Raw genomic sequence first — 113,735 nt, forward strand, 5'->3', positions numbered from 1 at the left:
GTCTAAATAATGCTAACTTGAACTAGAGACCTAAGCCTTGTCCGAACCAGTTGATTCTCTCAGCGCGTGTTGTGAGTCTGTGCTGGGCTGGATGAGTTCTTGTTACACTCAGCGACAGCAACCAGAATGAGCGGGAACCATGGTGCCCTCTGCCTTTATGGTGTGTGTATTCTAACTGGTGATTGGCTGCGGTGTTTGCACATGTTGATTGGTCCCTGCGTGTGTCCATCAGTGTGTGTCTGCACTATGATTGGTATATATTATGACATCCCCCCTTTTATTAAAAAAATGTTGATCGAGGCATGTGCTAATAAATAGTGTGGGTGTGTGGAGAATGTACCTAGCTACGTGTGAGGTGCAAAGACATATGTACAAATCTATATACAGGGAACAAGACTATTTACAGAGGAAGGCGCCTGGTGCAGATGACTACCATGAACTGGAACAACCAACAAATCTATTTACAAATCACTGGATAACGAATGCAACAACAAAGAATGTGGGAAGAAGAACATTTCAAAAAGTCCACATGTGTGCTGAGTTCATAAGTTCAGTCTCTGAGGTGGACGACGAACTCTGGTTGACCGCCTCAAGGGTGGGGCAATGGCTGGCAGCTCAGGAGCCGGGAGGGCTGCAGCACTGTCAGGGGCAGGCAGAGCGACCGGAAGCACCACACAGTCCATGGCCGGATCAGTAGAAGAGCTGGTTGGAGGATCCCGTGACGACCCTGGAACCAAGCGAAGAGCACGCCTGTTGCGGCGCCGAATGGATCCATCCGGTAAGCGGACCAGGAAGGAGTGGGGGGGCCACCTGCCTTAGAACAACAGCAGGCAGACCAGCCACCGTCCGGGAGATGGATGCGAACCTTGTCGCGTGGATGGATGTCAGGAAGGTCAGCAGCTCGTGAGTCGTATGATGTTTTCTGCTGCAGTCGAGACATGTGCATGCGGGGACATAACCGAGGTTGGGAGCAAGAATTGATGGCACCGTCGTTCTGAGGGCGCGGTTCATTAGCAGCTGAGCAGGCAACAGGCCGGTGGAGAGCCGGGCGGAGCGATATGTCAGCAGAGCAAGATGGAAATCTGAGCCGGCGTCGGCGGCCGTGCTGAGGAGCCGCTTTACGATGTGGACCCCCTTTTCCGCCATCCCATTGGATTGGGAGTATAGGGGACTGGATGTAACGTGCTGGAAAATGTAGTGTCGGGCGAAGCCGGCCCATTCCTGGCTCGCAAAACAGGGGCCATTGGCTAACATGACCGTCAGCAGAATGCCATGTCGGGCAAATGTCTCCTTACACGCCCTGATCACAGCCGAGGATGTGAGGTCGTGCAGCCTGATGACCTCCGGGTAGCTGGAGAAGTGCCCAATGCATGGAACAAGTCGATGCCCACTTTGGTCCAAGGCGGTGTGACGAGCGCATGGGGTATCAGGGTCTCCCGTGGTTGGGCGGGCTGAAAACGCTGGCAGGTCGAGCAGTTGAGCACCACATTGGTGATGTCATCATTGATGCCCGGCCAGTAGACGGCTTCTCTGGCCCTGCGGCAGCATTTCTCGATCCCTAAATGGCCTTCATGGAGTTGCTCCAACACTAGCTGGCGCATGCTTTGTGGAATGACAATGCGATCCAATTTCAGGAGCATCCCGTCAACAACCACCAGGTCATCACGGACGTTGTAAAATTGCGAGCTTTGGCCCTTGAGCCACCCGTCCGACATTAGGCGCATCACCCGCTGCAGAAGTGGATCAGCACCGTCTCGCGGCGAATTTGCATCAGTCATGCATCTGTAGCTGGCAAATGGGAGGCTGCAAAATGGAAGTGAGCACCTATTTGGCAAATGAAGCCGTCATGATCATATGGAGCTGTGATCGACCTTGAGAGGGCATCGGCAATGGCAAGGTCTTTGCCCGGGGTATAGATCAGTTGAAAGTCGTACCTGCGCAGCTTGAGTAGGATACGCTGGAGGCGAGGCGTCATGTCATTCAGGTCCTTTTTGATAATATTTACAAGGGAGCAGTGGTCTGTTTCAACCGTGAACTGCGGAAGTCCATAGACATAGTCGTGGAACTTCACGACTCCAGTGAGAAGGCCGAGACACTCTTTCTCGATTTGCGCATAGCGCTGCTCTGTGGGAGTCATCGCCCGCGACGCATACGCAACGGGGGCCCATGACGAGGCCTCGTCTCGTTGCAGGAGCATGGCGCCAATGCCTGACTGACTGGCATCAGTAGAGATTTTGGTCTCTTTGGTCGGGTCGAAAAAAGCCAACACTGGGGTTGTGAAAAGCTTGTCCTTCAACTCCTGCCTTCACGCTCGTGAGCAGGGAGCCATTGGAAATCTGTGGTTTTGCGAATCAGGTCTCTGAGAGCCGTGGTGTGTGAGGCAAGATTCGGGGTGAACTTCCCGAGGACGTTCACCATACCCAGGGACCGGAAAACTGCTTTCTTGTCCTCAGGTGTCTTAATGGACGTGATTGTTGCAATCTTGTCCTCGTCCGGATGCACCCCCTGGTGGGAGATGTGATCCCCCAGAAACTTGATACTTGACTGGCCGAAGGAGTATTTGGCCCTATTGAAGAGGAGGCCGTGTTCATGGATGCGCCTGAAAACACGCTGCAGGCGGGCAATGTGTTCCTGCGGGGTGGTCGACCAGATGATAATGTCGTCGACATATACCCGGACGCCGTCGATCCCCTCCATCATCTGCTCCATGATCCAGTGGAAAACTTTGGATGCAGAGATGATGCCGAATGGCATCCGGTTGTAGCAGAACCTGCCAAAGGGTGTGTTGAACGTACACAGCTTCCTGCTTGATTCATCTAGTTGGATCTGCAAGAAACCCTTCGAGGCATCCAGTTTTGAGAATAGTTTGGCGTGGGCCATCTCGGACGTGAGCACCTCCTGTTTCGGAATCGGGTAGTGCTCCCGCATGATATTCTGATTTAAATCTTTAGGATCAATACAGATCCGCAGCTCGCCGGACGGCTTCTTGACACAGACCATGGAGTTTACCCAGTCTGTGGGTTCCGTGACCCGAGATATGACTCCTTGGTCCTGGAGGTCCTGGAGCTGTTGCTTGAGGCGGTCCTTGAGGGGCGCTGGGACTCTGCGAGGTGCGTGAACGACAAGCGTGGCGTAGGGCTTGAGTAAGATTTTGTACGTGTGAGGGAGCGTGCCCATGCCTTCAAAAACATCTTGGTATTGTTGGATGATGGAATCGAGCTGCGCCCTGAAGTCTGTGTCAGAGGATGCAGGTATATTGCTTGAAGAGAGAGAGTGTACTCTCTGCACTAAGTGGAGCAGTTTGCATGCCTGCGCACCAAGCAAGGAGGGTTTTGTATCTCGAACGGGAGAATGACTGTGTGAGCACGATGTGTCACCTCAAGGCGGCAGGAGCCGCTGGCGGCGATGGCATTGCCATTGTAGTCCAGCAATTTACACGTGGATGGCAGGACAGCAGGCTGTACGCAGAGCTTGCGGAAATTAGACGACGCGATGAGATTGGCAGAAGCGCCAGTGTCCAGACAGACCCTGACAGGGGACCGGTTGACCATATGGGTGGCACACCACTCACCATCCTGGCTGACGCTGTGGACGTGGACAGGTTCAGTGCCATGGTTGGGGGACATCCTGTTGGTAGTAATGACGCCGATTAGGAACAGGACCTGTGGGTTATTGACGGCATAGTCGGAATCAAGGCGTCGAATAGGTTCATTGATGGCAGGCTGGATAGCCCCTGACGTCTTTGTGGGGCTGGGCGGACCTTCGAAAAGCAGCAGGCATGGAAGATCTGCACACTGCAGCGTAGTGGCCTCGTTTGCCACACTGCAGGCAGCGTCGGGACTTTGCGGGACATTGCCGCTTTAAGTGGGCAGAGCCGCAGTTGCCGCACGCCGGAGCGTCGAGACGTTCGTCGCGCCACCGCGCATGCGCGGGGCAATCCAGCGTACCGCGCACCTGCGCAAAGCGGTCTGTGATGTCAACACGCTCACTGCGTGAGGGCGCGGGACTCCGTGAAAAACACGCGAAATGGCCGCCATCATTCAGGTCCAGAGACTGAAGAGATTTTATCATCTGGACCCGTTCTGCCTCGAAGGGGGCTTGCCGCGCGGTTTCAGCAGCCTGGATGCATGAGTAGTGCGTGGAGGCATGCTCATGAAGCACACAAGTCTCAATGACCGTGGAGAGAGTGAGCTGCTTTACTTTCAGTAGCTGCTGGCGCAGGGACTCAGATTGAACACCAAAAACAATCTGGTCACGGAGCATGGAGTCAGAGGTGGACCCGTAGTTGCAGGACTGCGCAAGGACGTGGAGGTGGGTAATAATGGACTGGAAAGGCTCGGCCTTACCTTGAATTCGCTGCTGAAACATGTATCTCTCGAAGCTCTCGTTGACCTCGATCGCGCAGTGGCTGTCGAACTTCAGAATTATGGTCTTGAACTTCGATTTGTCCTCCCCCTCATCGAAAGTGAGCAAGTTGTAAATGTGGTCACCGGCTGTGAAGAGGAAGAGAGCAATCTTCCGTGCGTCCGAGGCAGCTTCCAGGTCCCTGGCTTCGAGGTCCAGCTGGAAGCGCTTTTTGAAAAGTTTCCAGTTGGAGCCCAGATTCCCTGCAATGCGGAGAGGCGGCGGCGGGCGAACGGAGTCCATTCTGTAGGATGGCGCGAGACTGGTGGAAGGCAGATCACTGAAGGGTAGGTCTCAGAAGTGCGAGCATTCCTCAACTCCTGGTTTCATGGGCAGCACGGTGGGCAGTGGGTTCGCCCTGCAGCCTCACAGCGCCGAGGTCCCAGGTTCGATCCCGGCTCTGAGTCACTGTCTGTGTGGAGTTTGCACATTCCCCTCGTGTTTGTGTGTGTTTCGCCCCCACAACCCAAAAGATGTGCAGGCTAGGTGGATTGGCCACGCTAAATTGCCCCTTAATTGGAAAAAATGAATTGGGAACTCTAAATTTATTATTTTTTTTAAACTCCTGGCATCATGATGTGTTGGCTTGTGTAGGCTTGAGAGATGAACAGACACTTCCAACACAGATGAAGGTTCAACTCAATTTTATTAACTACTTCTAACTAACTTATGATGACTGTGGGTCTAAATAATGCTAACTTGAACTAGAGACCTAAGCCTTGTCCGAACCAATTGATTCTCTCAGCACGTGTTGTGAGTCTGTGCTGGGCTGAATGAGTTCCTGTTACACTCAGAGGCAGCACCCAGAATTAGCGGGAACCATGGTGCCCTCTGCCTTTATGGTGTGTGTATTCTAACTGGTGATTGGCTGCGGTGTTTGCACATGTTGATTGGTCCCTGTGTGTGTCCATCAGTGTGTGTCTGCACCATGATATACTGGTGTATATTATGACACTGTCCTACTCTGCCTTAAAAATATTCAAAGACTCTGTTTCCACTGCCTTTTGAGGATGAATGTTCCAGAGACTCATCACCCCAACAGTTGTTTCACTGGGATCGCCCTAGCCCTTGATTAAATTTTATTTGTTCATGGGATGTGGATGCCGCTGGCTGGACAAGCATTTATTGCCCATCTCTAATTGCCCCTTGAGAAGGTGGTGGTGAGCTGCCTTCTTGAACCACTGCCTTCTTGAACCACTGCAGTTCCTGAGGTATAGGTACACCAACAGCGCTGTGAGGGAGGGGATTCCAAGAGTTTGACCCTGCAACAATGAGGGAACGGCCAATATATTTCCAAGTCAAGGATGGTGAATGAGGGGAACCTCCAAGTAGCGGGGTTCCCAGGTATCTGCTGCCCTTGTCCTTCTAGATGGCAGTTGTAGTAATCCACGGGAGGCAGGAGTTCCGTCACCACACCAATATTTATTTACAATAACGATATTACAGGAGCAGCTACAAACAGTGCTGCTAGCAGTTCAGTCAACTTAAGACTGGCTCACAAAGCCTACACAGGTGATTATATGGGCCCCCTCAATGAGCTATCATTGAGGGAGCTCATACTCCAATTGGCCAACCAATAAAGCCAATTGGAGTTCATTACACCTCCCCCCCCCCCCCCCCCCCCAAGGTCCGAGGCATTCCTGCCAGCTGGCATTCCTCTGAGCTTCTTCCTGCTCCTCATGTCTGGGTCTGTCACCTCTGTGTCATCCGCCGGGTCGTTCTCCGAAGTGGGCGGGGTGTACCTTATAGGTGCCCGTCTTTTCCTTGACGATCTCCTTGGAAGTTGTTCTTCCTCCTCCTTGGGGAGAGGTGTCGCGGCGGCTTCATCGAACGTGTCCATCTCCGACTCTGACGACTGGATGATGGGGTCTGGAGAAATTGCTCGGGGCTGGGGTGTGGGTATCCTTTCCGTCTGGGCTATCCCAGCTTGAGGCGGTCCTGCTTCGCCTGCCTCCAGGTGTGGTTCCGCTGCCCTTATTTGGTCTAGGTGTTTCTTCAGCACCTTACCTCCTATAGAAACCTCATAGGATATGGGCCCTGTTTGGGACTCTACCGTGCCTTTGACCCACGCTGGTCCATTCCCATAATTCTTGACCCAAACCGGTGCCCCCACCTGGAAATGTCTCTGCTGCCGACTATTATCATGCCCCCTACGTTGGGCCTCCTGTTGTTTCTCCACTTTCCCCGTTAAATTTGGGAAAAGGAGACTCAGCCTCGTTCGCAGCCGCCTTCCCATTAAGAGTTCAGCTGGCTGTATGCCCATTGTGGAATGCGGTGTGGTCCTGTAATCAAACAGCCAGCGGGAGAGCTTTGTGTCTATTGACGCTGCCGGCTGCTTCTTGAGTTGCGCTTTAAGTGTCTGGACCGCTCTCTCTGCCAGGCCGTTGGTCGCTGGATGGTAAGGGGCCGTTTTGATGTGACGGACTCCGTTTTCCTTCAAGAATTTTACAAATTCCCCCACTTGTGAATGCCGTTCCGTTGTCCGACACCAATACCTCCGGAAGTCCATGTGTTGCAAACGAGGCCCTGAGCTTTTCAATTGTCGATGCTGTGCTTGCCGTGTTTACCCGGTTGACGTCCAACCATTTGGAGTGGGCGTCCACTATCACCAAAAACATTGAGCCCATGAAAGGGCCAGCGTATTCAATATGCAGGCGGGTCCACGGTCTGCCTGGCCATTCCCACGGGTGCAATGGCACCGCTGGTGGCACTCTTTGCCCCTGTTGGCACTCCTGGCACCGACGTACCAAGGCTGCTATGTCTGTGTCCAAACCTGGCCACCAAACGTAGCTTCGAGCTAGCATCTTCATTTTAGACACACCTGGGTGTCCGTGATGTAACTCGGTTAAGATTGCCTGACGGCCCTGAGCTGGGACGATTACCCGGGCTCCCCATAATAGGATACCGTCTTCTATGGTTATTTGGTCCCTTCTGCTCCAGTATGGGTGCATCTCGGGCTCCACTGGTCTTTCCAGTTCCCCTGTTAGCAGTAAATGCTTCATCTTGGCGAAAACTGGGTCTTTTTGCGTCCACAACTGAATATATTGTGCGTCTACTGGTAGGGTGTCCAAAACATTTAGAGTCATTACTGTCTCTTCTACTTTTGGTATTTGCGTTGAAATGTCCGGGAGGGGAAGTCTGCTCAAAGCATCTGCATTTGCTACTCGCGTTCCCGGTCTGTGCTCCAGAACGTATCTATACGCCGCCAGTAGCAACGCCCAGCGTGGGATTCTAGCTTATGCAAATCGGGGGTATTGACTTGTCTTCTTTTAATAACCCTAATAACGGCTTATGGTCCGTCACTATGGTGAATTTCCGCCCGTACAGATACTGATGAAATTTTTTTACTGCGAATATCACCGCCAGTCCTTCCTTCTCGATTTGGGCGTACTTCCTCTCAGCCATCGCCAAGGTCCTCGAAGCATAGGCTATTGGCCGTTCTTCCCCATTCTTTCCTCTATGGGCTAAGACGGCTCCTACCCCATAGGGGGATGCATCACAAGTGACCACCAACTCCTTCCTTGGGTCATAATGCTCTAGGACATTTTTGGATGACAGCTGTTCCTTAATGTCCCTAAATGCTCGGTTTTGGCGGGTGGACCATTTCCATTTTTGCCCCTTTTTTAGTAGCTGGTGGAGGGGTTCTCGGATGGACGCCCTATTTTCAATAAATTTTCCATAATAGGTTACCAACCCTAGAAATGATCGTAACTCCTGGACCGTGGTGGGAGCTGGGGCTTCTTTTATTCCCCTTACTCGGTCTTCTAATGGGTGTAAGCCTGACTCGTCTACTTTATATCCCAGGTACGTCACTTGTGGGGCCAGAAAAACACATTTTTCCCTTTTTAGCCGTATGCCTGCCTTTGCAAAACGCCTGAGCACTTCCTCCAGGTTCCTTAAGTGTTCCCTGTTTGTCCTACCCGTGATTAAGACATCGTCCAAATAAATCGCCACCTGCGGTAGTCCCTGCAGAATATTTTCCATCGTACACTGGAATATAGCGCAGGCTGATGACACTCCGAAAGGTAGCCTAGTATAACGAAAAAGGCCCTTCAGGGTGTTGATCGTAGCGAACTTCTGGGAGCCCTTGTCCAGTTTTAACTGCAGGTAGGCGTGGCTCATGTCCAGTTTCGTGAACAAAAGCCCACCTGCCAATTTGGCATATAGGTCGTCTATTTTCGGGATTGGGTATTTGTCCAGCAGTGTGTATTTGTTTACTGTCTGTTTGAAATTTCCACAGAGACGTATCGAGCCGTCTGGCCTCAAAATTGGTACCACCGGCGCTGCCCATTCCGAGAACTGTACTGGTCTGATAATGCCGTCGCGCCGTAACCTTTCTATTTCGTCGTCTACTTTCTTCCTTAATGCAAAAGGTACCGGCCTGGCCTTACAAAATTTCGGAAGGGCTTCTGGGTCCACATGCAAAGTTGGTTTGGCGCCTATGATTTCCCCCAAACCTTCCTGGAAGACCTCCAGGTATTTTTGGAGTACTCCACTCAACTGCCCGCTTCCACTCTGGAAAATTTTCATCCAATCTAATTTTAGGTCTTTCAGTCAGTTCCGTCCAATTAAGCTCGGTCCGGAGCCCTCTACTATCGTCAACGGTAATCTGAGCAATTGTTTCTCATATTCCACGGGTACATGAGTCGTGCCTAGAACTTCCAGGGGTTCCCCTGTTTATGTTTTAAGTTTCGTCAATGTTTTTGTTAGGGTTAGTGGCTGGAGTCCATCTTTGATTTTTCTAAATGCTGCCATTCCCATTACTGATACGGCCACACCCGTGTCTATTTCCATTATTGTCGGCCGCCCGTTCACCCGTGGGGTAATCCTAATGGGTTCTGCTTTCTTCATTGCAATATTATATAATTGTTCCCCTTCGGAGGAGGATGGGGCGTCTAGGTGCTATTCCTAGGCCCCACCTGCTATTCCTCTTTTGCCACCTCCTTCTAGGGTTTCTGTCGTTGTTACCCCACTCTGTCTGGTGCCAGAAACGGTCCTTCTCTGTTGGGTGAGCCTCAGCCGGTACGTCCCTCTGTCTCCAGTTAGTCCTGGCAGGCTTGGGGGCAGTTCTGGGGTTTTCCTTTTTCCCTCTATTCCTCAGGCTTTTCCTGAGGGCGGCTATCTGGTAGCAGGACCCATTGTGGTAGTCCCTCTCACAGGTATCTACCTCCATTGGCGTGCCCTGTAGTTCCTGCGTCCCACTTGCTGCCTTTTCTAGGGACAGTGCGAGCTGTAACGCCTGCCTGCAGTCTAGCTCCGTTTCCACCAACAGGCGTTTCTGTATTGTGAGGTAGTTTATACCACACACTAACCGGTCCCGAAGCATTTCATTTAGCATTGGGCCGAATTCGCATTTTTCCGCCAGCCTTCTCAGGCGGGTCAAGAAATTCGTGACTGACTCCCTGTCTTCCCGCTTCGCTGTGTAGAATCTGTACCTACGCAAAATGAGGGGTGGTTTTGGGTCGTAGTGCTCTTTCACCAATTCCGTTACTTCTTGGAAAGTTTTCGTGTCCGGCGCATCGGGATAAGTCAGACTACGTATAATGGCGAAAGCTGAGGGTCCGCATGCCGACCGCAGGATAAGCCGTCTCCTTTCGTCCGTCAGTATATCATTTGCCCGGAAGAAATAACACATTCCCTCCACACACAGGGACCAGTCCTCAATAGCCGGGTCGAATGCCTCTCACCTTCCAAAAAACGGCATTTTTAAAATGGCAAGGCTTACCCTCCGAATGCGGCAGCTGGTCTCCGCAAAATTCTTATTTACCTCGTCGCCACTGTAGGCAGGAGTTCCGTCACCATACCAATATTTATTTACAATAACGATATTACAGGAGCAGCTACAAACAGTGCTGCTAGCAGTCCAGTCAACTTAAGACTGGCTCACAAAGCCTACACAGGTGATTATATGGGTCCATTGAGGGAGCTCATACTCCAATTGGCCAACCAATAAAGCCAATTGGAGTTCATTACAGTAGTGATCATGGGTTTGCAAGGTGCTTTCGAAAGGGGTGAGTTCCTGCAGTGCATCTTGCACACGGTTGCCACTGTGCATCAATGGTGGAGGGAGTGAATGTTTTTGGAAAGGGTGCCAATCAACTGCTTTGTCCTGAGTTTTCCTGGAGCTGCAGTCATCCAGGCAAGTGGGGAGTCTTGGCTTGTGCCTTGTAAAGTAAGTAAAGTCACCGTAGTCCCAGATCACCATAGGTTGCTTTCCCTTTGACTGAGGAAAGCTGATTGGTGCTGCTTTAACTTGAGGATCCCCATAACTCAGACGACCAGCATAGTTGAGAACGTCGGGCCTTCATGGATAACCTCAGCCAGGACGGGAATTGAACCCGAGTTTTTGGCCTCGCTCGGCATCACAAACCAGCTGACAAGTCAACTGAGCCAAACTGACCCCTTGTACATGGACCCAGGGTTTGGGAAGTCATGGGTGGAAGTTACTCGCCTGCAAGACTCCCAGTCTGTGACCTTCTCTCTGAATCTGCTCCAATGATGCCCATTAATGGCTGCCACCATTATTGCTATTGAATGCTATTGTTTGGAGCGAGGAAGTTTGGAGATGGTTCCAAAGTGCAGCAGCTACCCGTGTTTGCACATGATAAAATGAGGAGGGGGAGGGGGGAGCGGGGGGGAGATGGGAGTACTGAAGAGCCGTCCAGTTAAACATTAACAATCTCCCATCCAGTTACGTGGCACTGGAACTTCGGGACAATTTTTAATCCAGAACAAAATATCTCAAGGGTAACATCTCAAGGATATTGCTTTAAAATTACAAATGTGAAATTGAAGCATATGTCTGCAACTGGCCTGATGAAATAAACTCGACTTCTGAAATAAACTGTGTTTGTGTCAAGAGTTTGCAACAAAGTTTACTGCAACTCTCATTCTTCACCCCGCCCCCTCCCTGTCTGAGCACTCCCATTGGTCCAAAGTTTGTTCCGCTCAGCCAATGGGGGATGACATCCGGCATCACCCCCTCCGCCTTTGTGCCGTGGATGAGACGTCGGTAAAAAGCCGCACCCACTAATGTGCAATAAAGTCTGAAGCACTCAAGTACCCCAGGGTCAGATCAGAAAGAGATAATTCCCTCTGCCAGTCAGTCAGGACAGCAAACAGCACCCAGGAAGAGAGATCAGCACCCAAAGGTGAGTCACAGCAACACTCATGGGGGATGCAATAGCCGAGGGTCAGAGGGAGTGCTGCACTGTCAGAGGGTCAGTACTGAGGGAGAGCTGCACTGAGGGTCAGTACTGAGGGAAACGCTGCACTGTCAGAGGGTCAGTACTGAGGGAGAGCTGCACTGTCAGAGGGTCAGTACTGAGGGAGCGCTGCACTGTCAGGGTCAGTATTGAGGGAGTGCGGCACTGTCAGAGGGTCAGTACTGAGGGAGTGCCGCACTGCCCGAGGGTCAGCACTGAGGGAGCGCCGCACTGCCCGAGGGTCAGCACTGAGGGAGCGCCGCACTGCCCGAGGGTCAGCACTGAGGGAGCGCCGCACTGCCCGAGGGTCAGCACTGAGGGAGCGCCGCACTGCCCGAGGGTCAGCACTGAGGGAGCGCCGCACTGCCCGAGGGTCAGCACTGAGGGAGCGCCGCACTGCCCGAGGGTCAGTACTGAGGGAGTGTTGCACTGTCAGAGGGTCAGTACTGAGGGAGTGTTGCATTGTCAGAGGGTCAGTACTGAGGGAGCGCCGCACTGCCCGAGGGTCAGTACTGAGGGAGCGCCGCACTGCCCGAGGGTCAGTACTGAGGGAGTGCTGCACTGTCAGAGGGTCAGTACTGAGGGAGTGCTGCACTGTCAGAGGGTCAGTACTGAGGAAACGCTGCACTGTCAGAGGGTCAGTACTGAGGGAGTGCTGCACTGTCAGAGGGTCGGTACTGAGGGAGTGCTGCACTGTCAAAAGGTCAGTACTGAGGGAGTGCTGCACTGTCAGAGGGTCAGTACTGAGGGAGCACCGCACTGCCCGAGGGTCAGCACTGAGGGAGCGCTGCACTGCCCGAGGGTCAGCACTGAGGGAGCGCCGCACTGCCCGAGGGTCAGCACTGAGGGAACGCCGCACTGCCCGAGGGTCAGTACTGAGGGAGCGCCGCACTGCCCGAGGGTCAGTACTGAGGGAGCGCCGCACTGCCCGAGGGTCAGTACTGAGGGAGCGTCGCACTGCCCGAGGGTCAGTACTGAGGGAGCGCCGCACTGCCCGAGGGTCAGTACTGAGGGAGCGCCGCACTGCCCGAGGGTCAGTACTGAGGGAGCGCCGCACTGCCCGAGGGTCAGTACTGAGGGAGCGCCGCACTGCCCGAGGGTCAGTACTGAGGGAGTGTTGCACTGTCAGAGGGTCAGTACTGAGGGAGTGCTGCACTGTCAGAGGGTCAGTACTGAGGGAGTGTTGCACTGTCAGAGGGTCAGTACTGAGGGAGTGTTGCATTGTCAGAGGGTCAGTACTGAGGGAGTGTTGCACTGTCAGAGGGTCAGTACTGAGGGAGTGCTGCACTGTCAGAGGGTCAGTACTGAGGGAGTGTTGCACTGTCAGAGGGTCAGTACTGAGGGAGTGCTGCACTGTCAGAGGGTCAGTACTGAGGGAGTGTTGCATTGTCAGAGGGTCAGTACTGAGGGAGTGTTGCATTGTCAGAGAGTCAGTACTAAGGCAGAGCTTGGCCTGGGCCATATTTATCGCTCAACCGACATCCCTGGGAACAAGATAATTTGTCACGTTTTGTTTGTGAGAGGTTTTTGTACACTATTTCACTGCCGTGTGTTCTACATTCAAATAATAATTCATTTCATAAGTTCATCAGAGGCTGTGAAACATGTTGTAGCTGTGCTGTGAGTGAATTGGAGTTATAGTATCTTGTGTTGTGTGTGTTCTGATTGTCTCCAAGTGTAGACTGTATATTTAAATTTTACATCTTTTGAGTGGGTGTTTCATAGGTTGTGTAACCTGTGTCCACAGAATATTTGAATATTTCCCCATCTCTCTGCCAAGAGGAAAGTATTTTTATAAGTCTGTGCTGTGATAAAATCTTGAAAGCAGTGCTTTGTGTCCAGATCAGCCCAATGACGTGACCCACCTGACTGCATTCTTGACTTAAATGGGGCATGCCTCTGGCAACAGGAGGAGGCCATTCATCCCCTTGAGCCTGTTACACAGGGAGAGGAGGAGGTGATTCAGCACCTTGGGCCTGTGGGCCCCACCCATCTGCATGCCTGTCTTAAATTGGGCAGTGTCTCAGGCAACAGGAGGAGGCTATTGAGTCCCTCGGGCCTGTTGCACTGAAGCAGAAGTTCAATCAGCCCATCGGGCCTGTCACACAGAATAAGGAGGAGGGTATTCAGCCCTTTGGTTCTGCTGTATGTTGGCAGGAGGTGGCCCTTCGGCCCCTCACACAGGAGGAGGCCTTTCAGTGCCCACAAGCTAGTTACAAAGGAATAGGAAGAAGTCATTCAGCCCCTCACCCGTGACTGTTGTGTCAGGGTAGGATGAGACCGTTCAGTGCTTGGACCTGTTGCTCAGGAACAGGTTGCCAGTCATTTGCTCGAGTCAGTTCAACACACTCCAGTAGAACACTGACCCTCAGTTTTACGTTTGGCCCCGGTTGTGATTATTGTGTTTGTTTAAGGGGGCCTGCCAGTACAATCGGATCTCCCTCCAGCGCACGTTTAGGGGGCATGTGTGAAGGCCATCCTTGCATGGGGTGGGAGGGGAGGGTAGGAGAGAGGCTGCATTTTCATTTCCTGGTTGCGTTCAGAGTACAAGGGAGAGATAAAGAACCTAGTGGTGTAACAACAACAATCTCTTCCTCAACGTTAGCAAAACTAAGGAGCTGGTCATTGACTTCAGGAAGTGAAGTATCGTACAGACCCATGTCTGCATCAATGGTGCCAAGGTGGTGATGGTTGACAGCTTCAAATTCCTAGGTGTGCACATCACCAACAATCTGTCCTGGTCCACCCACATCGACACTACGACCAAGAAAGCACAACAGCGCCTGTACTTCCTCAGGAAATTTAAGGAAATTCGGCATGTCCACACTGACTCAATTTTTACAGGTGCTCCTGGCTGCATCACATTCTGATATGGCAACTGCTCGGCCCAAGACCATGAGAAACTGCAGAGAATCATGAACACAAACCAGCCCATCACGTGAAACCGCCTCCCATACACTGACTCTGTCTACACCTCCCGCTGCCTTGGGAAAGCAGGCAGCATAACCAAAGACCCCTCCCATTCGGGTTATTATCTCTTCCACCGGGCAGGAGGTGCAAAAGTCTGAGAACACGGACTACCTGGTTCCAAAACAGCTTCGTCCCTGCCGTTACCAGACTTCTGAATGACCCTCTTATGGACTGAGCTGCTCTCCCCGCATATCTTTTCTACTGAGTAGTACTACCCTCTGTATGCTTCACCCGTATGTGTCTATGTATATATGTTGTGTATTTATCGTACGTCCTATATGGAACGATCTATCTGGATTTACATAGAACAATACTTTTCACTATACGTCAGTACACGTGACAAATCAAATCAAAGGTAAATTGTTTCTGACTGTTCCGTAGGGATCAGTGCTGTGACCACTGTTGTTTGAAATGAACCACCAAATGATCTGGAAGAAATGTAGATGGTCTGATTAGCAAATTTGCAGATGACACTAATATGGGTGAAGTTGCAGATAGTAAAGGAGACTGTCAGAGAATACAGCTGAACATAGAGTGGAGAGTTGGGCAGACCATAAAAGGTTAGAATTTACAGTGCAGAAGGAAGCCATTTGGCCCATCGAGTCTGCACTGGCTCTTTGAAAGTGCACCCTACCCAAGCCCACACCCCCACCCTATCCCATAACCCAGTAACCCCACCCAACACTAAGTGCAATTTAGCATGGCCAATCCACCTAACCTGCACATCTTTGGACTGTGGGAGGAAACCGGAGCACCCGGAGGAAATCCACGCACACACAGGGAGAACGTGCATACTCCTCACAGACAGTGACCCAAGCTGGGACCCTGGAGCTGTGAAGCAATTGTGCTAACCACTATGCTACCGTGCTGGGTTATTGGATTACGGGGATAGGGTGGAAATTATGGCTTAAGTGGGTCGGTGCAGACTCGATGGGCCGAATGGCCTCCTTCTGCACCTGTGTTCAGGTTTACTAGGATGTTTCCTGGTCTGGAGTGCTACAGTACCAGAAAGATGTGGATGTTTTAAGGGATGCTGATTGTTTGAGTAATAAGTTGTAGGAATATGAATCAGTGCAGGTTTGGTGGGCTGAAGGGCCTGTTCCTGTGCTGTAATGGTCTTTGTCTCACTGCTAACCTCCTGTAAATCAAGGCATTATGCGAGGGGTGGCAGCCAATCGGTGTTTCTGTTTCGGCTGTGTCAGTATCTTTCCCCCCCCATTTATGGGATATGGGTATCGCTGGCCAGGCCCAGCATTTATTTCCCATCCCGACCTGCCCTTGAGAAGCTGGTGAGTTGCCTTCTTGATCCACTACAGTCCCTGAGGTGTAGGTACACCCGCTGTGCTACTAGGGAGGGAGTTCAAGGATTTTGATCCAGCGACAGTGAAGGAATGGCCAGTATATTTCCAAATCAAATGGTGAGTGACTTGGAAGGGAACCTCCAGGTGGTGGGGTTCCCAGGTATCTGCTGCCCTTGTCCTTCTGGATGGCAGTGGTTGTGAGTTTGGAAGGTGCTGTCGAAGGAACCTTGGTGAGTTACTGCAGTGCATCTTGTAGATGGTACACACGGCTGCCACTGCTTGTCAGTGGTGGGGGGACTGAATGTTTGTGGAAGGGGGAGGAATCAAGCGGGGCTGCTTTGTCCTGGATGGTGTTGAGCTTCTTGCGTGATGCTGGAGCTGCACTCACGCACGAAAATGGAGAATATCACATCACACTCCTGACTTGTACCTTTTAGGTGGTGGACAGGCTTTGGGGAATCAGGAGGCGAGTTACTTACCACAAGATTCCAAGAGTCTGAGCTGTTCCGTTGGCCACAGTATTTATATGGCTGAGTCCAGTTCAGTTTCTGGTCAATGGTAACCCCCAGAATGTTTATTGTGGGGGATTCAGCGATGGCAATGCCATTGAACAACATGGGGCGATGGTTACAGAGTAACATCAGTGTTCCACCAAGTCGTTCTTGTGAATCTGGTTGGCAATAACGACCAGGTCATTTTGTTTTTATTTTATCATGTCGATTTGAGGGCTAGATCTTGGCTGGGACACTGTCCGCTTCTCTTCAAAATTCTTCCACCGCAACAGGCAGCTCGCTTTAATGTCCCACCCGAAAGACAGCATGTCTGACCGTGCGGCACTTCCCTGAGCTCAAGAAGGAGGCCGAGAGTGCCCACTCGGACACTCGCAACTGGCAACCGCGTGAGGCGCAGCATGAGGACAGGGTGGGGGGGGGGGGGGGATCAGGCCTGGGTCCAGGCTGCAACGTTGAAGGGCGGATGGTAGCTGTGAAAGGGATCGCCGTCCTCGGACCAGTGGAGGTCGCCAAGCAACGGGGAGGGCTGTGAGACAGATAGGCTGGTCCAACGGTCAACCGGGGGGGTAGGTAAAGTTGTCTAACCCATGGTCAGCCTTTGAATGTGTTCAAGACTGAGATTGAGGCAGGAAAGACATCAAAGGATGTGAGGAAAGTACAGGAAACTGAGGTGAAAGATCACCCATCATCTGATTGAATGGAGAAGCATGTCCGAGTGGCCTACCCCGCTCCCATTTGCAATGTTCCTACACATTCACCCTATTTTGTTTCAACATTCCTTTTAAATTTAGACACCGTGAATGATATCCCGACCACTCAAACCCTGCTTCATCACCTCCCACTGGGACAATTCTTTTTCAGAGCTCTCAAACCTGTTGTTGAGCTCCCCACAGAGATTAACAGGCCTTTTGTTGGAGGGGACCTGGTTACCAGTGATCACCTATTTCACTCCCCGCAACCCTGCAAGTTAGAAGCTTCTTATGGAGGCATCGGACACCATGATGCGGAGAAAATGTTCAGGATGGCAGTCTTCATTCTCTTTTACGTCACATTCCTGTTTCCGACTGCACCCCTCTGCCCCAAAACTTGGTTATGTTCCAGCCCCGGTTTCCTCCCAATTTCTGCCTCAATGCAACAGCTTGTGCAACAGCTCAAAGTCCTTAGTCACTGTGAGATCAGCAACACGTCGCTGGTGAAAAGCCAAGGATTTATTAACAATAAGGGCGAGGGTTTCAATTAAAGTGGGACACTGCAAACCACAGTGCATCACTCCCTCAATACAGACCCTCGCTCGGACAGTGCAGCGCTCCCTCAGTACAGACCCTCGCTCGGACAGTGCATCACTCCCTCAGTACAGACCCTTGCTCGGACAGTGCATCACTCCCTCAGTACAGACCCTCGCTCGGAAGAGCTCCCTCAGTACAGACCCTTGCTCGGACAGTGCATCACTCCACTCCCTCAATACGGACCCTAGCTCGGACAGTGCAGAGCTCCCTCAGTACAGACACTCACTCGGACAGTGCAGCGATCCCTCAGTACAGACCCTCGCTCGGACAGCGCAGAGCTCCCTCAGTACTGACCCTCACTCGGACAGTGCAGAGCTCCCTCAATACAGACCCTCGCTCAGACAGTGCAGCGATCCCTCAGTACAGACCCTCGCTCGGACAGCGCAGAGCTCCCTCAGTACTGACCCTCGCTCGGGCAGTGCAGAGCTCCCTCGGTACCGGCCCTCGCTCGGACAATGCAGCGCTCCCTCGGTACCGGCCCTCGCTCGGACAGTGCAGCATTCCCTCGCTCGGACAGTGCAGAGCTCCCTCAGTACAGACCCTCGCTCGGACAGTGCAGAGCTCCCTCAGTACAGATCCTCGCTCGGACAGTGCAGAGCTCCCTCAGTACAGACCCTCGCTCGGACAGTGCAGAGCTCCCTCAATACAGACCCTCGCTCGGACAGTGCAGAGCTCCCTCAGTACAGACCCTCGCTCGGACAGTGCAACGCTCCCTGAGTACTGACCCTCGCTCGGGCAGTGCAGAGCTCCCTCGGTACCGGCCCTCGCTTGGGCAGTGCAGAGCTCCCTCGGTACCGGCCCTCGCTCGGACAGTGCAGCACTCCTTGCTCGGCATTGCAGCGCTCCCTCGCTCGGACAGCGCAGCGCTCCCTCAGTACTGACCCTCGCTCGGACAGTGCAGCGCTCCCTCAGTACCGGTGTCGCTCGGACAGTGCAGCGCTCCCTCGCTCGGACAGTGCAGCACTCCCTCAGTACCAGCCCTCGCTCGGACAGTGCAGAGCTCCCTCAGTACCAGCCCTCGCTCGGACAGTGCAGCACTCCCTCAGTACCAACCCTCGCTGGGACAGTGCAGCGCTCCCTCAGTACAGACCCTCGCTGGGACAGTGCAGCGCTCCCTCAGTACAGACCCTCGCTGGGACAGTGCAGCGCTCCCTCAGTATCGGCCGTCGCTCGGACAGTGCAGAGCTCCCTCGGTACCGGCCCTCGCTCGAACAGTACAGACCCTCGCTCGGACAGTGCAGAGCTCCCTCAGTACAGACCCTCGCTCGGACAGTGCAGAGCTCCCTCAGTACAGATCGTCTCTCTGACAGTGCAGAGCTCCCTCAGTACAGACCCTCGCTCGGACAGTGCAGAGCTCCCTCAGTACAGACCCTCGCTCGGACAGTGCAGAGCTCCCTCAGTACAGATCCTCGCTCGGACAGTGCAGAGCTCCCTCAGGACAGACCCTCGCTCGGACAGTGCAGAGCTCCCTCAGTACAGACCCTCGCTCGGACAGTGCAGAGCTCCCTCAGTACTGAACTTCGCTCGGACAGCGCAGAGCCCCCTCAGTACAGACCCTCGCTCGTAAAGTGCAGAGCTCCCTCAGTACTGACCCTCGCTCGGACAGTGCAGAGCTCCCTCGGTACCGGCCCTCGCTTGGGCAGTGCAGAGCTCCCTCGGTACCGGCCCTCGCTCGGACAGTGCAGCACTCCTTGCTCGGCATTGCAGCGCTCCCTCGCTCGGACAGCGCAGCGCTCCCTCAGTACTGACCCTCGCTCGGACAGTGCAGCGCTCCCTCAGTACCGGTGTCGCTCGGACAGTGCAGCGCTCCCTCGCTCGGACAGTGCAGCACTCCCTCAGTACCAGCCCTCGCTCGGACAGTGCAGCACTCCCTCAGTACCAGCCCTCGCTCGGACAGTGCAGCGCTCCCTCAGTACCAGCCCTCGCTCGGACAGTGCAGCGCTCCCTCAGTACCAACCCTCGCTTGGACAATGCAGCGCTCCCTCAGTACAGACCCTCGCTGGGACAGTGCAGCGCTCCCTCAGTACAGACCCTCGCTGGGACAGTGCAGCGCTCCCTCAGTACAGACCCTCGCTGGGGCAGTGCAGAGCTCCCTCGGTACCGGCCCTCGCTTGGGCAGTGCAGAGCTCCCTCGGTACCGGCCCTCGCTCGGACAGTGCAGCACTCCTTGCTCGGCATTGCAGCGCTCCCTCGCTCGGACAGCGCAGCGCTCCCTCAGTACTGACCCTCGCTCGGACAGTGCAGCGCTCCCTCAGTACCGGTGTCGCTTGGACAGTGCAGCGCTCCCTCGCTCGGACAGTGCAGCACTCCCTCAGTACCAGCCCTCGCTCGGACAGTGCAGCACTCCCTCAGTACCAACCCTCGCTTGGACAGTGCAGCACTCCCTCAGTACCAGCCCTCGCTGGGACAGTGCAGCGCTCCCTCAGTACAGACCCTCGCTGGGACAGTGCAGCGCTCCCTCAGTACAGACCCTCGCTGGGACAGTGCAGTGCTCCCTCAGTACAGACCCTCGCTGGGACAGTGCAGCGCTCCCTCAGTATCGGCCGTCGCTCGGACAGTGCAGAGCTCCCTCGGTACCGGCCCTCGCTCGAACAGTGCAGCGCTCCCTCAGTACTGACCCTCGCTCGGGCAGTGCAGAGCTCCCTCAGTACCGAACCTCGCTCGGACAGTGCAGCGCTCCCTCAGTACCAACCCTCGCTCGGACATTGCAGCGCTCCCTCGCTCGGACAGTGCAGCTCTCCCTCAGTACCGGCCCTCGCTCGGACAGTGCAGCTCTCCCTCAGTACCGGCCCTCGCTCGGACTGTGCAGTGCTTCCTCAGTACCCACCCCTAGACAGTGCAACTCCCCCTCAGTCCTGACCCCATGACAGTGCAGCAGTCCCTCAGTGTTGGGTCCAATGGAATGTTGAGCTGGATTGTGGGTCGGGTCTTTGGGATGTGTATTTGAACTCGATGACTAACTGTCTCAGAGCAATTGTGGACGATTGGGTGCTGTGCAGTGCATGGGACAACTGAATCAACACTTGTTTCTCTTCACTCACCCTCTCCCTGTCTCTTTCCCACTCTCCCTCCATCCCAGCCATCACGATGACACATCAGTTCGTAACACTCACTCCGGAACAGAAGGCGGAACTCTCCAGTATTGCCCAGAGGATCGTCGCTCCGGGAAAGGGCATCCTCGCAGCCGATGAGTCTGTCGGTGAGTTGGGGGCATGATAAAGGGATGTGGCTAGTGTCAGTGAGGCATTCTGTGGTTGATCAGCTCGACGTGTTACTTTTTTAAAAAAATGTAGAGTAGCCAATTATTTTATTCATTTTTATTTTTTGTCAAGTTTAGGAGCAATTTAGTGTGGCCAATCCACCTATCCTGCGTATCTTTTGGGTTTTGGGGACGAAACCCACGCAGACACAGGGAGAATGTGCAAACTCCACACGGACAGTGACCCAGGGCCGGGATTCAAACCAGGGTCCTCAGCACCGTAGGCAGCAATGCTAACCACTGTGCTACTGTGCTGCCATCTCGATGTGTAACTTAAGGACTTGGAGACACTTGATGTTGATGTTTGAATGTGAGCTCCAATTTGAGGGAACACTCCTTCAATCGTGATTTTAATCCACGCAAGAGAACCTGGGCAGCACTCCTTTCACAGTGATTCCAGTGTGAGTCTGGGTGTCAAGGAGGTTAAAGAGATAGGGAGGGTTATAGGAGCTGGAGGAGGTTACAGAGATGGAAGGTTACAGAGATAGGGAGGGTTGTAGGAGCTGGCAAAAGTTACAGAGATAGGGAGGAATATCGGGGCTGGAGGAGGTTAGAGATAGGGAGGGGGTGCAGGGGCTGAAGAAGGTTACTGAGATAGGGAGGATTGTCAGGCTGGAGGAGCTTACAGAGATGAGATGTAGGACCTGGAAAAGGTTGCAAGCATAGGGAGGATTAACGAGGCTGGAGGAGGTTCGAGATGGGGAGGGGTTTAGGGACTGTGGGAGGTAGGGAGGGTGTAGCAGTTGGAGTAAGTTACAGAGATGATAATCTTCATTATTGTCACAAGTAGGCTGGCATTAACACTGCAATGAAGTTACTGTGAAAAGCCCCTAGTCGCCACACTCCGGCACCTGCTCTGGTACACAGAGGGAGAATTCAGAATGTCCAATTCACCGAACAAGCACGTCTTTCCGGACTTGTGGGAGGAAACCGGAGTACCCAGAGGAAACCCACGCAGAACCTGGGTCCCTGGTGCTGTGAAGCAACAGTGCTAACCATTGTGCTTACATGCTGCAATGGGGAGGGGGTTGTAGGGGTTGAAGGAGGCTCCAGAGATAGGGAGGGATTGGAGGAGGTTACAGAGATCGGATGGGTTTTAGAGGCTGGAGGAGGTTACAGAGATAGGGAGGGGGTTGGAGGGGCTGAAGGAGGTTACAGCGATAGGGAGGGGGTTGTCGGGGCTGGAGGGGGTTACAGAGATAGGGAGGGTTGTCGGGGCTGGAGGAGGTTACAGCGATTGGGAGGGGGTTGTAGAGGCTGGAGGAGGTTGCAGTGATAGGGAGGGGGTTGTCGGGGCTGGAGGAGGTTACAGAGATAGGGAGGGGGTTGTGGGGGCTGGAGGAGGTCACAGCGATTGGGAGGGGGTTGTAGAGGCTGGAGGAGGTTGCAGCGATAGGGAGGGCGTTGTCGGGGCTGGAGGAGGTTACAGCGATAGGGAGGGGGTTGTCATGGCTGGAGGAGGTTACAGCGATAGGGAGGGGGTTGTTGAGGCTGGAGGAGGTTACAGCAATTGGGAGGGGGTTGTAGAGGCTGGAGGAGGTTGCAGCGATAGGGAGGGGGTTGGAGGGGCTGGAGGAGGTTACAGCGATAGGGAGGGGGTTGAAGGGGCTGGAGGAGGTTACAGCGATAGGGAGGGGGTTGTCGGGGCTGTAGGAGGTTACAGCGATAGGGAGGGGGTTGAAGGGGCTGGAGGAGGTTACAGCGATAGGGAGGGGGTTGTCGGGGCTGGAGGAGGTTCCAGAGATAGGGAGGGATTGGAGGAAGTTACAGAGATCGGATGGGTTTTATAGGCTGGAGGAGGTTACAGAGATAGGGAGGGGGTTGTGGAGGCTGGAGGAGGTTGGTTGTAGATGCTGGAGGAGGTTACAGAGATAGGGAGGGGGTTGTCGGGGCTGGAGGAGGTTACAGCGATAGGGAGGGGGTTGAAGGGGCTGGAGGGGGTTGTCGGGCTGTAGGAGGTTACAGCGATAGGGAGGGGGTTGAAGGGGCTGGAGGAGGTTACAGCGATAGGGAGGGGGTTGTCGGGGCTGGAGGAGGTTACAGAGATAGGGAGCTGGTTGTGGAGGCTGGAGGAGGTTACAGAGATAGGGAGGGGGTTGCCGGGGCTGGAGGAGGTTACAGAGATAGGGAGGGGGTTGTAGAGGCTGGAGGAGGTTACAGCGATAGGGAGGGGGTTGTCGTGGCTGGAGGAGGTTCCAGAGATAGGGAGGGATTGGAGGAGGTTACAGAGATCGGATGGGTTTTAGAGGCTGAATGAGGTTACAGAGATTGGGAGGGGGTTGTGGAGGCTGAAGGAGGTTGGCTGTAGATGCTGGAGGAGGTTACAGCGATAGGGAGTGGGTTGTGGAGGCTGGAGGAGTTGCAGAGATTGGGATGGGCTTGTAGAGGCTGGAGTAGGTTCCTCACATCGGGAGAGTTGTAGGGACTGGTTGAATATATAGGAGACCAGCTAGGAATGAGCCTGAATCGTCGAGTCTGGAGGGAAGGATGAGCGATGGTTTGAATTGAAGATGACCTGAAGTCAACAGGAATTAAATGTAATGCCATGGTTTTCAGCAGTCTGGTTTAGCCAGGAGAGGAATATAGTCTGAAATGGAGATGAGGCTTTCTGCCTATCTCATCCTGCCGCAGGTTCCGTGACCCCCATTGTTCCGATCTTTCCCCAGGCACAATGGGCAAACGCCTGAAAAACATCAACGTGGAAAACACTGATGAGAATCGGAGGTTTTTCCGGCAAGTTCTGTTCACCGTGGACAGTGAAGTTACCGATTGTATCGGAGGGATCATCTTCTTCCACGAGACACTGTACCAGAAAACGGATGATGGAGTCCTGTTTCCCCAACTAGTTAAAGACAAGGGTATTGTCGTCGGCATCAAGGTGAGGCGCCCTTCGCACTCTGACCTCCGGGTCAGACAGTCATGGCAATGCTTTTGGAGGGTCAGTACTGAGGGAGCGGTGCACTGTCAGAGGGTCAGTACTGAGGGAGTGCTGCACTGTCAGACGGTCAGTACTGAGGGAGTGCTGCACTGTCTGCTTTCTCCTCCATCACTCTTCCTCCATTTATCCTCTCTCTCTGGGATATTGCGTGTTTGAGGTTTGGCAGATTCCTCAGTGACCTGGTCCAGCTGGTTGGATGAATTCTCCCAGCCCCACCTCCTGGATGCGTGTCTCCAGCTGTGCTGTATTCTGGGACGGGTGGGGTTTGTGGCAGTTTGCTGGAGAGATGGAGGGGTGGTGTCTAGAAGGTCTAGAAGACCAGGGTGTGTGTGGGGGAGGGAGGGCGTGCGCGAGAATGAACGTAGTATGGTGAGTGTGTGCAGTGGGTGAGAGAGTGTGTGGTTTTCATAGTCAGTGGAGAGAGATACGGGATTGACCCTGTGATGCACCCTCTGGTTGAATATCTCTAGTAGGCTGCATGCTGAGACCTACTGAATAGAACCCACGGCGGGAGCCGTTGGTCACTTGTGATGGGCGGACTGGCTGATCTCTCTCTCTGCTGCTTACAGGTGGATAAGGGAGTGGTTTCATTGGCTGGGACTGATGGAGAGACAGTGACACAAGGTGAGTGTGGAGGTGGGAGGATTTATTCACACTCAAACCCTCCCCCAAATCTTAACCAAACCCAGGGTTGTTACCCTTACGCACTCTCTGAAACCCTCCGCCTCAAGCCACTATACACCTTGTGACCCCCTACACACCTTCTGACGTATCCCTCTGACCCCTAAACACACTGTGACTCCCTCTCACTGACACCTACACACCCTCTGACCCTCATCATTGATCCCTACTCGCCGTCTGACTGATCACTGATTCCTACACACCTTCTGATTGATCACTGATTCCGACACGCCCACTGATCCTTGTCACTGATTCCTACGACCCCTCTGTCCTGTCCTCCCGAGCGGTCCAACCACCCCCACTCCCCAGGGACCACCTCACTGATGGACCCTGTGCCACAGACCTGCTGCTGCCTCTGGAATGGGCAACTCCTGGTGCATAACGATTATGCTCTGTGCTCCTCTGGCAGGACTGGATGGCCTGGCTGAGCGCTGCGCCCAGTACAAGAAGGATGGTGCCGAGTTTGCCAAGTGGCGGAGCGTGCTGCGGATCACCGAGAAGGCACCCTCGACGCTGGCCATCGAGGAGAACGCCTGGGTGTTGGCCCGTTATGCCAGCATCTGCCAGCAGGTATGAGAGAGCTGGCAAAGCCACGTTGCAATGGAGTCCGGAGTACCCCTCGCCCTTTCCGGTCTCCTCCCTCTCTTTCCCCCTCACCCCGTCTCCTTCCTCTCTTTTCTCCCCGTCCTCCCTCTATCTCCTCTCTTGACCCCCTCTATCTCCTCCCTTGACCCCTTTCTTGGTCTCCTCTCTCCCCCGCCTCTCTTGGTCTCCTGCTTCTCCTCCCCCCCCCACCCTCTGCCGGTCTTCTCGGTCTCCTTTCTCACCCTCACTCCCATGGCAGATACTCGGCCAACCTGGACATCCTGCAGCTCCTCTGCTCTGGATGGATTGAGGCCGGGGCGTCTGCCCGCTATTTCTGATCCAACCCTCACCTTCTGAGATGGAAACAGAAATTGCTGCACCATCTCAGCAGGTCTGACAGCTCCTGTGGAGATGGAACGGAGTTAACATTTCGAGTCTGAAAAGGGGCATGCAGACGTGAAACGTTAACTCCCTTTTCTCTCGCCACAGATGCTGTCCGACCTGTCGAGATTGTCCAGTATTTTCTGTTCATGTTTCAGATTCCAGCATCCGCAGTAGTTTGCTTTTATCTCCACCTTTTGAGGTTGTTGCCTCCAGAATGCCTTTATCAAGTGGCACTGTCACCCGCACAGTGGCGGTCTCCTCCCCGAAGGTCATGGCTCCAGTGCTGATTGAAGAACCGATCCGTGGAAGGGTCTGGGGGGCAGGGTTATGGCGATGACCCCCACGTGCTGGATACCCCTCTCCAAGCTGAAAGAGGCAGACTGACCCTCGGCTGCTCCGTCACAACCTGTCTCTATTCCAGAGGCTTCATCTCCCTGTCCACACAAAGCCCTTTTTCAAACCACCATGTGGAGATGCCGGCATTGTACTGGGGTGAGCATAGTAAGAAGTCTTACAACACCAGGTTAAAGTCCAACAGGTTTGTTTCAAACACAAGCTTTCCAGAGGAAGGAGCAGTGCTCCGAAAGCTCGTGTTTGAAACAAACCTGTTGGACTTTAACCTGGTGTTGTAAGACTTCTTACTGTTTCAAACCACCAGCATCTTTATTTAAAAAAAAAGACATTTACAAAGACAACAACTCGATCTTCCGCCAGCTGTTGAGCCAACAGCCTTGAGTCTGACACGGAGGACCAAAGAGCGGTTACAGAAACTCATCACCCTGCTCCCCACTCCGGAAAGCAACTGGAGAGGGTGGAGATGAGATTTATTTATTACACAGCGAGTTGTGATCTGGAAGGTGCTGCCTGAACGGCAGTGAAAACAGATTCAATAGGAACTTTCAGAAGGGGAGAATTTGATAAATATCCGGAGCATGAAGCTACCAGATTGTTGTCAAAAACGCATCTGGTTCACTAATGCCCCCTTTTAGGGCAGGAAATCTGCTGTCTTTAGTCGGTGTGGCCTCCATCTGAGTCCTGATCCACAGCCCCAGAGTTGGCTGCCCCTCAGTCGTACCAAGCTGTTGTGGAAATCCCTGTGTGGCTACGGGCACCACATGGAGAGCAGCGGCTCACCACCACCTCCTGAAGGGGCTGGGGGTTCACGGAGACGCCCACATCCAACAAACTAAGAAGCAAAAAGTAAATAATTAACCTTTTCTGTGGCTGAAGCTGCTTTGGGTGGGTTTACTAGGTTTAAAGGTGCTCTCTAAATGCAGGTGGTTGTTGTTGTTGTTGCTGGTCTAGTCTCTCGTGGAAAGTGTCTGTGCCCCCCCCCCCCCCCCCCCCCCCCACAACTGCACTCACCCACTTTCTCCTTCCCTGCAGCAAGGTCTGGTGCCCATCGTGGAGCCGGAAATCTTGACCGACGGCAGTCACGACCTCCAGCGCTGTCAGCATGTGACCGAGAAGGTGAGGATCCCACCGATTGGACACCGGGGTGGCGGCACCGCCGCGCAGCCCTCTGGGTAGATGCTGAAAGTGGGAGGGGTGAGGGAGCAAGGAAGGGTGCTGGGAGTGGGGGGGGGGGGGGGGGAGCGTGCTGGGGGACGCAAGGGGTGGGAGCGAGGAAGGGGGGGCAAGGGAAGGTGCTGGGTGGGGGAGAGGAAGGGGGTTGAGGGAGGGTGCTGGGGGAGTGGGGACGAGGAAGGGTGTTGGATGAGGGGGGTGAGGATGGGTGCTGGGAGAATGCGGGGAGGGGGCAGGCAAAGGAGGATGCTGGGGCAGGGGGCGAGGGAGGATTCTGGAAGAGGGGCTGAGGGAGAGTGCGAGGAGGGAGGGGGAGGCGAGGGAAGATGCTGGGGGACGTGGAGGCGAGGGAAGATGCTGGAGGAGAAGGGTGAGGTCAGAGGGGGTAGGAGAGAGAGTACTGGGGATAGGGGTGAGGGAGGGTACTGGGGATAGGGGGTGAGGGAGGGTACTGGGGATAGGGGGTGAGGGAGGGTACTGGGGATAGGGGGTGAGGGAGGGTACTGGGGATAGGGGGTGAGGGAGGGTACTGGGGATAGGGGGTGAGGGAGGGTACTGGGGATAGGGGGTGAGGGAGGGTACTGGGGAGGGTGCTGGGGAGGAGGGCTGAGGATGTGATTGGGAGGGGGGCTGAAGGAGGGGGCAACGGACTGCGGTGAGGAAGGATGCAGGGAGGGGGTAGGGGTGAAGGAGGATGCTGGGGGAGGGGCGAGGGAAGGTGCTGGGAGGTTGGAGGTGCATTGGTGAGGGAGGATGTTGGGAGGTGGAGGGAGTGTCTGGTGGTGGAGGGAGGATGCTTGGGGGTGTGGGAGGAGGCTGGGGGTGGGAGGGTAGATGCTGGGAGGGGAGGGGGGAGGGCTGGGAGCAGGAGGGAACGAGGGAGGATGGGAGGGATTAGGGGGTGAAGGAGGATGCTGGGGAGGGGCGAGGGAAGGCGCTGGGAGGATGGAGGAGCATTGGTGAGGGAGGATGTTGGGAGGTGGAGGGAGTATGCTGGAGGTGGAGGGAGTATGCTGGAGGTGGAGGGAGTATGCTGGAGGGAGAATGCTGGGAGGGAGGAGGTTGGGGGTGGGAGGGTAGATGCTGGGGGGGGGGGAAGGAGTGGGAGGGAACGAGGGAGGATGCGGGGAGGGGAGAACAAGGGAGGATGCGGGGAGGGGAGAACGAGGGAGGATGCGGGGAGGTCGAGGGAGGATGCTGTGAGAGGAAGGATGCTGTGAGGGGGAGGGGTGCAGGATGATGCTGGGAGAGGGAGGGAGGATGCTGTGAGGGGAAGGGGGTGAGGGAGAGGAAGGAAGTGTGGGAGGGGAGGATGTTGGGAGGGATGGGGAGGGGGCGTGGGAGTATTCTGGGAGGGGGCGCGGGAGTATTCTGGGAGGGGAAGGGGTGAGGGAGGATGGTGGGAGGGGGCTCGTGAGGATGCTGGAAGGGGATGGGGAGGTGAGGGGGATATCTCCGAAAAACACGTGTGTGTCTTTGTGTCAATCATCTGTGTCGCTTGCGCGCTGTCACTCTCTGCATATGTGTCCCTCTCTGTCTCTGTCTTTCTGTGTGTGTGTCTCTTTCTGCGTGTCTCCCTTTGTCTCTCTCTCTCTCTCTCTCTCTCTGTCTGTGTCTCTCTCTCTCTCCCTCTGCATGACTCTCACTGTGTGTGTGTTTGTGTCTGTCTCTTTCTGTGTGTGTGTCTCTGTATGTTTTGCTCTCTTTCTGCGTGCCTTTCTTGTGTATGTGTGTTTGTCTCTCTATTTCTGTGTGTCTCCCTTTCTCTCCCTCTGTGTCTCTCACTGTGTATGTATCTCTCCCTCCGTGTGTGTGTGTGTGTTCTCTCTATCCGTGTGTGTCTCGCTCACTGTGTGTGTGTTTGTGTCTTTCTCTTTCTGCGTGTGTGTCTCAATGTTTTGCTCTCTTTCTGCGTGCCTCTCTGTGTATGTGTTTGTCTCTCGCTTTCTGTATGTGTCTCTCTCTCTCTCTCTCTCTCTCTCTCTCTCTCTCTCTCTCTCCTCTCTCTCTCTCTCTCTCTCTCTCTCTCTCTCTCTCTCTCTCTACCTCCCTCTCTCTACCTCCCTCTCTCTACCTCCCTCTCTCTACCTCCCTCTCTCTACCTCCTCTCTCTACCTCCTCTCTCTCTACCTCTCTCTCACCTCTCTCTCTCTCTCTCTCACCTCTCTCTCTCTCTCTCTCTCTCTCCTCTCTCTCACCTCTCCCTATCTGTGTGTATGTCTCTCTCTCTCTCTCTCCCCGGATTAAACAGCCTGTGTTTTATCTCTCTCTCTTTGTCTGTTTGTGTCTCTCTTTCGCACCCTGGATTAACCAGCCTGTACTTTCTCTTTCTCTCACTCTGTCCCTCTCTCTGTCTGTGTGTGTCTTGTCTCTCTCTTGCCCCTGATTAACCAGCCTGTGCTCTGTCTCTTTTACACTGTGTGTGTGTCTCTCTCTCTCGGTCTGTGTGTCTGTCTCTCTCTCTCTCTCTCTCTCTCTCTCTCGCCCCGGATTAACCAACCTGTGCTCTCTCTCTCTCTGCCCAGGTTCTTGCTGCCTGTTATAAGGCTCTGAATGACCACCATGTGTATCTGGAGGGGACTCTGCTCAAACCCAACATGGTGACAGCCGGTCACTGCTGCACCAAGAAGTACAGCCCCGAGGAGGTTGGCATGGCAACTGTCACCGCATTGCGTCGCACCGTCCCCGTGGCAGTGCCTGGTGAGACACAACACAGTCTTCCTCTGTCTCCCCTCCTCTCTCCATTTTCCCCCAGCCCCCAACTCTCTCTGTTTCCTCTCCGTCCTCCGCCTCTCTCCCTCTGTCACTCCCCCACCCCTTCGCCTCTCTCCATCCCCCCTCCCTCTCTTCCCCACCCACTTCGCTCTCTCTCCATCCCCTCCCTCTCTTCCCCACCCCCTTCGCTCTCTCTCTTCCCCACCCCCTTCGCTCTCTCTCCATCCCCTCCCTCTCTTCCCCACCCCCTTCGCGCTCTCCCTTCCCCACCCCCTTCGCGCTCTCCCTTCCCCACCCCCTTCGCGCTCTCCCTTCCCCACCCCCTTCGTGCTCTCCCTTCCCCACCCCCTTCGCGTGCTCTCTCCATCTGCCTCAACCTCATCCATTTATGGTGTTCCAATTCAGTGAATATTCTCTTCTTTCTTTCTCCCTCTCAGGTATCTGCTTCCTGTCTGGGGGTCAGAGTGAGGAGGAGGCCTCTGTTAACCTCAATGCCATCAACCTCTGCCCCCTGCGCAAGCCCTGGAAGCTGAGCTTCTCTTTTGGCCGGGCCCTACAGGCCTCTGCCCTCTTGGCCTGGTCTGGGAAGGATGAGAACGCAGAGCTGGCACAAGAGGCCTATGGCAAGAGAGCAAAGGTGGGTGAGGAGGGACGGTGAGGTTGAGTGAGGGGGCAGGGGAGGGTGGGAGCAGTTAGGAGAAAAACGTCTGATTTTGAGCAGCGGCATTAGTGCTGCAGTCAACCTGTTGCAGCCAATTGTGTGCAAAGCAAGATGCCAAAACAAATCATTCTTGGAAAATGTTGCCTTTGAGATAGAGGCTGTGGGAATTGTTTCAAACTGCGCCACCCAGACCTGGGGCTAGCATTAATGTTTTGTTCTGATAAATGGTTCCCTCTGACAGAGCAGCGCTCCCTCAGGACTGACCCCCTGACAGTGCGGAACTCCCTCAGTCCTGATCCTCTGACAGTGCAGCACTCCCTCAGTACTGACCCTCTGACAGTGCAGCACTCCTTCAGTACTGACCCTCTGACAGTGCAGCACTCCCTCAGTACTGACCGTCTGACAGTGCAGCACTCCCTCAGTACTGACCGTCTGACAGTGCAGCACTCCCTCAGTACTGACCGTCTGACAGTGCAGCACTCCCTCAGTACTGACCGTCTGACAGTGCAGCACTCCCTCAGTACTGACCGTCTGACAGTGCAGCACTCCCCTCAGTACTGACCCTCTGACAGTGCAGCACTCCCTCAGTACTGACCGTCTGACAGTGCAGCACTCCCTCAGTACTGGCCATCTGACAGTGCAGCACTCCCTCAGTACCGACCCTCTGACAGTGCAGCACTCCCTCAGTACTGACCGTCTGACAGTGCAGCACTCCCTCAGTACTGACCCTCTGACAGTGCAGCACTCCCTCAGTACCGACCCTCTGACAGTGCAGCGCTCCCTCACGACTGATCCTCTGACAGCACAGTGCTCCCTCAGCGCCTGTCTTCCAGACAGCACAGTGCTCCCTCAGTACTGGACCTCTGACAGTGCGGCCCTCCCGACAGCGCTGCGCTCCCTCAATACATGATTGCACACAAAATACATGGCTGACAGTCTGAATCAGTTGTCTAATTCTACATTAGGGAGAGTGGCTAAAGGCTGCCTCTGCTATTTCTATTAAGTCTCCCCAGCCACTGCAGATGGTATAAAAGTTAGGGACTGTGTGTCAGATGGTATAAAAGTTTGGGAGTGTGTGTAAATGGCGATTTGTATTTGTTTTTATTAACGCAGATTAACAGCTTGGCTTCCAAGGGAGAATATTCCCCATCTGGAGACACAAACACTGCTGCCAACTACTCGCTGTACGCTGAGAACTACACGTACTGATGGATGAGTGGGAAACTCAGGCTGAATCCCAACATTCGTCCCTTAGCCCACAAGTGATTATTGCCCCCTCCATCCTCTATTTGTAATGTGATAACCCTCCATTCCTGTTTTTATCTTCCTCACCCTTGCATGGGGAGTAATGTTTGATTCTCCTCCAGTCTCCCACTACCTCACACATCTCCCGATCAGAAGGAACATGGAGCATGTAGGACGAGGGAGGGTGCCCGCACCCCACTCCCGTTTAAAGCTATGAATGAAGTTTCACCCCACCCTTTGCTAACCTCTCTCTTCTTATCCCGACGGAAATCGGATAATTTCTGGAGATCTAAATGAAAAAAACAAGAAGTTGTAAAACTGCTCACTTCCGTGTCTGTGTTTTTAATTTGTACCTTTTGCCCTTGAATATTGCTAAAATAGACCTGTCACCAAAGCTTTTCACCATGCACTCAACAGAACAAATGTAAGAGAGCCAAATTTCACACATGCTCTGCAATTGTTACCACAGGAGAGATTGGTTGCCCGTTGGTTGTTAGGTGCATTCTGATTGGTTGGGATGTTGTGGCGAAAGCAACAGGGAATTAATGACTGCCAGGTGATCCCAAAAAGACACAAGGCTTGAACAGATTCATTTTGTTTACTTAGAGTGGGTCCCTGTGTATGAACGCAGCATGTACGTTGCTTTGAGCAGGTAAGAACAAGCCACACTACGAGCTTGACTAACCAGTTTCAGTTGGTTGTTAACAAGCACAGGTTTGATGCATACACTTTGTCCTCTCTGGACAGTGCTCGCTCAGACTCTAGCGCCCCTTGCTGGACAGTGCTCATTCACCCCCATCGCTCCTCCTCCCCGGACAGTGTTCATTCACTCCCAACCTCATTCATTTCTTCCCTCAGTCTGGTATTGTCCATTCATAGATGAGTCATTTGAAATCTAAGTGCCAGCTATGCGATACTCAGCATAAATGTAGATTTGGAAAATCATATTTTCTGTTCTGGGAAAAACGAGCTCAAAATAACAAAATTAGCACAATCTTTGAGGCATTCAAACTCCTGCTTCCTGGAATATAGTAGCTCGCCTATTTAAAAAAATAAGACAGGCTTGGGTTCTCCCAGCTGCATGGTTTTCAATGACAGAGGCTTCAGAGAGCAGATTTTGGCCAGGGAAGTGTGTGCTTCCTGTGATTAGCATCAGTTGGAACTGCTCTGATGCTAATCACAGGATTTGGCCCTTGCAGTTAGATTTGATCAGTCAGTCACTGGTTCATATATATCAAGTCACATTGGCACATGTGTTATGATCCTGGGCCAGACCCCAGGATGTTTTTTTTGGGGGGGGAGGGGGGTGGGGTCGAGCTGGTGGGGAGATCTGATTTGGCACTGGGGGGTCCAATTAGGGACCAATAACAGTTTGCTCAATTTAGATAAAGGTTGAGATTGAAGACACCTACTTTTGGAAAAATACACGCAATTTCTTGGCTTTTGAATCAACAAAAACAAACTTTACAATGCCAGGAAGATAAAACCATTTACAATGTATATCTCAATATCTGACATTCACGAAAACCATGAGGTACATGTGAGATAACCGATGAACTGTGGTCAAAAACTCCACACTACAGGGGAAATGACAGAAATGACAAATGGAAGAGGTTAGAAGTTAGAAAGATATAGGGAGAGTTGTAGGGGTTGGTGGAGGTTACAGACATAGGGAGGGTTGTAGGGGCTGGTGGAGGTTACAGAGATAGGGAGGGCTATAGGGGCTGCAGTAGTTTACAGACACAGAGTTGTCAGGACTGGAGAGGTTTACAGAGATTGTAAGTGTTGTTGGGGCTCTAGGGGTTTGCTGAAAATGGGTGGGTTATATGGGCTGAATGAAGTTACAGAAATAGGAAGGTTCATAGCGGCTGGATGAGGCAACAGAGATAGGGGCTGAATGCACTTGCAGAGAGGGAGGGTTGAGGGGGCTGGAGAAGGTTAGAGATAAAGGAAGGGTTTAAGGTCTGAAAGATTTCATAGATAGGGAGGGTTTTAGGGTCTGCAGGAGGTTACAGAGATAGGGGGGGTTGTAGCTGAAGGAAGCTAGAGAGAGGGTTGTTGGGGCGCAAGGAGGTTAGAGAGTTCTGGCGAGTTGTAGAGGTGTGAGCAGGTTACATAAATAGATGGGTTGGAGGAGGGTACAGAGATAGGGAGGGCTGTACGGGTTGCTGAAGGAGGTTTCAGAGATTGACAGGATTGGGGTTGCTGGAGGAGGTTTCAGAAATAGGGAGGATTGTAGGGGTTGCTGGTGGAGGTTTCAGAGATAGGGGGGGATGTAGGGGTTGCTGATGGAGGTTTCAGAAATAGGGAGGGATGTAGGGGTTGCTGGAGGAGGTTTCAGAGATAGGGAGAGTTGTTGGGGTCTCTGGAGGAGGTTTCAGAGATACGGAGGGTTGAATATGTTGCTGGTGGAGGTTTCAGAGATAGGGAGGGTTGTAGATGTTGCTGGAGGAGGTTTCAGAGATAGGGAGGGTTGTAGATGTTGCTGGAGGAGGTTTCAGAGATAGGGAGGGTTGTAGATGTTGCTGGAGGAAGTTACAGAGATCAGGAAGAGTGCAGGATTTTGAAAACAAGGATTTGTTGAACCTGTGCAATGATGTTTTAACTAGACCATGGCCACTTTTCCAGTGAATTTGGATCCTTCCCTTTTCTGCGGGGGATCCATATATCTTGCTAGGCTTGAGCTTCTGGGAAATCCTGAGAGATCCCTCCCTGCCCCTTCCAGGCCACATTCCAGATAGAGGATCAAACTGCAGGATGACCCCGTAGAGCTGTCAGTCGGTCAATGGCATCTGCTTGCTCCTGGAATGCAGGGAAAAAACAATTTTCAGCTGGATCGCAGAATGAAAAGCAACGTAAGAAAACAGATTTTTTTTACACAGTGAGAAATTAGCTGAGGGTGGGTCTGTTTTTTTATTGGTGGGGAGAGATCGAGAGTGTATGTCTGTGATTTTGCCTTGTATGTGTATGTTTGTGTATGTGTGAGCGGGGAAGAGAGACAGAGGCCGGGATTCGCCATTTCAGAGACAAAGGTCGCAAATCTCTGGCCACGTTGTGCTCTAACTTGCGTAAATCGCGGCCGGTGAATTCTGGGAAAGGCCTCCAATGAGCCACCTGACAGGCTCCGCGCATCCCGGGATTCTCCGAAGCCCCACGAGACGTCGGAGTCAGAACCCAATCCCAAATGGGCGGGACTGAATGACTCCTGGAATAGGTCGGAAGCCTACATACAACCTACCTGCGTGGGATCCAGCGGCCTCCCTCGAATCTTTGGCTTCCCTAGGGAGGCTGCAGCCAGGTGCCAATCAGTGTTGGTCCACACAAATGTGGACAAGGCGGGATGGCATCCGAGGGGTCTCCTGGGCCACTGGAGTCACCGGGTGGTCAGGGTAAGTCCAGGGTGGTTCCCTGGCCCTCTTCCTGGAACGTGGGAACCTTGACACTGCCCAGCTGCCACCTTGGCACTGCCATCTTGGCACTGCCAAGGTATCCGGATGGCACTGCCAAGCCAGCGGGAGCATTGCCTGGGTGTCAGTGCAAGGGTGCCTGAGTACCAGGGTGGCACTGCTAAGGGCCGGGGGCTTGGGAGGCCATGGCCATAAATGAGGGTGGAGGAGGTGTTTGAAGTGTGGGGGAGTGCAGGGCAGGTGTTCTAGGAGGAAGAGGGTGCTGTAAGAGGGCATGGGTGGACTGAAGAGGGGGACCCACAGGGGTCCCATAGTGGGATGTCCTCACTTGGTGGGGTGTGGGGTCGTGTCCATGGATATTGCCTATGGGTGGGGGCTGTGGGGACCCACAAGCTCACTTAGAGATAGGGCCACCCTTTCAAAATGGCAGCCCGATCTCTGAGTTCAGCTCCCCAGTGCTAAAGAAAATTCTAAGTGTGGGCTAAACCGATGAGAAACTCCCCAGGGCCTAAAAAAAATGACTAAGTGCCATTGAATAACGGTGGGGAACTCACCGGTAGAGCCGGCGGGAAACTCCCTGAAAACATGCCATAAATTATCTTTGAACATTTTTGTGAGAATCGGGTCCTAAGTGTTGAGGCCGACACAGAATTCATGGACTTCCATGACAGCAAAACTGGTGCCGAACCTGGATCGATTTAACTGTGGGGGTTGGGGGGAGGGGGGCGTATAGCACTGCCACCACATGCAGCACAATCGATTCCAATGGGATTCACCCGGTCCGTGATTGACACTCAAGAGGCTGACAAACTGCAGCCGCATATACACATTACAGAATAATCTCTATTGTCACAAGTAGGCATACATTTCATTTCATTTCATTAACACTGCAATGAAGTTACTGTGAAAATCCCCTGGTCACCACATTCCGGCGCCTGTTCAGGCACACAGAGGGAGTATTCCAAATGTCAAATTCACCTAACAGAACGTCTTTTAGGACTTGTGAGAGGAAACCGGAGCACCCGGAGGAAACCCACGCAGACACAGGGAGAACGTGCAGACTCTGCACAGACAGTGACCCAAGCCGGGAGTCCAACCTGGGACCCTGGTGCTGTGAAGCAACAATGCTAACGACTGTGCTATCCCCACACACACTCATCCCAACCAACAAGATGGCACTGGCTGTGCTGGAGCACGTGCATACAACTGCTGGGTCGGCTGGGGACAAGTTTGGGGGGTGGCCTGGGGGACACATACAACCCATGGCCCTAAGTTCACAGTGGGCTGTTAGCGGTGTGTGCAGCTGCATGGCCGCCTTGACGTCTACGGCATTGCTGTTCTGTGCGCGTCCACCCCGAGCCCACAGTCCACCTCTGGCCACCCCCTGTTACTCCCCCCAGCCCTGGCAGAAGCCTCGTGGTCAGCAGCACTACTATCAGCAACCTATGGTGATGTTGGGACACTTTCCGCATCCCCCCCCCCCCCCCCCCCCCCCACCTCTCCCTCAGCAGCCACGTCACCGGTTTCATGATATAGAAAATCACAAGAGAACTGTGCTGTTGGGAACTCGGCCCATCGAGGACGGAGAATCACAGAGGCCCCGGAGAAAAACCGGGTCAGGCCCGCTAATGACATGCAAACGGTATTTACTGTACGTGTGTTCCATACCGCATTGACACCGCTGTCGAGGTGACAGAGAATTGCAGTGTGGCAGCAAATCGGCGCCTGCCGCGATTTTAGCGTCGGAACCTATACTCTGCCTAATTGCATTTCCCGAGTTCAGCGTCAGCCAATGGAGAATCCAGTTGAGTGTGTGTGATTATGGAAGTGCCCAGTAGAGGGAGATTGCTGAAGATGAGTCTGTGTGTGCGTGTGTGTTTGAGTATGTGCTTGTGAGTGTGTTTGTGCATGTGTGTTTTGAGTGTGTGCTTGTGTGCATGTGTGTTTAAGTGTGTGCTTGTGTTTGTGTCTGTGGTGTATAATAATAATCGCTTATTGTCACAAATAGGCTTCAATGAAATTACTGTGAAAAGCCCCTAGTCGCCACATTCCAGCACCTGTTCAGGGAGGCCGGTACGGGAATTGGACCCGCGCTGCTGGAATTGTTCTGCATTACAAGCCAGCTGTTTAGCCCACTGTATGTGTGTTTGTGCTTGAGTATGTGCGTGTGTTTATGTGTTTGGGTATGTGCATGCGTTAGTGTGTGTGTTTAAGTACAATAATAATCTTTATTGTCACAAGTAGGCTTACATTAACACTGCAAATGAAGTTACTGTGGAAAGTCCCTAGTCGCCACATTCTGGTGGCTCTTCAGGTTCGTTTGTGTGCTTGAGCATTTGCATGTGTGTGTGTGTGTTTGAGCATATGTGTGTGTGTCATATGTTGATGGTCCTCTGATATTCCCCTAATATCCCCAAGAAGCACTTGAACTCACATAACCCTTCCTTTCACAATCTTCATTGTGATTCAGGATCAGTGCAAACCATATTTCATTATTTCAAACAATAGCATCCCATAGGTTGAAATTCTAAAGACACAAGCTTTTGAAATGTCTGATGCTGTCACGGCTTTGAGTGATTATCTATCATACCTGTGTGAATTCATGTCTATGGTCACCAAGGCAACGATAGCAAAGAGGATGACAACTGTGGCTGCTAATTTGATTGGCAAGATAATTTTCCCAAATGACTCTAAAATTATCAAAGAAAGCTTGGTTGTTTATTATTGCTGTAAGACTACAAGGAGATTATTTAATCCCATTCATCAGAGAGAAAAATAACATTCACCATTATTATAAACAATTGTTAGAGATCGCGGCGCCTCCTGTTTGGTCCTCACCCCTGCCTATACTCACAACAAACAATGTGATATGTCAGTGAATACATTTATTCTGAGGAAAGTCAGATGGCGGCCAGTCCTGAACCAGCCTCAAGTTACACCAGATTTGATCCAGAATGACAAGAAATGATGATCTTTCCAATATATGGGAATAATATTAATACAGATGTCTTGGTGGCTGGTCAGGAAAGGCAAAAGCAGTCTACAGTAATCCAAGAGCATGTCAACATACACAGGAGGAGGACATTCAGTCTCTCAAACAGTTACTGGCTGAAGTGATTGTACCCTCAGCCCAACTTTCCTTCTTGACCCCCCCCCCCACCCCCCCCCTCCCCACCCCCCATACCCTTTGATTCCCTTGTCAATCAATGTCTCTGTCTGCCTTATAATTATTCATTGTCCCTGTCTCCAACGATTCTCTGGGGAAGAGATTCACGACCCTCAAAATAAATAATTTGCCTCATCCCCATTCAAAACGGGAGTATACTTCAATTTCTAAAGCGTTTCTCCTCCTGCCAGTCTCTCTCACAAGGGGTCCCCTGAGGACTTTATGTTTTGAACATAGGAATGTAGGAGTAAAAGGAGGCTGTTCCGCTCATCAAGCCTGCTCCGCTTCTCATTGGTCTAACCTTCAATGGGTACAGACCCAATCTGTCAACCTTCCCTCCGAGGATAACCCCCAGAGTCAGAGTGAATCTTCTCTGAACTACTTCTTATTTACAAAAGGATATCATTGCATTAGAAGACCAAAACTGTATACAGTGCTGAAGATGTGCTGCACAGGGCAGCACAATAGCACAGTGGTTAGCACAGTTTCTTCACAGCTCCTGGGGCCCAGGTTCGGTTCCCGGTTTGGGTCACTGTCTGTGTGGAGTCTGCACGTTCTCCTTGTGTTTGTGTGGGTTTCCTCCGGGTTCTCCAGTATCCTCCCACAGTCCAAAGATATGCAGGGTAGGTGGATTGGCCATTCTAAATTGCCCTTAGAATCCAAAAAGGTTAGGCGGGGTTACGGGGTTACGGGGTTACGAGTAAAAGGGGATAGGGTTGAGGCATGGGGCTTAAGTAGGGTGTTCTTTCCAAGGGCTGCTGCAGATTCTGTAAATTCTGTAAAACACTGTAAATTCTATGATTCTATGATCTGGTCTCACCAATGTGCTGTATGACTACTGAAATATCCTTACTTTCATATTCCATTCCCCTTGCAATAAAATACAACATTCCATTTACCTTCCCAATCATTTGCATATTAAGTAACATATTAGCATGCTAAAGTTCAGGGTAATTAAGGGTGTACCTGGTGAGTGGAGCTGGTGTTCTCTCACACTAACACCGTGCTCATTCTCTGCAACACACAAGATCCGATTTTCAGATTCAGTTGGGAGAGTCAGTGTCAGGGAACTCTGCACCAAGCGGCCACCCACTGGCCAGGAGTGGACTGCAACTTCTGAAATATTCCCAGTCAGGTTTCTCCCAGCGAAATTCCATGTGATGTTTGCTGGGGGATTGGCTCTGACAAGGCAGATACAATAAACTCCGTTCTTGGAATGGGTACAATTCAGGTCTGATACTATTGTGGGTTTATCTGAAACAAAAGGACAGGATGCATTTATGAAGTTACATTATGAAGTAAATCTATCCAACTTGTGCTATTGACCTACGGGAGGAGGTGACGAAAGGCTTGTCACAAAGAATAATCTGCTATTTTAATTACAGCCAAGAATCAAAGATAGACTAAGGAGGGGGGGGGGGGGGGGGGGGGTGGCATTGAGAGCCTGAGGGCTCAAACTTCAAAGGAATCTTACAAAGTCAAATGAAAATGCCATTCCATGGGGTGATGTTGGAACACTGCCCCCTCGGTGCCCACCAGTTACAGGAACAATTTACAAACTGACATTGAAATAATGAAACATCACAAATCATTCTAAAGGCATATTAGTAAATAGACCGGCCATATAAGGAGATGTCTTACAGGACAGCACAGTGGCAGAGTGGTTAGCATTGCTGCCTCGCAGTGCATGGACCCGGATTCAATTTCGGCCTTGGGTGACTGTGGAGTTTGCAAATTCTCCCCGTGTCTGCGTGGGTTTGCTCTGGGTGCTGCGCTTTCCTTCCACACTCCGCAAAGAGGTGCAGGTTCGTATCTTGGCCGTGCAAAATATTGACACTACGTGTCCAGGATTACGGGGTAGGGTGCTCTTTCTGTGGGCAAGTGTAGACAAGGTAGGCCAAATGGCCTCCTTCTGTACTATAGGGATTCTCTGATTCTACAGACATCAACAGGGTAGCGGCCTGATTTTACCAGTGGCTCGAAGGAGGAGAACAGTTCGAGAGAATGTCTCAAGTTGGCATTTTAAATATTGCGGCCACGGCGGCTGAAGTCCTGGCCTCCAATGTTCCCACCATTAAACTCTGGGTCGTTCCAAGAGCTCCAGGAGGGCAGAGATCTCGGAGGTTTCTGGGGGCAGCGGGAGGTTGCAGAGATCCCCGGGGAAGAGGATGTAGGGATTTGAAATCGAGACTTTTATTCCAGTATGAAATCAAGCCATTGCTGAACCCGGAGCCCTTGTGTTTCGTATGAATCGATCACATTACATCCATTTGATATCTTTTAGAGTGAACGTTTTCCTAATCTCTAATAAATCAGGAACATGGGCTATCCTGGAGATACAACCTCTGGAGAAGCCAGACTCCCGAAGTGAATGTGTTAGTTCTGCTGAACACCTCACTAACATTCAACCAGTTTACTCTCTCTATTTAATGTTGTAAAATTGTCCATTTCTGATTGAAAAGAAACATCCGGGCAGAGTTCAGCCGCCGGAGCAACAACTCAAAGAGCCTCGTGGATTGAATGTAAGGATTGGCTGATCGATCCAAATCCCTCCACATTCAGCAGCAGGATCGCTTTGCCACTCAGAATGAATTGCTGTCTCGGTACTGACCACACATCCACCATGTGGCGGACACCCCGATGTGAAACACTTGTCCAAGGGGGTGGCTTATTCCATCAGCCACTTTGTCCAATGTCCCTGATCTTTCTGGGAATATTCCTGATCCCCGTGGTGACTGTGTGTTTACATTGGAGAACAGAACACCCATTTCAATTCAGGGCATCGACATTACTGACACCCCCAAGTGTATCCAATAGGTTCACTCATCACTTACATTGCACAGAAATGTTGGTGGAACTCATGGCGGTGCCCAGTTTATTTGCAGCCACGCACCAATATTCCCCCTCGTCTCCAGAACTAACGTTATGAATGAAGAACTTCAGATCACTGGCGGAAGAGTTGCTGATCTCTACCCCACGTCGACTCAATGTCACATTGGCCGGGAGGATCGCCAAAGATTTACAATACAATAAGAATGAACTTCCTTCCACTGTAACTATGGAAGAATTGATGATTAGCTTCCAGAGCGCATCTGAAACACACGTTGATTGGTGAAGATTAAAATAAAACCGATAACAACATAAGAAGAACATTTTCCGGGTATTGTGTTTAACTTGTTGAATAAACTCGCAACAAATGGTGACCATTGCTTGAGCACATGTAATACTCGGCATTTTTCTCATCTTGACTTCAATGAGTTGTCTCGCTGCTTGGCCGAGCCTCTGCTCAATGAACCCACCATCCAGAGATCATTCTCCCCAGATGGAGAGTCCTTACATCTCCCATTATTCCCACCCTGGTGTGGAGCTCAGTTATAGCTAACACCCCAGCCAGCTCCACACACAGCCCAATGTTCACATTATTTACCGATTTACACCACATCAGGGATTATAATAATATTTATTATTGTCACAAGTAGGCTTCCATTAACACTGCAATGAAGTTACTGTGAAAATACCCTAGTCTCCACATTCCGGGGCATGTTCGGGTACACAGAGAGAGAATTCAGAATGTCCAATTCACCTAACAGCACGTCTTTCGGGACTTGTGGGATGGAACGGGAACTCACGGAGGAAACCCAGGCACATACACCCCACAACCCAAAGATGTGCAGGTTAGGTGGATTGGCCACACTAAATTGCCAATTAATTGGAGAAAAAAATAATTTTGTGCTCCAAATTAAAAAAAAAATAATGAATGAATTTGTTCATAATTGGATAAATTCTCAAAAAGGAAACATTTGCAGAGTGATGGAGAAATGTGAGGGTGTGCGGAAAGTTGGATAGCTCAATGAAGGGGGAAGCTCGTGTGCTCCTAACAGGGCCATGAGATACCATCGTAGACTTGAGGGCAGTTTGAAAATCACTGCAGCCTGATCACTGGGTCCCTGCTAAATTGTCCATAAGTGCCCAAAATTGCCCTTAGCATTGGGTGGGGTTACTGGGTTATGGGATCGGGTGGAGGTGTGGGCTTGGGGAGGGTGCTCTTTCCAAGAGCTGGTGCAGATTCGATGGCCGAATAGCACTGCAAATTCTGTTACACAGGGAGAAAGTGCAGACTCCACACAGGCAGTGACTGGAGCCGGGAATCGAACCCAGGACCATGGCTCCTTACTTAGAAATAAAATTTCTCAATCTCAGTTTGCAAATGGTCAGTTTCCCAGGCGAGTTACAGACATATTCTCATATTTACCCACATGCTGATTGGATGAATCCAGGGCAGATACCTACACTGCACACCCAGTCGAGCAGCATCTTGACCAGTTGTCTGTCCATCAGCTGTGATAAGTTTACAGGTCAGCATTTCCCCAGGGTTTTCCAGTGATGGGGTGAAGGAGTAAGTTGATGACACCGTCCAGGAATCATCCAGACTGTTCCTGATGAGTTGTGAAATTACAGGGTCTGGTAGAATCGGAGGTAAAGGCGGTTCTCGAATCCACTGCAGCTTAAAATTGGCAGTGGAACAACTCTGGGTGAGTGAGCAGGTCAGATGGGCTGGTTTCCCAGCTATTAACTGTCCTGGGGCCGAGATCCACGGTTTCTCTGTCAGGAGCAGCGAAAATCTGAGTTACTCAAAATACCAATTGACAAAACCGATGAGAGAGTCTGAGAAACACAGTACATGAATAAATCAATTCTCTTATCATTCGCATTGTTACCCGTTACAGGTAAATCCCTCAATTCCTCCGACTCAATCAGAACATATGTGTGTTCCCTCCGTTAATAATCTTCCCCCTCGTTTCATCCTGTTGCCAGTGAATGATTAGCTTTTTTTGCCAGGATTGGGAATTGAGGCGCTTTTCCTGACCAGCACAGTCTGATAATTAACGGGAAAACGGGATAAAATGAAGGACAATCTTCCCGCTTTGAAGCCGGCTGCATTGGCGGCCTCTCGTCCATGGAGAGGGAACAGGCGGTGCCCCTGTCACCCTGGAGACATTCCGTGCCCGTTGGGCACCGCTAGGATTGGCATGCTTTATTGACACCCTAATCACTCATTGGTTTGGTGTTTTCATTGCCATTTGTTTCAGGCACTTTCCCTTTAAGACACTCCCTTTAATTTGTCCCTCAGTTTATTTTCTTTACTTTCCTCATTTATGTTGATCAAAATAGTTGAACATAATTGGTTGAGTCTTTGTCTATCCGGGAACTATTTTCTCCCTCATTCAGCTGCTTAATCCTTGCCTTTCAAACACTTAATTAACTTTGAATTCTCTACTTTATGAGGGAGGTTTGGACATTTTCAACCGATTTTAAACTTTACATTAGATATTGCCATTTTCTGGATCTGTATCGCGGGCACTAACAGCCAAAGGGATCTCACAGGGAGCCAGTCTTCACAACAAAGTTATGACATTAAGTTTTGATGTTGTAAATTAATGATTGCACTTTGTACTCGATGTTAGCGCTTTCCGGGCCTGTGTCCAGTACATTCACAGCCAAAGGGATCTCCAGGATAACCAGCCTTAAAATCAAAGATCTGGTTCAGTTTGTGGGTCTCTCCTCTCGGACTGAAAAGTGGGTTCAGATCCCACTGCCGGGAGTTTTAGTACATTAGGGCAGTGACACCTCATCGGGAATGAGTAAGTTTGACCGGGTTATGGAAGTCGCTATATAAATGTAGGAGATGCATCTATGTTTATTAAGCCGACACTGGAGGGGGAGGGGGGTAATAGCGACGGAATTCCTCCCATGTACTGACGGCTGTGAGGTCCCTCCACCCGTTCAGACTGTGAATTTTCACTCAATTTGCAGCCTCTGTTCAGGATTATTGTTTGCTGGTGGTCTGTCCAGTTCCAACTCATTTCCAAATTTACACTCAGTCACTGTGCAGCTCCGGGGATGACTGCGAGAGTCCGGGAATGACCGGGAATGTCAGTAACCTGCTCCTGTTCAAGTCAGTGACCTAACACCCTCGCATATGTTTCATTGTCCCAGCCCTGGCGTTGAAACATTTGACATTCACCAACAGTAACACCGTCACCCAGCTCACTGAGAAAGCGGAATAAAAACTCCTCAGAAATAAATGGAAAACCTACCCACAATTGAGAGAGAGACAGGAGTGTCGCGATAGTGATTTTGTTCAGTCTTGCAGGGAGTGCTGCACTTCAGCGTGATGTAATAGTTCCCTTCATCTTCCCTCCTGATGTCCTTTATCAATAAGGTGCACTGCTTCTCTGTCAAGTTGCCCCTCAGTTCAGTTCTCCCTTTATATTCAGGGTCTACACCGGCTGGATCTCCGGAATTGTAGATAACAGAAACGCCAGGGGTACGAGGATTTAAACCTCCCTTTGACCACAGAATCCGTGGGTTTCTGCATTTGGCGGGATAATCAAATGTACACGAGATCTCTGCACACGATCCTCTCACAGCCTTAACAGCCCAGGACACCCTCACAATCCATTGGGAACTATGGATAACTGATAAACAAATATCAATTACATACAAATAGTGAGCTCCCAATGATAAACCATTTAAAATAATCCCAACATTTCATCTCAGTACTGTTAATTTTCTCTTTAAACATTCACAATATATGAATCAACAATAAGCATTTTACATTTTCCCATTGAAGTTATACAAATTCAGGTCAATACTTCATTTTAACACATTAAAATCCATGTTCTCAATTCAGTCAATCCAGTTATGTATAGAATAGAATTTGCAGGTGGACACAGACTGAGTCGGAAATTATTAACAGCATATTGTACCTTGGCTAAACATCAGGATGAGGGGAACACACTGCATCATCTTCATCACTACACAAGGTTCAGCTTGCAGAAAGGAAAGAGAATTGTCTCCGTCCAATTTAAGACTAAACCTGGTGTTGGATTCCACTTGCTGATAATCTATTTCTTATTGATTCCACAGAATCAGAGAATACGGAGATCCGGTGCTGGGAACACGGCTTATTGAGAATGGATTTAACCTCACACAGTTTGAGAAACTCACTCAATCTCAGTGACTCTTACTAACACCCTCAAAATCTACAATATGAAGCTGGGCAGGAATGTTTGACCCACACAGTTGGTGGGTGTGATGATGTCAAACTGGTGACAAAGACTCTCCAATTGAGAATTGCACCTTGATCGTCATCAGCCATACAGAATAAGAACAGGAAGAACCATTTTAGGTTATAACCAAAATAACCTTACATACAAACTTTAGCCTCAGGTCCCTCACATCCTTCTCTGCTTTCCTGTCAATACACTATGAATGTGATGTTGTGGTTACTGCTGGAATCATCACCTGCAATCAGATAGCTTTCACACCTTCAGTAGTTCAGTCCAAAACAAATGCATCTTCAATGTCAATGGGGCATAAGCATTTTTCTCAGTAAATCCTCGCACACAGTTAATGTGCTATTTTTCAACTTGACCTCAGATGTTTACTCTCAGCATTTGACAATATTGAATTAACCTGAGCTGCTACAATAACCCTTTCCAGATTTTATTTGCTGGATTCGATTTCTGATTCTGGGACTACAGTATTGACTTGTGCTTTTAAATCGAATTAGCAAAACTGTCGGAAGCACGACTTCCTCAGGCAGCCCTTTCCAAACCCATGGACATTACTATCTTGAAGGAGATAGGGAACATCTGGAAGTTCCCTTTTTTACAAAAATATACGTTAATTGCAAAATATCAGAAAGAACATTTGAATCATTTCAAAATGACCTTCACAGAAAGTGCAATAATATTTAGGTTTTCTACATTGACCCTGTGGCACTCTGAGGTTCTTCAACACAGCCAAAGAAACATCACAGACATTTCAAAATGGCCTTTACAAATGGTGCAGTGGTATTTAAATTGTCTTCATAGATCAAGTTGTATTCTGAGGGGCTTCAATACAATAATTATAAGCGTAATATTCACTGTACACATTCAATGTGAGTCATATGGCCATCTGTACAATTCCTCTCCCCCAGATCATTAGGGCTGAAAGGTGTTAGACATTGACCTTCCCCCATTGCTCCTCTGGGGCGGCTGCCTCAAGTACCTCCCTCTACATGTAGTCCTGGGCTTTGGAATGTGCACAGTCTGCAACACTTGGCCGTTCCTTCACTGTCACTTGGTTGATATCCTGAAACTACCTCCCTAACTACCTCCCTACACCTCATGGGCTGCAAAGGTTCAAGAAAGCAGCTCAGCACCACCTTGCCAAGGGAAATTAGGGATGGACAATAAATGCTGGGCCTAGTCAACAATGTTTAATTGCAGTAAATTATTTATGTTAAGGGGGAACAACTTATTCCACAGGAATATGAATAAGTGTGAACAAATCTAGGGTTTCAACTGGGAGCCTGAATCAAACACTGCACAACTTTAATCTGTGTGCATACAGAATTAGGTTAACAATCAATAATAGTTAAAACAGTTAGACTGTGGGGTGCCCCTGCCATTGGCACCTTGGAGCAGGGTTAATGGTCGATCTATTCCTTAACTTGTAGGTCACAGTAAAGTAGGTTCTAAAACTTACGGGCAAGATTCTTCATTGGCCAATGCCAAAATCACGAAACGCAATTGGGTGGAGAATAGGTTCCGTCGCCAAAATCACGGCAGGCACTGAGTTGATGCGAAATTGTGATTCTCCATCACCTCGACAGCGGCGTCAATGCATACCGAACACCACTTGCATATCATTAGTGGGCCTGACCTGGTATTCTCTGTGGCCTCCGCGATTCCTCTCCTCCGATGGGTCAAGTTCCCAATGTCGCGTACGTGCTTTTAAAAATTGTGAAACCAGCGTGGTGGTTGCTGAGGGAGAGAGAGAGGATGTCGGACACAGAGAGGAGCGACTGCGGCTGCCGGGCTGAGATGGCCCGGCTGACTGGGTTGGGGAGGGCCTGCCAGAACTGGGGGAGGGATGGTGTGACCCCCCAAGGGACTGAGGCGGTGTCCAGTCACGGACCGATATTGCCGCGGCCATCTTCATTGACCACCCACCTTGGCCCCTGGTTCTGCAGAATGACACAGGCCATATGGGTGCCCCCAACCCCCCACGCGCACTCCCCACACCCCCCCACCCCCCACCAAACACTTCCCCCCATCCGGTCGCAACCCACCGGCGGCCCACCCAGGGAAACACCCACAGTAGCCCCTAGGCAGGCAGCGGTGCATACCCCTTGAGGGGCAATGACAGACAATGGTACCATGGCATCAGGTGGGGGCGCCAGGTCCAGAGGCCCTCATGGTGCCGGCCACTGACTGGGATAGGGATGCAGGAATGGAGGGGGAGACATGTGGGGGCAGAGCCTGCGGTGCCACCCAGCGCCACTGTATAGGCCATTGGACCTGGTTGGGCACAGGAATACGCACCAGTTCAACATGTCGGCCTTTCACCCCCTGCAGTCAATGGATGTTGGAATTCAACATTCCCGCTAATCCCGCAGCCCTGGAGGATGCCCTATGGCTGTAAGAGCAGGCGCTGGTGAAGGAGGAGGAGGAGACTGTAGCAGTGAAGGGTGCAGCAGCAGAGCGTGCTCGAGAGGGACAGGAGGCAGCTGCCCAGGATGGAGAGCGAGCCGCTCAACAGGCCGAGGAGGAGATGCCATGGAGGCTCCACATGAGGCCTCGTGTGTACTGGCACCGCATGTCATTCAAGAGCATGGCAGACTGGGCATGATATCGAAGACTCCGGCTGAGCAGAGAAACAGTGCGACATATCTGCCAGATGATGGCACACCTGGTACGCAGGGGTATGGGGGAGGACACCTGCTCCTGGTGCCGTCAAGGTGATGATCACCCTGAACATCTACGTGATGGGGTCCTTCCAGTCGCCAAGTGGGGACCTGTCCCGGATCTCACGGACCTCACAGATGTCGTCACAGAATCCTATATGCCCAGGTGGCTCAATCATCCATTTCAATATGAACCGACCCCACCAGGCTGCCCAGGTGGCGGGGTTCACCATCATCGATGGGATGTCCCGGGTCCAGGGGGTGATCGATGGGCTGCATGCTCCCCCACGGGCTAATGCAAATGACAGGCTGCTGTCCGCCAGCTGAAAGGGGTTCTATCCGATGAACGTGCAGCTGATATGTGACCATCAGCTGTGCATCATACACGTCTGTGCCCGATACCCGGGCAGTGTGCACGATGCCTTCATCCTGGCACACCCGACGTTTCCTGACATGTTTGAGATGTCCCCCAAGCTCGGGGGGATTGGCTCCTGGGTGACAGAGGTTATCCGCTGCGGTCGTGGCTGATGACATCATCCAGAGGCCACAGACTTACACAGACACCCGCTACAACAACGACCATGCAGCAACCAGGGGTGTGAGCAAGCAGTGCTTCGGCTTCCTGAAGATGCGGTTCAGGTGCCAGGAATGCTCTGGAGGGGCCTTCAGGTGAGGATCCTCTGCCACCTGACACAGTCAGTCCTGGAGGTCCGCCCTGCTCTCGACCAGGGTCTGAACACTTGCGGCCATGGAACACAGGGAGTGGACCATCGCCGTCTGGGACTGTACCACATCACACTGCAACTGTGCCACCAACTTCTGGGTCTGTGTCACATCAGCCAGTGAATGCACCATCTTCCTCTGGGACTGTGTTACCTCTCTCTGTGTCTGTGCCATGTTGTCCAGCCCCTGCACAATGGCACCGACGTTCCCAGCCATGGCTTGCTGTGACTGGGCCATGCTCAGAAGCACCGCGGCGATGTCCAGGTGGCTCTGGCACATGGCTGCCTGTGAGTCGGCAATCCTGCCCTGGGCCTCAGCACAAAATGCCCCAGGTTTTGGACATGCTGATCCATAGCCACTGCCTTGGCCCCCAATGCCTCCACCGCGGATGCCACCCATGTGGTGTTGGCCTGGGTGGCACGCATGGTCGGCACCACCCCCTGCACGCAGTTGGACACCTCCAACAGCACCTGCAGTACCGGATGCTCGCCGACAACCATTCATGTAGCCCCTGGCTCTGTGACTGTATCTCCACTATGGATGGGACATTCTGTTCCAGAAGCCGAGACCCGTCTGGACGGCAGCGAGTTCCTCGGGTAGGCATGCCCTCCAACCGTCCACCCCCTCGGGTGTTGCTACCTCCACCTGTGTACCAGAGCAGCTGTGCGGTGCACACCAGAGAGTGTCCCAGAAGCCTCTTCACTAAAGTGCCCAACCAAAGTGAATGTCTCTGGGATAGTGGAGGGTGTTGGAGACATCTGAGACGGAAAGTCATTGTCATCCTCCGACCTGAGCTCCGGGATCTCCTGAGTCTCAGGTGGAGAGCTGCCCTCCCCATCACTGCTCCGGGGGGGGGGGGGCTACAGGCTCCAGCTATGGCACCAGCTGGGGGCAGGGGATGCCAGATGGGCCCGCCCCACACCCAGCATGTCCTCCAAGAAACAAGACAGGATGCATAATTAGACCATGGGCCAGTGGGGGGTGGGAGTAGTGGGGGTGGATTTGTGGGTGGGGATGGGTGTGGTGTTGTGGGGAAGGTGTCGGGTGAGCATGGTGTGGGGGTGTGGGTGGTGTTGGGTGGGCAGTTGACACACGTGTCATGGGGAATCGCAATTAAACGGGGTCTCACTTCCTCTCTCGCGACCGAACTCCACTTCGGCGACTTCCCTTTTCTCCGGGCCTCTGACCACACCAATGACCGTCTGCTCTGCCATGGTGAGGGGCCACAGGTCCAGCGGTTCCCCTCCTGTCTTCTCCCGCTCCCGGTGGTCGTGCGTGGCATTCTCCTGGGGCTGAGGTAAAACAGTAAATGACAGTGTTAGCCTAAGTGGCCCGGCATCCGGCTTTGGCACCAGTATGGTTACCAGCCTGTGGTGCAAGGTGTGGGTTCAGCCACCGTCCGGGTTGGAGGGGGTGGGTAACGGGTGTGTGGGACGGGGGTTAGTGCTGCCTACTCACACTGGCTGTCTTAAGTTTGTCATGCATTGTCTTGTGGCAATGCTGGCAAATCCAGACTAGGTTGCCCATGGCGCTGACCGCCTCTGCCACCTGCGCCAGGTACGACGAATGGTGGCGGCTGGCATCCTCCTTCCTGGGCCGGGGCAAAGGTTCATCCTCTTCTCTTCCACGGGGGATCCAGGGGGATCTCCAGCTTGGCATCTGTGAAACGCAAGGGCCACGTGTCCTCGCTGCCATCTTGTTGGCTGGGATGGTGTGTGTGGGGAGTGAGGTGTGCATATGCGGTGCAGCTTGTCAGCCTCCTGAGTGTCAATCGCGAACCAGCAACTCCCGCACCGTTTCTCATTGGAATCGAATGTGTTCCATGAGGCCCCAGTGCTAGTCTCTTAACTGGTGTGGCGCCTGTTTTGCTGTTGTGAAAGTCCACAAATTCTGTGTTGGCGTCAACACTTGGGACGGGATTCTCTGTTGCCCGGCGCCGATATCATAATCAGCGATCGGGCGGAGAATCCACTCCGATGTTTGACACCGGTCAGCTGTGCTCCATGCCATCCAAAACGCTGTCATCACGTTTTACCCCGCATGCCGTTGCAACGGTTTTGGTGTCATCGGAATGCCCTCCTGCGATGCTGCGTCCCCGATGGGCCAAGTTCCAGACTGCGTGGGACACATGTGGTTTCAACGGTTGGGAACATGGCATGGCAGCTGCGGACAGTGTCCAGCGCCGCCTCACTCGGCTGGGATCAGTGCCGCTGGCCGGGGGGGGCTTCCGCAAGGGCTGAGGTGGCTGGTGGGGGTTGGCCAGGGGATGACCAGTGGATGGCGTATGGGGTCGCGGATGGCAGGTCGCATCCGCGCAGGGCTGGCAGCATGTTAAATGGTGTGACCGCTGAAGGGATCCAGCCATTCTCCAGCCATTTTCGGTACAAGAGCTGGGAGTTTCACCTGGCGTCGCTGCAAGCCCCTTACCGGTCCTGGAATCGATGAGGGGTCGGCGCCGGCTTTTGGGTCGGAAAACGCCCTTGCATTCTCCATTCGAACCGGCACTTAGCCGCTAAAACGGACAAACCCGGCCTACATCTTTGCTTTCTTTTCCACATTTTGTTGGACTACAATCTGATTGGATTCCATGCAGAACATTTATTATCTGCAGCTGCACCCTCCTATCACCAGGGGCAGGATTCTCCCATCGGAAGGCAGACTGTTGACACCGTCGTAAAAACTGGAGAGTTAACGATGGCATCATCAGACCGCTAAGAGTAATGATCCTCTGCCCTACAGGAGGCCAGCACGCCACTGGAGCGACCCACACTGCATCAAATGAGCGCCGCGGGTTTTCGCATGCGCACTGCGACCGGCGCAAATGTGCGCATGCACAGTAGCCTCCTTCCCCGCGCCAGCCCCGACACAACATGGCGTAGGGATCCAGGGGCCGGCGCGGAGCAAAAGAGGCCCCCACAAGGAGAGGGCGACCCGCCGATCGGTAGGCCCCGATCGTGCGCCAGGCCACGGTGGAGGACCCCCCCCCCCCCCCGGGTCGGACCCCCCTCCCTCCCCACCAGGCTGCCCCAGACAGGATAGATGCCAGGGTCCCGCCGGGTAAGACCCAGCCTGGCGATTCTCCGACCCGGCGTGGGCTGAGAGAATCCCGTCCCATGTTCTTGTATGTTTCATTTCATTTCTTTTTTTTTTTAAATAATTTTTATTGAAAGAGTTTTTCCATACAAACATTTACCCCTACTAATTTTTAAATTATTTACAACACAATCCCTCTAGGCAAATGTCCCTCCCTCGCCCGCCCTCTCACGCGCACCAGTCCTCCCCCCCCCCCCCCCCACCCCCAGGCAACCTTAACAAACAAGGCAGCCTACAGTTTCAGACATGAGCAGCGAGCAGACTTGCCCGCGTTACAGTCGTGCATGTCCCCCCACGCCCCTTGCTGCCCCCCCTCCCCTCCCCCCCCTCCCCCCTCCCCCCTTCCCCCCCCCTCCCCCCCCCTTCCCCCCCCTCCCTCCTCCCCCCCTCCCCCCCCCCCCCCCCCCCCCCCCCCCGTGTTGCTGCTGCCACGACCCCGAACGTCTATCTCTGATCTAAAAAGTCAAGGAAAGGTTGCCACCGCCTGGCGAATCCCTGTACCGACCCTCTCAGGGCAAATTTGATCCTTTCTAGCTGAATATAGCTAGCCATATCGTTAATCCAAGTTTCAACGCTTGGAGGCCTCGCGTCCTTCCATTGAATTAATATCCTTCGTCGAGCCACTAGGGACGCAAAGGCCAGTATTCCGGCCTCCCTAGCCTCCTGTACCCCCGGTTCTACCCCGACCCCAAAGATCGCAAGCCCCCATCCTGGTTTGACCCTGGACCCCACCACCTTCGACACCGTCCTTGCCACCCCCTTCCAGAACCCTTCCAGCACCGGACATGCCCAGAACATATGCACATGGTTCGCTGGGCTTCCCAGACATCTGACACACCTGTCCTCACCCCCAAAGAACCGGCTCATCCTTGTCCCCGTCATGTGAGCTCTATGCAGCACCTTAAATTGAATGAGGCTCAGTCTCGCACACGAGGAGGAAGAGTTGACCTTCTCCAGTGCATCCGCCCACGTCCCGTCTTCTATCTGCTCTCCCAGCTCCCCTTCCCACTTGGCTTTCAGCTCCTCCCCTGATGCTGCTTCCGCCTCCTGCATTATCTTGTAGATGTCTGATATCTTCCCCCCTCCGACCCAGACCCCCGAGAGCACCCTATCACTCGCCCCCTTACTGGGGAGCAGGGGAAACCCCTCCACCTGCCGCCTAGCAAATGCCTTCACTTGTAAATATCTGAACATGTTTCCCGGGGGGAGCTCAAACTTCTCCTCCAGCCCTCCCAGGCTCGCAAACCTCCCCTCTATAAACAGGTCCTTCAGCTGCCGTATGCCCACCCTGTACCAGCTCTGAAATCCCCCGTCGATGTTCCCCGGGATGAATCTATGGTTCCCTCTTATTGGCGCCGCCAACAGACCTCCCATTTCCCCCCTATGTCGCCTCCACTGCCCCCATATCTTGAGGGTGGCCGCCACCACCGGGCTCGTGGTGTACCTCGTGGGGGGGAGCGGCCATGGTGCCGTTACTAGGGCCCCCAGGCTTGTGTTACCACAGGACGCCCTCTCCATACGTTTCCAAGCTGCCCCCTCCCCTTCCATCATCCACTTGCGCACCATTGACACATTTGCCGCCCAGTAGTACCCCGAGAGATTGGGCAGTGCCAGCCCTCCACTGTCCCTACTCCGCTCCAAAAAGACCCTCCTCACCCTTGGGGTGCAATGCGCCCACACGTAGCTCATGATGCTACTCGTCACCTTTTTGAAGAAGGCCCTAGGGAGGAAGATGGGCAAGCATTGAAATAAAAACAAGAACCTTGGGAGGACCGTCATTTTGATTGACTGCACCCTCCCCGCCAGCGACAACGGTACCATGTCCCACCTCTTAAATTCCTCCTCCATCTGTTCCACCAGCCTGGAAAAATTCAACTTGTGGAGGGTCCCCCAGTTCCTTGCCACCTGCACCCCTAAGTACCTAAAGCTCTTTCCTGCTCGCTTGAAGGGGAGTCTCCCAATACCCTCTCCCTGGTCCCCCGGGTGTATCACAAAAACCTCGCTTTTGCCCAAATTTAGTTTGTACCCGAAAAGTCCCCAAACTCTGCTAATAGTTCCATTATCTCCGGCATTCCCCCTTCTGGGTCTGCCACGTACAGCAGTAGATCATCCGCATACAGCGATACTCGATGTTCCTCCCCTCCCCTAGTCAGTCCTCTCCACCCCCCTGAACCCCTCAGTGCCATCGCCAACGGTTCAATCGCCAGTGCGAAAAGTAGGGGGGATAGTGGACATCCTTGCCTGGTCCCTCGGTGGAGCCCGAAATACTCCGACCTCCTCCCGTTTGTCACTACACTCGCCGTCGGGGCCGAGTAGAGCAACTTCACCCACTTAATAAACCCTTCCCCAAACCCAAACCGTTCCAACGTCTCCCACAGGTACTCCCACTCCACCCTATCGAATGCCTTCTCCGCGTCCAGCGCTACCACTATCTCAGCCTCCCCCTCCACTGCCGGCATCATAATTACATTCAGCAATCTCCGCACGTTCGTGTTGAGCTGCCGCCCCTTCACGAACCCCGTCTGGTCCTCATGGATTACCCCTGGCACACAATCCTCTATTCTAGCTGCCAGGATCTTTGCCAGCAACTTGGCATCCACGTTCAGAAGCGAGATAGGCCTGTAGGACCCGCACTGCACGGGGTCTTTATCCCGCTTCAATATCAGGGAGATCAGAGCCTGCGACATTGTCGGGGGCAGAACCCCCCCCCTCTCGCGCCTCATTAAAGGCTCGTACCAGTACCGGTCCCACCAAGTCCACATTTTTCTTATAGAATTCCACCGGGAACCCATCTGGCCCCGGCGCCTTCCCCGCTTGCATCTGACCTATTCCCTTGACTAGCTCCTCTAGCCCTATTGGCGCCCCCAGCCCTTCTACCAGCCCCTCCTGGACCCTTGGGAACCTCAATTTGTTTAGGAAGTCCTCCATTCCCCCTCTCCTCGTCGGCGGCTCAGACCGATACAACTCCTTGTAAAAATCCCTGAAGACCCCGTTCACTTCTTGCCCCTTCTGCACTACCTTCCCGCCCCTCTCCTTCACTCCCCCAATCTCCCTAGCCGCATCTCGTTTGCGAAGCTGGTGTGCCAGCATCCTGCTCGCCTTTTCCCCATACTCATAGACCGCGCCCTGTGCCCTTCTCCACTGCGTCTCTGCCTTCCTGGTGGTCAGCAGGTCGAACTTGACCTGCAGGCTGCGCCGTTCTCCCAGCAGCCCCTCCTCTGGTGCCTCCGCATATCTCCTATCCACTTCCAATAGCTCCCCCACCAGCCTCTCCCTCTCCTGCCTCTCCTTTCTTTCTCTGTGCGCCCTTATGGAGATCAGCTCTCCCCTGATCACTGCCTTCAGGGCCTCCCAGACCATCCCCACCTGCACCTCACCCGTGTCATTCAAGTCCAGATAGCTCTCAATGCTCTTCCGGACCCTTTTACACACCTCGTCGTCCGCTAACAGCCCCACATCCAGCCGCCACAGCGGGCGCTGGTCCCGCGCCTCCCCCATTTCCACATCCACCCAATGCGGTGCATGATCAGAGATCACAATGGCCGAGTACTCAGCTTCCCGCACCCTCGGGATCAGCCCCCTGCTCAACACGAAGAAATCGATTCTGGAGTACACTCTATGGACGTGGGAGAAAAAGGAATACTCCCTCGCCCTCGGCCTACCAAACCTCCATGGGTCTACTCCTCCCATCTGCTCCATGTACCCCCTCAGCACTTCTGCCGCTGCCGGCCTCCTATTGGTCCTTGAGCTCGATCTGTCTAGCCCGGGGTCCAGCACTGTGTTAAAGTCCCCCCCCATGATCAAGCCCCCTGCCTCCAGTCCCGGAATGAGGCCCAATAGGCGCCTCATAAAACCCGCGTCATCCCAGTTCGGGGCATATACGTTGACCATCACCACTTTCTCCCCCTGCAGCTTACCCTTCACCATCACATACCTACCCTCCTTATCCGCCACCACCTCCTCCGCCACGAACGACACCCTCTTTCCCACCAGAATCGCCACCCCCCGGTTCTTTGCGTCCAATCCAGAGTGGAACACCTGTCCCACCCACCCCCTTCTCAGGCGAACCTGGTCCACTACCTTCAAATGGGTCTCCTGTAACATTGCTACATCAGCCTTCAGTCCCTTCAGGTGTGAGAATACCCTTGATCTCTTGACCGGCCCATTCAACCCCCTCACGTTCCAAGTGATCAGCCGGGTCGCGGGACGACCCGCCCCCCTCCCCTGCCGATTAGCCATGTCCTGTTCCCTGCTCGCCCCGGGTCGACCCTCCCCTTCTGACCCGCTCCCCCTGACGATGTCCCCCTCCCCCCACCTCTCCAGTCCTCCACTTCCCGTTTCTGGTCTTTTCAGCAGCAACCCGGTGTCCCTCCCTAACCCCCCTCCCCCCCCCCCCCCCCAGGCTAGGACCCCTCCTAGCCGCGATGTACCCTCCATCGTACTCCCGTAAGTCAGCTGGTTCACGCTGACCCGGCTGCTCCTGCCACACTCCGACTCCCCCCGGCTCGGGGGGGGGCCTCCCCCCCCTTGCCACTCCTCCCTGGCCCCGCTCCAGCGCGGGAAAGGTCGCCATTGCTAGCCACGCCCCGCACTCCTCCCCTCCCCCCTCCTCTGCCCCGCGCGCGGGGAAAACAGAGGAAAGCCCGCACTTTCGCCCTGCCACACCCCACCCCACCATCTTCAGTTCCACCCCCGTCCCCGTCCATGCCTGTAAAAGAACCCCCCCTAGGAGCCCATATCCCCGATCTGCTCTCCCCCCCGTCCCACCTCCCCAACTTAACATTATAAATAACAGATAAATAACAAATAACAATGTACTTAACAGTCGCCCTCTACCAAACAGCATAAATAACCATAAATAACCATGAATAACCACAATAACAATAACTAAGGGAAGTTGGCAAGGGGGGAAAAAAACATCAGAAGAAAAACCACAGCAAGAGTTCAAAATCCAAACAAAGAATTCAGCTGAAAGTACCCGAGCGGCTACGGCCGCCAAGTATCCCCTGGTCTAATTCGAGTCCAGTTTCTCTTCCTGTACAAAGGCCCACGCCTCCTCTGGGGACTCAAAATAGTGGTGTTGGTTCCTGTAGGTGACCCACAAGCGCGCTGGCTGCAGCATTCCGAACCTGATCCGTTTTGCATGTAGCACCGCCTTCGTCCGGTTGTACCGGGCCCGCCGCTTTGCCACCTCCGCACTCCAGTCCTGGTAGACCCTCACCGTCGAATTCTCCCACTTGCTGCTCCTTTCCCTCTTGGCCCACTCCAGCACTCTCTCACGATCGCTGAGTCGCTGGAACCGCACCAGCACCGCCCTCGGGGGCTCATTTGCTCTTGGCCTCCTAGCCATGACCCTGTAGGCCTCTTCCAGCTCCAGGGGCGAAGGGACGGCCCCTGCCCCCATCAGGGAGCTCAGCATTTCTGCTACATATCCCGGGAGGTCTGACCCCTCCAGGCCTTCTGCCAGGCCCAAGATCCTCAGGTTCTTCCGCCTCATTCGGGTATCCAGCTCCTCAAAACGGCTCTGCCATTTCAGGTGGAGTGCCTCGTGCACCTCTACCTTTCCCACGAGGACCGTGGCCTCCTCCTCCCTCACAGTCATCTCCTGTTGCAGCTCCCGAATCGACGCCTCTTGGGTCGCCTGGGCTCCCATCAGCCTGGTGGTCGTCGCATTCATTGACTCCAAGAGCTCCATTTTCAGCTCCGTAAAGAAGCGCAGGAGAGCGGCCTGCTGCTCCTCCGCCCATTTCCTCCATTCCTCGGGTGCGCCACCGGCCGCCATTTTGGTCTTCTTCCCCCGCTTTTTTTTGGGAGCTGCTGTTGCTTTCTTTACCACCCCACTCCGGGTACCGACCATAAAGTTGGTCTGGTTCTCTTCAGGGAGCCTTCCCCCACCGGGATTTGTCCTTACAGCGCCGTTGGGGCCCTCCAATCGGCCCGAAAACACCTTTGTAGCAGGAGCAGCCAAACGTGCGACTTAGCTGGTCATAGCCGCAACCGGAAGTCTTTCATTTCATTTCTTGACCTATAAAAAAAAAAGACAGTACTTAACTTAATTTTTAAAGTTATTTTCGGGCTGTGGATGTAATTGGCTAGACCAGCATTTCTTCCCCATCTCTAATTGCCCTTTGAGAAGGTGGTGGTGGACCTCCAGCAGCTGATGTAACGTGGACAGGCACCAGGAGATGCTCTGACCCGCCCTGACTCACAAAGTGCATAATAAGTAGTGCTAGCTGCAAACAAAATTTAAACAAAAGATCAGGGGAAAGATACGGCACCTTAACATGCTCAAAACACCAGGAACAAGAAAGGGGAACTTTTTGCTCCTCATGTGCTCCTTAGACTCACAAGGCTTTGTTGGAGCCATATGTACTTGTCCGGCTTTCGGACTGGTACAGATCGCTATTCTGGTGAGAAAGCCTCGCTGTGGCGTTACAAAGTTTCTTGTCTACCAAACAGCTGACCCCGGCGGGAGAAGCAGTAGAGATTCTCCTCTTCTCCTTATAACGTGGAATGTGAGGGGTTTGAATGGATCAGTGAAGCGGGCGAGGAGTTTTGTACACTTTTAAAATATTGTTTTTGAATAAATTTAGATTATCCAATTATTTTTTTCCTAATTTAGGGGGCAATTTAGTGTGGCCAATCCACCTACTCTGCACATTTTTGGGTTGTGGGGGCGAAACCCACGCAGACACGGGAGTTTGTACACTTGAAGGGTCTGGGCCCGGATGTTGTGTTCCAACAGGAGACCCACGAGTGGGTGAAGGACCAGATGAGGCTTTGCAAAAATTGCGTGGAACAATTCTTTCACTCAGGCTTTAATGGTATTTTTTCTAATTACGGGGCAGTTTAGCATGGCTAATCCACCTACCCTGCACATCTTTGGGTTGTGGGGGTGAGACTGATGTCAACACAGGTAGAATGTGCAAACTACACACGGAGAGTGACCCGGGGTCGTGATTGAACCCAAACTGGGATGTCCAGGGCATTGACTTCTTTCATGGATAGTATTGGAGAGGTTGACCCATGGAGTTTTCTGCATCCAACAGTGAAGTTTATTTTTTTTGCATGTTCACACATCTTAGCCCGAATTGATATTTTTGTTGTTGATAAATCCCTCCTATCCTCAGTGAGAACAGCTGAATAATTGTCAATTGTCATCTCAGACAAAGCGCTTCATCTTGTTGAATTTAGCTTTGACTTTGGGACCCCTGAGCACCCACCCTGGAGGCAAGACACCACCTTATTGTCTGATGACAAATTTTGTGAGCAATTGTCTGCTGCTACAGCAGACTTTATCAAACTCAACAAAACAGAGCCAATATTGCCTGCGACACTATGGTAAACCCTAAAGGCCATCATAAAGGGGGAAATAGGGCAGTACGGTGGTGCAGTGGGTAGCACTGCAGCCTCAGGGTGCCGAGGTCCCAGGTTCAATCCCGGCTCCAGGTCACTGTCTGTGTGGAGTCTGCACATTCACCCTGTGTTTGCGTGGGTTTCATCCCCACAACCCAAAAGATGTGTAGGGTAGGTGGATTTGCCACGCTAAATTGCCCCTTAATTGGAAAAATGAATTGGGTACTCGGAATTTATTATTTTTTAAAATAAGGGGGGAAATGATCTCATATAAAGTTCACATTGTGAAAAAGGAGAGAGACGAACGACAAAAGCTGACGGAGGTTGACTGCCAATATTCTGCTGCCCCAATGCCGAGATTACTGATGCACAGAAAATAATCTGCAATGGCTATTTGAATTGACCTCCGCGAACAAAGTGGTGCATCCGTTACAATGTTCTAGGGGCACCTTCTATGAACAAGGGGATAAGGTAGGCCGTCTTCTTGTGCATCAACTCAAGAAGCAGGTAGCCTCCTGAGAAATTCCTCAGATTGGGAGCAAAGAAGATAATCTAATCTCAGGCCCTCTCCAGGTAAATGCAGTTTCCAGTATGTTTTACCTTAAATTATATGAGTCAGAGCTTCCTCCAGAAACTTCAGATATGATGATAGATAGATAGAGAAATACAGCACAGAACAGGCCCTTCGGCCCACGATGTTGCGCCGAACTTTTGTCCTAGGTTAATCATAGAATTTTGGACACTAAGGGCAATTTATCATGGCTAATCCAACCAACCTGCACATCTTTGGACTGTGGGAGGAAACTGGAGTACCCGGAGGAAACCCACGCAGACACGGGGAGGATGTGCAGTTGAAATCGAACTTGGGACCCTGGAGCTGTGAAGCAATTGTGCTATCCACAATGCTTCTCTTAAGAAGAAGTTAATCTACACTCCATTATTCTACCCCAATCCATGTACCTATCCAATAGCCGCTTGAAGGTCCCTAACGTTTCCGACTCAACTACTTCCACAGGCAGTGCTTTCCATGCCCCCACTACTCTCTGGGTAAAGAACCTACCTCTGACATCCCCTCTATATCTTCCACCATTTATCTTAAATTTATGTCCCCTTGTAATGGTGTGTTCCACCCGGGGAAAAAGTCTCTGACTGTCTACTCTATCAATTCCCCTGATCATCTTATAAACCTCTATCAAGTCGCCCCCTCATCCTTCTCCGTTCTAATGATAAAAGGCCTAGCACCCTCAACCTTTCCTCGTATGACCTACTCTCCATTCCAGGCAACATCCTGGTAAATCTCCTTTGCACCTTTTCCAAAGCTTCCACATCCTTCCTAAAATGAGGCGACCAGAACTGCACTCAGTACTCCAAATGTGGCCTGACCAAGGTTTTGTACAGCTGCATCATCACCTCACAGCGTTTAAATTGAATCCCTCTGCTAATGAACGCTAGCACACCATAGGCCTTCTTCACAGCTCTATCCACTTGAGTGGCAACTTTCAAAGATCTATGAACATAGACCCCAAGATCTCTCTGCTCCTCCACATTGCCAAGAACCCTACCGTTAACCCTGTATTCTGCATTCATATTTGTCCTTCCAAAATGGACAACCTCACACTTGTCAGGGTTAAACTCCATCTGCCACTTCTCAGCCCAGCTCTGCATCCTATCTATGTCTCTTTGAAGCCGACAACAGCCCTCCTCACTACCCACAACTCCACCAATCTTCGTATCATCTGCAAATTTACTGACCCACCCTTCAACTCCCTCATCCAAGTCGTTAATGAAAATCACAAACAGCAGAGGACCCAGAACTGATCCCTGCGGTACGCCACTGATAACTGGGCTCCAGGCTGAATATTTGCCATCCACCACCACTCTCTGTCTTCTATCGGTTAGCCAGTTTGTTATCCAACTGGCCAAATTTCCCACTATCCCATGCCTCCTTACTTTCTGCACAAGCCTACAATGGGGAACCGTATCAAATGCCTTACTAAAATCCATGTACACTACATCCACTGCTTTACCTTCATCCACATGCTTGGTCACCTCCTCAAAGAAGTCAATAAGACTTGTAAGGCAAGACCTACCCCTCACAAATCCGTGCTGACTATCCCTAATCAAGCAGTGTCTTTCCAGATGCTCAGAAATCCTATCCCTCAGTACCCTTTCCATTACTTTGCCTACCACCGAAGAAAGACTAACTGGCCTGTAATTCCCAGGGTTTGACCTATTCCCTTTTTTGAACAGGGGCACGACATTCGCCACTCTCCAATCCTCTGGTACCACCCCTGTTGACAGCGAGATGAGGTTTATAGATGGTTTACAAATCCCAACCATTCAGGAAGGCAGGAAGTGGGAACTGGAATCCCCCCTTAAACCTAGAAGACCTACAGAAATGTGTCAGTCGGCTGTAATCTGGCAATGCCCCCGGTCCTGACGGCTTCCCACCCAAATTTTATAAGAGGTTCTCAGAGCAACTAATACCGTTAATTTTGGAGATGCTCAATGACTCACTGTCTTGGGGATCATTACCCCCGCCTTGGCCCAAGCCACAATCTCGGTGCTCCTGAAAGAGGGTAAGGACCCAGTGAAGTGTGGGTCTTACCGACCCATTTCACTCCTTAACTCGGATGTTAAGATATTGGCGAAAGTCCTGGCAACCCGGATGGAGTCATGTCTTTCTGATATAATTTTGGAGGATCAGACAGGCTTTATCAAAGCTAGACAGTTATTGGTCAATGTCTAATGTCTCTTCAACATTGTCCTATCCCCCTTATCTACTCAGGAACCTAAAGTTCCAGTATCTTTGGATGCAGAAAAGGCATTTGATACGGTGGAGTGGAACTACATTTTTGAGATCTTGGATAGATTCAGTTTCGGCCCCAGAGTCTCCTCCTGGGTTTGTTTGATGCACAATTCCCTGAAAGCCAGCATCTGCACAAATATGGGGCGGAATTCTCCGACACCCCGCCAGGTCGGAGAATAGGTGCGGCGCAAATTGCGCCACGCCCCCCAACGCCAGGACACAATTCTCCGAAGCGTGTTCGGCGTGGCGCCGGTCGGGGTATGCGCCGACTCTCCGGCCAGGGCTGGCGGGCCGATTCCCCGGGCCGGATAAGCTGAGTGGCCGTCAACAAAAGCCGAGTTTCGCCGGCGCCGTTCTAACATCCTCTGAGCTGGCAGGACCTCAGCATTGAAGGGTACGGGGGTTGCCTGTGGGGGGAAGGGATGTCCAACCCCCGGGGGGGGGGGGGCTCCGTAGTGGGCTGGCCTCTCAGACCCCCCCCCCCCGGCCTCCTTTCCTCCGCGCCGGTGCCTGTCCGGGCTATTTAGCGGTGGAGGCCGCTTCAGCGCCGTCCTAGCCCCCTGTGGGCCGCAGAATGAGGTCCCGGAACGGATGCCAATGCCAGAGTAAGACACTCCCATTTTATGTGACAACCACCTCTTCGTGTCTTTGGGCTTGGATCCATCGTTCAGGTCCTGGAGGACGGGAGGTCTGCTGCACTTTGGGGATTTATTCCTAGATGGAAGCTTAGCCAGCCTTGGAAAACTCTCAGACAGATACAATCTGTCCAGTCTCAACATTTTCCCTCTTTTTCAAATTTGGGATTTTCTTTCCCTCCTTCCCCCGGCCCTTCCTTCTTCCCTGCAGGAAAAGGTACTGGCCTTGGCACAGCAGGGGAGAGGGTCAATTTCAAATCTGGACAGCCTCATTCTATCTTTGCATCCTGTCCCTCTGAACAGAGTATATGAGAAATGGGTGGCGGAGCTAGGCTCTGTGCTTGCTGAGGAGGTTTGGAGGGAAGCTCTCTCCAGGGTGAATTCAACTCCGTCCTGTGCCAGACCGGGTTTGGTTCAGTTCAAACTGCTATGTAGAACACATTGGACGAAGGCAAGGTGAGTGGATTCTTTCAAGAGGTGGAGAACAAGTGTGACTGCTGTTCACTTGCACTGGCTAACCACACCCAAGCGATTTGGTCTTGTCCTGAGCTTGTCTGGGGGGGGGCAGAAGCCAGACATTGCCATACCATGCAGCAGAGCTCATCGCAGAGTGGGTTGTCATCATCCGAGCGATCCAAGCACCTGAACTGCATCCTCAGGAGGCCGAAGCACTGCTCAATCAGGCCCCTGGTCACTGCATGAGCGTCGTTGTAGCGTGTCTCCGCATCAGTCTGTGGCCTCCGGACTGACGTCAGCTGCCACAACCACAGAGCATAATCCCTGTCACCCAGGATCCAGCAGGGAGAGGGGTGGTTCAAATACGCCAGGAATCATCAAGTGTGCCAGGATGAAGGAGTCAACACACTCGGCCCCAGTATCAGGCACAGAGGTGAGTGATGCACAGCTAATGGTCACATACCAGCTGCACGTTCCTCGTGTGGATGCCCTTTCGGTTTGTATAGAGTGGCAGCTGCTCGTAAGGGGACATGCATCCTGTCGATCCCTCCCTGGACCTGGGGCATCCCGGTGATGGCGGCGTACCCAACTGCCTGGGCATCCCGGTGGGCTCAGTCCACATTGAAACAGAGGCATTGATCCGCCTGGGCACATTGGGCCTCCATGATGGCGTGGATGCACCTGTCCACCAAGGTTTGTGAGATTCCACATAGGTCCCCACTTGACGTCTGTAAGGATCCCGTCGTGTAAAAGCTCAGGGCAACCATCACCTTAATGGTCAACAGGAGTGAGTGTCTCCCCCATACCCCTGCGGTGCCAAGTGTGCCATCATCTAGCAGATATGTCACACTGTCGCTCTGCTCAGCCGGAGTCTTTGACGGCATGCCAGGTCCAGCAGGCCCTCAAATGACAGGCGGTGCTGGTACACAAAGGCCTCATGCGGTGCCACCTTGGCACCTCTTCCTCCTCAGCCTGTCGGACGGTCAGCTCTCCATCCTGGGCAGCTGCCACCTGCCCCTCTGCTGCCCGCTCCGCTGCTGGCCACTCCGCAGCTACTCCCTCTGCTGTTGCCCACTCTGCTGCTGCAGCTTCCTCCTTCTCTGCGGGCTGCGGTGACTAGCAGGAAGGCCACCATTGCTGGTTGCATTCCAATATCCATTGTCTGCAGAAGGTCAAAGGTCAACATGTTAGCGTAGTGCACCCCCCCGTGCCCAACCATGTCCACTGGGCTACACGGTGGCCCTGGTTGGCATCGTGGGATCCGCCCCTGCATTTCTCTTCCCCGCACCCCTGGCCCCCTCAGTGGCCAGCACCATGGGGACCTCTGGCCCTGGTGCCCTCCCCTGATGCCAGGGGTACAATTGGCTGGCACTGCCCTCACCAGGGGCTACTGTGGGTGTTGCCCTGGATGGGCCGCCGGTGGGTGGATGCCGGGTGAGGGGTGGTGGGGGTTGGTGCGGGGGTGTGGTGGTGAGGCGGGTGCACAGCAAGATGGTCGCCATAATGGCAGTTCGTGCCTGGACAATGCCCCAACCCAGGGCGGGTCACCCCGGCCATTCAGCCGCTCCCCCGTTCCCCCATCCTTCCCCAGCCCTCCACCCCAGCCAGCCCGGCCAGTATCCAGGCCGGCAGCCCATACTCACTCCTCACTGGGTCCTACCTCCTCTCTCTCTCCCTCAGCAGCCACCATGCCAGTTTCACGATTTTTAAAAGCACAAGTGAACCACGGCATCAGGAACTCAGCCCATCGGAGGCGGAGAATCGCGGAGGCCTCGGAGAATACCAGGCTGGACCCGCAAATGATATGTAAACGGTGTTTACTGAATGCGCTTTCTGGTATGCATTGACAGCACTGCCGAGATGATGGAGAATTGCAAATTGGCGTCAATTCGGTGCCTGCCGTGATTTTGGCGTCGGAGCCGATTCTCCGCCCAATCACATTTCGTGATTTTGGCATCGGCCAACGGAGAATCCCGCCTCCCCATCGTTCTACTTGGGAGTGAGGGCGGATGTTCTTGCCTTCGCCTCCTTATTAGCTAGGGGGAGTATATTGCGCATCTGGAGACTTCCCTCTCCACCCAAGACATCAGCCTGGATGGAAGACTTGATGTCAGTCTTGCATCTGGAGAAAGTCAAGTATATCGTCAGAGACTCGGTGGGGAGGTTCTGCCATTAATTTCTTTCTTTAAGGATCTGGACATGTTGGACATGTGTGTGTGTGTGGCGGTGGGGGGGGGGGGGGGGGTAGTAAAGGGGGGAAGGTTAGTATTTGCTTGTTGATGGGAGTAATATAGTGTGTTTTGGCTATATGTATATTATCATTTATATTTGATAACTCAATAAATTGTTTATTAAAAAACAAAGAGAAGGTGGTGGTGGGTTGCCTTCTTTAAGCACTGCAGTCCTGAGGTGAGGTGTAGGTACAACTACAGTGCTGTTAGGGAGAATTTTGTCCCAGCGACAGTGAAGGAATGACCGATATATTTCCAAATCAGGATGGTGAGTGACTCAGAAGGGAACCTCCAAGTGGTGGTGTTCCCAGGTATCTGCTGTCGTTTTCACTCAAGATGGTAGTGGTCGTGGGCTTGGAAGGTGCTGCCTAAGGAGCCTTGGTGAGTTTGTGCAGTGCATCTTGTAGATGGCTGCCACCATGTATCAATGGTGGAGCGAGTGAATGTTTGTGGAAGGGATGCCAATCAAATGGGGCTGCTTTGTATTTTGCGAGTTTTCTCCATGAGAAATGAAAAGAAAAGAAAAAATCTGGGAAGCTTTCGTAAAGATAAAATAAGTCTAATTTCCAAAAGAATTGCTGGTTAGAGAAGCAGCCCATGGAAAATAGGAGCAGGAGTCGAGCATTCAGCCCTTAGAGTTTTATCCACCATTTAATGAGATGATGTTAGGCGAGGTCTGGTGTAGTGGTGATGTCACTGGACCAGTAATTGAGAGGCCAGGACAGCCTGGGAACAGGGGTTCAAACCCCACCATGGCATTTAAATTCAATGAATAAATCCAGCTTTATGAAACTAGGCTCAGTAATGACTATGATGACAAATATTTACCTGGTTCACTCACGACCCTTTCAGGAAGGAAATCTGCCATTCTTACCTGGTCTGGCCTCCATGCAAATCCCTACCCACAGCAATGTGGTCGACCACATCATCATCATAATATTTGTAGTGGTTCAGGGGATAAGGGGGAGGTTGGTTGAGCCTACATTTACTGCCCATGTCTAACCGCCCTGGAACTGAGTGGGGCTTGCTCAGGTCATTTCAGAGGGGCATTTAAGAAATAATTCCATTACTGCGGGTCTGGAGTGGGAGAAGGCAAGACGGGTAAAGACGGCAGATTTCCTCCCCTGAAGGACATTAAGGTTTTTAGACAATGGTTCCATGGCCACCATTAGCCCTTTAATTCCAGATTTTATTTTGTATCTCATGGGATTTGATCAGAACATTATCCGTCTGGTTTACTCCTGACAATACCACTTCACCCGGGCTTCCTCATCATGATCGTTCCATTTATTTACTGAGAAAAATACTTACGCCACTTTGACATTTGAGATGCATTTGTTTTGAACTACTGAAGGTGTGAAAGCCATACAGCAGTAACCACAGCATCACATTCGTAGCGTATTGACAGGAAAGCAGAGAAGGATGTAAGGGACCTGAGGCTAAAGCTTGTATGTAAGGTTATTTTTGGTATAACCTAAAATAGTTCTTCCTGTCCTCTTTCTGTATGACTGATGACAATCGAGATGCAATTCTCAATTGGAGAGCCTTTGTCACCAGTTTGGCATCATCACACCCACCAACTGTTTGGGTCAAACATTCCTGCCCAGCTTCATATTGTAGATTTTGAGGGTGTTAATAAGAGTCACTGAGAGTGAGTGAGTTTCTCAAACTGTGTGAGGTTAAATCCATTCCCAATAAGCCGTGTTCCCAGCACCGGATCTCCCTATTCTCTGATTCTGTGGAATCAATAAGAAATAGATTATCAGCAAGTGGAATCCAACACCAGGTTTAGTCTTAAATTGGACGGAGACAATTCTCTTTCCTTTCTGCAAAGTGAACCTTGTGTAGTGATGAAGATGATGCAGTGTGTTCCCCTCATCCTGATGTTTAGCCAAGGTACAATATTCTGTTAATAATTTCCGACTCAGTCTGTGTCCACCTGCAAATTCTATTCTGTATATTCCTGGATTGACTGAATTGAGAACATGGATGTTAATGTGTTAAAATGAAGTATTGACCTGAATTTGTATAACTTCAATGGGAAAATGTAAAATGCTTATTGTTGATTCATATATTGTGAATGTTTAAAGAGAAAATTAACAGTACTGAGATGAAATGTTGGGATTATTTTAAATGGTTTATCATTGGGAGCTCACTATTTGTATGTAATTGATATTTGTTTATCAGTTATCCATAGTTCCCAATGGATTGTGAGGGTGTCCTGGGCTGTTAAGGCTGTGAGAGGATCGTGTGCAGAGATCTCGTGCACATTTGATTATCCCGCCAAATGCAGAAACCCACGGATTCTGTGGTCAAAGGGAGGTTTAAATCCTCGTACCCCTGGCGTTTCTGTTATCTACAATTCCGGAGATCCAGCCGATGTAGACCCTGAATATAAAGGGAGAACTGAACTGAGGGGCAACTTGACAGAGAAGCAGTGCACCTTATTGATAAAGGACATCAGGAGGGAAGATGAAGGGAACTATTACATCACGCTGAAGAGCAGCATTCCCTGTAAGACTGAACGAAATCACTATCGCGACACTCCTGTCTCTCTCTCAATTGTGGGTAGGTTTTCCATTTATTTTTGAGTTTTTTTTTTCCGCTTTCTCGGTGAGCTGGGTGGCAATGTGTGGTGTTACTGTTGGTGAATGTCAAATGTTTGAACGCCGGGGCTGGGACAATGAAACATATGCGGGGGTGTTAGGTCACTGACTTGAACAGGAGCAGGTTACTGACATTCCCGGTCATTCCCGGACACTCGCAGTCATTCCCGGAGCTGCACAGTGACTGAGTGTAAATTTGCAAATGAGTTGGAACTGGTCAGACTGCCAGCAAAAAACAATCCTGAATAGAGGCTGTAAATTGAGTGAAAATTGACAGTCTGAATGGAGGGACCTCACAGCCGTCAGTACATGGGAGGAATTCCGTCACTATTACCCCCCTCCATTGTCGGCTTAATAAACATAGATGCATCTCCTGCATTTATATAGCGACTTCCATAACCCGGTCAAACTTACTCATTCCCGATGAGGTGTCACTGCCCTAATGTGCTGAAACTCCCGGCAGTGGGATTTGAACCCACTTTTCAGTCCGAGAGGAGAGACCCACAAACTGAACCAGATCTTTGATTTTAAGGCTGGTTATCCTGGAGATCCCTTTGGCTGTGAATGTACTCGATACAGGCCCGGAAAGCGCTAACATCGAGTACAAAGTGGAATCATTAATTTACAACATCAAAACTTAATGTCATAACTTTGTTGTGAAGACTGGCTCCCTGTGAGATCCCTTTGGCTGTTAGTGCCCGCGATACAGATCCAGAAAATGTCAATATCTAACATAAAGTTTAAAATCAGTTGAAAATGTCCAAACCTCCCTCATAAAGTAGAGAATTCAAAGTTAATTAAGTGTTTGAAAGGCAAGGATTAAGCAGCTGAATGAGGGAGAAAATAGTTCCCGGATAGACAAAGACTCAACCAATTATGTTCAACTATTTTGATCAACATAAATGAGGAAAGTAAATTAAATAAACTGAGGGACAAATTAAAGGGATAATGTCTTAAAGGGAAAGTGCCTGAAACAAATGGCAATGAAAACACCAAACCAATCTGTGATTAGGGTGTCAATAAAGCATGCCAATCCCAGTGGTGCCCAACGGGCACGGAATGTCTCCAGGGTGACAGGGGCACCGCCTGTTCCCTCTCCAAGGACAAGAGGCCGCCAATGCAGCCGGCTTCAAAGCGGGAAGATTGTCCTTCATTTTATCCCGTTTTCCCGTTAATTATCAGACTATGCTGGTCAGGAAAAGCGCCTCAATTCCCAATCCTGGCAAATAAAGCTAATCATTCACTGGCAACAGGATGAAACGAGGGGGCAGATTATTAACGGAGGGAACACACATATGTTCTGATTGAGTCGGAGGAATTGAGGGATTTACCTGTAACGGGTAACAACGCGCGAATAAGAGAATTGATTTATTCATGTACTGTGTTTCTCAGACTCTCTCATCGGTTTTGTCAATTGGTATTTTGAGTAACTCAGATTTCCGCTGCTCCTGACAGAGAAACCGTGGATCTCGGTCCCAGGACAGTTAATGGCTGGGAAACCAGCCCATCTGACCTGCTCATTCGCCCAGAGTTGTTCCACTGCCAATTTTAAGCTGCAGTGGATTCGAGAAGCGCCTTTACCTCCGATTCTACCAGACCCTGTAACTTCACAACTCATCAGGAACAGTCTGGATGATTCCTGGACGGTGTCATCAACTTACTCCTTCACCCCATCACTGGAAAACCCTGGGGAAATGCTGACCTGTAAACTTATCACAGCTGATGGACAGACAACTGGTCAAGATGCTGCTCGACTGGGTGTGCAGTGTAGGTATCTGCCCTGGATTCATCCAATCAGCATGTGGGTAAATATGAGAATCTGTCTGTAACTCGCCTGGGAAACTGACCATTTGCAAACTGAGATTGAGAAATTTCATTTCTAAGTAAGGAGCCATGGTCCTGGGTTCGATTCCCGGCTCCAGTCACTGCCTGTGTGGAGTCTGCACTTTCTCCCTGTGTAACAGAATTTGCAGTGTTATTCGGCCCATCGAGTCTGCACCAGCTCTTGGAAAGAGCACCCTCCCCAAGCCCACACCTCCACCCGATCCCATAACCCAGTAACCCCACCCAATGCTGAGGGCAATTTTGAGCACTTATGTGCAATTTAGCAGGTACCCAGTGATCAGGCTGCAGTGATTTTCAAACTGCCCTCAAGTCGACGACGGTATCGCATGGCCCTGTTAGGAGCACACGTGCCTCCCCGTTCATTGAACTATCCAACTTTCCGCACACCCTCACATTTCTCCATCGCTCTGCAAATGTTTCCTTTTTGAGAATTTATCCAATTATGAACAAATTCATTCATTATTTAAAAAAACAAAAAATTTGGAGCACCCAATTATTTTTTCTCCAATCAAGGGGCAATTTAGTGTAGCCAATCCACCTAACCTGCACATCTTTGGGTTGTGGGGGTGTGTCTGCGTGGTTTTCCTCCGTGTTTTCCGTTTCATCCCACAAGTCCCGAAAGACATGCTGTTAGGTGAATTGGACATTCTGAATTCTCCCTCAGTGTACCCGAACATGCCCGGGAATGTGGAGACTAGGGGATTTTCACAGTAACTTTATTGCAGTGTTAATGGAAGCCTACTTGTGACAATAATAAATATTATTATAATCCCTGATGTGGTGTAAATCGGAAAATAATGTGATCATTGGGCTGTGTGTGGAGCTGGCTGGGGTGTTAGCTATAACTGAGCTCCACACCAGGGTGGGAATAATGGGAGATGTATGGACTCTCCACCTGGGGAGAATGATCTCTGGATTGGTGGGTTCATTGAGCAGAGGTTCGGCCAAGCAGCGAGACGACTCATTGAAGTAAAAATGAGAAAAATGCCGAGTTTTAAATGTGCTCAAGCAATGGTCACCATTTGTTGCGAGTTTATTCAACAAGTTAAACACCATACCCGGAAATTGTTCTTCTTATGTCGTTATCGGTTTTATTTTAATCTTCACCAATCAACGTGTGTTTCAGATGCGCTCTGGAAGCCAATCATCAATTCTTCCATAGTTACAGTGGAAGGAAGTTCATTCTTATTGTATTGTAAATCTTTGGCGATCCCCCCGGTCAATGTGACATTGAGTCGACGTGGGGTAGAGATCAGCAACTCTTCCGCCAGTGATCTGAAGTTCTTCATTCATAACGTTAGTTCTGGAGACGAGGGGGAATATTGGTGCGAGGCTGCAAATAAACTGGGCGCCGCCATGAGTTCCACCAACATTTCTGTGCAATGTAAGTGATGAGTGAACCTATTGGACACACTTGAGGGTGTCAGTAATGTCGATGCCCTGAATTGAAATGGGTGTTCTGTTCTCCAATGTAAACACACAGTCACCACAGGGATCAGGAATATTCCCAGAAAGATCAGGGACATTGGACAAAGTGGCTGATGGAATAAGCCATCCCCTTGGACAAGTGTTTCACATCGGGGTGTCCGCCACATGGTGGATGTGTGATCAGTACCGAGACAGCAATTCATTCTGAGTGGCAAAGCGATCCTGCTGCTGAATGTGGAGGGATTTGGATCAATCAGCCAATCCTTACATTCAATCCACGAGGCTCTTTGAGTTGTTGCTCCGGTGGCTGAGCTCTGCCCGGATGTTTCTTTTCAATCAGAAATGGACAATTTTACAACATTAAATAGAGAGAGTAAACGGATTGAATGTTAGTGAGGTGTTCAGCAGAACTGACACATTCACTTCGGGAGTCTGGCTTCTACAGAGGTTGTATCTCCAGGATAGTCCATCCATGTTCCTGATTTATTAGAGATTAGGAAAACATTCACTCTATAAGACATCAAATGGATGTAATGTGATCGATTCATACGAAACACAAGGGCTCCGGGTTCAGCAATGGCTTGATTTCATACTGGAATAAAAGTCTCGATTTCAAATCCCTACATCCTCTTCCCCGGGGATCTCTGTAACCTCCCGCTGCCCCCAGAAACTTCCGAGATCTCTGCCCTCCTGGAGCTCTTGGAACGACCAAGAGTTTAATGGCGGGAACATTAGAGGCCAGGACTTCAGCCACCTGGGCACTCGTGTTTAAAATTCCCGTTCTCAGACATTCCCTGGAACTACTCTTCTCCTTTGAGCCACTGTTTAAAACCTCGTTTATGGTATCTATAAGGCATCTTCTTATGTGCTGGTCTCAATCCGTCTTCCCTAATATGCCTCTGGAGTGATTTGTGATGTTTCATTTCTTCAATGTCAATATATAAATTATTGTTTCGTTTACGATAGGCACGGCGGGGATTGGGTTACATCATCAACCCGGAATGGCAATTTAATAAGCTTCTGTAATCTCCTTTAAATGTTGATGTTTTTGTTACAATGCCCTCCAAGGGGCTGTCACCCCCCCCCCCCCCCCTCCATTATTTTTTCTTTGATTCTTGGCTGTAATTAAAATAGCAGATTATTCTTTGTGACAAGCCTTTCATCACCTCCTCCCGTAGGTCAATAGCACAAGTTGGATAGATTTACTTCATAATGTAACTTCATAAATGCAACCTGTCCTTTTGTTTCAGATAAACCCACAATAGTATCAGACCTGAATTGTACCCATTCCAAGAACGGAGTTTATTGTATCTGCCTTGTCAGAGCCAATCCCCCAGCAAACATCACATGGAATTTCGCTGGGAGAAACCTGACTGGGAATATTTCAGAAGTTGCAGTCCACTCCTGGCCAGTGGGTGGCCGCTTGGTGCAGAGTTCCCTGACACTGACTCTCCCAACTGAATCTGAAAATCGGATCTTGTGTGTTGCAGAGAATGAGCACGGTGTTAGTGTGAGAGAACACCAGCTCCACTCACCAGGTACACCCTTAATTACCCTGAACTTTAATGACTGTAGTTGGTTACCTCACTAACATAACTGATTGGGTTTATCAATAGCATAGTGTCATTGCCCCTGGTTTAATAATTTGATGACTTGGAGTAAGGCTCTGGGACCTGGGTTCGAACACAACCACAGCAGATGGTAAAACTTGAATTCAATTTTAAAACAAATTGGGAATTAAAAGGCTAATGATGACCATGAAACAATTGTTGATTGTCATAGAGACATCCATATGGTTCAATAATGTCCTTTAGTGAAGGAAAACTGCCATCCTTACCTGGTCTGGCTTACATGTGACTCCAGACCCACAGCAATGTGAGGGGCAGCATAATGGCAGAGTGATTCGCACTGCTGCCTCCCAGTGCCAGGAACCCAGGTCCGATTCCAACCTTGGGTAACTGACTGTGTGGAGTTTGCACTTCCTCCCCGTTTCTACCTGGGTTTCCTCTCACAATCCAAAGATGCGCAGGTTAGGTGCATTGACCATGAGCAATGTGCAGGGTTACAGGGGATAGAACGGAGTAGTGGGCCTAGGTAGAGTACTCTTTTGGAGGGTCGGTGCAGACTTAATGGGCCAAATGGACATGACCAAGTCCCACTCAGTTCAAGGGCAATTCCGGATGGGCAATAAATGGTGGCTCAGCTAGCGATAGCCACATCCGATGAATCTGTAGAAAAAAAATAGCTTTTCCATTTCCTGACCAATGTGTTCATTGCTACTTTTGTCAAAATTGTGATTCATTCATGTAAAACCATAGAGGCATCTGGCACAGAGATTTCTGAAATAATTACAGCCTTTCTGAAGTCAGACTTACTCCCACTGTAACAAAAAAGGTTTTTGCTGGCTATTAGTCAGTTGAAACATGATGTTTCATCCACTTGAAGGAACAGCTCATGGAATTATTTCAGTTGTTTCCTGGCTTGGTTTTCCCAGCTATGTTCTGAAGAACAGGGAAAGTAGGAGAGAAGGGGACCCCTCGAGCTTCTTCTGTCATTCAATGGGATCATGACTCATCTTTCAGCTCAGTTCCATAGTCGTGCTCGATTCTCCCATCTCCCTTGATGCCCTTAATTCAAGAAAGTTCTTTCTTGGTAATGCTCAGTGACTGAGCCTTCAAATCCCTCTGAGTGAAGACATGACCAAAGAACCCTGAAGGCAACAGGACAGGTAGATAAGGTAGTTCAGAGAAAGTACAGTAGCACAGTTGTTAGCACAGTTGCTTCACAGCTCCAGGGTCCCAGATTCGATTCCCGGCTTGTGTCACTGTCTGGGCGGAGTGTGCACGTTCTCCCGTGTCTGTGTGGGTTTCCTCCGGGTGCTCGGACATTCCAAATAAGTACAGGTTAGATGGATTGGCCATGCTAAATTGCCCTTAGTGTCCAAAAAGGTTAGGTGGCCTACTGGGTTACGGGGATCGGATGGAGTTGTGGCCTTGGGTAGGGTGCTCTTTCCACGGGCCGATGCAGACTCGATGGGCCGAATGGCCTCCTTCTGTACTGTAAATTCTATGATTCTATATGGGATACTCACCTTTATTAGCCGAAGCATAAAATATATGAGCAGGGAGGTTATGATGGATCTGTACAAAACACTGGTTAGGCCACAGCTAGAGTACTGTGTGCAGTTCTGGTTGCCACACAAAAGGAAGGATGTGATTGCACCAGAAAGAGTGCAGAGGAGATTCACCAGGATGCTGTCAGGAAAGCAGCATTTCAGTTTGAACACAGGCTGGGGTTGTTTTTCTTGGAGCAGAGAAGGCTGAGGGGGACATGATCGTGATCATGAGGGATATAGATAGGGTGGGTAGGAAGAAACCTTTCCTCTTAATGGACGGGTCAATATCAATGGGCAGACATTTAAGGTAGTGGCCAAGAGGTTTAGAGGGGATGTGAGGAAAGACATTTTCACTCAGGAGGTGACGGGAATCTGGAACTCGCTGCCTGATAGGGTGGTTGAGGCAGGAACCCTCACAATATTTAGGAAGCTTTTAGATGAACACTTTATAATGCCAGAGCATTACAAGGCTAAGGACCAACTGCTGGAAAATGGGATTAGAATAGATAGGTGCTTGATGACTGGCACAGACATGATGGGCTGAAGGGCCTCTTTCTGTACTGTAAATGCTCAATGACTATGTTGACATCTCCTCATCTCAGTCCGAACTGCTCAACCCCCCTCTTCAGAAACTGTTCCCCCTTAATTCTAGAATTCATAGGAGCACCAGGAAACGAGTTAATCTTGAAAATAGAAGCAGAATTAACAGAGATAATTGTGGGGGGAAATAGTTGGTTAATGAATTTCTGAATTTACAGCAGAAATAGGAAGCCATCCACGGAGAGCTGATTGTCGATGCATACTCTCTAACTGGGTTATACCTGGAGATACAATCCACATTGTAATGTAGTCCCATGCTGTGGAGGTAGATATGGCCCTGGGAGTTAAATATTGCTCTGTATGTATGCTTCTGGGCTGTTGTGTTCGGGACGGATTTTATTGTTTTGCATTGAGAGATTAATAACCTGGTCACCAGTCTGAGGGGTGTAGATGACATCGTACGCATACCTTCCAATTGGCTTAAATAGAATTTGACTTTAACCAAGATTAAACCACAATTAAAATGTTTATTTCAGTTGCACATGGGACACAAAGGCTCCAAAAAACGCGGATGAAATCCAGTTCCAATTCCTATAGAGATGAATGAGTTTATAGGCTGCCCATCTTTATTTAGGGAAGGTTAGCACTGATGCCCCATGGCACCGAGGACCTGTGTTTGATTCCGCCCCGGGTCACTGTCTGTGGAGTTTGTACATTCTCCCGGTGTCTGCATGGGTCTCACCCCCAAAACCTAAAGCGCTGTGCAGGTGAATTGACCATGCCAAATTGGACCCTAATTGGGAAAATAAAATAGGTTTTAATTCCAGAATTGCATTGATGTGGTGGGATTCGAACCCAGCCCCCTGGATCTGGATCCATTACCCTGGCTCTGTGGAAGACTAGTCCAGAAGCAATACCACTATGCCACTGCCTCCTCATTCGATATGAAACTGCCTTTACATGTAGATACATTTTATCTGATCGTGTTGTATTCTTAGAACCATGATGCACAACCAACTCTCTTTTTTCTGTTGTTGTTGAATATTTCAGGAACTTTCCCCTGGCTGATTGTTATAGCAACAGGAACAGCCGCAATTATCATTCTGATCCTGATCTTGGTGAAGTTGCAGAGGTATGTGTGTGTGTGTGTGTGTGCTTGGTAAATACTGAATCTCACATGCCACATCACAGATTTGAAATGGCTTTATGGGGCTGGGGGGTGGGGGTGGGGATGGGCGTGGAACGGTTGTTCAAAGTGTTTTGCCCTCAGATTCTCTGACCCTGAAAAGTAGCAATGTGTTGTGACGGGGAGAGCGCTCCAGGTCCCCTGGTCAGCCTATCACTGGTCTATTGCTGGTTTTTCGCTTCTGACAACAACAATAACACCAACATAATTCTATTTTATTCCGTGGGCTGGTGTCTTTTCTTTCCATGTGGCTAAATTTTACATTAAGATTACAGAATAAAGTATAGAAACAGAATCTTCGCTCACACTGTAGTCCAGCAGGACATTGTGAGAGAAGTGCCTTTCCTAACAGACATGTAACCAAAATGTCCCTGTTCAGCCCAGAAAGGTGGTAAAGTCTCGGTGCAAGAGAAGTGACATTCTCTCACTGTCATTCCAAACATACACCCCTGGGAAACCCACAACAACAGAGTCACTGATCTGTTATCTCCACGCTGCTTTGTGGGACCAGGGCCTGGATTAAAGGACTCCCAGGTCTCCGCTGGAAAGTGAAACAATCACTTTCAAAATTAATGAAATGGCTGGGCTCCCCAGGTGAAAGGCTTAATCTGATTGCAGGTTCATTCTGGGTGGCTTAGGCTGTAATAGTCAAGCAACAAACTTGCCTGTTTGTCACAACCTTTTACTCCCCAGGGTTTTCAAAGAAGGAAACATTTCAGACGGGATTTTCCATTGGTTGACGCTGAAATTGCGATTGGGCGGAGAATTGGTTCCGACGGCGAAATCGTGGCAGGACCCGATTTGCCGCCAAATCACGATTCTCCGTCACCTCAAAAACGGCGTCAATGCGCTTCACTCCACACTTGCAGTAGGTACCGCTTGCATATCATTAGTGGGCCTGGCCCGGTACTCTCCAGGACCTCCGCGATTCTCCGCCTCCAATGGGCTGAGTTCCCGATGGCACGGATAACATCTGCATTTAAAAATCTTGCATTTAAAAAGCAGCGTGGCAGCTGCTGAGGGAGAGCGAGGGGGTACGGAAGGTGTCCAACATCGCCAAAGTTTGCTGACAGTTGTGCTACTGGCTGGGGTGCCTCTGCCAGGTCAGGGGAGTAGCACGGGGTGGCCAGGGGGTGGGCTGTGGGGTCAGGGTGCACGGTCACGAAGCACATTGTCGCAGCCGGCAAGACAGCCATGCAGCTGTACACACCGCTACAGCCCACTTTGAACCTGGTGTGACAGGTTGTATAGGTGTCCCCCCAGGGAAACTCCCTGGGTGCCCTCTGGTCCAAGACGACCCATCAGTTGTATGGGCACACCTCAGCACAAACAGTGCCAGCTTATTGGCTGGGATGAGTGTGTGTGGGGAGTGTAATATGTATATGCGGCTGCAGCTTGTCAGCCTCCTGAGTGTCAATCACGGACCCAGCGAATCCCACACCGTTTTTCATTAGAATCGATTGTGTTCCACGTGGCGCCGGTGCTAGCCCCTGTATAGTAGCAGAAATGGTGCAGGTGCGGCACGATTTTTCTGTCGTGAAAGTCCACGGATTCTCCGTTGGCATCAACACTTACTCTCAGAAATGGAGAATCCCTCCCAATGTAACGTATTTAAGAGACAAATTCAAAACAGCAGATAGCTCAAGATGCAGAAGTAATCCTGGGCAAAGGTAGTTGTCTATGGAGAATCTTCCCACTGGCAGATTTACAAGTTTATACCGTACCTATTTGACCCATTGGATCCTTAGAGTGCAGAAGGAGGCCATTCAGCCCATCGAGTCCGCACTGACCCTCTAAAGAGCACCACACTATGGACCACTCCACCACCATATCCCCATAACCCACCTAACCTGCATGTCTTTGGACAGAAAGGGGCAATTTAGCATGGCCAGTCTATCTAATCTGCGCATATTTGGACTGTGGGAGGAAACCGCAGCACCCAGAGGAAACTCACACAGACATGGGGAGACCATACAAACTCCACACAGTTGCTCAAGGCTGGAATTGAACCCTGGTCCCTGGCGCTGTGAGGCAGCAATGCTAACCACTATGCCACCATGCTGCCCATGCCACACTGTTATAGATGTGCATTCCTTCATCCATTAAGTCCTGGATTGAGGCTTCAACCCAGTCAACTGGCTCAGAGATAGGGGCACTACCCATTCTGTGGAACAATCAAGGGATTGAAAGAAAAAAATATTTATCTGACTCATTGTAGCGTGTGTCTTTTATTAATATCCGCAAGTCTGTTGTCAACATTATTTTTCTGGCTTCCCCCCCCCCCCCCCCCCACTCCCCGCCCCACCTCTACGGAAGTTATTTAGTTTCCACATGTTTCCTCCAAGAATAACATCCGAATATCAAAACTAACAACAAGAATATGTTGGCAAAATTTCCAAAAAACATTAACCAGGACCAATCGAATTGAAATAACTGCAGAATATTGAACAGTATGCAAGAATTCAAAGGTACTAAAGATTAAATGACAGGAGATCTTTGTGCTTGAAAAATAAAGACTTGGCTATCCCTCAGCCTGAAGCCTCGCATCAGTCACAGATAGGACGACCATGTGTATCTTTTTAAAAAAATATTAATTTATGGGATTTTGGTGTCGCTCACTTTGGCAACATTTATTCCCCACCGCTAATTGGGAGTAAATGTTGAAGGTGGTAAATGCAGTGAATGTTTGAGGATGGGGTGCCAATCAAGTGATCCTACTTTCTCCTGGATGGTGTCGTGCTTCTTGAGTGTTGCTGGAGCTGTACTCATCCAGGCAATTGGAGAGTATTCCATCACACTCCTGACTTGCATCTTGCAGATGGTGGACCGGCTTTGGGTTGTCAGGATGTGAGTGTCTCAGTGAGCTCTCATATGCTTGAGTGAATGAAATGGTCTATTGTCTCCTATTCACCAGAACAGAATGAAGCAACATATTTGTGAATATTTGTGAATATCAGGTAAGCTCTTTCTTTCTTTTTCTTGTTTTATCCGCAAGTTATCTAGAGGGAATGGCAGGGAAGGCAGTGCAATGTTCCTCCTGCAGAATGTTTGAGGTGAGGGATGCCGTCAATGTCCCTATTTCACCTGTGGGAAGTGCACTCATCTCCAATTCCTCAATAACTGCATTAGGGAATTGGAGCTGGATGAACTTCGGATTATTCGGGAGGCAGAGGTGGTCATAGATAGTAGCTTCAGGGATGTAGTTACTCCGAAAAATCAAGATAGATGGGTGATGGTGAGAGGGGCAGGGAGGAAGCAGTCAGTACAGGGATCCTCTGTAGTCGTTCCCCTCAGTAACAAATATACCGCTTTGTATACTGTTGGGGGTGGGGGGTGGGGGGGGAACCTACCAGGGGTAAGCCATGGTGAATGGATCTCCAGCACTGAATCCGTCCATGTGGCTCAGAAGGGAAGGAAGGAGAGCAGGAGAGCAATAGTTATTAGGGACTCGATAGTTAGAGGGACGGACAGGTGGTTCTGTGGCAACGAAAGAGACTCACAGATGGTGTGTTGCCTGTCGGGTGCCAGGGTCCATGACGTCTCGGACCGTGTTTTCAGAATCCTTAAGGGGAGGGGGAACAGTCACAAGTCGTGGTACACATCGATACCAACGGCATAGGTAAGAGAAGGGACGGGGATTTAAAACAGGAATTTAGGGAGCTATGGTGGAAGCTGAGAGCCAGGACAAACCATGTTGTCATCTCTGGTTTGTTGCTGGTGCCACGTGCTAGCGAGTTGAGGAACAGGGAGAGAGTGCAGATAAACACGTGGCTGCAGGGATGGTGTAGTAGGGAGGGTTTCAGTTAGTGGATAATTGGAGCACATTCTGGGGAAGGTGGGATCTGTACAGACAGGACGGTTTGCACCTGAACCAGAGGGGCACCAATATCCTGGGAGGGAAATGTGCTGCGGCTCTTCGGGGGGGGGGGGGGGGGGGGGGGTTAAACAAGCTGTAGTCCAGAAGCCAGTGTTGAGAGTAGTGAGGTACTGAGGAGGGTATCAAGGTCGCAGGAGTGTACCGGCAGACAGGAAGGTGGGTTGAAGTGTGTCTACTTCAATGCAAGGAACATCCGGAATAAGGTAGGTGAACATGGAGCGTGGATTGGTACTTGGGACTACGATGTTGTGGGCATTACGGAGACATGGTTAGAACAGGGACAGGAATGGTTGTTGGAAGTTCCGGGGTATAGATGTTTCAATAAGAGTAGGGAAGGTGGTAAAAGAGGTGGAGGAGTAGCATTGTTAATCAAGGATAGTTTAACGGCTGCAGAAAGGCAGTTCGAAGGGGATCTGCCTACTGAGGTAATATGGGCTGAAGTTAGAAATAGGAAAGGCGCGGTCACGTTGTTAGGAGTTTTCTATAGGCCCCCAAATAGTAATAGAGATGTGGAGGAAGAAATTGCAAAACAGATTATGGATAGGTGTGGAGGTCTCAGGGTAGTTCCATTGGGCGACTTTAACTTTCCAAATATTGATTGGAACCTCTACAGGTCGAACAGTTCGGATGGGGCAGCTTTTGTACAGTGTGTGCAGGAGGGTTTCCTGACACAATATGTGGATAGGCCGACAAGAGGTGGGGCCACATTGGATTTGGTACTCGGTAATGAACCGGGCCAAGTGTTAGATTTGTTTGTGGGACAGCACTTTGGAGATAGTGACCACAATTCGGTGTCTTTCTCTATTGCAATGGAGAGGGATAGGGCCATATGGCAGGGCAAGGTTTATAATTGGGGAGGGGTAACTATGATGCGATTAGGCAAGAATTAGGGAGCATAAGATGGGAACAGAAACTGTCAGGGAAAGGCACAAATGAAAAGTGGAGCTTGTTCAAGGAACAGAGAGATCTTGGGGTTCATGTCCACAGATCTCTGAAGGTTGCCACTCAAGTGGATAGAGCCATGAAGAAGGCCTATAGTGTGTTAGCGTTTATTAACAGGGGGCTTGAGTTTAAGAGCCGTGGGGTTATGCTGCAACTATACATGACCCTGGTGAGACCACATTTGGAGTATTGTGTGCAGTTCTGGTCACCTCACTATAGGAAGGATGTGGAGGCTTTGGAAAGGGTGCAAAGGAGATTTACCAGGATGCTGCCTGGTTTGCAGGATAGGTCTTATGAGGAAAGGATGAGGGAGCTCGGGCTTTTCTCTTTGGAGCGGAGGAGGATGAGGGGCAACTTAATAGAGGTTTATAAGATGATGAGGGGGATAGATAGAGTGGACATTCAGAGACTATTTCCTCAGGTGGATTAGCTGTTACAAGGGGGCATAACTATAAGATTCAGGGTGGAAGATATAGGAGGGATATCCGAGGTAGGTTCTTAACTCAGAGAGTGGTTAGAGTGTGGAATGGACTGCCTGCTGTGATAGTGGAGTCGGACACTTTTGGAACTTTCAAGCGGTTATTGGATAGGCACATGGAGCACACCAGAATGACAGGGAGTGGGATAGCTAGATCTTGGTTTCGGACAAGGCTCGGCACAACATTGAGGGCCGAAGTGCCTGTTCTGTGCTGTACTGTTCTATGTTCTATGTTCTTAACAGTGAATAATTTAAATTTGACGTAATGATATCAGGAACATAATTTGTATTTGTTTTTCTTTGTTTATTGTCATGTGTACCAAGGTACAGTGAAAAGTACTTTTCTGTGAGCAGCTCAACAGATCATTAAGTACATGAAAAGAAAAGGAAATAAAAGAAAATAGGAAACACAAGGGGCGCGATTCACCGCTCCCCACGCCGGGTGGGAGAATCGTGGGAGGGCCGGGCGACTCATTTCATGCCCCCCGGTGCACCCCGCTGCTCTCCCACCCCCCGCTCGGAAGAATCGCCGCTCGCCGTTTTTCACGGCGACCGGCGATTCTCCGACCCGGATGGGCCGAGCGACCTGCCGTTCACGACTGTTTCACGACGGTGGCAACCACACCTGGTCGCTGTTACTTAATATAATGTTGAGGCTCTGTTGGAAACTCATGTCTGCCATTCAAACAAAGTGTCAGTAATCTGTAACACTCCCTTATATTTATTAATGCTGCACACACTTTTCTTAAATTAAGCTATTTGCTATTTAAACAAATGAAACATTGTTTCAGGAAGAAGACACGTGACACCGCTGCCAACGACGATTCGGTGATTTATGCTGTGGTGCAACACCCATTAAACACCCAGGTAAGGGAGGAAAAAAAACTGACCAATATCCAAAGGAGATACTTACCGGATTGTTTAAAAATCTGTTTCGAACCAATGTGAATGTTATGTTCCCCAAAAATATTCTTTTCATAACATTTGTAAAAGTACAGAACAAAACATTGAAAATTTCAGAAAGTACATTCAAATTCAACTTGTCTCCAGACAGTAATGTGCATCATACCACAAGGATAATCCGACCGTTTTGACGGGTGCTGTGCAAACTTGCTTGATGGATCTGTAAAATGATTGTGAGGTTAGTTCAGTCACTGGAACTGATGTCCTGGTCATTGTCCTTGGGAAATGTGTCAGGGACATTTTCTGCCTGGGGTAATCTCTATGTTCTTTATTCGTTCATGGGATGTGGGTGTGGTTGGCTGGGCCAGCATTTATTACCCACCCCTAATTGCCCTTGAACTGAGGGCATTTAAGAATCAACCACATTGTTGTTGTGGACCTGGAGCTATATGTAGGCCAGACCAGGTTAGGATAGCATATTTCCTTCCATTCGTGGACTAGATGGATCTTTGTGACAATTGACAATGGTTTCATGGTTATTAGGCTCTTAATTCCAGATTTAAAAAAATTGAATTAAAATTTTGAACCCAAAGCTTTATCCTGGATTACTAGTTCCGTGCCAACACCGCTACACCATCACCTCTCCTTATTGAAATAAAAGGCTTAAGAACAGATTACAGATGTTGCTACACATAACAACAAGACCAATCTTTATAAGTTTTAACACAATATTCTGTTAATGACATGGTTGGTGGTAAATACTGAGTTGCTCCAAAACCAAGAAGGGGCTTTGAACCAATGCCCTCAGTTTGGTATAGCGTGAGGAAAGGTTTTGAAATGCAGAGAATATTATCCCAGATTCTATGTGATGATTTTAATAAAATAATGCATATTAAGAAATAGAATAAACACCAATCATGTAAACTAAATACACACTTCACTAAGCCAATGCACAGTATCACTAATTTAAACAGTTCCAAATAATCCTAACTTAACTTTCTTCAGAATTACCTCTCCCCAAATTGTTCCACAACACCTTATATATTTTAAAACCTGTTTTTGTTTAATCCAGTAAACTTTACCACGCTTGGCAGTTACATCTCTTTGGTGTTGCTTCTGAGGTAAAGCACGGTATTTCTGGGCAGCATGGCAGCATAGTGGTTAGCACTGTTGCTTCACAGCTCCATGGTCCCAGGTTCGATTCACGGATTGGGTCACTGTCTATGTGGAGTCTGCGCATTCTCCCTGTGCCTGCCTGGGTCTCCTCCAGGTGCTCCGGTTTCCACCCACAAGTCCCGAAGGACGGGCTTATTTGTTGAAGTGGAAATTCTGAATTCTCCCTCAATGGACCCGAACAGGCGCTGGAGTGTGGCGACTCGGGACTTTTCACAGTAACTTCATTGCAGTGTAAATGTAAGCCTACTTGTGACAATAAAGATTTAAAAAACAAGCAGCCTTCTTTTTGAGGCAGGCTATCGCCACAGACACTTCTTGACGGGTGTTAAACAGTTATTTCTACTCTTAGCTGAGGTCTAAAATAGCTTCCTTTGCATCGGTTTAATCATCTTATTAACAGTTTTTTCCCCCTTTGATCTTTCGTTATCTGACCTATCTAACCTTTTTAAAACTCAGACTTAATTACCTTCACTTCTCAATTTTCGTTTTTAAGAGTGTAGAAGCAAAGCACACTCGCTTAATGAGCCTTTCCTCACACCTCTTTCACACATTGAGTCTCTTCCTTTGAACTCTTACCAGTTTATTCCAATGCGGTCACAGCCTGCTTCCCATTGTTACCAACTTGCCTCAGGTAAACATCTGTTAACAGGTTTGCTAAACTCATCAAAATGTGAAAGTCACTAGTTTAATTAATACTGTTCCTGCCTAAATTAACTTACATTCTCCCACGGTTTTTAAATGTATAACCAGAAAATATTCCAATTTATTAGATGGATTTCCCTGATATTTTAATGTTGTCAATGTTTCCCCAACAATGCTTTGCTCATGAAATGTGTTAAGGTGCATTCCATGACAGTTCCAATCCTATCTGACATAAAATGCAATCTGGTTCCATCCTTTTTGATGCATTCTGAGGTACTTCAAGATTGGGTTTGTATTGCAATGTACATTCCATATCAAATATTCTCAAGTTGATTTGACAGTGGGAGTGTAAAGCTTAAAAGTTATTCCAGAAGCAGCTGACTGCTGCAATGGGAGATCTTTTGTTTTGGATAAATTCATTAATTTTTTCAAAAAGGGTCAAAGCCTCCCTTTTCCCTCAAAGTTGCCTTGTACTTGTGATTAAAGTGGTACAACACCATCCTCTGCTGGCAGATGGATGCTACTGCATGAAGGGGGCGAATCATCAGAAATTCAGTAAAAATGGCAAGCATCATGAAAAATGAAATGAAAATCGCTTATTGTCACAAGTAGGCTTCAAATTAAGTTATTGTGAAAAGCCCCAAGTCGCCACATTCCGGCACCTGTTCGGGGAGGCTGGTACGGCCTCCATTGGTCCATAGCTGTGTTTCTTACAGCACTTAGGGTGCAGATCCAGATACCTTTTCAAAGATTTTAGAGTCTCTGCCTCCACCATCATTACGGATAACGAAATCTAGACTCCTGATGTACCATCAATTGAATGTGAGACGAGTTGCTGTACAAAAGTATGTCTTTAATCAGCTAGATGTTAGCCATGTAGTCGATTACAGTAAATGGACGACCGCCGTGAATACTGGGTAGGGCGGGGTTAACTCAGCCTCTCGACCAATCGGGGAGACGTCACATGACTGGTCTCAACCAACCGGTCGAGAGGCACATGACCGACCAGGGCCAATGGTAAGCCGGTCACCACATTCACCCCTTGCGGAGAAAGAAGCCGGGGGAGGGGGGGGGGGGGGGGTGTCAATGAGAGGTTGGGGGGGGAGAACTGGTGGTATGAGTAGTAATGAGAGAAGGAAAATTTTTTTATCCTTGGCTTCCCACTGGCCCAGACATTTGACAACAGTACATAGTGTCCATACAAGGTCCATGGTGGTGTTGAAAGTTAAATGGACTCAATCAGCCTTTTCGTTGCCCGTGACGTCCTGGCAGACCGCCGCAGTGGAGTTGGTGACGCTGGTTCAGCCGATGGTGGTAGTTCAGATGATGTCCTGGACTCCGGGAGCGATGGTCCTTGAACTGTCTCCGTAACCCGGGCTGGTGGTGGAGACGCCATGGATGGGGAGGGGTGGCCTGGGTGGGGCGCTGGGGGAAAAAGAACAGGGGGAGGGGTCTGTGGTGAAAGGGGGGAGGGCCGCATGCCGGCGGGTGCCAGGTCCCGGAGGGAGACCGTGTCCTGCCGACCGTCGGGGTACTCCACGTACGCGTACTGCGAGTTAGCGTGGAGTAACTGGACTAGTTCCACCAACGGGTCGGACTTATGCACCTGCACATGCTTCCGGAGCAAGATGGGTCCGGGGGCGGCCAGCCACGTCAGGAGAGGGGATCCGGAGGACGACTTCCTGGGGAAAACAAGAAGACGTTCACGAGGTGTCTGATTTGTTGTGGTACAGAGGAGTGAGCGGATAGAATGTAGGGCATCGGGGATAACCTCTTGCCATCGGGAAATAGGGAGATCTCTGGACCGGAGGGCCAGTAGTATGGTCTTCCAGATGGTACCATTCTCCCGCTCGACCTGTCCGTTACCCCGAGGGTTATAGCTGGTCGTCCTGCTAGAGGCAATGCCCCTGCTGAGCAGGAATTGGCGCAGCTCGTCGCTCATAAATGAGGACCCCCGATCGCTGTGTATGTACGCGGGGTAGCTGAACAGGGAGACGATGGAGAGGAGGGCCTTAATGACGGTCAATGTGGTCATGTCGGGGCAGGGAATGGCGAAGGGGAAGCGGGAGTATTCATCGATCACCGTCAGGAAGTAAATGTTGCGGTTGTTAGAGGGAAGGGGCCCCTTGAAGTCAATGCTGAGACGTTCGAAGGGGCGGGATGCTTTGATCAGATGCGCGCGCTCGGGGCGGTAGAAGTGCGGTTTGCACTCTGCGCAGATGTGGCAGTCACGGGTTACTGTCCTGACTTCCTCGATGGAGAAGGGCAGGTTGCAGGCCTTTATGAAATGATAGAAACGGGTCACCCCTGGATGGCAGAGGTCCGCGTGGAGGGAGGTGGTCTATCTGCGCGCTGGTGCAGGTACCGCGGGACAGGGCATCAGGAGGCTCATTGAGCTTCCCAGGGCGATACAAGATATTGTAGTTGTACGTGGACAACTTGATCCGCCACCGTAAGATCTTGTCGTTCTTTTTTTTTATAAATTTAGATTACCCAATTATTTTTTCCAATTAAGGGGCAATTTAGCGTGGCCAATCCACCTACTCTGCACATTTTTGGGTTGTGGGGGCGAAACCCATGCAGACACGGGGAGAATGTGCAAACTCCACACGGACAGTGACCCAGAGCCGGGATCGAACCTGGGACCTCAGCGCTGTGAGGCGGTTGTGCTAACCACTAGGCCACCGTGCTGCCCGATCTTGTCGTTCTTAATCTTGCCCTTCAGTGCATTATCGAACATGAAGGCTACTGACCATTGGTCTGTGAGGAGGGTAAACTTCCTGCCGGCCAAATAGTGCCTCCAATGTCGCACAGCTTCGACTATGGCCTGGGCTTCTTTTTCCACTGAGGAGTGGTGGAGTTCGGAAGCCTGGAGGGTTCTGGAGAAGAAGGCCACGGGTCTGCCCGCTTGGTTCAGGGTGGCCGCCAGAGCTACTTCTGATGCGTCGCTCTCGACCTGGAAGGGGAGGGACTCGTCGATGGTGAGCATCGTGGCCTTTGCGATGTCCACTTTGATGCGGCTAAAGGCCTGGCAGGCCTCTGACGACGGTGGGAAGGTCGTGGACTGAATGAGGGGACGGGCCTTGTCGGCGTAATTGGGAACCCATTGGGCGTAGTAAGCGAAGAAACCCAGGAAGCGTTTGAGGGATTTGAGGGTATTGGGGAGCGGGAGTTCCATCAGGGGGCGCATGCGTTCAGGGTCGGGGCCTATCACTCCGTTACACACTACGTAGCCGAGGATGGCTAGACGGTTGGTGCTAAACACGCACTTATCCTTATTGTAAGTTAGGTTAAGGAGTTTTGCGGTTTGGAGGAATTTTCGGAGGTTGGTGTCATGGTCCTGCTGGTCGTGGCTGCAGATGGTGACATTATCGAGGTACGGGAAGGTAGCCCGTAATCCGTACTTGTCGATCATTCGGTCCATCTCCCGTTGGAAGACCGAGACCCCATTTGTGACTCCGAAGGGAACCCTGAGGAAGTGGTAGAGGCGCCCATCTGCCTCGAACGCCGTGTACTTGCGGTCACTCGCGCGGATGGGGAGCTGGTGATAGGCGAACTTGAGGTCCACAGTGGAGAAGACTTTGTATTTCGCAATCTCGTTTACCATGGCGGAAATACGGGGGAAAGGATACGCGTCCAGTTGCGTAAACCGGTTGATGGTCTGGTTGTAGTCGATGACCATCCGGTTTTTCTCCCCAGTCCGGACCACCAGCACTTGGGCTCGCCAGGGACTGTTGCTGGCCTCGATGACCCCTTCCGTCAGCAGCCTCTGGACTTCGGACCTGATGAAGGACCGGTCCTGGGCGCTGTACCGTCTGCTCCGTGTCGCGATGGGTTTGCAATCGGGGGTGAGATTAGCAAACAAGGAGGGGAGGTCCACTTTGAGGGATGCGAGGCTGCAGACAGTGAGGGGGGGGGGGGGGTAGAGGGCCACCGAATTGGAAGGTCAAGCTCTGCAGGTTGCACTGGAAGTCCAGTCCTAGGAGTGCCGGTGCACAAAGGTTAGGGAGGACAAGGAGTTTATAATTTTAAAAAACCTTCCCTTGGACCGTGAGGTTCGCGATGCAGCACCCGGTGATGCGGACGGAGTGCGAACCTGAGGCTAACCCAAATTTGTGTTTTACAGGTTGGACAGGGAGCGCGCAGCGTCTTACCGTGTCAGGGTGAACGAAGCTTTCTGTGCTTCCGGAGTCCAGCAGGCAGCCCGTCTCGTGGCCATTGAAGTGGATTAGCGTCGTCGCCTTGGCGAGCGTGCGTGGACGTGACTGGTCGTCGTAGTCGACGTCGGCCGAGTAGGTGCTGGCAGGACCTTGTGTGCCAGCCCTGGATGGCGGTGCCCAGGACCCGCACGTGGAGTCGGGGCCCCAAGATGGCGGCGCCCAGGACCCGCACGTGGAGTCGGTGCCCCAAGATGGTGGCGCCCAGGACCCGCACATGGCATCCGTGGCCCAAGATGGCGGCGCTCGCGGGACCCTCGTGGTTGCTGGGGGCGGGGTTAGCGGTGCCGGCGGGCCGATCGGAGCGGCTGAGAGCGGGGGCAGAGAGGCGCGCAGGCCGGGCGCAGGGGCCCGGTGGCGGGGGAGGGGAGAGATTGGCGCGGTGCGCTGGAAGGGCCTGGAAGGGCCCGGAGGAGGAGGAGAGGCGCGCAGGCCGGGCACAGGGGCCCGGAGGCGGGGGGGGGGGGGGGAGAGATTGGTGCGGTGCGCTGGAAGGGCCCGGAACAGCAGCGACCGATTTGGCCTGGCAGACCGACGAAAAATGGCCCTTCTTCCCGCAGCTCTTACAAAGGGCGGAACGTGCCGGGCAGCACGGGCGAGGTGTTTGGCAAACCCACAGAAATAGCAGCGGGGCCCCGCGGATTTGTCGGGGCGTCCCGTGGCGCAGGCCTGAGGGGGGTCGGGAGCGGCGGATGGCGGTAGGGAAGCGTGCAAGGAGGCCCAGGGCGCTGCAGCGCGGCTGGGGACATAGGCGCAGGCGTTTAAGTCGGTGACCTCCAGGGAGGTGGAGAGAGTCCGTGCCTCAGTTAAGCTGAGGTCGTCTTTCTCCAGCATCCGCTGGCGGATAGCGGCAGACTGCATCCCAGCCACGTAAGCATCTCTAATCAAAAGTTCCATGTGCTCAGTGGCTGAAACTTGGAGGCAGGTGCAATTCCTCCCCAGGACAGCGAGGGCCTGGTAAAAATCGTCTAAGGACTCACCGGGGAGCTGTTGTCTGGTTGCCAGCAGATGTCGGGCGAACACTCGGTTTACCAGCTTAAGAAACTGTCCTTTCAGCTTATCCATGGCCGCGTCGTAATCTTTTTCTTCCCCTATCATCGCGTAGGCCGCCATGCCCACGCTGGAATGGAGAATATGAAGCTTCTGTGCCATGGTGGGGGGGGGGCTGCTTGTGGACGCCAGGTAGCCATCGAAACACGCCAGCCAATGTTTGAAGATTTCCGATGCGTTCTGAGTTTGCGGGCTGATGCGGAGGCATTCGGGCTTGATCCGGAGCTCCACCTTCAAAATTCTAGCTGATTAAATTGATGTACCATCAATTGAACGCGAGACGAGTTGCTGTACAAAAGTATGGCTTTAATCAGCTGGATGTTAGCCTTGCGGTCGATTACAGTAAATGGACGACCGCCGGGAGCACTGGGTATTTATATCCCGCCCTGGAGGCGGGGTTAACTCACCCTCTCGACCAATCGGGAAGCCGTCACATGACTGGTCTCAACCAACCGGTCGAGAGGCACATGACCGACCAGGGCCAATGGTAAGCCGGTGTTCTGCACCAATGGCAGGCAGCTATGCTAATCATACGACCACAACTCCCACTACCCTCAGTATAAAGAGGTTCTTCCTCATGTCTCGTCTATAGTTTCTGCCACTTATCCTGAATCTATCCTCCCGGTTCTAGAATTCTGTCAAGGGAAACAATTTCATCCTGTCTACTCTATCTCTTCCTCCCATAATTTTGTACACCTCAATCAAGTCACTCCTCAAGCTTCTTTGTTCCAAGGAAAATAACCCCAACTTATCCAATCTCTCCTCATAGTTACACCTTTCCAGCCCTGGCAACATTCTTGTAAACCTCTTCTGCACTCTCTCCAGAGAAACTATGTCCTTCCTGTAATGTGGTGACCAGAACTGCACGCAATACTCCAGTTGTGGCCTCACTAGTGTTTCATACAATTTCAACATATTATCCTTACTTTTATATTCTGTACTTCTGAAGGAGAGCATTCCATATGCCTTCTTTACAACCATGTCTCCTTGAACTGCTGTCTTTAGTGACCTGTGTACCTGTACACCAAGATCTCTCACTTCATCTACCTCATAGGAAGGATGTGGAAGCATTGGAAAGGGTGCAAAGGAGATCTTGGTTTCGGACAAAGCTCGGCACAACATCGAGGGCCGAAGGGCCTGTTCTGTGCTGTACTGTTCTATGTTCCATGTTCTTTGTATATTCCCATTTATTGTGTACGCTCTATAACTGTCCACTACTTTACCAATCTTTATGTTGTTTGTAAATTTCCCAATAGAGCCTCCCACATTCACGTCCAAATCATTAATATATAACACAAACAGTAAGGGTCCCAACACCAAACCCTGTGGACACCACTTGAAACTACTTGCCATTTGCAAGAGCATCCATCGACCATTATCCTTTGTTTCCTAATGCTGAGCCAACTTTTTATCCAGTTTGCCACATGTCTCTGTATCCCATGATTTTACCTTCCAGTTTAGTTAGATTAGATCCTGTAGGTTTGGATTCTCATCGGGGTCAGGTAGAATGAGGGCTTTGAGAAAACAAACAGCATCACTGTAACTATCTGGATTTACAGCCTTCGATTTATGGTGTTGTTTTTATTTTAGGGAGGGGGGGAGTGTGTGGGGGTGATGGTGGTGGTGGCGGGGGGGGGGGGGGGGGGGGGGGGGGGGGGGGTGGCGGGGGGAGGTCATACCCTGCCAAGGATCTGGGTGAGAAACGGCCAACCATGTGGAAGCTGGGAGAGGTTGGGACTATGTTCCTTGGAGAGAAGAAGTCTAAGAGGAGATTTGATAGAGATGTTCAAAATCACGACGGGCTGGATAGTGTAGACAGGGAGAAACTGTTCCCACTCGTAATAGGATTGAGAAGGAGAGGGCACAGATTTAAAGTGATTTGCAAAAGCGATGGGAGAAGAAAGCCTTTTCACATAGTGAGTGGTTCGGATCTGAAAAACACTGGCTGGAAGTGCTGGAGGCAGATTCAGTCGAGGCATTCAAGGGAGGTTAGATGATTATTTGAATAGAAACAATGTGCAGGGGTAACAGGGAAATGGCAGGGGAAAGCACAATGTCATGACGGAGAGCTGGAGCAGACACGATGGGCCAAATGGTCTCCTTCTGTACTGTGATAATTCTGTGATTCTGATCTTGGACACATTATAATTCCAGTGCCTCATTTCCATATCTAATCTCTAATTTCCAGTAAAACCTGCCTTATGTTAATGGCTGGGAAAAGAGTATGAGCCTGATTTTAACCCAGTGTGAAATTAATTTAAATCTCGTTGAGTGGATTCCTCCGAATGTTGTAGCTGAAATACCTCTTAGCATCACCAAAGTCAGGCCATTTACGAAACAACTTTTGGTGGAAATAACTTCAACTGTCAATCAGATTCTTTAATGTTGTTCTCTGTAAATACAAGAGATTTTAGTGTATCAGAATGTAAAGTGCTTTGTTTTCCACCAAATGAGTATGAAGAATATGTGGGTATCAGAGATTGAATAAAGCAGATTATTCTGGTACAGACATTACAGTCACATCCACGCCACTGGCTCCAAGTCTTAAACCCAGTTTTCTGTTACAGAGCCAAGGCCTGGACAGTAATATTGATGGTCCAGGGACTGCATCAAAACCAGCTCAATGTGAGGAGGTTCTGTACGCAGCACTGAACATCTCCAACATCCGGAAACCTGAAATCCAACTCCAGATTGAGGAGCCCAGTGAATACGCTGCAATTAAATATAAATTAAATGGAAGTGGCCCAATTTTCACCAATGGAGATCAGCAATAGCTGAACACATGTGTAATGACTTGGAACAGCAAGATGATATTATCGGAAATGGTTTGCGAAAGGCCATCTTTCAGAAATTAATTGCTAACGTTTTAAAATCTCACCGAGGGAGTGACAATCCTAAAAGTGTTTCCAATTCCCAACATACTTCTGAAATGGAGCAGGGGATGGGTCTTGGAAGATCAGTGTAAACCTTTCGCCTGTTTAAGATGCTTTAATAAAATTGTTATTTTCACTATTCCTTCATTCAAGACTTTAACACAATCAAAACGTCATGCTCTGAGGTGGGAAAAAGTGATAGAAAGTTGTTCATGTTTAAAAACACAGGGGCAGGGCAGCACGGTGGCACAGTGGTTAGCATTGCTGCCTACGGCGCTGAGGACCAGGGTTCGAATCCCGACCCTGGATCACTGTCCGTGTGGACTTTGCACATTCTCCCCGTGTCTGCGTGGGTTTCACCCCCACAACCCAAAGATGTGCAGGGTAGGTGGATTGGCCACGCTAAATTGCCCCTTAATTGGAAAAAATAATTGGGTACTCTAAATTTATAAAAAGAAAGGAAAAAAAAACACAGGGGCAGCACATTGGTGCAGTGGTTAGCACTGCTGCCTCACGGCACCGAGATCCCAGGTTCGATCCCGGCTCTGGGTCACTGTCCGTGTGGAGATTGCATGTTTGTTTATGTGTGTGAGAGTGACTGTGTCTATGTGTGTGTGTGAGTGACTGTTTGTTTATGTGTGAGTGAGTGACTCTGTGTTTGTTTATGTGTGTGTGTGTGTTTCTATTTTGTGTGTGTGTGTGACTGTCTGCATGTGTGTCTGGTGTCTATGTGTTTGTGTGTTTGTGAGTGAGTGAGTGACTGTGTGTTTGTTTATGTGTGTGTGTGTTTGTATTTTGTGTGTGTGTGTGACTGTCTGCATGTGTGTCTGGTGTCTATGTGTTTGTGTGTGTGTGTGAGTGAGTGACTGTGTGTGTGTTTGTTTATGTGTGTTTGTGTTTGTATTTTGTGTGTGTGTAACTGTCTGCATGTATGTCTGGTGTCTGTGTGTATGTTTATATTTGTGTGTGTGTTTGTGACTGTGTGTGTGTATGTTTGTTTATGTGTGTGAGTGACTTTGTGTGTACAGGTGTGAGTGTGTGTGTGTATGTTTGTTTATATGTATGTGTGAATGACTGTGTCTGTGTGTATGTGTGTGAGTGTGTATGTGACTGCGTCTGTGTGTGTGTGTGTTTGTTTATGTGTTTGTTGAGTGACTGTGTGTGTGTGCTGTTTATGTGTGAGTGACTGTGTATGTGTGTGTCTGTGTGTATGTTTGTTTATGCGTGTGTGAGTGACTGTGCCTGTGTGTAAGTGTGTCTGTGTGTATGTTTGTTTATGTGTGTGAGTGACTGTGTATGTTTGTGAGTGTGTCTGTGCGTGTGTGTTTGTTTATGTGTATGTGTGAGTGACTGACTGTGTGTTTGTTTAAGTGTGTGTGTGACTGTGTCTGTATTTGTGTGTGAGTGTGTGTATTTGCATGTGTGAGTGTTGTAGCCACCTGGGGTGGCCACGTCCCGATTTCAAAATGGACACTTGCAAAGAGTAAAGGGAAAATTGGACAGTGCTAAGGAAACAAGCAGGTGCAAAGTTTGCCTGTGGATTGGAACTTGCAGCTCCCAGACAAAACCGATACTACAAGCCATTAGCATAGTAATGAGCTATCTCCGGGGACAAAAGAGAAACATTTCAGCAATCGGTACCAGGGCAGACTCCCCGGCGCCAGTGGAGACTAAAACAAAGGCAGGCCAACGGTCACTTAGGACCTGCCCAGTGATCAAGCAATGACCCCTTTATTGGAGAGGATCAATACAAATGATTGGGACATGGTCCAATTAATTGGGGCCAAGTTCAGGGCCCGCCCAAAAGAGCGCAAAGCCCTTTTGGGGTATAAAGAGGAGGCCCCAAAGACAGATCGCTCTCTTCTTCTTCACCTTTATCTTGGCCTCGGCTCTCAGCGACGAGAGCCAAGCACCAGCCAAGTAAGTCTAAGGTCAATGCACGCTACGCGATAGGCGCTCCTAGCTACTATTCTATACCAGTTCGAAGCCAGCAGCCTCAGAACCGGACAACAGCCATTGTTCCTCTGACTGAGTGGGCACCCGAAGCTAAGTATAGGCTTTTAGTAGTAGTTGTAGTTTAGTGAGTAGAGTTTGTGCATGAGTATAATTGACGGTGTGTAAATAAATGTGCATTGATTTCAAACTTACTAACTGGTGTATCGAGTCTTTGCTCGGTATTCGGTTTTGAACCTTGTGGCGGTATTGAAAAGATACCTGGCGACCCTTGAGCAAAGGTAATTAAAACAGAGCAAATTAAGGAGAGCATAACGAGCAACAGTGTATGCGTGTCTGTTTATGTGTGCATGAGTGACTGTGTGAATGACTATCTGTGTGTATGTTTGTTCATGTGTGTGTGAGTGACTGTGTTTGTGCGTGTGTGTGTATCTGCATGTATGTTTGTGTGTGTGTATCTTCGTGTATGTTTGTTTATGTGTGTGTGAGTGACTGCGTGTTTGTATGTGAGTGATTGCGTCTGTGTGTGTGTGTTTGTTTATGTGATTGACTGTATGTGTTTGTTTATGTGTTTGAGTAACTGTATGTGTTTGTTTAAGTATGTGTGTGAGTGTGTGCATTCTGTTTATGTGTGTGTGCGTGACTGACTGCCTGTGTTTGTGTCTTTGTGTGTGAGTGACTTTGTGAGTGACTGTGTGTGTGTGTGCGTGTGTGTGTGTCTGTGTGCATGTTTGTTTATGTGTGTGAGTGACTGCGTCTGTGTGTGTATTTGTTTATGTGTGTGTGTGACTGACTGGATGTGTGTGTGTGTGTGTATGTTTGTTTATGTGAATGACTGCGTGTGTGTTTGTGACTGTGTCTGTGTGTGTGTTTGTTTATGTGTGTGAGTGTGTGAGTGACTGTGTCTGTGCGTGTGAGTGTGTCTGTGTGTATGTGTGTGAGTGACTGTGTGTGCGCGTGACTGTGTGTGGTGTGTGTGAGTGACTGTGTGTGTGTGTCTGTGAGTATGTTTGTTTATGTGCGTGAGTGTGAGTGACTGTGTCTGTGCGTGTGAGTGTGTCTGTGTGTATGTGTGTGAGTGACTGTGTGTGCGCGTGACTGTGTGTGGTGTGTGTGAGTGACTGTGTGTGTGTGTCTGTGAGTATGTTTGTTTATGTGCGTGAGTGTGTGAGTGACTGTGTCTGTGCGTGTGAGTGTGTCTGTGTGTGAGTGACTGTGTGTGCGCGTGACTGTGTGTGGTGTGTGTGAGTGACTGTGTGTGTCTGTGAGTATGTTTGTTTATGTGTGTGTGTGAGAGCGACTGTGTCTGTGGGCGCGATTTAATGGAAAAGTTTCCAAGTGTGGTTGGGAGTGAGAATTCCCGCGGGTTTCCTGACAGTCGGCCCGGCAAACCGTCACCGATATAAAATGTTAATTGGATCACTTAACAAGGCCCCACCCGCTTCATGCCGCAAATGACTGTCCCACCGGCTGATTCTCCAGGACTGCGCTGGCCAGCCCCCTGCTAACAAAGGAGAGCAGCATTTAAACCACTTCTGCACAGCCAATCCCACACAGCTGATAGCCATGCCACTGAGAAAACCAGCCCCACCATTCAGTGATGCCAGCCTGGGCAGATTACTGAATGCAGTAGAGGCTGGATGGGATACCCTGTTCCCTCGAGGGTCTCGGAGTGTCAGCCGCAGGGCAACTAGTGCCCCTGGGAGGATGTGGCAGCAGCCATCAGCTCGAGGAGTGTCACCAGGAGGACTGGCAGCCAGTAACGTGAAAAGATCAATGACCTCCACCGGGCCACATGGGTTGATTGGCACAGCCACCCCCGACCCCACCCCCCATGAGCATGCACCTGGCACCACCCCTGCCCAGCATCATTCCGTACCCTGGCCCACCCAAGTCCAGCAGTGCCGCCTGTCATAATATGCACTCAGGCACATCATGAGGTAAAGACAGGCAATGACAGACACCCAGGTTAGCCAATTAACACACAGGACAGAACACAACCAATCACCAGACACAGCACTTCCTACCATAAAACACACGAGGCATCAGCACTCTGCCTTCTTCCACTGGTGACAACTGTAGTGACAGTCAGGGTGTATATATCAGTCAGCACTTTCTACACGTGGATCAGAGCTAGTCTGGTCCAGGTAGTTAGAGTTAGCACACTTACAGCAGTAGAGTGTCAACCCACAGCAAGCTATGTGCATTGTTAAAGAAGCTTAATAAATTGTATTGAACCAACGTCTAAGTTTGGTGTCTGCTTTCCAGTCCAACTGCATCCAGTTTCAGTCCGTGTTACCCCAGGGTGAATAACATGACACCGCTCACGCTGCCCCCCTCCATACTCCCCATTTCCCTCCCCATAGTCGCCATTTCCCCCCAAACTCACCACCCCCACAATATTCCCACTCCCCACTCGTCATTTCCCTCCCCATACTTCCCAACACCCATACACCCCATCTCCCCCATACTCCCTACCCTCCCATACACCCCATCTCCCCCATACTCCCTACCCTTCCATACACCCCATCTCCCCCCTCCTTCACCGAAACCCCCACACCCCAGTGCTGAATGACGGGTGCATCTCACGATGCTCCCTCTATGTCCCTGCAGGAGAAGTTGGCCTGCAACAGACAGGAGAGGGCCCAGACGGGCGGCGGGGTGGTCAGACACAGAGTTCTCACCCCATATGAGGAACAGGCACTGGAAGTCATGGGTGTGGCCCAGGATAGATCTGTTACTGAAGTAGAGGTTGGCGTGCGGTGCAGAGGTCAGGTTACACCGGCCCTCAGCCAGATGACCTGTCACACATGAGTTGTTAATGCCATACAGAATGAGTGATCCCTCCCACTGACCACCTGTCCATTCTCCCACAGGGTCCTAATCTGACAGTGCGGGCCTGTCCGGGGTGGTTCCCCCCACCCCAGTCTCTCATGAGAACACCACAGAGGGGGGAATGACAGACGAGGCCACATCCTACGTGAAGGGGGTAAGGATGAGGGCCTCTCTGGTCCTCCGGGCTTGCCGGACCCTCACTGCAACTGCCTCTCCTCCATCCTCCGGCTGATCCTACGGGTCCTCCCCGGGATGTCCTCAAGCCTTTCCTGGTCCAGTGCCTCCTTGTTCTTGTCCTCCGGGGGGTGTACTGGAGTGCACCACCAAAGCAGTCGAGGCTTTGGCACCGCATCTTGAGCAGTCCGAAGCAACGCTCAGTGACAGCCCAGGTGGCCACATGGGCCTCATTATATTGGGCCTCCCCATCCGTCTCTGGCCTCTTATCAGCATCATTAGCCAGGTCCTCAGCGGGTGCTCCTTATCCCACAGGACTGGGGTGGTCCTTCAAGAGGCCGGGGATAACCGACTGCCCCAGAGTGTAGTTGTTGTGCACACTCCCTGGGAAGCGTGCACAGACATGCATGATCTTCATATGGTGATCACATATAAGCTGGATGTTCAGGGAGTGGAACCCCTTCCTGTTGATGTAAGGCACTCCCAGACAGCCCAGTGAGCGCAAGGCGACATGTGTGCCACTCACTACCCCCTGGACCTGGGCATCATGTTTATATAGTTAGCTGCTCGGTCAAACAGGGCATCCATGACTTCACTGATGTACTCGTGCGCTGCATCATGTCCGCACAAGTCCCGCTCAAGTCCTGGAATAATCCTGAGGCGTAAAATTTCAGGGCTGTGGTGACATTGACGGCCATCGGGAGGGGGTGTCCTCCTCCTCAATGTGGTGCCAAATCCACGAGGAAATGGCACAGGTGCCGCACCATTCCCTTGTTGAGGCAGAGCCTCCTGTTGGACACATTGTCCAACATTTGTTCAAAAGACCAGCAATGCCTGTACACCCTGGACCATTGCAGGACTCCCCGTCTGAGTCACTCCCTGGCCTGATGGGTGGCTGGGTCCTCAGGGTGTGGGACGGGGCAGTGCACATGGGCGTCGCCTTGAGCCTCTGTCGATGCTGCTGCCGTCGTCTCCTCCGGCATCTTGCCGCCAGGCCCTCCAGCAGTACCATGAGGGCAGCTTCCGCAGCATCCAAGATATCATCCATCCTGTGCAATATCTGTAAGGAATTCGAGGCGGTGTGAGAATGAAAACGAGCATTGTCTTCATTCCCTCATTTATTCCCCCACCTCATCCCCACATCCCCTGCCATCCAACCTGCCCTGCCCACACACCCCCGGCCACAGCAGGGGCACCTGCTCACTGGACCCCAAAATCCGGAACCCCAGGCACCTGCATGTAATGTTACCTGGGCCAGGCGCTGGTCCCCTCCCCGGTGCACACATCCACCCTCTGGTCACTAATATGTCCCCGGTGCTGGGCCCAGCTCTTGGGTGTTGTCCACTGCGTCCGGGGTGTTGCCTCCCACAGTATTCAGGCACAGTGCCCAGGCATCACGGTCTGATTAGGATGCTAGGCAATAGCTCCCACATGCTACCTGGCACACCTAACTACACGTTGTAAAAGTGTGTTAAGGGTCAATGTTCACATGCCAAATTCCCTTAGTTTCCTGAGAAAGTCTAGGCACTGTTGTGCTTTCCTGGTCAGACTGTTGGCATGGGTGGACCAGAACAGATTGTTGGCGATGTGCACATTTAGGAATTTGAATACTGTTGCAAATTCCCTCTGAGAAATAGCGTTCAGCTGACCACGGAGGCCTCAGTGGGAGTTATGTCTGGTCGGTGGAGCAGGTGGGCTGGGGCAGGGGAACACATGATCCAGGTGTTGGCATGGCAAATCCGTGGGCACTGAGACACCCATCTTCTCACCCCTCCCACCTCTAGGGGGGCAGCCCCCCCCCCCTCCCCCTCGCCATGCAACACCCCCCCCACCGATGGCGGGCCACCCCGACTGAGACTTGTCCCCGGGGGGCTCCCCGACCCCCCTCTGAGCGCCGGTCAGCAACCCGAGTGGCTCCGGGACTTTTGCCTGGGAGTGGAGATGGCTCCTCACCTCCTCAGGTCCCCGCAGCAGCAGACATTCCGCCAGCTTCACGTGTACTAACCGATACCCGCGTGACCACTTGCTGGGGAGGCGGTTAGATGATGGGAGGCTGTTTGATAGGGGGGTCACTCCTGTTAATTGTATGGAGATTGGCCTCAAGTGGTGATTATTGGTTTCTCGTCACGCTATGGCGGTTTCCTGATTTTGTCAATGGGAGTAGGTCAGCTAGATCACAAACCGATCGGTGGCTGGCGCGCTTCTCGATTTTGGCCTCTACTATGATCAAATGGCCTCATTGCGCTTTTGCTTAAGCGCAACGCTGCCATTAAATCACGCCTGTGTGTTTCTGTGTCTGTCTCTGTGTGACTTTGTTTGCCTCTCAGTGTATCTCTGTGTGTGCCTCTATGTATGTATTTCGATGTCTGTGTGTGTCTGTGTGTATGTCTCTGTGTGAGAGAGACCATGGGCTGGATTCTCTGATTCTGCGGCTATGTCCGGAGGAAGCGCATGGTCTGACGATCGAAACATCGGTGCCGCCCCGCACAAATGCTCCGCCTGGTGGGGGGCTAGCAGCTGCTCAGCGTAAAGCTCCCGACTCTCTCTGAAGATATGGATGCAGAATGGCCGGGTCCCTGGCTGCGCATGCGCACAGCGGTGACCTGCGGCGGCCCACCATACAACATGACTGCCAGCCGCGCATGGACCCAGTCTGCCAGGTAGTGCCCCCCCGTAACCTCCCTCGCTACCCCCGGACCACCCCCACCAATCCCCCAGTCCCTGCCAAAGCCCCCCCCCCGCTGTCAGAGGAACGCCCCCCCCCCCCTGATTGTGGCGGCGCTGACACAGTCCGCAGTTGCCACCTGAGGTCCTCGAAAATTGAGAGAACACGTGACCGACACCTTTGGGAAGGCGGGCCATCCTGGGTGGAGCATCGGGGAGGGCCTCAGGTGATGCCTCGATGCCTTCCCAACAGTGAGGAGTATGCCGTTTTCGAGGGGCCGGAGCCCCCGATTTCAGCATTAGAACGATTCTCTGGCCAATCGGCAAACGCGCTTTCAGTGTCGGCAATCGGAGAATCCCTACCCTAAGTGTTGACGCCAAAGCAGAATCTGTGAACTTTTACAGCAGAAAAACTGGCCCAAGCACCCGGACCGATTGTACTATTGTTAAGGGGCTACCATCGGCACCATGTGTAATACAATCGATTCTAATGGGAAACGGTACCTGATTTTATGGTTTTGCAATTGACACCTAAAGGCTGACAAGCTGCAGCCTAATATAACCAATCTCCCTCCACATAGACCATCCCAGCCAATAAAATGGAAGCGAGGAGAGCAGCCCAGAGGCGGGCTGGGACCCTGTTGCACACGGTGGAGGGGTAGCGGATGTCTCAGGAAGGAGGCTGCCATCTGCCACTGTTCATCGTACCTGGGCACAGGTGGCAGAGGCCGTGAGCGTTGTGGGCAACACCGTCTGGATGGGACAGCAGTGCCGAGTGGCAATTGTCAAACTGACAAATCCAGGGAGACCTTGTTGTCCTCGTGCATCAGTCGCTGAAAGTAAGCACTCAGATACAGCAGGCAGTAAAGAAGACAAATGTTATGTTGGGTTTCATAGCGAGAGGAATAGAGTACAGGAATAGAGATTTTTATAGGAAGGGATAGAGTATAGGAATAGAGATGTTTTACTGCAATTCTATAGGGCAGTCACGAGGCCACACCTGGAGTATTGTGTGCAGTTTTAGTGACCTTATGTGAGGAAGGGTGTTCTTGCTATGGAGGGAGTGCAGTGAAGGTTTACCAGGCTGATTTCTGGGATGGCAGGATGTCATATGAGGAGAGATTAAGTTGGCTAGGATTATATTCATTGGAGTTTAGAAGAGTGAGAGGGGATCTCATAGAACCTTATAAAATCCTAACAGGATTGGACTGGGTAGATTCGGAAAGAATGTTCCAGATGGTGGGGGAGTCCAGAACTAGGGGTCATAGTTTAAGGATAAGGGTAAACCTTTTAGGACTGAGGTGAGGAGACATTTCTTCACCCAGAGAGTGGTGAATCTGTGGAATTCACTGCCACATAAAGTAGTTGAGGTCAAAACTACTATCAGAACTACTAACGTTCTATTATCAGAGGGATAGATAGTATCCTTTGTGAGCAGGATAGAGGGTCCCGCATGGTATGTTGCCTGCCCTGTGCTAGGGTGCGGGACATCTCTGACCGGCTTGAAAGGATATTGGAGAGGGAGGGGGAGGATCCAGTTGTTGTGGTCCATGTCGGTACCAACAACATAGGCAAGTCTAGGAAAGAGGACCTGTTTAGAGATTATAAAGAGCTAGGATTCAAATTAAAAAACAGGTCCTCAAGGGTCATAATCTCCGGATTACTGCCCGAGCCACGTGCAAATTGGCATAGGGAGGCAAGAATAAGGGAAGTTAACACGTGGCTGAAAGAGTGGTGTGGGAAAGAGGGGTTTCTTTTCATGGGACACTGGCATCAGTTTTGGGACAGGGTGGACCTATACCGTTGGGATGGTCTCCACCTGAACCGAGCTGGGACCAGTGTTCTGGCGAAAAGAGTAAATAGGGTGGTAAATAGGACTTTAAACTAGAGATTGGGGGGGGAAGGGAAAGTCAGGGAACCAAGAGGTGAAGGAATCAGTGGGAAGCGTAGCTGCTTAGGATTACAAAAAAAATCACGAAAAGACAGAGCTCAGGAGAGGTTACGATAGTCCCCATCTCACAAAATATGACACAGTGTATGGAAAGGCTCAGTAAACCAAGGTCCACCACACTAAGAAAACAAAAAGGGACAGTCAATAGGGAATTAAAGGTGCTATATTTAAATGCCCGCAGTGTACAGAACAAGGTAGATGAGCTTGTGGCCCAGATTGTGACTGGCAGGTATGATGTGGTAGGCATCACAGAGACGTGGTTGCAGGGGGTTCAGGACTGGCAGTTAAACATCCAGGGATTTACAACCTATCGAAAAGACAGAGAGGTGGGTAGAGGGGGCGGGGTTGCCTTGTTAATTAGAAATGAAATTAAATCAATAGCACTAAACAACATAGGGTCAGACGATGTGGAGTCTGTGTGGGTAGAGTTGAGGAACCACAAAGGCAAAAAAAACCATAATGGGAGTTATGTACAGGCCTCCTGACAGTGGTCAGGACCAGGGGCACAAAATGCACCACGAAATAGAAAGGGCATGTCAGAAAGGCAAGGTCACAGTGATCATGGGGGACTTCAATATGCAGGTGGACTGGGTAAATAATGTTGCCAGTGGACCCAAAGAAAGGGAATTCATTGAATGTTTACAGGATGGCTTTTTGGAACAGCTTGTGATGGAGCCCACGAGGGAACAGGCTATTCTGGACTTAGTGTTATGTAATGAGCAAGAATTGATAAAAGATCTTAAAGTAAGGGAACACTTAGGAAGCAGTGATCATAATATGGTAGAATTCAGTCTGCAATTTGAAAGAAGGAAGGTAGAATCAGATGTAAAGGTTTTACAGTTAAATAAAGGTAATTACAGGCGCATGAGGGAGGAACTGACGAAAATCGACTGGAAGCAGAGCCTAGTGGGAAAGACAGTAGAACAGCAATGGCAGGAGTTTCTGGGAGTAATTGAGGACACAGTGCAGAGGTTCATCCCAAAGAAAAGAAAGGTTATCAGAGGGAGGATTAGGCAGCCATGGCTGACAAAGGAAGTCAGGGAATGCATCAAGGCGAAAGAGTGAGCCTATAATGTGGCAAAGAGTAGTGGGAAGTCAGAAGATTGGGAAGGCTACAAAAACAAACAGAGGATAACAAAGAGAGAAATAAGGAAGGAGAGGATCAAATATGAAGGTAGGCTAGCCAGTAACATTAGGAATGATAGTAAAAGTTTCTTTAAATACGTTAAAAACAAACGGGAGGCAAAAGTAGACATTGGGCCGCTCCAAAATGACGCTGGTAATCTAGTGATGGGAGACAAGGAAATAGCTGAGGAACTTAATAAGTACTTTGCGTCAGTCTTCACAGTAGAAGACATGAGTAATATCCCAACAATTCAGGAAAGTCAGGGGGCAGAGTTGAATATGGTTGCCATCACAAAGGAGAAAGTGCTAGAGAAACTAAAAGGTCTGAAAATTGATAAATCTCCGGGCCCAGATGGGCTACATCCTAGAGTTCTAAAGGAGATAGCTGAAGAAATAGTGGAGGCGTTAGTTATGATCTTTCAAAAGTCACTGGAATCAGGGAAAGTCCCAGAGGATTGGAAAATCGCTGATGTAACCCCCCTGTTCAAGAAGGGAACAAGAAAAAAGATGGAAAATTATAGGCCAATTAGCCTAACCTGGGTTGTTGGCAAAATTCTAGAATCCATCGTTAAGGATGAGATTTCTAAATTCTTGGAAGTGCAGGGTCGGATTAGGACAAGTCAGCATGGATTTAGTAAGGGGAGGTCGTGCCTGACAAACCTGTTAGAGTTCTTTGAAGAGATAACAAATAGGTTAGACCAAGGAGAGCCAATGGATGTTATCTATCTTGACTTCCAAAAGGCCTTTGACAAGGTGCCTCACGGGAGACTGCTGAGTAAAATAAGTGCCCATGGTATTCGAGGCAAGGTACTAACATGGATTGACGATTGGCTGTCAGACAGAAGGCAGAGAGTTGGGATAAAAGGTTCTTTTTCGGAATGGCAACCGGTGACAAGTGGTGTCCCACAGGGTTCAGTGTTGGGGCCACAGCTGTTCTCTTTATATATTAACGATCTAGATGACGGGACTGGGGGCATTCTGGCCAAGTTTGCCGATGATACAAAGATAGGTGGAGGGGCAGGTAGTATTGAGGAGGTGGGGAGGCTGCAGAAAGATTTAGACAGTTTAGGAGAATGGTCCAAGAAGTGGCTGATGAAATTCAACGTGGGCAAGTGCGAGGTCTTGCACTTTGGAAAAAAGAATAGAGGCATGGACTATTTTCTAAACGGTGACAAAATTCATAATGCTAAAGTGCAAAGGGACTTGGAGTCCTAGTCCAGGATTCTCTAAAGGTAAACTTGCAGGTTGAGTCCGTAATTAAGAAAGCAAATGTAATGTTGTCATTTATCTCAAGAGGCTTGGAATATAAAAGCAGGGATGTACTTCTGAGGCTTTATAAAGCACTAGTTAGGCCCCATTTAGAATACTGTGAGCAATTTTGGGCCCCACACCTCAGGAAGGACATACTAGCACTGGAGCGGGTCCAGCGGAGATTCACACGATGATCCCAGGAATGGTAGGCCTAACATATGATGAATGTCTGAGGATCGTGGGATTATATTCATTGGAGTTTAGGAGGTTGAGGGTAGATCTAATAGAAACTTACAAGATAATGAATGGCTTGGATAGGATGGACGTAGGGAAGTTGTTTCCATTAGCAGGGGAGATTAGGACGCGGGGGCACAGCCTTAGAATAAAAGGGAGTCACTTTAGAACAGAGATGAGGAGAAATTTCTTCAGCCAGAGAGTGGTAGGTCTGTGGAATTCATTGACACAGAGGGCGGTGGAGGCCGGGACGTTGAGTGTCTTTAAGACAGAAATTGATAAATTCTTGATTTCTCGAGGAATTAAGGGCTATGGGGAGAGAGCGGGTAAATGGAGTTGAAATCAACCATGATTGAATGGTGGAGTGGACTCGATGGGCCGAATGGCCTTACTTCCGCTCCTATGTCTTATGGTCTTATGGTCTTAAAACATTGTATAATTTCCAGGAGGAATAGATGTAGCTCCTGGTGCTAAAATGTTTTTATTGGCATTTTCCAATTTTTACAGTATAACAGTTTAACATGTAATGCGCCTGTTATTTACATGTATGACATTTATTATTTACAAATTTTACACACATACCCTCCGTCTGCACACCCCCAAACCCCATTGACAGTCACCCCCTCTCGCTCTGGGTATCGTTGTACTCCCACTCGTCTCTTCTACGGTTTCTGTTGTTCTCTTTGTGCGTTCGATGGGGGGGGGGGGGGGGGGGGGGGGAACGACACACATCCCCTAATCCATTTTTCCCATGTCTCTCTCCGCAACTCCCCTAGCTTCATTCCTTGCCTTCCCTCCCGCACACCTCTCTGCCTTGTGTGCTCTTGTCTGCCGTCCTCGCTCCCCCCCCCCCCCCCCCCCCCCCCCCCCCGCCCACTTCCTAGTCACTATTGGCTTCGAACAGACTGATGCATTGTCCCCACGCTTTGTGGAAGCCCTCGTCCAACCCTCGGATGGTGTACTTGATTTTCGCCAGGTGGGGAAATTCTGCCAGTTCTGCCAGCCGGTCTGCAGCAAAATCCAGGCGTCGGCCCACTTCCCCACATATAGTTCTCGCTGCTCCGATACCCCGAAGACTGCCACTCTCGGGCACGGCTCCATCTTTAGCCCCACAATCTTGGACATCACTTCAAATAAGGCTGTCCAGAACCCTACAAGTCTGAGGCAGGCCCAGAACATGTGGGTGTGGTTGGCCGGCCCTCTTTGGCACTGTTCGCATTTCTCCTCCACCCCCGGGAAGAACCTGTTCATTAGGGTTCTGGTTAGGTGCGCTCTGTGCACCACTTTAAACTGCATGAGGCTGAGCCTTGCCTGATGCCTTTGTGCACCTAGAAGTATTCAGAGCTGGTGGTGTTGGTCCGAATGTTTGCCTTGGGGGCATTGCACAGGAATTTCACACACAAGGTGAACCCCATCCCTAGCCCAAACCATAAGACCATAAGAAACAGGAGCAGAATTAGGCCACTCGACCCATCAAGTCTGCTCCGCCATTTAATCATGGCTGATAATTTTCTCATCCCCATTCTCCTGCCTTCTCCCCATAACCCCTGATCCCCTTATTAATCAAGAACCTATCTAACTCTGCCTTAAAGACACTCAGTGATTTTGCCTCCACAGCCTTCTGCGGCAAAGAGTTCCACAGGTTCATCACCCTCTGGCTGAAGAAACTCCTCCTCATCTCTGTTTTAAAGGATTCCTTTAGTTTGAGATGATGTCCTCTGCTTCCTATTTTTCCTACAAGTGGAAACATCCTCTCCATGTCCACTCTATCCAGGCCACGATAAATCCTGTACGTTTCAATGAGATACACCCTCATCCTTCTAAACTCCGAGTACAGACCCAGAGTCCTCAACCACTCCTCACACGACAAGCTCTTCTTTCCAGGGATCATTCTTGTTTACCTCCTCTGGTTCCACTCCTGTACCTCAATGAAGTCCTTCCATTCGACTCTGTCAAAGGCATTTTCTGCGTCCAAGAAGACGATAGGATCAGGGTATTGAACTTGATGATGATCCATGATCATAATGAATGGCGGAGCAGGCTCGAAGGGCTGAATGGCCTCCTACTGCTTCTATTTTCTGTGTTTCTATGTTCATGGGAGGGGGTGGTCAGCCGGTTGGGTGTGGGTGTGGATTGGAATGTCCATGCCTCTGGCAATTAGAGCATTCTGTGTGTGTGGGCCCTAGCACATGTTGTGCAGCCTCCTGTGCCTGCCTGGGCCCCATATCCTGTCCATCCTCGCCCTTCCCTACATCCTCCTCATTGGATGAGGCCTGCCGTTCACCCTCCTCCTCCACTACGTCGCCCTCTGCTGTACAATGTTGTGGAGGACACAGCAGGCTGCCATGATGTGGGAGACTCTCCTGGCACTCGACTGGAATGCTAGAGCAGTCTAGCCACCTGAACCGCATCTTCAGGATGCCAAAGCACCGCTCAATCACATCCCTGGTCACGGTATGGGCATCGTTATAGCAGGTCTTCGCATCGGTCTGTGGCCTCTGGATAGGCGTCATTAGCCACGATCGCAGCGGATAGCCCCTGTCGCTCAGGAGCCAGCCCTTCAGCCGGGGCTGCACCTCAAAGTGGCCAGGAACCGTCGTGTGTGCCAAGATGAAGGCGTTGTGCACTGCCCGGATATCGGGTGAAGACGTGCACAATGTGCATATGATGGTCACACACCAGCTGCAGGTTCAGTTTGTGAAGACCGCCCTGTCATGGGCAAGTGCTCGTAGGGGGACATGCATCCCATCGATCACCCCTGGACCTGAGGCATCTCAGTGATAGCAGTAAATCCTGCTACCTGGGTATCATAGTGGTCTCGGTCCACATTGAATTTGATGCATTGCACCGATTGGGCAGGTAGGACCTCCCGGGCGACACAGATGCACCTGTACACCGAGGACTGTGAGGTTCCAGACAGGTCCCCACTTGACACCTGAGAGGATCCCGTGGCTGAAAGTTCAGAGCGACCATCACCTTTTTAAAAAAAAAATAATTTTAATTCAAATTTTCACATTTTCACAAAAAAAGAAAAGAATAACAGAAAATTCTAAAAACAAAAAAAAACAGTTCTGCCAGGATATCTAGGAATGGTTGCCATCTCCTGAAAAACCCCTGCACTGACCCCCTTAGGGCAAATTTCACCCTCTCCAATTTAATAAACCCCGCCATATCGTTGACCCAGACCTCCACGCTTGGGTACCTCGCATCCTTCCACTGAAGAAGAATCCTCCGCCGGGCTACTAGGGACGCAAAGGCCAGAACACCGGCCTCTTTCGCCTCCTGCACTCCTGGCTCCACTGCAACCCCAAATATTGTGAGTCCCCAGCCTGGATTGACCCTGGATCCTACCACCCTTGACACCGTCCTTGCTACCCTCTTCCAAAATTCCCCCGGCGCTGGGCATGCGCAGAACATGTGGACAGGGTTTGCTGGGCTCCCTGAGCACCTAATACACCTGTCCTCGGTCCCAAGAAACCGGCTCATCCTTGTCCCGGTCATATGAGCCCTGTGCAACACCTTAAACTGTATGAGGCTAAGCCTCGCACACGAAGAGGAGGAGTTCACCCTTTCTGGGGCATCCGCCCACGTCCCCACCTAAATCTCCTTTCCAAGCTCCTCCACCCATTTATCTTTCAGCTCCTCCACCGAGGCCTCGTCTACCTCCTGCATCACCTGGTACACTTCCGAGATCCTCCCCTCTCCAACCCATACCCCCGAGAGCACCCTGTCCTGGACCCCACGCATCGGCAGCAGGGGGAACCCCACCACCTGCCGCCTGACAAACGCCCTTACTTGCATGTACATAAAGGTGTTCCCCGGGGGGGAGTCTGAACTTCCCTTCCAGCTCCCCTGGGTGTACCACAAACAGCTTGCTTTTCCCAAAGTTAAACTTATACCCTGAGAAATCCCCAAATTCCCGGAGAATCCCCATCACCACCGGCATTCCCCCCACCGGGTCCGCCACATACAACAATAGGTCATCCGCATAGAGCGACACTCGGTGCGCCTCCCCACCCCGGACCAGCCCCCTCCAATCCCCCGACTCCCTCAGCGCCATAGCCAGGGGTTTAATTGTCAGCGCAAAAAGTAGGGGGGACAGGGGACACCCCTGCCTCATCCCTCGGTATAGTCGAAAATACATCGACCTCCTCTTATTCGTGGCCACACTCGCCATCGGGACCTCATACAACAGCCTCACCCAACTGACAAACCCCTCCCCAAACCCGAACATTTCCAGCACCTCCCACAAGTTCCCCCACAGAGCGACCATCACCTTGATGGCCACCGGGAGTGGGTATCTTCTCCCATACCCCCACAGTGCCAGGTGTTCCACGATCCAGCATATATCGCACTGTCCCCCTGCTCAGCTGGAGTCTTCGACAGCATGCCCAATCCGGCAAGTGCTAGAATGACAGGTTCTGCTGGTATACACAAGGCCTCGTGTTGTGTCTCCTTCCTCGGCCTGTTGGCGAGTATCTCTCCATCCTCAACGGCTGGCTCCTATTCCACTAGGGTAGGCTCCTCTCCTGCATGGACAGTCTCAGTACATCCCCCAGGGCGGCGGCGGCCAGGATGAATGCCACCATTCATGGTTAGATTCCGATAGCCATTTACTGCAGCCCCTGCCCCCCACATATCGCCCTCCCCCCTTCATCCCCATTCCCATACCCACCCCCGGCCATTCTCCCTGGCAGCATGCCTCTGCATACCTGGCTCCATCGGTGCTGGCACCGTGGCAGCATCTGGCCTTTGTGCCCATCCCTGTTGTCAGGGGTACCATTGGCTGACACTATTCATGCCAGGGATATGCTCCCAGCCACTGTCCAGTGCCCTCCTGCAGGAGCTGGGAGCATATCCCTTTGGGTGAGCCGTGTGATGTCTCATTGGCAGTTGGTGGCCGGTTGAGGGGTGGGGGAGTTGTTGGGGTGGAGGGGTGGGGTGCGGGGTTGGTGAGGTGGAGGGTGTGGCTGGGGTGGGGGTTGGTGAGGTGGAGGGTGGGGCTGGGGTGGGGGTTGGTGAGGTGGAGGGTGGGGCTGGGTTGGGGGTTGGTGAGGTGGAGGGTGGGGTCTGGGGTGGGGCTGGTGGGGTGGAGGGTGGGGCTGGAGTGGGGGTTGGTGAGGTGGAGGGTGGGGCTGGGGTGGGGGTTGGTGAGGTGGAGGGTGGGTGCGGTGCTGGTGAGGTGGAGGGTGGGGGCTGGTGAGGTGGAGGGTGGGGCTGGGGTGGGGGTTGGTGAGCTGGAGGGTGGGTGCGGTGTTGGTGAGGTGGAGGGTGGGGCTGGGCTGGGTGTTGGTGAGGTGGAGGGTGGAGGCTGGGGTGGGGGTTGGTGAGGTGGAGGGTGGGGGCTGGGGCGGGGGTTGGTGAGGTGGAGGGTGAGGGCTGGTGGGGTGGAGGGTGTGGCTGGGGTGGGGGTTGGTGAGGTGGAGGGTGAGGCTGGGGTGGGGGTTGGTGAGGTGGAGGGTGGGTGCGGTGTTGGTGAGGTGGATGGTGGGGCTGGGCTGGGTGTTGGTGAGGTGGAGGGTGGGGGCTTGGGTCGGGGGTTGGTGAGGTGGAGGTTGGGTACAGTGTTGGTGAGGTGGAGGGTGGGGCTGGGGTGGGGGCTGGTGAGGTGGAGGGTGGGGCTGGGGTGGGGGTTGGTGAGGTGGAGGGTGGGTGCGGTGTTGGTGAGGTGGAGGGTGGGGGCTGGGGTGGGGGCTGGTGAGGTGGAGGGTGCGGCTGGGGTGGGGTTGGTGAGGTGGAGTGTGGGTGCGGTGTTGGTGAGGTGGAGGGTGGGGCTGGGCTGGGTGTTGGTGAGGTGGAGGGTGGGGGCTTGGGTCGGGGTTGGTGAGGTGGAGGGTGGGGGCTGGGGTGGGGGTTGGTGAGGTGGAGGGTGGGGGCTGGGGTGGGGGTTGGTGAGGTGGAGGGTGGGGGCTGGGGTGGGGGTTGGTGAGGTGGAGGGTGAGGGCTGGTGGGGTGGAGGGTGAGGCTGGGGTGGGGGTTGGTGAGGTGGAGGGAGGGGGCTGGTGAGGTGGACGGTGAGGCTGGGGTGGGGGTTGGTGAGGTGGAGGGTGGGGGCTGGTGAGGTGGACGGTGAGGCTGGGGTGGGGGTTGGTGAGGTGGAGGGTGCGGTGTTGGTGAGGTGGAGGGTGGGGCTGGGCTGGGTGTTGGTGAGGTGGAGGGTGGGGGCTGGGGTGGGGGCTGGTGAGGTGGAGGGTGGGGCTGGGGTGGGGTTGGTGAGGTGGAGTGTGGGTGCGGTGTTGGTGAGGTGGAGGGTGGGGCTGGGCTGGGTGTTGGTGAGGTGGAGGGTGGGGGCTTGGGTCGGGGTTGGTGAGGTGGAGGGTGGGGGCTGGGGTGGGGGTTGGTGAGGTGGAGGGTGAGGGCTGGTGGGGTGGAGGGTGAGGCTGGGGTGGGGGTTGGTGAGGTGGAGGGTGGGGGCTGGTGAGGCGGACGGTGAGGCTGGGGTGGGGGTTGGTGAGGTGGAGGGTGGGTGCGGTGTTGGTGAGGTGGAGGGTGGGGCTGGGCTGGGTGTTGGTGAGGTGGAGGGTGGGGGCTGGTGAGGTGGAGGGTGGGGCTGGGGTGGGGTTGGTGAGGTGGAGTGTGGGTGCGGTGTTGGTGAGGTGGAGGGTGGGGCTGGGCTGGGTGTTGGTGAGGTGGAGAGTGGGAGCTGGGGTGGGGGTTGGTGAGGTGGAGGGTGGGGCTGGGCTGGGTGTTGGTGAGGTGGAGGGTGGGGGCTTGGGTCGGGGTTGGTGAGGTGGAGGGTGGGGCTGGGCTGGGTGTTGGTGAGGTGGAGGGTGGGGGCTTGGGTCGGGGTTGGTGAGGTGGAGGGTGGGGGCTGGGGTGGGGGTTGGTGAGGTGGAGGGTGGGGGCTGGTGGGGTGGAGGGTGAGGCTGGGGTGGGGGTTGGTGAGGTGGAGGGAGGGGGCTGGTGAGGTGGACGGTGAGGCTGGGGTGGGGGTTGGTGAGGTGGAGGGTGGGGGCTGGTGATGTGGACGGTGAAGCTGGGGTGGGGGTTGGTGAGGTGGAGGGTGGGTGCGGTGTTGGTGAGGTGGAGGGTGGGGTCTGCAGTGCGGGGTTGGTGGTTTGGGGGTTGGAGTGCGGGGGTAGGGTACCCATACAGCCGGTGTCACTCTGCAAAACCGTGGACCATGATGGGCTGTCAGTTGGGTGCACAGCAAGACGGCTGCCTTGAGGACCGTGTGCTTGGACAACCCCCCTCCCGGTACCATGAGAAGTCACTACGACCCCATGGTCTATACCCTGGTTACCCCCTGCTGCCCCCCCCACCCCCCGGGCCTGGCAGACCCCCCCCCCACCCCACAGTGTCAGGACCGACAGCCCATGGTCGTGCCTCTGCATGTCTTACCTCCTCTCTCTCCCTGATCAGCCACGTCACCTATTTCCCGTTATTCCTCCTGGCAGAGATGGAGCATCGTCGCGGCCCTGGAGAATACGTGCGGAGTAGAACACATTGACGTGGCTCTCGAGACACCAGAGCATGGCATTCTGTTGAGCGCCTGGCGCCAGCCACGATTTTGACCTCATGACCAATCGCCTTTCCCGATTCTGCGTCGGCTGACGGGGGATCCCACCCACATCTTCACCCCCATCTCATTGTGGAGTATGTGGAATTTTTACATTCTGTTACTTTACACGCCTTTTTACTTTCTTCAGCTTTTCGCAGAACATCCAATGCACTTTGCCATACATTTCCTTGTTCATAAACGTTTTGGATTTTTAAAAAATGGCTTCAAGCATGATCAAAGTTTTTACAATTAAATCTGTTAAACACCACTCACCTCCCAATCTCCACATCGAACATGTGGCTGTGTTGATGCCCCTGTCAGTTATGATTGATGATGTGTGATTCACGATCAGTCACCCACCGCTTGTGCAGAGGCCTCCGTTCACCAGCAGAGGGTGGAGCTGTATCACTTCAATCACAAGAGAGAAACAGGTTTGAGAAAGAGGCGTTTCCCTGTCCTTTCATAGAATTTACAGTGCAGAGGGAGGCCATCCGGCCCATCGAGTCTGCACCGGCTCTTGGAAATAGCACCCTACCCGAGGTTAACACCTTTTCCCTCTCTCTTTCTCTCCCGGCTCTTTCCTCTCTCACTCTCTGCCTTTTCCTCTCTTTCTCTCTCTGCCTTTTCCTCTTTTCTCTCTGCCTTTTCCTCTCTCTCCCTGCTCTTTCTTCTCACTCTCTGCCTTTTCCTCTTTCTTTCTCTCTCTTTCTCTCTCTCTTTCTCTCTCTCCCTCTGCCCTTTCTTCTCTCTCTCTTTCTCTCCCTGCTCGTTCCTCTCAATCTCTGCCTTTATCCCTCTCTGCCTCTGCCTTTTCCTCTCATCCTCTCTCTGTCTTTGCCTCTTTCTTTCTCCTGCCTTTTCCTCTCTCTTTCTTTGTCTTTACCGCTCTCTCTCTTCCTTTAATCCTTCTGTCTCTCTATCGCTCCCCTCCCTCTCTGCATTTTACCCTGTCTCTCTCTCCCTGCCTTTTACCTTCTCTCTCTCTCTTCCTGTCTTTTCCTCTCTCTTTTTGTGGCTTTTCCCCTTTCTCTGTCTCCCACTCTCTCTCATTGTCCAGTTCAGAAGCAGCACCAGCACAAGTCTTAAATGTTCAGAAGTCAGACTCAGCCAGGGACAAAGAATATTCCATCCATTCCCAAAACTGGCAGGGAAAGCGCCACGGCTGGAATTTTACAGCCTTTGGGATTCTCTGTTCCCGCTGGCACCGCACACCTGCCCGTGGGTTTCCTGGCGATATGGTGCGGCTTCAATGGGAAATCCCGTTGACAAGCGGTGGGAAGAGAGAATCCCGCTGCCAGCGAACGGCGCATCGCTGAGAAAGACACAGCTTGGGGAGTGGAGAATCCAGCCCCATAAGGCAGAGGAAGTAGGCCATTCGGCCCATCGAGTCTGCTCTGCTATTCAATGAGATCATGACTGATTTGATGTGATAATCCTCAACTTCACGTTCCTGCCTTATCCCCATAACCCTTGATTCCCTTACTGATTAAAAATCTGCCTATCTCAGCCTTGAACATACTTAACAGCCCAACCTCTACTGCTCTCTGAGGTAAAGAATGCCATAGATTCACTACCCTCTGAGAGAGGAAATTCCTCCTCATCCCTGTCTTAAGTGGGTGACCCCTTACTCTGAGATGATGCCCTCTGGTCCTTGACTTTCCCACAAGGGAAAAGAACCACTCAGCATCTACCCTGTTAAGCCACCTGAGAATCCTATATATCTCAATAAGGTCACCTCTCATTCTTCTGAACACCAGTGAGTACAGGGCCAACCTACTCAACCTCTCCTCATAAGAAAATCCCTGCATACCCAGGATCAACCTCGTGAACCTCATCTGGAAAACCTCCTTATCTTTCCTTAGATATGGGGACCAAAACTGT

At 51.4% G+C, this 113,735-nt stretch overlaps 2 protein-coding genes across 2 annotated transcripts; both read left to right on the forward strand.

Moving 5' to 3' along the window:
• Positions 1–11,357: 11,357 nt before the first annotated feature.
• LOC119974557 (fructose-bisphosphate aldolase B-like) lies at positions 11,358–31,998 on the forward strand. Its single transcript, XM_038813547.1, has 9 exons — positions 11,358–11,555; positions 20,758–20,877; positions 23,604–23,815; positions 24,445–24,499; positions 24,966–25,126; positions 26,912–26,995; positions 29,578–29,752; positions 30,205–30,404; positions 31,542–31,998. Exons 2-9 carry the CDS (start codon positions 20,766–20,768, stop codon positions 31,635–31,637), a joined length of 1,095 nt encoding a protein of 364 aa, XP_038669475.1. The 5' UTR covers positions 11,358–11,555; positions 20,758–20,765; the 3' UTR covers positions 31,638–31,998.
• A 5,630-nt stretch (positions 31,999–37,628) lies between these two features.
• LOC119974276 (myelin-associated glycoprotein-like) lies at positions 37,629–92,247 on the forward strand. Its single transcript, XM_038813048.1, has 8 exons — positions 37,629–37,809; positions 67,476–67,856; positions 69,350–69,661; positions 70,866–71,123; positions 72,418–72,705; positions 75,873–75,954; positions 82,097–82,172; positions 91,861–92,247. Exons 1-8 carry the CDS (start codon positions 37,629–37,631, stop codon positions 92,065–92,067), a joined length of 1,785 nt encoding a protein of 594 aa, XP_038668976.1. The 3' UTR covers positions 92,068–92,247.
• The last annotated feature ends 21,488 nt before the right edge of the window (positions 92,248–113,735 follow it).

The sequence above is a fragment of the Scyliorhinus canicula genome, chromosome 12 (genome assembly GCF_902713615.1).
Source record: "Scyliorhinus canicula chromosome 12, sScyCan1.1, whole genome shotgun sequence".
NCBI lineage: Eukaryota > Metazoa > Chordata > Chondrichthyes > Carcharhiniformes > Scyliorhinidae > Scyliorhinus > Scyliorhinus canicula.

What these genes read in the sequence shown, in the direction of transcription:
- LOC119974557 (XM_038813547.1), top strand. Translation starts at nt 20,766, where the DNA reads ATGACACATCAGTTCGTAACACTCACTCCGGAACAGAAGGCGGAACTC. An exon ending in CGCAGCCGATGAGTCTGTCG is followed by an intron (nt 20,878 to 23,603) that starts GTGAGTTGGGGG and finishes ATCTTTCCCCAG; the next exon opens with GCACAATGGGCAAACGCCTG. An exon ending in GTATTGTCGTCGGCATCAAG is followed by an intron (nt 23,816 to 24,444) that starts GTGAGGCGCCCT and finishes TGCTGCTTACAG; the next exon opens with GTGGATAAGGGAGTGGTTTC.
- LOC119974276 (XM_038813048.1), top strand. Translation starts at nt 37,629, where the DNA reads ATGTCTGATGCTGTCACGGCTTTGAGTGATTATCTATCATACCTGTGT. An exon ending in CTTGGTTGTTTATTATTGCT is followed by an intron (nt 37,810 to 67,475) that starts GTAAGACTACAA and finishes TTTGTTTATCAG; the next exon opens with TTATCCATAGTTCCCAATGG. An exon ending in TGTCTCTCTCTCAATTGTGG is followed by an intron (nt 67,857 to 69,349) that starts GTAGGTTTTCCA and finishes TGCTCCTGACAG; the next exon opens with AGAAACCGTGGATCTCGGTC.